At 41.6% G+C, this 144,179-nt stretch overlaps 2 protein-coding genes across 3 annotated transcripts; both read right to left on the minus strand.

Moving 5' to 3' along the window:
• Positions 1-15,980: 15,980 nt before the first annotated feature.
• LOC121360838 (adhesion G protein-coupled receptor F4-like) lies at positions 15,981-21,186 on the minus strand. The gene is made up of 7 exons (XM_041480951.1): positions 21,109-21,186; positions 20,695-20,731; positions 20,408-20,568; positions 19,135-19,413; positions 17,084-18,448; positions 16,169-16,210; positions 15,981-16,089 (listed from the first exon to the last, which is right to left on the minus strand). Exons 1-7 carry the CDS (start codon positions 21,184-21,186, stop codon positions 15,997-15,999), a joined length of 2,055 nt encoding a protein of 684 aa, XP_041336885.1. The 3' UTR covers positions 15,981-15,996.
• Positions 21,187-26,803: 5,617 nt separating this feature from the next.
• LOC121360799 (CD2 associated protein) lies at positions 26,804-103,380 on the minus strand. 2 transcript variants are annotated; one of them, XM_041480881.1, is made up of 18 exons: positions 103,172-103,380; positions 81,295-81,455; positions 65,327-65,480; positions 61,742-61,842; positions 57,599-57,719; positions 55,110-55,294; positions 51,628-51,736; positions 48,836-48,927; positions 47,172-47,276; positions 44,823-44,859; positions 44,398-44,460; positions 40,942-41,101; positions 38,998-39,140; positions 32,791-32,906; positions 31,897-31,983; positions 31,098-31,282; positions 30,286-30,349; positions 26,804-29,116 (listed from the first exon to the last, which is right to left on the minus strand). In XM_041480881.1, exons 1-18 carry the CDS (start codon positions 103,173-103,175, stop codon positions 29,075-29,077), a joined length of 1,929 nt encoding a protein of 642 aa, XP_041336815.1. In that variant the 5' UTR covers positions 103,176-103,380; the 3' UTR covers positions 26,804-29,074. The 2 variants fall into 2 exon arrangements, with proteins under 2 accessions (XP_041336815.1, XP_041336816.1); XM_041480882.1 differs by lacking the exon at positions 31,897-31,983.
• Between the last annotated feature and the right edge of the window lie 40,799 nt (positions 103,381-144,179).

A 144,179-nucleotide genomic window follows, 5' to 3' on the forward strand; every position in this document is an offset into this window, starting at 1 on the left:
ATATCTTTTATATAATTTATTTGTATTTATATCCCATACCTGAGTGATTAATTTTCTCTGTGTTTTTGAAAGATTTCTGTGATAAAACATAAGAGACCATCCAGCTTTTTGATATCAGTGTAACGAGGGCTGTGTTGAGAGCATTGGTTGTGTTGTTGTGTTGGGAAAAGCTTCATGTCAAGATAAGCTGAGCCCAGGGAAAAACATAAGAGCAGTTCCTCACATTATTTCCTAAGTTCCTCCCTTGTCCTTGGACATTACCTACTTCACCCCATTTCCAATTATTTCAGACTTCAGGGTGACTCAGATTTCACTGACCACACCACTGCTGGGAAATCCTTTCCTGGCACTCAGTCTGTCATCTGCACTCAAGCTGAATTCTTCACCACACTGTTGGCCAAGACAAACCATCACCCAACCAAAAAATCCCAACTCTGGGCCAGCACGTGTTGCCAAAAGAGGGCTTGGATGGAGCTACATCGTTTTGGAGACCAGAGTTTGTTCATACAATGGAAATCCTGGCTGGCACAAGGGCCAAAGAGCTGCTGTGACTCTGGATTACCAGGGTCACATCCTACTGCCCACTCACCCTGCCTGCGCTGGTTTAATCTTCTCCTGACGGGCAGCAGGGACAGGTACAGACCTGGTGTATTCCTGGCAGCTTAAATCAGTCAAAAGCAATATTTGCCTTTGGACTAAGGATGATTTTTGTCTCTGTGACAGTTAGATGTCTATATGGAACTACAAATGTAGAAGTACCCCAGTTTCTGAGAAAACATTGACATTTTAATTTCCCGGTCTATGGGGTTTATGAGCACTTTGTCCTATTAAATATTAAAGACAATAAGAGATTGCATTCTTTTTTAAAGTTCTTTGTTAAGATAGCAATTAAAATAATGTCCTCCAATTATCCTGAGAGGCATTTTTGTGTCATCCCACAGCAATATTACACAGGTGCTAAAGGTAGTAAAAGCAAGTCCTGCACATAAAATCTCCTTTTTTGACTAATCATTGTGCTGGGTTGATGGTTGATCTTGATAATCTTAAAGGCCTTTTCCAATTTTAATGATTCCATGATTGTCTCAATGCATTTCTAATAAAAGAGCTACTTCTTCAATTCTTAGAAAGGGAAGCAGAACCAAAAACAGTATATGCAGTATTAAAAAAATTTTGCAGGATTAAAAAAAAAAAAAAAAAAAAAAAAAAAAATATGGACAAATTGGGGTTTAAGGGATTTTTGATCATTAATATGAGAGGAAACAAAAGTACATCTGCTTCTATACAAAATATGTCCTGATAACAACAAAAAAGTGTTGCCTAATTCTTGAAACAGGCATTGTATTATTTGTACTTTTTCTCCACAAGCAAACTAATCACCTCTTAATGACTAATTCTTGTTCACACTACACCAAGTGTTGCAAAGGTAATGTTGTTATTGTCCTCAAATTGTGAGCTATCATTAAATCCAAAAAGCTTTTATATAAATCAAACTATGGCTCAAGGTGATTATATATCTCAGATATTAAGTATATGTTTAATGCAAGTAAATTTAGCATGTGTTTAAATAATTTACTATGACAGTATATTTTTAACAAGATGGTTGATATTCTGAGACCAAAGTAGATTAATTGGGAGATGACAAAATGAGCAGAGTAAGAATTCAAAGGTGAGGAAAACCAAATGAAGCAGTGAAATTACTTAAAATACTCCTAACAGATTATATTCACTGGACAGAGACCAATGGACCGCTGGAGCACAGAGAGGTGAGGATGGAACTCATGGCCACGGTGAGCAGATGAGCCTGGCTCAGTCTTGGACAGGTCAATGAGAACAGACCCAATTTTTTTTCTAAACCCCTCTTTCGTGATGTTTTTACTGCAGTATAAATCATACCATCAGCACCATGGAGAAAATGCTGTGTAAGAGCCCTCCACACTCAGTGGATTAATTTTAGAGCCTTCACATTACAAGAGCCTAATGTCCCCCATGGCAACTGAGTAAAGTCCCAGTCAAAAATGTGCAACCTGAAGTGTTACCCTCTAAAAACATTTTCTTCCTAAAGGAATAAAAGATTTGAAAAGAGGCAAACCCATGATGGTGGATAAGTCTTCACCTCAGCCATTCCAAATGTTCAGGGAGGATCTATTTGTTTATTTTAAATCCCTTGCTGTTTGCAGGCTCTCCCTCTAAAAGGTGACACACCAGTGTTAGGATCTCTGCTGGGATATTGGGAGCTCCCAGTCAGAGGCTGGACCTTATAACACAGACTGGAACCTGAGAAAAAGTCTATCCAAGAAGCAGAAAATGATTTAATAAATAACTACATTAGAAGTTCAAACACAGCATTTGAAAATAATGTCCCCTGGAAGGCTCAGAAGGAAGGATAAAAGATAATTACTGGAATGAAAGCTGGAATTTTTAGAACTTTGAGAGCAATCCCTTGAGGAATGGTAAATGATGTTCAAAAAAAGGCTCAGGCATATCATGACAGGGAATTACACACTAAACAGCCACTGCTGAACATGCCCAGATTATCCAAGGGCATCCACATAAATTACATATAAGCTGCAAGTTTGCACACAAATGTGCTGGTAGGAGCGGGTGTATTGCATATTTCCAAGGTCCCTGAGCTTTTCTCTAGGAAAAAGAGTTTAATTACTTTCTGCAGAGAAAAATAAAGGAGCCATGATTAAATTCATTATTTCAACCTGACCAAAACCAGGAAGCCCAGATCAAACTGAAACAGCACACTGGCAATATACTTTTACAATAAGAACAGAAAAGTTTTCTACTTTTATCCAGCTTTTTTTTTTTTTTTTCCTGAGTAATTGTAACAAAAGTAAAGTACAGAGCTACTTTGGAAACTAGGAAAAAATGCAGGTGTGAGTGAAGCATTCAGTGCTTTTCCTTCATTCCCAAGAACTTTAAAGGAATTCAAACCATTAAATAGGTGACAGGCATTCATGAAACAATGAATATTTATAGATACTTCACTAAATTCTTGTCTTTGATAAGGCCCTTTGTCCGTCCATGCCATGAGAAGAAAAGAGATTTACCTTTGCTCTGTCACAACCAAACACAGAACAGCCATTAAACAATTTCTGCCAGGATAATGTATTTGACTCTGCCTGGAGCTCCACACCAGCCCTGAGAGCTGCAGCCTCCAGAGCTTCTGTCCTAGGCTGGAAATGCAAGATGTGGCTGGGGTGTGTATTCCATTGCCATCTGTTAGAGGTGGGACAGTTTTCTTCTCTTAATTGGGCCACCTGTTAAAACCAGATGGGACAGTTTTCTTTATCTCTTCCAAGACCAATTCTCCCTCAGGGGTGATCTCTACTGTTAATGGGCTATTGAGTGTCACTGCATGACTGATGAAATTACATCATCCTATTGGGAGATGCTCCACCCAGGAGGAGGAGTCAAGCATTCCTATCTGGATATAATCTGAGATTTGGAACAGCAGAGACAGCCTTTGCCCACTGGACTTCCAGAAAAGCAGCTTTCTTCTCCACTGCATTCCCAGAGGAAGACCAGGCCCATCTACAGCACCACTGGACCTTCAGAGGAAAACTCCACCCTTCTCCAGGATCCCTGCTCCAACAAAGCCACAGCTGGCACTGCAGGAGGGCTGCAGCCACCATTTAATGGGACTGCCACCAACACCCTGACCCACAGGGGGTCAGGGCCTGTTCTGACTCTGTCAGTGTTGTTTTGTATTACTTGCATTTTTATATTATTTTTATTTGTTTCCCTAATAAAGAACTGTTATTCCTATTCCCATATCTTTGCCTGAGAGCCCCTTAATTTCAAAATTATAATAATTCAGTGGGAGGGGGTTTACAGTCTCTATTTCAAGGGAGGCTCCTGCCTTCCTTAGCAGACACCTGTCTTTTCAAACCACGGCAGCATCTCTGGAAACACGTCCACCACAGACTGCCTTTATGTGCACAGTTGAGAGATGTCTTATAATTTTATTTTGATTCATTACTGCATTATGGTCCTCTGAACTCCCAGTAAAATCAGGGTCTGTTCAAGCTTGGAAAGGTTTTCTGGCTGAAATCTACAGGCTGCCAACTACATGGGGTTGAGATTGTACGCAATTATTTTTTTCTGAACACTTTATGACATTATAATCCTTGTTTCTTCCTTCAGATTCTAAACTTGTAATGACTACTCTTAAGCAGAAATCTACAGGTAAGATTTTCTTTCTTGCTCCCACAGAATTTCATGAAAGGGTCCCAGATATTTCACAGCAATGTTTTCTCCTTACACTCCAAATCAATTTTAAAATTAGTTAACTAGTGATTTTCTGTATTGATTATACCATCCATTCAATCTTCTTGAGATTTTTGGAATCCTGAAATATAACTATCTCTAAGATTACTGTTCACAAGTCATTGTAGGGAACCCTAAAAGAAATATTTATCTATACCTTTGTAATTGGCTTTTAAACAGCTTTGCAAGGCATAATTTAGGTTTTTTTTTAATTAACAATTTGCCAGCAAAATTAGTGCATGCCTAATTCATGCTAAAGTTCAAGATGATCAGCACATATGAGTGATTTTTTTCTGAGTAAAGTTCACAGCCAGAAATTTCCTCAAGAATGTTAATTTAATCAGGTCACACTGACATTTTCCCCTAAAGAGAAATCAGATAATAATAGGAAAAGTCACATCCCCTCGCATTCCTAATGGAAGCAAGTACCAACAGCACAAAATGTTCAGCTGCTGTAGCCATTGTGCATGCAAAGGTGAAACTGTGCATTAACTTGCCAAGACAAAAAGATGTTTCCATTATTTTGCCTAGAGAATTCTTTCAACCTTTTTCTAGCTGTGATTACATCTTAGAATGCAACAAGCAGCTCCAATGACAGAGTATTTTAAAAATCCCAAATAGCACAGAATAATCTAGAGAACTGATTAAGAAAAGAGGGTTTTCTGAGAGTACATTTTGTCACAGAGGCAAAGCAGCAGAACTGTACTTTATTATGAAGAAAAAAAGACAAATGTGTCAAGCATGGAGGAAGGGGGAGGTTTGTGAATTAATTCCAATGTGTGTCTTGGGCATTTTTTTAGATTAGACACACTTTGGCTAAATTTCAGTGAAACCTCCAGTCAGACGGGTACCAAACTGGTATCAGTTACTCCATGTGGAAAGAGCCTGGAACAAATACAGAGGCTGGGGAAGAAAACTGAGAGAGGATGAACTGGCCTTCTAAAACATCTGTTCATGCTTGCCCATAACACAGGAAGCAGACCTGGAGATGGCATTTGTTATTTGTGTTGTATTTACAAGTCTGTGGTACAACTGTGCATGAGCCAAGTTCTGGTAACAAGTAAATCTGGAAATGAAAGATTTTACAGGGAGAATGCTGGCTCACTGTTCCCATAAAGTGCTTTACCAAATGTTCACGAATTTGAAAGAATCCCAACTTTTTCCATAAAATATTGGTGCAATGAAATTGAGAATAGAATTCCAGTTGTATCCACTTATTGTTCTGTCATTTTTAGAAGTTTTATTCAGGACACAGAAAGATACAGAAAGGTACAGACAGATGCAGAAAGAAAACTCATCCTGGACAACACTCACACCAAAAATTAACAAATCCACATGTACTGGCCATGTAGTTTCTTGTGCAGATGATCCAGGAGTTCCTTTCTCTTCCTCCTCCCTGCCCATGTCTGACCCCACCCATGGTCCCAGCAGATCCTCACGGTGCCCACACCTGCAGTGATGCTCTGGAGCATTTCCTGGCTCGCCCCTCCTGGAAGAAAAGACAGACATGGATTCCTTCCAGGGAAATTTCACTTCTCTTACGGAATGCTGCACAGTCTGTCTCAGAGCTGAGGGAGGGACAGAAGCTGAGGAAAGCATTCAGCTGCAAATGCCTCCATTTGCAAATTTCCCCATTTCCTCAAAATTTCCCTGTGGGAAAAGGCATTAACCTGCTTGAGAGTCCCAGGGAGACGATGGCAAGGTGCAGGTTGAAGGCTGGGTGAATTTTTGCCTGAGTGACTAGAGGTCTTCACCTCATCACCTTTGCTCTAAATAGTTAGGTCAATATTTACAGAAAATACAACGCCAGATGCAGATATCTGACGTTTCTGAAAGTTCCCAGTGAAACATGGCTGAATTTACAACACTTTTCCTACCAACAGCATCATGGAATCATAGAAAGGGCTGGTGCTTGCTGGCATTACTCCTGATATGTTTGGGTAGTGTAGAAGGTGCTTAGCAGTGAGCATGAATTGTTTCCCTGCACACAGAGAGACAGGAAGTGATTATAAATTAGTGAAAATGGGCTGTATTTAACAATCTCATGCATGCTTTCTGCTACACTACCCCTGTGAGGAGTTGGGCTCAGGGAGATGGAGAATTGTTTTACACACTCCCTGTATTTTTCTTACAGACTTCTGTAAGAACCTCTGTAAGATCTGAGACTATGTAGATCTCTAATTCATCTTCAAAATTGTCTGAAAAAGTCTGCAAAAATTATTTAAGATTATGCCACAATCTCAGGGATGAAAAAGCCTGTTATTTGGTTTTGGATTAGGTCAAAAAAGAGAACAAGTTTGTGGGTATTATTCCTTGGAATATGTAATTTTGTGCTTTAAAAACCACTGCCTTTTGGATTTGCTTTGTGCAGATGGCTCTGGTTAATAAATGAGGTTCTTCACAGGATGGAGAGCTCAGAGCTCACACTGCAAATTCCCCACAGGCCTGTGCTCACACTGATGAGAGGGTGAAAATCTATGACATTAAAATGGCAGATTCCATTAGATTTGCACCTTCAGAGTCTGTCTTGTCAGGAGAAAGAAAGTGTGAATGTGCTGAGCAAGATGACTTTGACTTTTAAAAAATGCTTTTATCCAGGTCACGCAAGGAGCCCAAAGTTTCACCTGGGTGCTGCTCCCTGGGTGATGCTCAGCCTGTCCTGGGCCCCTCCTGGCTTCACGTGGGAGTGCACAAGGTTGAAGAACACGCAGTGTTTTCCATGTGACAGAGAGTCACCTGTTTCCAAAGGTGCTCAGCTCACACTGAGCAAAACAAAAGGTGTTGCAGAGATGGTTTTCAGCCCTGCACTGAGCATGTTGAGTAAACAAGCTGAGAACTGAGGAGAACCTAAAGCCACAGCACATCTGAAAATCTCCCACCGAGTTCCTGACAGAAAGCAGCAAACAAAAGGGTAAGAACAGCCAGTGTTGGGTCCACACTACAGCCAGGAAATATTGAACAAGGACTCAAAACCAGATTTTCATCTCAAATTCAACACTGTCAAAAGATAAAAAATTGTTTTCACTGACTCTTCATCATGTGATTGCTTCCAATTCTTTTGGTGGACTATTTTGAAGGGGGCAAAGGATCCTTCTGCTTCTCTCAGAAAATTCCTTTTTTGCTGATAATAAAAGAGCAAATCTCTAAAACATTCAGTTTTTTAAACCAAAAGCTATGACTTCTTTGTAAGCAAAAGGACTTCATTTTATTCTATTCCATATTGTTTTCCTATCTCCATATTTTACACATAATTTCCATCTCTAAAATCCTTGCCTTTAGGGAAAAACTTTTTGCCTTTACTTCAGCCTCTCTGAGAAGCTACTCCTGTATCTTTGAAGACACACACAAAAAAAAAAAAAAATTTGTTTTTCCTCATCTTCCTTAGATGAGTGCAGGCAACAAACAATTGCATTGCTCTGGGCCCCAGCCATACAAGCTCTAACAGATACCACATCTTTGCTGCTGGCCACAAATTGGGAAATTTTAATCCTATCAAAGGCATTTTGCTTAATTGGTTCAGTGATTTATTTTAAATGGCTCTACATATCCAAAGCCATATGAAGTTGTTAACAAAAATAAATTATTCCAGGCACAGACTCCACTGAAACTGCATGAAGAGATGTATTTTTTACTTCACAAACGTTGTGCAGTGTATTTTTATACATACCTACATACCTACACACACCTTTAAGTCTGGTGACAAAGCCAAAGAACAAATCTACCTCTTTCTACCTTTACAACTCCTTACTAAAAAAAAATTTAAAAATTAAAAAAAAAAATCAAGTTAATACACTGAGAAACATGTTGTTAGAAAAAATAAAATTGTAAACTTAATCCAAAAGCTGCTACAGAGATGTCCAGCCTGAGATAGACTGACCCTGCCGGATACTTCAGAGGTAGAAGCTTCTTCAAAACTCAGAATTGGTGTCTTTCAGTTACCTTTCACCAGAAGCAACACAACCACAATGACAATTAACTAACAATATTTATTGTTATTAACTAACAATAATTCTGCAAGAAGAGAAGGGTGTGTGCAGACCTCTTTTTCAGGAACTGCAGTGGCAGGACAAGGAGTAATGGGTACAAACTGAAAGAGGGAAAATTTAGATTGAATATTAGGAAGAAATTATTTATTGTGAGGGTACTGAGACACTGGAGGAGATTGCCCAGAGAAGCTGTGGCTGCCCCATCCCTGGAAGTGGTCCAGATCAGGTTGGATGGGGCTTGGAGCAACCTGGGATAGTGGAAGGTGTCCCTGTCCATGGCAGGGGGTTGGAATTAAATGATCTTTAAGGTTCTTTCCAATCCAAGCCGTTCTATGATTCTAATTTAAGATTTTAACCAGCAATACAGGAAACATTGATTTAGGAAAAAAAAGGAAACACATATTCATAGGAGCAGCACATTTTCAATGTTTATTCCTCATAAACACCCCCCAGTGAAGCACCCTCCACAGGGGCTGCCTTCTGCTGCTGCCAAACAACTGCAGCACTCCAGATCCCCTGGGAGAACTCCCTTTTCCTTGCAGGTTTTCAAACACATTCATTACAGGAAGGAAACCCAAATTCCTATTACTTTAACACAGCTTGTAACCTGATGGGTGCATTTGTGTACTAAATTAATTGTTCTGTCTGCTACCAAAAATGGAAATCAATACAAGTTCAATACCACAAAAAGGTATTGAATTCAGAAAGGGAAAAGACAGGTCAATCTATCAAAAGAAGCTTGAAAGGTGGTTTGATCACATAAGAGAAGAGAAGCCTCTAGTTAATCTCAGCTGTTACTTCTGGTTTAGAATATAAAAGCTTTTAAAAAGTACCAGTGAGTTTTTTCCCCAAAGCAGACATTTTCAAGACACTTAGAGCCAGGCAGTTCATTTTAAAGGAAATTTTAGTGCTGGTCAGCACACTTCAAAGTCCTTCAAGTCTTGTCTTCAATAGATCTTTTGACAGAGCCTGACACACATTCCACTCCAGGAGCTTTACAGCTTATTGATAAAGAAGTCAGAATCCCCTGTTCCAGTGCCCCATCCCTGCTCTGCGCTCGGGGCACAGCAGATAACCAGGGGATTTCTGCTGCACCTCTCCAGCTGCACAGATGAATCCCCCGGGCTCTCTGCAATGAGCAGGGATTAAGATAACATTTTGTAATAATGCAGGAGAAATCCAGGCTGTCCCAGGGCTCCCAACCCAGCCATCTCAGCAATGTGGGAGATTTTCAGCTGCAGCACGACAGAAACAAGGATTGCATGAGTAACTGTCATTACCCAGGAAAAAATGGATCATTTCCTGTGGGAACAGCAGTAAGGCACAGAGGGTGAGGGATCTGATGGGATTTAAACAGGCCAGGGGCACCCCAGCCTAGTTCTGCTCCTTTGTAACACAAGCAGGCAGGATGAAATATTGACACCAGTGGGGCATTTCTGGAAGATAAACAGTCTGAGAGCAAGGATGTGGGCCAAAGGTACAACTAATGGGCAGCAGGGTGTACTGAAAGGGTTGGCATCAGTGCAGGTATACTGAAAGTGCCCCAGCTTCCTTTTCCAGAGAGCTCTGCCTGGAGATGGCCACTCTAACCCCAGAAATTCCCACTGCTGATATCAATACTGCAGAGAGAAGGACAGCCTGGGACAGGGATCAAGTGCTGAGGCCACCAGGGACCATTTCACAGGCTGGGGATCTGCCTTCACACCACTGCACAGAGCCCAGGAGCTGGTGTTTACTGAAAGCCTGTCCAACAGCAGCAGGGTAAGGAAAACTCACTGCTTCTCAAAACACTCCTCTATTAACTTACCCTTCTTAAACAAGGATATTTAAAGCCAAACTCAAGCTAAATATAGCTCCATCTTCCAACAGCCCAGTAATTGCAACAGTCTGCCTGTTCCCTGCCCAGAGGTGCTGCAGCATTAATAGGAATTACATGATAAAACTCAACTTGCACTGCCCAAGGCTTGGAATGATCTTGCTAATCAATCCCTTGTTCAACACTTAATCCTCAAACAGCCCAAAGAGATGATTTATCACTGGTCTCAACCTGAAACAAAAGTACCCAAAGGGTACACATACGTTTTACATGTGGGTTGAAGAGCTATAATTAGAGATTGATGCTTAAGTAAGCAAGAGGGCGCAGAGCTTTTAAAGTTTAGCACTGCTGAACAAATAAAAGTGCCATTCCACTGACTGGCTGCAGTTAAGTAAATAAATAGCCCTCAGATTATGTTTTCCAGTTGTGGAAAAGAACAGCCCTAGCACATGGCTGCAGTAATTAGTGACAGATGAACTATTTTTGTCAGATCAGAAGGGACATGCACCTTTTCCCAAAGCCTGAAGCAGCCCCAGGGTGTCACTGGAGCCAGGATGGGTTTTGGATACAAGGGGAAACTGAGGGGCCTGAAGGAACACCCAGTGTCCAGCCACATCTGATCTGAAACACAGACGGCATGGAAACATGTTCTCAAGCTTTACACCATTGGAAAGGTTTCTCTGCTGCGTCCAGATGGAAGTTACTGAAGAAAAACATCTCCAACCACAGTGTTCAGAGAAAAACCACAGAAAGATTTCATTACATTAAATCTAACAGGGAAGAAATTCTAAAGAACTCCAATGGCATTTTACAGAATCACAGAATGGGTCAAGTTGGATGGGACCACAGTGGGGTCATCTGGTCCAACATTCCTGCTCAAGCATCATCCCAGAGGACACTGCACAGGATTGTGTCCAGATGGTTCTGGAATATCTCCAGTGAGGGAGACTCCACACACTCTCTGAACAATCTGTTCATTGCTCACTCACTGCACAGCAAAGTTCATCCTAAAGTTCAGCTGGAACTTCTATCAAGTTCAGTGATACAGATAGATAAGCTACAGGTTACAGATAGGATACAGGTTCATCTGGAACCAGTATCAATTTGATATTGAGAGAATGAAAACAAAAATAATCTGCTCCATGATAGAGAACATGTTAGAAACTGTAAACTACACAATTAGCATTGCTCTGCCTGCAGGATACAAATGGGACATCTGATCTAGGGGCAGGGAAGGGCAATACTGGTGAATTTAGAATTTTGACCTCATGGCATTCACAGATTTCTGTGCCAAAAATACATTCCCATCATGCTGTTGGCCTAAACAAAACCACTGAAATGAGCCAGAGAAGGAGGCAGTGCTAGGGGAGCCCTTTCCTGGGAGCACATCCACCAGGGATTTTAGGAGCATCCTCCCTGTGGGGCAGGAGGTGAAATAGTGCTGCATGTCCCAGGCTGTGCTTTCCCCCTGAAATGAGACAACTTTGGAAGGATGTGGCCCTGCAGACCCCGTTTGTGTGGCCACGTGCTCGGCCAGTGCTGTGAGCTATGGGAGGAAATGGGATGTGCAGTGAACTGTGACACCCTGGCAGGGAGGGCACTGGGGGATTTCAGGGCTCACCACTTTGGCAGCCAGGGTGGAACAGCTCCAGCCAAGCTCCTGCACATCCAGGAGTCCAGCTGTCCCACACAACACTGATAGTATTAATTTGTGAAACTGGCAGAATTCCAGCTCTGGTGGTTCCCTCTCCTCAGCTGCAATTAAAGCTGGGCTGTCAGCCCATGGCATTCAGAGAAACACCAGTTTACAAGCCACAAAGGACAGCTACAGCTTTCACCCCTCAAATATATTTATTCATTTAATGCTTCTGCACAGTTTAAGTTTGAGGTATTAAAAATAGAAGTTCAGTTCTCCTCTTCATCCTGGACCATGAACTGATTCTCTGTAAAGCTCCCCCACCCCTGTTATTTTTAAATACCTAAATGACCATAAAGCACAGGGGAAAATACTGATATGTGCCAGGTGCTGAAAATAAGCACCATGCTTCAAACATCCTTTGATAAACAGCAGATGAAACAGATTCCTTTCATGGTGCTTTTGCTTGGGCAGACTCCTGCTGAATTCTCTGGATTCTGGAAGGGGTCTGTTTGATTAAAGGAAGCCTTACCCAAGACCATCTATAAATTCCACTGTTTAACAGACTGGTTTAGCATGCACACAGGTGAGAGGAAGGCAGGTGCTGGGCTATGGTAAGTTTGCTTCAATTGACAGGTGCTAGAAAAAATAATTCAATCATCTCATTAATAAAATGACACCAAGAAGCAGACCTTGGGGTAATGGTCTTTTAAATTTGTTACAGCAGCAGACAGACCCAATTTTACCTCTGTTTGAATAAAGCTCTCCAGTGTGCAGATGGGCTGTGTGAAAGGAGCAGGGATGGACTCCTGCAACAAGATCAGTCACAAGGAGAAGGAGAAGGAGAAGGAGAAGGAGAAGGAGAGAGGAGTCCTGAGGACAAGAAATGCCCCATGGCCCAGGCACAGCTCTGCCCTCCAGATCCTCCTCAGCTTCTCCCACCAGAACATCTGGCTGTAGGTTTTCCAGGGCATTTTTCTCCCTCTTCAATAGAGGCTTGTTGACGACATTAAACTGTGTTATTTTGCTTAAATCTTCTATATTCCAAATGTATGTGCAGTCACATGGGTTTAAGTGATTTCTGACAGGGCATTTATCTATATTTTTGGTAGAGAAGGATAAGTACCACTTGTTAGAAACAATGACAAAATTTCAACTTTATTTTCATATTAAACCATAAATTTATCATGACAGGAGTCAATAGTGCTTCTATCAAGGCCTTCATTAGAAAGGGTTTCTCAGAACAAGGACAGATTTTCTAATTAAACCAGACACCCCATCTCACGTGGAGAAATAATCTCCTTTGTTAGGACATTGCACAGGAGATCTCCATCCATTTGATTCAGCTCTGCTTGCTTTCCCATACCTAAAGGGGGAAACTGAGTATTTGCAGAGTCCTCTTTCTTGTTCATCTCTGTCATTGTCTTGCAGGACAGGAAAAAGAATGAAAATTCTGTCCTGACAGATCAGAAAAGGGCTTTGTACAATTCCTCTGACACACAAGTACAGACATGGAGACAACAAATATTGGGAGGGAGAGAACAAGGCTTCTGCAATGCAGAAACAGAATTGTCCATCAGTCTGGGAGGACAAATGGAAATGATGAACACAGTAGCAACAAATGTAATCAGGTTTGCTCAAAAGACAACTAAAATCAGCTAGATAATGCTCAACATTTGTACATCACATAAAAATGAAATAATTTTAGAACAGCTCCACATACTGTACAGCTCCTTATTGCACTGCCAAAAAAAAAAAAAAAAAAAAAAAAGAAAAGTAGAAAAGAAGAAAGAATTGAAGCACTGAAATGGCACACAAGGACAAACTCTCCTCACAGCAGTTTTCACAAAGGTGAGAAACAAGCTTTGTGTTTCAGCATGTTTCCTCCCAGGGCCGCAGCAACATTGATGATTTCCTGCTCCTGACAGCAGGTTCAGGGCCTTTTCTCTCCTGGTTTTCATGATGCTTCCTGTGGTTGTGCTCCCAGACAGGGCTGTCCGTGCTCTGAGCTGGTCAGGCTCTTCAGCTCCCCTCAAACCAGCATCTCTGCAAGAAGTGCTCCTTTTCTTCTCGCTGGTCAAATCCACTGAAGACAACTGCCCACTGCTAGGACTAGGAGGGAAAACAGTCAGGTCAGATTGTGAGTATCATTGTGGAGGTGGAGGGTCCATTTCAAACAGGAGTTGCCTCAGCATCCTCTGAGAAACACCACAAGGTGGTCACCTTAAAATGTGACCCACAGGAAAGGCTCCTGCAGGTCTGGGGAAACTCAGAGACCTGAGCCAGAGTCTGCATCACCCTCTGAGTGTTTTACATTGAGCACTGAACCCCCAGATACACATCCCACTTTGGGCCCCTCAGTTCAGGAAGGACATTGAGGGGCTGGAGCGGGTCCAGGGAAGGGAACGGAGCTGGGGAAGGGTCTGGAGCACAGGTCTGATGAGGAGCAGCTGAGTGAGCTGGGAAAGGGGCTCAGCCTGGAGAAAAGGAGGCTCAGGAGGAACTTCTGGCTCTGCACAGCTCCCTGACAGGAGGGACAGCCAGGTGGGGTCGGGTTCTTTTCTCATGTAACAAGCAACAGGAGAAAAGGAAATGGCCTCAACTTGTACCAGGGGATTTAGATTGGATGTCAGGAACAATTCCCTCACCAAAAGAGTTGTCATCCACTGGAACAGGCTGCCCAGGGCAGTGGTGGAGTCACCATGAAGTCTCTGGAGGAATTTAGAAGTCACATAGATGTGACCCTTGGGGACATGGTTTAGTGGTGGGTTTGGCAGTGCTGGGTTCACAGCTGGACTCGACCTCAGAGATCTTTTCCAACCTAAACAATCCCACATTTCTGAAGCTCTCTGAAAAAAGACTTTTTTTTTTTTTTTTTTTAAACAATCATCTCAGGTGTGACAAACTTCTCCAGCTCTAATGAGTCAAACCCCATGTTTACACCCAAGTTTACAAAAGTGGATGACTCACATCTTTCCCCTCTGTTATGCCACAGTAAACACCTACACGTGGTTTCTTCCACCCAGGTGAGTGACAACATCGACCCGAATTCCCAGGCACACACAGCCATAGTTTCCACATCAAGTTTTGCCCAGTGAGATCACTCAATATTTTTATCAAATGTTGCTGACTCATGGGATTGGTGACATTTCCACCTGTTGTTTTCAGACTATTATACTGATGGTGTCTTGAAAGAATTTTAACTTTCATACTTTCAATCCTGACCTAACACCTGAGAAGATGTGAGGCATCTTTATTGGATCTTCCTGAATCTATAAAAGAATTGTAATGTCAAATTATTGCACAGTCTCTCCTGCCCCAAATGACCCATTTCAGAGAGGTGGAATAGTTGCCTTAACCCCTCTATTTTCTCCTCATAAACTACATTTGAACACAGAGTCACTGGAAGACCCTCTGCAGCTTTCAATACAAGGATCATAACTGAGTAATAGACTGGAAAAAAAGCAAAGGAATTATTTTTCCCACGTCCAAACTGGACTGACACAGTTTCTTTTGGCAGACAGCAAAAACACTGCAGGTAATTCTTGAGACACCTAAAGGGCACTCCCTTTTATAAATACTGTGTGAAACCACTAAGCCTTGGTACCAAAAGAAATCTAAGGACAACAAACAAAAGTTTTCCTGTAGAGGTAGGAAACACCAGCTCAGTGATGTCAACACTTCAGTTCTGCCAAAGTTTTTGTAGGAAGCTGCTAAAATACAGTTTGTTTCCTTGAGGTTGAATTGCTTTAATTGTTCTGATATTTGAAAGAACCACAAGCTCTCATGAGTGCACATCAATTAGCACCAAAGACACTGGCTGGGCTCTGAGTGGTTTCCATCCCTCAGATGAAAGCAGAACAATCCTCTGACATCCTAAAGCAGCCCTGCTGGCATACAGATCCATATTTTTGTGAAGGCAGCAAACAGGTAATTGTATTGGGATTTCTGATTCCTAATTCTGTTCCTTCCTTATTCAGTGACCTTAAAGTAAATCTAACATGAGGAAAAAAGTTACTGGGACTGTCTAGCAAAAGGGCTTTGACATCTGCAGGTGAAGAGATTGTTTAAAAATACCACTTTTAACTTTGTAACCACAGCAGTAGGTTATGCAGCAGTCACATAAATCTATCAATTGCCACTTCTGATATTCAGAAGCTTAATATCCTGAGCAGACTTTTGAGATACCTGTATGTCCTTCAGCAAGAATTTACATTTCAAACATGTTACATGGTGTAAGATGTCGTGGATGGTTCCATTCTTCCAACATACAAATTGGTAAATTAGCCTTTAATGGGAAAATAAATAAACTTTACCTTTTCCAGACCCCACTTCCGCCTTGATGAAAAGCAGTTCATCCTTAAGGCTTCTCTTGTCTGCAGATTTAAATAAATAATATTAAAGGGATCAATTTCTCAAGGTGTAGAAAATGTTCATATAATCCAGAATAAGTACCTTTCTGTCCAGAAGTGTCCCAAACAACAGGATGAAGAATCCCTAAGAAATTGCAAAAACAGTTAACAAAACCAGCATAACCACATGATATTTCTTAAGTTTCTAGATGTCTTTTCATCAAGGAGAGATCTCATCACCTGTGATTCAGGTAACAGCAATGAACAAAATGGGTTTATCCACCCAGGTCACGTGGGCTCTCTGGGAACATCAGGAATGGATATAAACTGTGATAATCCTGACTAAGAACTGGATGGATGGGTAACAAACCAGGACCTTCTCAGCCCACCCAGTGCAGCCTGATCCAAGAAGAGCTAAGGCAGACTGGGTGTGCAGCAGTGTGTCAGGTAACACTGGGTGTTTATGCTGATGAGCTAATCAAAACCATGGAATCAGCTATGGAATGGAATGGTTTGGGTTGGAACTGACCTTAAAGGACTTCCAGTTCCAACCCCCTGCCATGGGCAGGGACACTTCCACTACACCAGGTTGCTCAGAGCCCCATCCAGCCTGGTCTTGAACATTCCCAGGGATGGGACATCCACAGCTTCTCTGGGAAACCTGGGCCAGTGTCACCTTCACTGGAAGGGAGAATTTTCTGTGTAATTGTTAACTGATAAGGATCAGACCTTTGCAGTTATGGACGTTTACTGGTGCACTTTACATCTAACAGAAATCAATCATGGGGTTAATTCTTCATCCCACTTCAAACCAGACCAGTTTGTCCCATGACCCATCTGCACCTAAAACACCAACCCGGGATGCCTGTGCGTGTGCCATGGGAAAGCACTGAGTGGAAGGGAGAGCTGAGATCCTACTTTTCACACACACCTGCTGCCAGCCCCTCTTTGATCCGGTACCTTCATGCCAGGCTCAAGGTCTGAGCACGCACACTACTCCCAGGTTCCCAGAGCTTACCTGGAAGGCGTTCAGCAGTGCAAACACGACGTGGAAGGCCAGGGAGCGGCTGTCGATGATTGTGGCTAATCCAAACCCCCAGGTGAGGCCCAGCAGAGGTGTCAGAAGGGCAATGTTTTTGCTGGCTCGGATCATGCTGCTCAAATCTTGTGACTTGCAGCCTTCTCCGATGGAGGATCTCCCAGTCTTCACCACAACCACGACCACCACAATGAGATTCATCACAATGATGCTCAGGGCAGGGACAACAAAAGCCAAAAGGGCTTTTGTCTCATACCAATTGAGCCAGCAAGCTCCACTCCTTAAATACCCATTTTTTGGTTCAGTAATAGCAACAGTGAGGATAGATATGACCAAGGGACATCCATATCCAATAGAGAATGCTGCGGCTAAGAATACAGATCTTGTTATCTTAAAAAAAATTAATAATAATCCATAGAGAATTAAGAGGCCCAGGGTAAACATCCAAAAAAACAGGGCAAGGTAGAAAAAGTGAAGGAAAAAAGTGGCTGCCACACACAGCTGGTAGTTTAGGGCTGTGTTGTGCACAATGGCAGCCAGGATGAACAGGACATCAGCGACGAGAAGCGAGGCAGCGATGTTGACCAAGCAGAAGTGGCGCATGTAGGTTATTTCAGTTTTCGTGACGTGCTGCCAGACCACAGCCTCGACGAGGAGGCAGAGGACCAGGCTGAGGATGGACAGGCCCAGGCCCACCCGCGTGACGGAGCCCAGCAGCGCGCTGCGCGGCGCGGCGGGGGCCATGAGGATGGAGAAGGATCTGTAGGTGCGGCGCCGGAGCGCACAGACGCAAACCACGGCGGAGACGTTGTGGGCGCGCAGCTCGCACGCCCGGGCGTCCCAGCGCCGCTCGGCCGAGTGCCACCCCACGCACTGAGCCCCCGCCTGCTCCAGCTTGTTCAGCTTCTCAAAGGTCAGCAAAATGCTCTGGAGCTCCTCTGGCAGCGACACCGACAGCACCATCCCGTTCACAAAAGCGGGGTCCAGCTGGTTGGTCTCCAGGATGGCTCCGAGCGTTGGAAATGCAACGCTGATGGCTTTGGAAGCCCTGGGCAACCTCAGCAGCTCTTCCTCTGGAATCACCACGTGCCCAGTAATATTGCCTGTGCTGTTGAACTCCATGGAAAAGTCAAAGCTCTTTTCTGAAGTGTTTCTGTGTATGCTGTAGCCTTTGGTAGCAATGAAGGGCTCCTGGATACTTTCTGACCCATTTCTTAGGAGAAGTTTCCCGGCAAATAAATTCACTGAGTCCAGTAAAATTGAACCAGCATTTCTGTCCTTTACAAAAGCCCAGTTGGAAATGATGGAGCTGTTCAGAATATGGTTTGCTATCCTGCTGTAGCTCTGAAATAAACAAGCAAAATAGAATTTATTTATGTTAGAAGAAACCAAATATTATTCTCCTGGCAGTGCCTCCAAAAAAGCTTATTTAATTCATGAGTGACTTCTATAAAAGGAATAATCCTTTTGACAATGAATATATTCCCACGACCCATCCCAGTCAAACCCAAACATCTCCTTACTAGAATTGTCCTATCCTCTTCATATCCTCCATCAAAAGGTGATTAGAGAAGTAAATATAAAGCAAAAAGGACACCCTAGTTCTATTCCAGATGCTGACCCACAGTGCAGGTCTGATTTTTACCACCCTGTCTGTATTTCTTCCCCCGCTCTCTGATTTCTGAGTTCATCAGAGAAAGATCTCAGCTGTTGTTGTACAAGGCTGCCTTCCCTACAGTGTCATACTTTAGAAAGTGATTCTTCCTTGTACTGTTAGCCCAAGCCTACAATAGCAGTTCCTGGAAACCTTTGCTTTTCAAGAAATATAGCTCCACAATCTATTTTCATCACACATGTACAAGTCAAAAAGTTTCTCTGACAACAAAATATCCCACTCTGGAAACTCTTTCCAGGTGATCTCCATGTCACCTGCAGCCACCACTTCATGGGACAGTGACCATAAGGACAAAATACTTGTGGATGCTCCATAAAGCTCAGAAGCACCTCCCAAAGCCAATAAAAGTAAATACCTGCATTTTTCTTCTAGTGACATTCTCTGATAGCAGCAGGGAAATCTTCTTTAGCAATTCCACTATATCAGCAATATTTCCTGGGATGGCTGGTGAAGACAGGATATCTGGGATGATGCATGAAAAATCAGCTTGGCAGCTATGATTCCCAGCACCAAAATGTTTTGCTCCATCTCCAGGCTTCCCAGACCCTAGCTTTCCTCCTCCTACAAAAGGAAGGTGTCCTCCAGCACCACCAGCATGTCCTTCAGAGCATGGGAGTTCATTTTGGGATATCCTCTGGAGGGAGGAAATAGATTTGAGAAAATTAATGAAAAGCATGAAAATGAAGCCACAGCTACAACAAGGCAAGAGATGCAGTGCTGGGTGTGCAGAGAAGGTGCCAGATGGACTGAAAACCAGGATCAAAGCTCTCCTGAGAAGAATATCATAGTTATACTACACACATGGGGGCAAGAAGGGGCAAGAACTAAATGCAGTGTCTTATTCCTGAAGTAATTTGATTAAGGACCTTGCAGCAGAGGAGAATTTGTCATACATCATCTGATTATTACACACTTTGGTGTTGTCCTTTCCTCAGTTTCCTCCTGCTGTGTTCTTATCTTGGTTTAGATCCACATGAGGAACACCAGCCAAGTAAACAAGGTAACTTCATTTCTGAATTATGTTTCCACACAAGAATCCCCCAAATTTATTTCCTGTCACCTGATTTAAGATTGTGAAAGAACTAGAGCAAAGTCTGATGAGTAGTGGCTGAGGGATCTGGAAATGTTCAGCCTGGAAAAAAGAAGGCTCAAGGTGGGTCTGTATCACTCTTTACAACTACCTGAAGCATTATAATAATGAGGTGGGGGTCAGGCTCTTCTCACAGGGAACAAGTGATAGGACAAGAGGCCATGGTCTCCAGTCACATCAAGAGAGGTTTAGTTATTAGGAAAAATTTCTGAAATGGTGGTCAGGCATTGGAACAGACTGCCCAGGAAAGTGGTGGAACCACAATTCCTGGACATGCTCAGAAATGTGTGGAGGTGGCACTTGAGGACGTGGTTCAGCAGTGAAATGGTGCTGCTGGGTTAATGGTTTCACTCAATGATCTTAGAGGTCTTTTCTAACCTAAACAGTTCTTGATTCCATGAAGTCAGAGCCTGGTATCAAAGTATTCTGTGTTTCAGGATCCCATCTCCCTTTGCTCAAGACTGAAAGCCCATGGAAAGAGGGTCTGTCTTCCCAAGAAGTTACAAGCACAGGGCAAGGTGCACAACAGCATCCTCACCTGAAAAAGGGACTGAACATCCAGGCTTGCACAAGCATCTGACAGCATCTGCCACTTTCTGTCCTCACAGACAAAGCTTGTCTCCCCATGGAAGGAGGGAGAGCAAGGCTGAATACAAATTGCTCCATTATCTTGGCAGGGAATGAGATTTATACAGGCATCTGGAAAACAAACCAAGCAGACACTGTTACAAGGTGAAAGACAGCATACCATGGTCTGTGATGCATCAGGGGTATGAAGTATTGATAACTAATAACATCTCACAAAGCATTAACCAGGCACTGTACCTTGCTCCTCACCAGCCTTTGATTCGTTACTGAGAACCTGAAAAATAAGAAGTGGAACGTAGAGTGAATGTTTACATAAATAAGTAAAAGATGACTCCTTGGCACAAACCAGAAAAGATTTCAAGAAGAAAATAGTCCTTTTGAGGTCCAGGATGCAGAGCTTGTGGCTCTTTGCTCATACAGACCACCTGAGAACTCTCTACTTTACATGCCTCCATATATGAAACCTTCAGCTGGACCCTGCTACTGAAGTGACACTGAGCTCATGCACAGATCTCAGATGAGGGAGTTGTTTATGATGAGGGTGGTGAGACACTGGAACAGGCTGTCCTGACAGGCTGTGGCTGACCCATCCCTGGAAGTGTTCCAGGTCCCTTGATGGGGTTTTGAGCAGCCTGGTCTAGTGAAACTTACCCTGGGAGTGGTGTATGGCACAGCAAGGAAGAAGTGTACAGCCCAAAAGAGCAGGCAGTAGGTCACCCTCACATCCATCACCACTCATGTGCTGATTTCCTCCTGGAATAAAGACATTAAAGAAATTTAGACATCTCTGTTTCCACTTTTTGAACACAGTCTTATAAGTAAAAAAGCAGTTAAACGTTTGCCAGAGTTAAACCTTTGTCCCTACTGCACTTGCAAGGTGATTTTCAGGCATTCATAATTCAGTTCCTTTACTGAGAATGACTTGTGAACCCCTTTTTAAAAAAAAAAAAAAAAAAAAAAAAAAAAAAAAAAAAAGGAAAAAAAAAATCTGTCCAATGCTGTAAACTGCAAGATGGAGAGCTTATTCATTAGCATTTCAGCCTGTGGGTCCCTTTTGAAGTGATGTAGGACAGTCTCATCTCCACTGGGTCCAGTGCTCTGCTCTCCTTGGGCAGTTCGTGCCACATGAGCTGGAAACGTGGGCACTCAGGGCCCAGAAATTAAAATATGATAAACAAGGGCCAGAGTGAAGAGTTATTTCCTTTGCAGAAGTATTCAGACATCTGTTCCCTCCATGAAGTTTCTCACAGTCCTTAATAAAAGCTGAACATCCTGGGATGCAATTTGTTACAGGCATATTTGTTGGAGAAAAATAATCTAGCAAAGGGAATGAAGGAAAACAATTTGATACATCAAATCTCATTATTAGATGTTAGACATGTTGACATCCAAGGCAAAAGCAACCACTGCTGTGGGTTCAGAAGAATTGAGACACTGATCTTCTATCATCACAAGTATAAGTAGATTAATTTAGTTTTAAAAATCAAAAATAAAATAAAAGTTAGTGAGCTAAAGCGCTAAAGCAAGAAGCAAATGCACAGTGACAAAACAGGATGACAGCTTGATCTCAAGAGAAGGCAACATGAAAAACCTCATCAAATTATCATGCCTTGAGAGGAGCCCCTCAATTTTTCCCCTGACACACAGTGATCAGCACAGATGATGCTGATCAGAAGCAGAAGGGGTTCTGCACTGGGAGAGCAGAGATGTGTTTTCCCATCCAGAGGCTCCAAGCTCTCCCATCTGACAGCATCAAAGGCCCAGGCACACAGCTGGCTGCCCCTTTCATCTGTGATGTTTGTCCACCATGCTCTGTTTTCAGATCTGTAGGGTTTATTACTTAATCATGAAATTACCATGAAGGAGTTCAAATAATGCACTGAATTTCTAAGGTAGCTCTTAAGGAGAATCTCATGCCAACCTCTGAATTCAGCTGTTAATATGAAAAGCATTTTCTGGCTTAAAAGCTAGCACCCACTAGCTCTTCTAAGGAAATAAAATGGATCAGGAGAAACAAAGCAAAATATTCAGCTCAATATTGCCAAAGAAGGGGAGGTGGCTGGGAAACACCTACAGGTTTGGGGTGAAAGGCTGCACCGAATTCCTTTCTGATTTCCGCAGTCATTAAATGTTTATTGTCAGCTCCTAGCCCTAATTCCATTTCACAGCTTGGAATCCTTGAGCTCATCGTGTCTCACCACTAATTAATTCACATTCATTTTGTATTTAATTGCAGGTGGAACCCCACCTAGGGCTGTTACCTCTGAGTGAGGCAGAAATCTGGGACATCTCCAAGTACCTCGGGCTCACCGAGACACCGGCCCCTGCCAGCAGTGGAACACGGAGCTCGCTCGGCTGCATTGTTTGACTCATCTTGGAAACCACCCAGTGCCAGCACTGCAAGAGCCTGCCAAGGCAACCACTGTGCAGCTGGAGAAACTTGGGGCAAAACAAGCAAGGCAGCAGCAAGCCACTGTTCCTTTAGGAAAAAAAACATGGGTATAGTGGCACTGGGCCACATGAAAGCACAAACAGGGAAAGGATTTATCTCTTATCATAAACTATCTACTGCCGATAATCCCTGCCTTTGTAGAAGCTGTAAGCATGATAACTTCTATTCCAGAGGTTTCTGTTCCCTCCATGTACCCGGACACAGGCACACGAGCAGCTGAGGTGTCAATACCCTCTCATGTGAAAAGGAGTTTCCAGTAAGGGGACACTTCCACACCCAGCTCATTGTCACCAGCTGATGATCCTACTTCTCCAGTTCATTCCAAAGCCCTCAAGAGAAGGGAAAGAACAAGGAGAGAGTGGATGGACAGTGGTTACAAGAGAGCAAAGAGAAAAAAAAAAAATACCAAAAAAACAAAGAAACCCCATGAATTCAAAAAGTAATCCCTATGTTTGTTAATGCTCACAGCCTTACGTTAAAAATCCCTTACTCTGACTCCTGTTGGTGTAAAATTGAAGTATCTTGTAAAACTCTACAGAACTATCTTCCTTTCCTCTACCCCAAGCATATTCTTGATTTTAACTACTGGTAGAATGCACTGCACAGCAGTCTGGCCCCATGTGGGCACAGCAAACAGAGGGATCTGTCCAAATAATGATAAACCCCCCAGTGCTGGACACAAAGTCTCTGGCCAAAGGGTCCCTCATCACCTGGAGTCACCTCACTCCCCTGTCCACTGCTCCAGAAAACAAACTACAGCTACGTTTACAGGGAAAGGTGTCCTCCACAAAAAAGTTACAAGCACGCTTTTTACAAAGTTAAGATTTATACTGACCTTCCAATAATTTGTTGAAGAAATATATTTTTCCAAATACTACAAACTTGTAACTTCAACATTTATTAGAAGTATTAAACCCATTATTACAGAACTTAATCTATGGGTTTTAGGGCTTGAATGGCCAGATGGCTTGCTTAAAACTCAATAAACCACCATAACATGATAACCTGGCATTGCTACCAAGCAAGTAAAGGCTGCAGCAGGAGGCTTTATTGTTCACATGGTCATCTAAAGATAAAAAGTAAAGCTATTAATTCTTCAGAATGGTATTATTTGTATTTTTAAAGGAATCATATTTGGAAGGTGTAGCTTTAGGTGAAGCAAGTTCTAAGAGGAGAGTAATCTTTATATGTAGCCATAAGAAAACTCCTCATTTTCTTGAAATTGACAACACTGATTAGAGACAAATTAAAAAACTACAAGGAAAAAAAAAACCCAAAGGTTAATTGAAATATATAATTATATTCACAGATGTAAAGAGAACATAAAATGAAGGAAAGAAGTGTAAAGTAAAAACAGCCTTAGTAATTAAATGCATTTTAGATTACGAATGAACCAATTTCACAGACCACTGGTAATTCTCCAGCAGCTCTGCAATAATGATGTTCTGTGGCAGTACTCACCGTTTTCAGAAGTCTGGGGAATACTGTGAGCAAAGTTAACCCAGCCAGGGATCCCCAAGGTCTCAGATGTGACTCTCTAACCACTCATCTGCTGCCATCCTGCCCCAGTCTCACTCTCACCCAGCCCTGCCTGGGTGCCCTGACGCACTTGGAGATTTCCCATGAAGAAATAATGTTGGGCAGCAGCTGCTTCTTTTCTTGCCTGACTGAATTAAAGCTGAGGAACCTGCAGATGAAGGTATTGCGCTGCAAAATGACAAAACACGTTATAAACACACCCACAAATCTGCCAGATTGCCACCTCTGCCAGGAGTCCACAGGGATGAGTCACACCTGTGGGCTTGGTGCCCTTCCTGCTGCTCTCCTGTATTTCATGGAATCATGGAATGGTTTGGGCTGGAAGAAACCTTTAAGACCATTCAGTTCCAACCCCCTGCCATGGGCAGGGATACCTTCCACTGTCCCAGGTTGCTTTAAGCCTCTTCCAACCTGTTCTTGAACACTTCCAGGGATGGGGCATCCACAACTTCTCCAAACAACTATCTCTTGAAGACTTCAAAACATTAATGATGAAAATCTGGTCAAGTTAATGCACTATCCTTCATAAATGCAAGAGCACACTACTGCCAGCACCTGGTGCAGCTGAAAAGCTCAGTGGGGAAATAACCCTTTCTTCAGGGCTACCCCATCATAAAGAGTGACAGTCATCTGCTGAACCTTGTGCCATGGTCACTGTTGGATCTCTAAATATCACCTCACCTCCAAGAGCCAGATCTCCAATAGCCAGAAATGTACAGCAAGTGGTTTATCACTACAGAAGAGCAATTCCTAACACTCCTCGCACAGGACTGACTTGGAAGAGCTCCGGTCATTATTTTTTTTTTTTTTCTACATTCCTGCAGTGTGTTTGTCAGGAGCTTATGGGGCTTCCTGTCATTTTGTCTGCTGTCACAACTCCAGCCAGTTCTCAGTCACAGGCATGTCTCCAGTTTTCACCTAAAGACAGGTATTATTTACTGTTCTGCTTTGATACAACCAGCCTGACATCAGAATCAAGTAGGAATTTAGTCAGGCATAATCAAGCACAGTCAACACAACCTGGGAAGGTGAAATCACTTGTACTTGATACAATACTAGATAGAGATCAATTGAAAAAATAAAGTAAGAAAAGCTAAAAACTGTATCATGTCAAGGTATGGACATGTTCCAAAGGGCTTCTTGCCCATGTCACCTGGAGCTGTGCTTCTACACACTCCCTGAACCTTTACTGTGATGGCAAAACTGAACGGTCCTTGATTCTCAACACCTCCTCAACATCAAGAGTTCTCTGAAGGACACAAAATCCAGCATCCTGCAGCCCTCAGACACCCACACGCTTCTCCCAGATGGAAGCAGAGTCAATCTGGGCTCCCAAGGGGCTTGGAGAGATTAAAACCATGAGTCCCAACAAAGAGGCACTGCAAACCCTGACCCCAGCACCACCAGTCTGACGCTTTACAAGCTGGTTGGGGTTGTTTGCATTCCTCAGGCACATACAGGGAGGGGTTTGTCTTCTCAGCGCTTGCAAAATCCAATTACCCAAGATCTGCAACCAGCTGTGCTCATCACCTGCTTTCTCAGAGATCAGAAGCATCTCAGGTAACTTTTAGAGCAGCCAAAAGGCAGCTGTGTGAACCTGGGTTCACCATTTCCTTTGGAGAGGTAACAACAGACTTGTGCTATCTTAATGAATACAAGGTATTTATTTAAAAGTTCAACAGATTCAAAAGTTCAATTGCTGTACAATTCAAATCTTGCAATAATCACAGGTTTCCATCAGAAATTCACTTCTGTGTATATTAATGAAAAAAAGCATCTTTGTGGAAAAAATCGAGTACACTTGTAATTTTGCTTTTTTTTAAACTATACCTTGTGTACTACCAAAAGATTTTTAGAGAATCTTAAGATTGATGAAAACCTGGCAGTTTACAAATGCCCTTCTGCTGTTCCATTCTTTATGTGCCTATTCCCTCTTCCATATTCCTATTAAACATGCCATACCCTCAGTTTTCAATTCTTCGCTATATACTCAAGAAGGGATTCAAACATGAATTTATCTGTTACTGAGTGGCAATATTAAATTAAGTCTCTGAAGATGCACAGTAAGGTCAGTTCAATATGGGCCAAGAGGGAAAAAAAAGCAGGGGAATGAATAGATCCTGAGAAGTTAAAAATTCCCAGTTACATTTGCAAAGGAAAACTGAGCTTTCCAACTGTTTGGATCCTAAGCCACCCTGATAATCAGGAGCCAGAGCATCCCAGTGAGATAATGGAAATCTGAAAACTTTAAAGGAGACTATTATAAATACTTTGCTTCCACCCCCCACACTCCTCCTTGGAAAGAATTTAAGGGCATACAAAACAATCTTGAACAGAACTGAGCAGATGCCTGAAGAGGTTTTCAGACTCATTTTATTTGCTGAGTTTGGATAGCATGCATCATTTTACAGCACCGGTAGACAAGTCAGTGAAGCACACTGCTCTCAGGAACTTGTACTGTGGAATGTCTCAAAACCATTACCCTCTCCCCCTCCACTCCAGTACGTAACACTAGCTGAAGACAAGACAGACACACATCAGGGCAACTTCCTTATGGCTACAAATACTCATAGCAGCGACTTTTAAAGGAGGGTTTATTAAATCAAGTCATTGCACTTGGGTCATTTATTGCTATAGCGAACAAAGGCCATTAAATAACAAACACCTCTCATTTGTGGCTTTAGCCGATTGTCTTGTTCTCTTCATCCTCTGCAAGCTCACACACAGGCACAATTTCTGCAGAGCAACCCCTTCCAAGATTTGTTTCGTGCTCCAATCACAGTGAAGAGCTTGTATAACAAAACTGGGTCCCCCATTAGGTTCAATTCTTGTTTTTATCACCTGCTTTACAGGCATAAGTTCCAGGCAAGAGTTGAGTGTCTGATGAGAAGCACATGATTCCTCAAATCATTTGTGATGCACTTGGGCAATTCAAGGTTAAAAGCATTAAGAGTGAATCAGCTTACTACCAATTTGACTAGCAAATATTACTCCATACCTGCAAAGTGTATTGATCAGATTTCAATGAGATTTCATGAACTATTTGAAACAGTAATGGACAAACATTTCCCAATGAACTTTTTGACATTTGTATTTTATGACACAAACTGTGGAAGAATCCCATGGTGTGGAATTACTCTCAAGCAGTAACACTTCCATGTCACTTGAACAAGTGACATACTGAATAATTACTATATTATGACTTCCCATGAAGAGAAGCTTAATTACCTTCTTTTATTGGTGAAGTTGACAAACTACGTGGCATGCTTTTGTCTTTTAAGTTATAGCAGACCTAAAGGAGTTGAGCTGATTAACAGAACTAATGAATTTGACTGACTTTCTAAAGCAGTATGTTTTTTAATTCTTTAATCAGACAAACACAGCAATAAACACCATTGTCTCCCATCACTTTGCATATTATTTGTGTATTATTCTGGTGCAAGTTTTGAGCCCAGGGGTTAAAGATAATGGTAATCCACAAGATCTCAACTTCTTTTCCATAAAGACACCACCTTGGACACCAGTACAATGATGTCAAAGCAATTGTTCCAATCGCTTATTAAAACACAAAGATGTTACTAAGTTTAGAGGTACGCAATATACTGAGAAAGTTTATGGCATAAATATATAAATATTGAGAGCTTTTGAGAGTATCAAAGTTCCAAAGGGATTTATTTGGAGATATATTATAAACAAAACCTGACTATTGTAAAAACAAATCAAGATGCATACTTGAACCACTAGAAAGACTGATGACTTCAGAAACACAGAAGTACAGATGCTGTAACTTGAGGTTTACTCTTTCATGCTCTACAATGTAATATTTTAGGCACAACAGGTTGAGTTGAGACTGGACCCTCCCTTTGTTTCTGTATTCCTTGCATTTTGTGGTTTAACGGTTAATTTTGTCATGATTTCACAATTAAGTCTTAAATCCCTTTTTAATCCAATAGTGCAAGTGACAAACCGTTCTGCTGAACTACTGGAATTAAATCATTCAATCTTTTTACAATGCATAGGAGTTTCACCTGCTTCATTGCACTAACAAATTCCTATCTCATTATTAATACTATGCTGTTCATAACTTGAGTATTCTCACTGCAGACAAGCACAACAGCATAACCCTGGGTAAGACTGCCAAAATTATACAAATTTTATATATTCCCTTTTGCTTGTAGGGGAAAAGTAGTGACTACAATTACAATACAGTCATTCCATCCCTTCCAACAGACTATTTTACAGATTCGTTGCAAAGACAGATCACCCTATTTATAGTATAGATCTCTTTAAAAATTAAGCTACAGGTATTCAATAAAAATCTATTAAGAATTCCCTCTCCTTTCTATACAGATTCAGTAGTATTTTCAAGCAAACCAAAAAAAATAAGGTCTGCAATTCCAGCACAGTAAGAAATAAGGCCTCTTTTATATTGGCAAAAAAATTACACCATTACTCTTTTTTGTTTTCTTATTTTTCTGAATATAAGACTATATTCCTTTTTTTACTATATTTTTTCTTTAAGACTGTAGAACTCCAGAGCATCCATTAAAATGAAATAAGAGTCAGTTCTCCTTGCGTTCAGCTTTGAATTCCTGGCGAGTTAAAAACATTGAGTCCATAACCGTCTCATGTAGACATCACTGCTTTCTTCAATTTTTCTATTTCAAGCTGAAAAAACAAACATTTTGAAAAGAAAGTCATTACTAAGGTAGCTATAAAATTTTCTGAGCTTTCACCAAAGTTATAACCTTTACATTGCAAAGACATGTATTACACCATAGAAGCATCTGACAGTACAGTATTTAAAGTTGATTTGCTAAAAGAACCGGAATTTAAAATAATTAAAAATTTGACTACAGTTCTGGTATAATCTTTTTAAAATTAAAAAAAAAAATCTGACTGATAAATCAGTTTATCTGGATAAACCCTCTCTGAAAAAAGAAGTCAAAGCTGGGTTATGCAATCACCTGACAGGTCCCCACGTAATGCTGCCCCATCACCTGAGAGCAGCTTCCTAAAACAGCCTTTCATGCAAAACACTGTCTGGATTAATTTGTATTTCCTGACACGGACGTAGAGGACACCTGGAGTTGCATCCTCTTCATCTCCACTGCATATTTAAGGCATCTTCATTGATTGCTTTAGAGTCACATTAAAGAGAGACGCACCAGAAGTTTCTCTCATGTGTTTCAAGTAGCTTTGTAGCGAGCAAGATGTACTATTTCACAAATAAAATGCCCTTTTGTACCAGACTGAAATAATTTCCTACAATGAGCTCATCCTATTAACTACCTAATGGCATCATATTGCACTGCAGGTAGTGTTCTTCATCAGTAAATTGAGGAGTGGCATTCATTCATAAGGGAATTTTTCAGATGCATTCTGTTCTTTTGGAAAATCATCCACACTTAATATTGAAACAATTCACCAAAAATTTAGAGAAATTTACTTTTGTTTTTCTTTTGATTACTTAAATTAAATAGGACTTTCAATCTTATAAATGCAAAGTATTAACTGTCCCTCCTGGAACTTGTCCAGTTGGACATATTTCTAGAAAAGAGCAGAATCCAACAGCACTAAACTGAACTGCCACCCCAACCACCACACTTATTGTTACAAATAATATTCCAGAAAAAGAAAGCTGAACTTGGATCTTCTCTATACATCAAAATGCCTCATGAGGCATTCATTTAATCACAAAATAAAACAGCAACACAAAAAGAGACTGAACAGGCTTGTTAAGATGTCATGTTAAGATGTTTCCTGTGACATCAAATCCCAGAACAAAGCCTACACACCCCTGAACTCCCCATGCCCTCCCAAAGCGGTAACATCACCTCCAGATTGCTTCGCAACAGTTTCTCTTCTTCCAAATCCTTCTTTAGCTTTTCCAGTTCTCTCCTAAAAATAGTTAAGATAGAAACAGAAGTTATAAGGGAGGAAAAGAAACTTCACATTACTGAGGACAGGATGCACAGGCCTTGTTTAAATTTTACAAGAGAGATTCACAAAACAAGGCACATGCCCATCAGTGAACAGTTCCTCACATCCGTTGGACCACAAGTTTCCACCATCACTCAGCACTTCTTACCTACTGCTATTCACCTATCCCTAATTTTTAATCCCAGTTTTAAGGAAGCTACTTACACATTTGAGCTGTTATTTAGTATTTAAAGTTGAATTCAAGCTAAAATAACCTAAAATAACATGGCTACTTCTACACAGAGAATATATTACTTAGAATACAAGTCATGTCAATACTGCAAGTACTTATGCACAGTGCTACACAAGGCCTGCACCATGTATTTATGTCATTACCACAAAAAAATAACTACTTTTCCTCACAATGAAAGCACAAACTGTTTAAGAAATACTTTCAAAAAGATGTAATGGATGCAGGAGTGCAAAGTAGGACGGAAAAATGTGTACAAATTCCAAAAATACTCTGACATAAATTTGTACGTATTTAGGACATTTAGTAGGATCAATTTCAACAGAAAATACCACTATTAATTAATAATATGTTATTAGCATAGAATAATTAATATGTTATTGGCATAGAATAGCTTTCTTATTTTAAAGTCTGGCATTGAAGACATTTATAAGATGTTTATATAACCCCTTGCAGATTGATAAAGGAAATATTTACCCATGCTCTTTCTTCAGGGCATCTACTAAACCCATTAAATCATTAATCTGAGTCCTGAGCTCTTCCACAGAAATTTTTTCATCATATGTTTCTCCTTTCAGATGCAGGTCTCCAGGTAAAAAGTCGAGTATGACAGAACTTGGTCTCTGAGATGAAGGTGGAATCAGTGGGCTGAATGCAGATGGCTAAAAAATAAATTGGCAGAAAGGTAAGAAGTAAAATCTTTATGAACTGAATGCTTACAGCACACAGATTGTAGCAGGATGGGAGCTAAATGTGCATAAGTTCCCTTAATTTTCTACATAAAAGGTAAAAAAAAAGGTCCAGTTTGAATGCATTACTGGTGTATATGAGATAGTTACTTTATACAGCTGTTAATTAAGGATTTACCTGAGGTTCTCCTGTAGTCACAAAAAAAAAATTACTTACACTTCAGTCCTCTTCACTTAAAAAAAAAGTGCTTTAATGGATTCCACTGGATCATTATAAACTTCTGTGCACTCCACTGATCTGCTCAGCTATTCTGTCTGTCAGGAGACTGAAGGCTGAGCAGATAAGGAACTTATTTGGGAAATACCACCTGATATAGCAGTTCTCATCAGAACTCCTGCACTTTGCAAGTATAAATAAACTTCAATACTAAATTTCTTACTATTTATACTATATGACTGAGCTCACTTGTACATAACTACAAGCACTGGCATTCAGGTGATTGTGTGAACCTGTACTGGAAACGCAAACAGGATGAACCTGTCACCAAGATCCCTGGTACTCCTTTGGCTCCTTGGTAGCATCATACCTTCTTTGTTTCAACTGGCTTTGGTTTGGCACTTTCTTCTTCTTTCTGCACCTTCAAAATTTTTTCTGGACCCACATTTTGACTTGCCTGGTAAACCATTCATAAGGAATGAAAAAGTTTTCAGAATTAAAAAGAAAAACAACAAAACCTAAAAGTAAATAAATAAAAAAAAGCCTTTCCCATGTTTCTAAAAATGCAATATTAAAGGGGAAAACCAAGTAACAAAACTTAAATTGCTACACCAGCAGACTTTTCTGTCCCTGACAGTCAGAACTTTCCTTCCCCACATTGAGCTGAACTTAAATCAAACACAGGAATCTTGGGAAGGATTTTCAAGCATATTTGCAATATTTGAGTCTGTGACGCTTTTGGGAGCCTGTAGGTGCTTCCATAAAACACAAATGGGCAGTAACTGTAGATGGTTACTGGCATAACTATGCAACATCCAGTGGCAAAAACTGATTTCAAGGACACTGCACCACCTGCTTCTCATTATCTGCCAACCTCACATCAGCGCTAAGAACACAATCCCCGTGTTACAGCAGCATAAAATTTATAGTGGCCAACTGTCAGTCACTAAAGACACTTTCAGATCTGTGTATGTACCACACCTATTGCACCATCAGTGAGGCCAGAAGATCTGAGCATTTCCTGCAGCAACACCCCATGGAACAGAAACACTCCCTCAGCTGCAACACAGCTCCAGCTGTTTCCCTTACATTCGCTTTCCTGCTGGGAATGGATCTCCCTGCACACAAAACCTACAGGAACTGAACCCCTGAAGTATTTTGCTCTTCAGATAAATGCCTCAAAAGACTGTTCCCCAGTGTAGTCCTGTTTCCTGGGAAGCCAGTTTTGAGTTCCCTACGAGGAGAACACCCCCAAAATACTCACAAGACTACTGCTATTGAAACGGGAAGGCAGCCTCCTACCAGGCATCTTGGGCCGGTTCGCGGTCGGGTGTGACAGATTATCTGAGGTAGCTATTACATCATCAAAGCTTAACAGATCTACAAAAGATGAAAACAGAGACCACCATCAAGACCAGAAAGGTTTGCTGAGTTCTTTGTATCCGTTTTTTTTTTAACTTGAGACACAAAAAAAGAATTATCAGAATTCTTAGTGTTTTGAGGATTTTCAGCATGTACAACACATGAGGTATCTGAAACAACTGCATGACTTTGACATATCTGGAAAACTGTATTTTCCCCCTTGGGAAAAAAAAAATTAATTCAGCTAGAACTTAAATTCAAGTAAATTTGTGTGAACAGAAGAAATGCTCTAGCAATGTAGCAGCATCTGCAGAAAATATGTTTATTACTTCCTCTCAGAGCTGCCATATTCCACTACTTGAGAGTGTATTTTCTTGTCACTGAGCTTGCATGAAAATCATGAAAATGCAAGTTTAGTGACCAAGACAAAAATAAAAGCAAAATGGTAAATTGCATACTGGTGTACTCCACACACTGGTGAAAGCTAACAAGACATTACTTGCACCTATGTCTGTGCAGGGTAGATTTTTTAATGTTGAGTGTCTAAAGATAATACACAACTTCATAAAGACTTGAATAAAACACTCCAAAACTCCACTCTTGTACTTTATTCAATCACACAGATCTCTTTGCTCATTAGGCTCTTTATCCTCACACCTCTAGGAAAACCCTCTCTCTCAGATCAGCAGAAATGCTTTACATCCTCTGGGAACAGGCAACTTCAGGAAAAAAGTTGATAATAGGAAAAACTAACCACAACTAGTCTCAGTAACGTAAGTATTTCGCCTAAGTAACAACAGGACTTGGCCTTTTCTCCACAAAAACAAACATACTTACCTGGCAACAGATGTTTAGTGAGATTGAGGAGTGCTTTTTATTTAAGCATTGACATAAGATTACAGTTATTATATATCATTTACAACCCAAAATCATCACTTATTCTATAGACTAACTTAAACGCCACACAATATTTACTACAGGCACCATAAACAACATTCAAGATTTTGGGTTTGATTTTTTTTTTCATGACCCCTGATTCTTACTTGACATTATGATTTAGCAAATAGAACCTATGGTATCTCTTTTCCTGCATTCCCATTAAGGTCAGATAAGAAAAAAGCCTTGGGTACACCGAGCCAGACCATTCATGCCCCTTCAGTGTCTGGATGTCTTAAAATCGTCTGATGAACCCAAGTTTTACTTACACATTGTCAAAGCTATTTTATACCTGTAGGTACTAAGTAGGTACTAAGTTTTCCACTGAATGTTTTAATTGATTTTAATCTGTTCTCTGCATTAATATCCTTGGAGGCCTTAGAACATTCAGCTCCTTTGGACAGCTCTGAGCAGACCTACTTCATCACCCATTCCTTTATAGCACTGTTACCAATCAGTTTTGCTGCTTTTTACTTCTATTCAAGAGAATGTCAAGACAGTCTTTTGTAAACATGCAATCACACCTGCAATTAATCAAGCAGGGAGAGAAAAAAAAAAAAAAAGAAAGACAAAACGGAAGAGTGATGAATGGCAAGCAGCTGACGGAAAAGAGGATGAGGGAGAAATAAATGAGAAGGGATTTCTGTTCCAGTCTGTGCCAATAAAGTACTTCATTTAATACACTGCAAGCAACAGTGACCATGGGGTCATCTGCATGGTGTTTACTCAATTCTCCCCAATCCCAGAGTACAAAGCTGTCAGACTCACAGAGGGCTTTAGGCTGGAAGGAATCTTAAAGATCACCCTGTTCAAACCCCTGCCATGGTCAGGGGCACCTCCCACTAGACCAGGCTGCCAAAGGGCAAATTAGGATTTGTGTTAGTTAGGTATCATTAAAAAGGTAACAAGAAAAAATTTTATGCCTTCTTCCCCTCATTTCACTAATTTCTGACTTTAAATGATCCTTTTGTCATTCCACAGAAATGACAAATCATTTTGCCAGAAATTTAAGTAATAATTATAAATTTAGTTGCTATTATGATTGGAATGCCAGTCCTGTCTCCACAAACAGTAAACATCAGGCATATTAAAAATATATTAAGAAAAATGTAAAGTTTGAAAAAAAACCCACAATATTTGACAAGACTTGAAGACTGCTAGGGTCCTGAACTGTGCACTATTTAAATATAGATGGTGGGATAATACAAAAGCCAAGGAGTTTTTTCCTATTTCTAAGAGCTTCTAAAGGAATTTGTTACAACTGAGAGAATTGTTCAACATTAAGATTTTGCCAGCAGATTCCAGTCAGAGGGAATTCTGACTCTACCTGAAGTTTTGTTTTTACTCTTCCAATTTATTGCTTTGGTGTAGGGAAGAAATTAAAACACAGGTTGGTGGAGATCGGGGTTTGGGTTTTTTGGTGGTGATGGTAGGTTGATTGGTTTTACTGCGGGCTTAGGGGGTTTATTTGATTGTTTTTCTTTTTAAACAACATTTTTAGTTATTTTAGAGAAAATTTAACCAGTAAACCAATAGAGATACTGATGAAATCCATTGAAAGTTCACAGTCTACACCCATTTCAATCAATAAAATGATTTATCAAAATAGGATTCTTACAGACAGCCTGTCAGCAATTGTTAAAGGAAATCCCATCATAGTGCCAAAAGAGCAATACCACACATCTGGAGGTAATCTGGGTCAACACAAGGACGTTATGTCTGAGCAAGAGCATCTTTCTAAGAAGATGAGCTAAGCCTAAAGTTACGTAGCATGGAGTATTAGAAATGTCTCTTCTACAAGCTTACCATGGATCCACCACAGAGCTGTTAGGAGCTTCGACAGGTACAATTAATGAGAGGCTTTGTTAAGATTTGTGAATGTTTCAAGTGTATTCATAGCAGCTTGTCTTAAAAAGCCTTCACAAAAAGAAGCAAAGCTGAACGGTGGCTGAAGAAATCATGGTTCCACCATCTCATGTGGCTGGGGTTTAAATATCCATGATGCAAGTGACATGTATCCAATATTTTAGAAGGTAAGAACTCGCATTAATCTGTGGAGTAAAAAGATGCTGCCCTTTCTCATATTACTCATCTTGCTGAGATTTCCCCCCAAAAATTCAGGGGACAGCTATAAGCTATAAAATATTTAGGTGCCCAAAAGCTTCAAGACTGTGTTCTTTGTGTGTACAGAATGATAAAGCCATTCAACCTTCATACACCAGATGTGCTAAAGGTACTGAACATATTTCACTACAAACAAACACAAAGTTTGGCTTATCAACAGCTCAACTATAAATTTTTTCTTACTTTTAGTCCCCACCAGTTCCTAAAGGAAAAGCCTACTTAAAGTAACTTCTTTTAACAGCTAAGGAAAACAGGCATTCAAACAAACAAAAAAAAGTGCATTTTTAATAGAAACCCCAAAATTTTAGTACAAATAATTGCAACTGAAAACCACACTCACGATGTTAAGAAGAGGATGTGTATGGAATAAAGCATTTGGATTTCCTTAGAGATTGTTATCTTACCAAAATGGAGAAGGGTAGGGTAATTTCCTGACACGTAAGAAGGGAAACATGGCAAACAGGATAGGAAACAAAATCTGGAAAGAAAAGTCAAGGAGAGGAATGTCTAGAAAAAGATTCTGAACAAAAAAATTATTTTACAAAGCAGGAAAAAGAAACATTTGTAGAAGAAAACAGAATTGCTTTACATGTTCAGCATGCCAGCATTACAGCTTTAGTCTTTTACAGTACTTGATTCTAATCAAAAAGAGAAACATTTATGCAATTTTTCAATTAAAACTTCAAGAGGAGTTATTTCACTGTGATCAATGTTTCTAAATGGTTCTGATTATTTGTCCTTATCTGATGGCAGGTGACATAATTTTGGCATGGGGTGGGTTGTTTTCTTCTTAACAGAATATTTACAGCTTCTTATGCTAAACTGAAAGTGGCTCAATCTAAACCTCACTTCATGGTCGAACTAAGTTGCAAAAAACACAGGACCACAAGACCCATATTAAAAAAAAAAAAAAAATTCCTAAAAATTCATCTACTCCAGGATCATAATCTGAATAGGGGGGAAGAAATAAAAAACAAATACTCTGGTTAAGCAGTTGCCAGCCCCAGCCATCCATTTTCCCTCATCTTTTATTAATATCTATTCTAGTTATTGTAAGGTTAAACTGTCTTAAAAGTTATATAAGGACCTAACATCATATTTTTTTATACAGCCTTGGCTGCACAGGATATTATGTCTTTAGCAGCACAGTATATAGAGAATTATAGTATGAGATTCATTACATGTTACTGGCAGAAGTTTGGATCAGTCCCTTTTCACAAGAGCAGTAGGACTGACTTATGCAGATTGTTTTAAGGAAAGTCAGTTTGACAAATAGAGGATTTCTGAAACTTTCCTTCAACTGCAGCTCCTTGACCCTTCTCAGTGCTGCAGCTCCACATGAGCTGCCTGAGCCTGCTCTGCACCAAACACAACAGAACAGACCTCACTCATAAACCCCTTGTGCCCTCCTGTGCCCTGCCCCATCTAGGTATTAAAATCTTTAATTTCTTCAGAAGCCCATAAAAACTTACGTTAGCAAAAAAAAATTTTTTTAATCTATCTGTGTAAAATTCTTTTTCTATCACTGAATTGCAGTATATACATGAACACCTGACAGCACAGGTACTATGTTGCCACCCTGGTTATTACAGATGTCAAGATAACTGAATGTAAAGAAAAAAAAAAGATATTCCAGCTGTTTTCATAGGGAGTATTTCCTGAGTTTAAACGATACCATGCTATACAGTAACACATCTAGCACAACCCTAGAGATTATCACAGAATTTATTATACTAGCTAGAAAGCTGATACTCATAGAATGGCTTGGGTTGGAAGGGAACTTTAAGATCTTTACCTTCCACTATTCCAGGCTCCTCCAGGCCCCTGGCCTTGGATGCTTCCAGGGATGGGGCACCCACAGCTTCTCTGGGCAGCCTGTGCCAAGGCCTCACCACCCTCATATTAAAGAATTTTTTTCTACTATCTAACCTGAGCAGCATAACTTCTGTATTAGAAACATATATGAATTAATGTTTTCTCATTTAAAGCATTTACACTTAAAAAGCATATTTTAATATGCTCAATGACAAAAAGTCAGGAGTATTCTTTTCCATTCCTTAGCTGCTTCAGTTCTTTCAATGCATTATTTTTATCTTCCAGATGAATTTAATATATTTTGGACTAACTATTCTACAACTAGAATACTGTAATTTACCTTAAAATTAAATATATTTATACTATTTTTAAATTTATTTTTACTAAAATATTTTCTGAGACAAAAGGTTGCATTTGAGATATGCAAGAAGAACACTGCAGGTATAATTCACTACAACTTTTTCAGAAGTGATTAATCATAAAATATAAATAATTTAGAGTTTAGAAAAACATGCCCACAGCAGCTGATCTCTGCCTAAGTGATACACAGAGGTCAGGTATCAGTTGCACTGTCAGTCTAGGGCTAATGGTATCCATACAGTAGTTCAGAGATTCTGATCATTAAATGTGGGTGCTTTAAACACTATCACAAAGGTTTTAGTGGATATATTTAGAATTAAGGAGATGCCAGGTTTGGCTCAAGGTGCTTTAAGCAAAGCCATAAGCATGTATTCAAATGTACAATGCTCCATGCTTTTTTAAGGCTCCAATTTAAGATATGATAAAGTCAAAATCTGGAATAGCTCTGAACTAAAGGAGGCCAAAGGTAATGGCATTACTAAGAGTTCTGAAGTTAGCTAGAAAAGCAGTTATCTGAATTGCAAGAGCAGAACAAACTGAACCAGCCATTAAGAAAACAACTTCATAAAAACTCAAGATGAAAGTGGCAGCAAAAAAAGCAAGCTTTCAAATTAGAAGGACAAACCATTATCTCTGTCTCCTTTCCTACCCACTGTTCCAACCCAGAGCTCAGCAGCTACCTGCAAATACCCTGCTGACATCTGCTCATCCCCTGCTGACTCTTACCTTTGGCTGCCTCCAGCACTTCTAAAAGAATACAGAGGCATAAATCCACTCAGTGGCATTTTGAGTAAATCACTCAAAAAGCTTATTCCAACCCTGTAAAACACAGCAATCCAAACAGAAAGGGCCAAAAGAATATTTCATTTCTTACCTGATTCTTTAGAGCTCTTTACCACAAGTGAATCTACCTCTACTGATTTTGGTCTGAGTGACAATGGTTCAGAGTCTAACTTTGGTTTTGCTACTGGCTCAACTTCAGATTTTGGTCGAAGAGTAACAACTTCTCCATTTGTTCTGTGTAAGACAAAAAGACAAAGCCTGCCTAGTCAAGAGATGAAATAGTTTAAAACATACCAAGAATTAGAAGCAAACTGAAAAATTACAGTAGATTTTATCACTTTCTAAAGCCTTGTTTTAAAATCAAGGCTTCTGGAGAGCAATTCTACTCCTATGAAAACTAATTCTTCTGTTCAATCTCTTGCACAGGTGTCAGATGCACACAAACCCATGTGAAAATAATCCAGAACTTTCACTACAGGACACACTTTGGCATTTCAGTCCAAAATATTACACTTCAAATGACCGGTGAGCTGAATAACATTTTCACTAATATTTCTTGAAATAATTCAGAAACTGACTCCTTGACATTAAAGAAATCTTTCTGTACAGGAAAAAGGGCTGACAAGAACAAGTTATTTCTTGATGGATAGGGAAAAAGCCACCTTGTAGCTTTTGTCCTACCATGCATTCCGTCCGTATTTGCTCACATCATTCACAGACAACAAAAACCCTGAGAACAACAAGGAAAAAAATCCAAAGTAATGCAACCCCCATCAAAATAAATAAAAAATAATAGGAAACATTTTCCTTTACAATTCTTGCCATCACAAACCCATGCTGAGCAGGCCTGATTATCTGGTTGGCCTGCATATATGCCATATATAAACTGTGCCCCTTTCACTAATTCACCTCCCAGAGCCTGTAAGTTTTATTGCAGTAGAAAAAGAGACAGCAGCCTGATCTTCCTGAAACAATGCTAAAAATGTTCAGATATTTAAATATCTCTAACATGTAAAGGTTTCAATTATTAAAGGCCCACAGCTTACTACAGACCTCTATTTAACTGCACATGTGCATCCCTTTAGAACAATAATTATTTTCTAAGCTGAAAAAGAATATGACTTGTAGTTTTAAAAAAATAATATTTACTTGGGAAAGCCTCCAAAATACCAAGTGAATATAACACAATTCTATACTGAAAAGTTATTTAAGGTGCAAACTGTTTGATGCAGCAGCTGTCTGCTTTATTTGCACAAGGCCAAGTGTATCACAACCTCATTTTCTCATGGTTCTTTCAAGCCAACTGAACATCCCAAAGGGACAGTTACCAGTCAGCTGCTGGTTTACACTTCTGGGTAAGGGCCTAGCAACTGCTGCAATGGAGACAGAAAGGAAAATTCTATGTATGGGAGACTCTATGGATGCAAAATTACTTTTAGTGAAAGTTTCAAACTCATGAGGAAAAAAAAATTAACTGGATCTAGAAGTATTTGTAGCCAAGTGAGAAGGCTCAAGAGTAGAGAAGTTGAGTGTGGCTCTGTAATAAGTGCTTCCTTCCCCAGGAGCAGACATGAGCCACAGTGAGTACCTTTAGCACGGGTATCTGTGCTCAGTTCTTCCCTTCCATTTATCTTACCCTATACAAAGTGCTCAAGCCTTGAGCACTGAGGCAGCTCAAATTTTCCAGGTTTTTTTCAACACAATAATAATTCTCAAGGGCCATGCCCACATTCTTTTACTCCATCCTGTTACTGTAGCTACAGCAGTCATCAGATGAGCAATTTCATCTGCCCCATGGTCAGTTATGCTCTAATGCTGACTCTGAGATTGATTCAATGTCTCAGTATTTGAAAGGCCTAAGTTCACATTGATAAAGATGTGGAGAAGTAAGAAAATGGTAGGTATAAGGCAAAACTTATCCTTGCATCCTTTTCACCCTTAAAGCACACATTTCTTCCCAACTCATCCATGAGGGAAGATCACACAACAAATCAAAGTGAATATACTTGGTGCCTGCAGTTTCAGTCATACTGACTTGGATGCAGATGATGGCAAACCAGGTTTGTCTGGACGTTTTGGGTGCAGGAGCCCTGCTCTCAGTAGGCTGTTGGTCTTGCTTGGAGGAATAGGCTTCTTGGGTGGTACTTGAGGAGCTTGTGGCTTCAAAGGCTTCGGATCCAAAGCTCCTTTTTCATCTGACAAAGGAAGTCACATTTTAAAAACCCACGTTGTCTACAATTCTTACACTGCTAATCAGTTAGAAAGCACCTGCTGTCAGAAATGCCTTCTCTGAAGATCAAAATGAAAAACACATATGTAAGTGTCTTAAATGACACCTTATCAAAACACACAAACTACTTACCTGAGCTCAGAAAGATTTATCTTAGAGTAAGATAAATCTTCCTACTGACATGAAACAGTAGTAATAAATTATGGATTCACATTATTGCACAGCAAATGACAGGTAAGAACCAAAAATCTTTGTACTGCTTTGTCTTTTCTACCAATTCATTTGATTTTCTTTTAAAGAGGTAGGGGTTTTTATTTTGTTGCAACTAGACTTCTTATACACACAGCAGCATAATTTATTTGTGGAAGAAGGGGAGGAGAAAAATGAATTTTTATCTGAATAGCTCAATTTATTTTATCTAAAGTCTACCTTCCTACAAATAGATAAAAATTAGGCATGGATAATAATTTTTTTAAAGTTGTATTTATTTATTCAATGACTGCACGACCTAACTGAATCTTGTCCAGAGGAGCTGACATACAACATATGGGACCCTGAATAATTCAAGCTGCTTTACAAGCAGTAGTTGAATAGGTTTGAACCCATGTGTCCTAAATCTACCCTGCTGGATAGAGCCAGAGCAAACCTTCTACTTTGCCCTGTAAAACCATGCCACAATTCAGTATACACAAAGTACTGAATATTCTAAAAAATAATTTAGGTCACAGCAAGGGGTTACAATTATTTACAGTTACTGCCCTTATAGGACAGTAAATCAGTAAACTGGGATGGAGAGAGTGACCTTCAGCTTTGATTCTCCCCATCCTCCCCTCCTGCAATTTGCTTTTAACCAAGTATTGATGTGGTGTGAAATGTTTATATATGCTATGGACCTGGGAGCTGGGCTGGGTATTTGTTTCAGCTCCATGCCAGCAAAGTGCCTGAACTGCTAGGTCTACGATTGATTTCCCTTGGACAAGTCCTGCAGCCACTGAGCACCCCTACAACCCCAAAACAGGAAGAAGCCAATGTTCTTTCACCAGAGTATTGGGAAGCAAACAGATCGTAGAGATGCTTCTGCCAAAAGCATTGCTCAGGGGCAGAATTGTTTTCCTGCTCTGGAACACTTGAACATCAGGAGGAGAAATAAGCAAAAACAAAGGGGCTGCCATCTCCCTGCAGTCTCTCAGCACGGAGCCAAGAACACAGGATGCTGAAGCAGTGGAAGGATTTGCCACACGGTGGGGCTGCCTGCCCTGTCAAAAGCAGCACAGCAGCAGCACCATCCTCTCCTGCCTCCCCACCCAATACACAACACTGCCAGTTTTAAACTCCCAACACCAGCCAGCACTAACTGCAGATCAATCGGCTTTATTGGAGCTGTGCTCAGCACAAGTTGAGAACTACCCCTTCTGCTTTTAAAAATAAGAGAGTTCATAAATAGGGCAGAAAAAATGCTGTCATCAAACTCTGTCCTGAACTCTCATCTGTCAGTTCTGCCTTCTAATACTCCCACTCAAAATCTGAATATAAAAAATGTCTATAGCTAAGTGGAATAAGTTAATACCAAAGGCCAAGGTTCACCATGAGCACAGAAACTGGGAATTTCTGCTGGACAAAATGACACGTCTTTTTTGGATTTTGTTCCTCAATGAAAAAGAGTGTTGGCTAAAAATGAATAGTTTAGTAATGGAAATAAAAGATACAAATCTGAACACATTTACACTGGAAAAAAATTTCCACATGACACCACTAAGTGACCTTCACTATAAATACAGAAACAGTCACAGAAAGTCTAATTTTTCATCAATTTTTGATTGCAATTAAAGGCAGATTAGTCTCCCAACAGGCATAAAAAATGACATGGTTTGACAGCTTCTGATTAGAGCTGCTCAATTAATTTTTTTTTTTTTCTGAGAACTTGTTACAGAACAATTTCATACTTAATAAGTTCAATTACTAGTATTAACAGGGCTATTTTTCCACAAGTACAACTGCACTGATAAATGGGCATATCTTCCAGTAAAACACTAGTGCTATCTAAAAAAGTAATTTTTATTACCTGATCTGCAACTGAATCCATAACAAATTTTTCCTCCTTCATTCCTGTAGCTCAGTAAAGAAGAGCTCTCTACCTTACATAATTTTGTACAAGATTTCACATTCCTATGTTTTTTGGATGATGTTACTTAATATTTTTTCCTCTATTCCTCCATGAACAGTTGAGCTCAACTATGCAAAGATTAACACCATAGTCCAAACAGAACCAGTTTAAAATTAAAGTGGCTTCAGTTTAGAAGAATTTAAAAAGACCAGGTGATAAATATTTCTGGAATCATACAGTTGATCTCAATTCATACCTGAAGATACTGCTCCAAGAGACAGAAATTACTTGTTTGCACACATACAGAACAAACAGAACTGACTTTAACAGGTGTCTTTCATATTCAATACCTGAGAAGGTGCCTTGTTAAAATGGGGGTAATAAAAACTGCCCAAGGAAGCCAAGAAACCTCACTGGTAGAAATGCTGGTCAGCCACAGTTCTCCATTCACAGGACAGAGTGGTTTTGTAATTTGGTTAAGCTGCAGGAACATCAGGATTTCTTCTGCAAGGCCCAACCAGCACATTTGTTTAAGCTTCTCACTTTTAAACACAATCAAACTTTTTCACTTGCCTAGTTTTTTCACACATGGAAAGAAGCTTTTTAGAATCTGTTTGGGTGACAACAGTAGCTTTGCCTCTGGAAAAAGGTGTTCTTTAAATTTTAAGAATAAAGTAGTAAATGTCTCCAAATTCAGGGGAACTTGAAAATATGGAATATAGGAAGAATTATCACGGTAAGAAATCTCTATTCTGAGACTGTGGCATCTATCTAAGGAGTCTTCTATCTGTTCTGTGTAGCTCTTTCAAAATACTTTTGAACAGACTGATTTTTGCAGCAGTTAACCTTTGCCTTTCTAATAATTTACTACTGCTGCTCAAAACTGCAGCCACTGTTACAGAACTACACCTTCATAAATTTAATAGTAACTATGTTACTGTGCAATATAATAACCAATCTTGAGAATGTCATGTAATAATAAGAAATAAACATTTTAACAGAGTTTAGGAGTTCCTCTAACCACTCCAAAGACATTTCTGTAACATCACAGACATGACAACTTCAGTAGATGGTGTCAAGGGAGTTTGTATGATGGCTCCTGAACAGAGACCCTACTGCCAGAGCAGCCAAGTCACCATGAAGAAAACTGTCCTTACCTTTTTCTTCTGGCCTCAAAGAAAGCAATTTCTTCTCTCCAGTTGGCAATTCAGGTCTTGCAGCTGAATGCAAATACAAACCACAGACATTTTTCAAAGAGCTTTAATTATCTTGGTCACTAACTAAAAACAAGACTAATGCCAAGTTGTGTCTTCTCTTTTGCAAGGAGTGTAATACCATTTATAAACACTCACTTGAGCCCAGAAAATGGTGAGCCATTGTTAAAATGTATCCAAAGTAGGCTCCATCATAATTTTAAAAATATACAGCAGCAGCAAAATATATAAAGTATGAAAAGTAAGCCAAAATGTGACTATGGCTGCATTACTAGGAAATAAAAAGCTACTTCTAAATTTTCTTTTGAAGTCACGCACTGCTTCTGCAATTTAGTATTTTCTCAGACCACCAGACATGTACTACATACCTGGACTTTTAACTGGAGGTGGAGGTTTCTTTGGCTTCTGCAAATGAAGAGGAAAAAAACCAAAGTCAAACAGGCAAGCAGATATTCTCTGTATCCAAGACAGCCTCATTTGTGTTTTGTTTTGCATACTGTAATGTGGAGCTTGTTTACCAGCTGATTTCAAAGTATTTCACAAAGGAGGCAATCAATTCAGACAGGAAACACAAAGACCTGGAACAATTCCTGTGATATCTCCCAGACAACCAGTTATAAAAATTCAGAATCAAAATTCAGGTCTGTTCAAATGAAATCAGTGATTCAGCAACGTGCATAAACAGATGGGAAAAAAAAAAATCCTAAATCCAGTAATTTCATCTTTTGTAGTCCAAAGAATTGCTCTAGATCACACTCATTTTGATTTCAATATGTAAACCTGAATCTTAGTTAGTATAATGCCAATTTAAAAGAGTAACCAAGTAATTTTTTGAACCAAAAGTGTTCACTTTCACTAAAAACACATTTCTGAATTGAGTATCAGAGGAATGGCTTCAATTAACTGACTTTTAAATTACAAGTGTAAGAAAAAAACTAATAGATGCTGACAGCATTTGTCTCAAAGGCTACAGTTACATGAAAAACATTGAGCATTATATTTAAGTGGGAAAGATGGACAAGCTATGCCAGCCATTAAAAATGTACAAAGTATCACAATGTAACAGTTTGTACATTGAAATTACTATTTTGAAACAGTCATTCATCACTTTCTGATACACTTGGAAGTTGAATCTCGGTCCTGCAGAATTGAGACTGGCACCTCTCAGGAGAGAGCTCAGCCACTCATCCTCGGAATGTGATTCATTAAATTGCTTTAGAAGAGGGGCCTTTCTGGTTGTACTGAGGACAAGATTCCCTGATAAAATGATACAAAAGCTACAAAACCACTTGTTCTTCACACTGCTGAAACCATACAGGCTCTGTCTAACATAACCCCTCCAAAAACACCCTGCAGTAGGTATTTTTCAAACAGTTGCTATGGATGGATTTCACTTCTGTGCCCCTACAGCTATTGAATAAGCTCTTCTTAATGCAACAAGATTTTATTCTAACATGTGAAATGTAATTAAGCAAGCAGGAGAACCCATATTCAATTTCTTTCTCTGGTTTCAGAGGACACAAAAGCAAGTGTACCTAAGTAACAAGATTCTATTTTCTTTCTTCTCAAAAAAGTAACTACATTATCCAGCTGTGCAGCATTGCTGCCTATACCAGAAACAATTAAACAGTTCAGCATCAACTTGCCATTATACAGTTCTGCTCTGTGTTTTCATGAAGTCAGTATCAAATAGCTGATTATGATCACCAGCCATCCAATGCCTTGAACCTGAAAGCTGCTCAGTGCAAGGTGAACCCCGTGCTGAGACACTGCACACAAAGCAGAATAAAGGATCAAAGCAGGGAAATGCTGCTTAGGGTAAAAGAATGGTGTCACCCCCTCTGTATGAAACAACTCTGTATTGTGAAATAGCAATCCTACCTACACTCTCTTCTTGTATTTTATGGCATTTATGCCGCCCTTGCACAGCTGAGAATCCATCTGTAAAGAAAATTCTGACTGGGGGGGGTAGGTAGGTTCCTGTGTAGTTGTGAGGCAACTCAGGATAAATTATAAATTAATACCTCCTGATCTGGAGCTGAATCCATTCCACCTGATGTACATTTGGGAATTACAAAAAAAAACCACAACCACCTTTGCTACACAAACGTGACAGAACCAAAACATCACACTAATCTCAACAAAAAAAAAAACACATTGTAAAACAAGGACCAAAATTACAGGATCACTGAGTACCACATGAAAACATGAATTTCCACAAGTTAGTACATGAGATGGTGAAAAGATATTTCTAAATTCCACCCAAAAAATATCCTCCATATACTGCAGCTTACTGCAAGTTTTGACATGGAAAAATCCCAGTCAGGTCCAGAAGGGTCATTCAACATTTTGTAATTACAGTTACTTAAGGACTTGAGATGGAAAAAAACAACAGCTTATCTCTTTCCTAAACAGTAAGGGTTTAATTCAGTAATCAGTAACACCATGCTATCAGAACTACACCCTTTTCTAAATGACCTGATCATCCTCATTCATTAATTTCAAAAAAACATGCCTCACTTTACTATTTACGGACAAGTTAAACACAAAGATTAACCTTTTCATCTTTCTTCTTTTATACAACTAGGTCAAGATAAAGTTAAAACTACCACAACTGTAATATTTTAAGCAGCATAATGTGCTGTGACCTCTTTTATTCTCTGCATTTTCATTAATAGTTTTTTTTGTGATACTAAAGAATAGGTGTAAGAACTTACAGGGAAGTCTTTATCAGACTCTTGTATTTGAACAGCAAAGTTATCTGGGAAGACGCCTTCTTTACCATTGAGCTCTCCTCTCCACCAGCCTGGCTCTCCAGTGTCCTAAAACAAACAACAGGTCACTTCAACCAGTATTTACTTCTACCCCAGAACAGACACAGCTACACAACAGCTTCTTCCCTTTTACTCACAACAAAGTAATTGTTTGTCTGAAATTGGCTAACTTAACAAGGGGAAACAGGTACAGATCAGATCAGGTTTGGTCAGTTTTTGTTTGTTTTCTAAAATGCAGGATGAAATTATATTACATCATATAAGATAAGGGTGTAAGGATAAGATCTGCAAAGGGAAGGAAAGTACATAAACCTAGTTAAGACCTAACACACAACATTTGATCTTCTCAGCTTCCTTGACCAGCAAGTTATTCAGTAAATACTCCAAATGTTATTGGCATGACGCACAACTTTACTAAATAAAAGTGATTCTGATGTGATGGATCAGCTCCACTGGTCTGAAAAGGGTGAAGAAGTAGAAGAATATACCTCCCTGAGAGAAAAAAATAACCATACTATGAGAAATGAAAATACAATATTGGGTAATTAATTCAGTGGCAGAGAACTCCATTACATGATGTTACTGGATGAAGGCCTTTGTCCATAACAGAAAGTATGATGTAATACTTTACCAGCATAAATAACAGCTTTCCTCTGTGCCTCAGATCCAAAAAAATCACAGAAACCTACAATGATTTGGGCTGGAAGGGACCTAAAAGATCACCCAGTTCAAACCTCCTGCCATGGGCAGAGATGCCACTTAGTTTGGACAACTCTTCTTATCTCCACTTTGGACCAGTGTGTGCTTGGGATAAATTGGTTTAAAAAGACAGAGGCAAAAGATTGAGTGGAGATGGGGCAAGGGTTGCTGAGTTTACAAAAGGACCTTCCATAACTACTCTTTTCCACTGTATTTATGATCAATGATGCTCATAATATCAATTATTTAATTCCATAAAATTAAAATTTCAATAAAGAAAAATGTGTTAAGTCTCCTTCTGCAACTGAGTGAAAGTTGACGATTAAACTTTCCATTTTTTAGGAAAGTAATCATTTCTTAATATAGGCAAGCATATAAACTAACAAAAGACTTCAGAATAATGCAGGGAAATTAATTATGGGTAGGTTTATTTTCTGTTTAGAGCCATCTCTGCATCAAAATGATCTAACAAAAAGGTGCTTTCACAATTCAACACTAATGAGAACATTCAACTAAATAATCATGTTTCTCTTACAGACAGAAAGTATCACTAACTTCTGTCTGGTTATTCTGAATCCCCAGGGAACAAGAACTGTTTCTGAAGGTAAAGGGGCAGTTTGCAAAGCTTTTCCTATCTCCTCACTAAAAAGGCATTTGGTACTGAGTGTACACTGATCCCACTGGCCTTTGAGGACCCCAAGATAAACTCCCACTCTGGAACAATCTTTGGAGTCATCTGTATCTCCATTAAGTGCAGAAGCAAAGAGATGACTCTCACACAAGAGAAATCAGTCTACAGGAGTATCTACTCCAGCAGACCCTCCTGCTTCTCAATTCATACACAACCTCTCTGCACAAAATTCACCAAAGCTATACACATGGTCAGAGCAGACCAAAAACTTTCTTACCTTACTGATTATTTGAATGATCTCGCCTTCTTTAAAGCTAAGTTCATCATTTGAGCCATCATAGGAAAATATTGTCCTGCAATATTCCTTGGCTGGAACAGAGGAGCACAATTAGTCTGGATACCATGGGCAGTAGCATTCATTATAACAGCTCACTTATGCTGTCTGAGAGCAGAGAAATTCACACTGCAATCACACTTTCCTTCTAGACCAGCCACCTGAGACTGATTTATGAATATTGAAATGAAAGGAAAAATAAGATTATATACTTACTGAGCAAAGGAAATAGATCTTTGAGAAGTTAAAAGTATAAGCCCCAAAGCATTTTTTTTTTAACAACAGCAACTTAATTCAAGCCCTCTGATTTCAGAGGGAGAAAAGAGGCATTAAAAGTGTAGCAGTTAAAATTGTAACAGCACCATGTACCCCCCCAATAGCATTTATATATTCAATTTTGAGCTACTTTACACAACAATGATTTCAAGATTATTAGAGTTTTTATGTATTTTCTCAAAATTCATCTAAATTTCAAATTTGCAATCCTCATTAAATACATGCAGCTGTTTTCAAGTGACATCCTTTATTAACAGGTACAGCTACAGAAATTTCAGGCAGCAGCCTTCAGAAATTGTGCAGTGAAACCAAGTAACTAAAGCAAAGGCACTCCTTGGCTAAGCACCTGAAACTAGAGCTCATCTGAGCCATCAAGTCTCAGCCACAGCCTCTTCTGCAAAAGCAGAAAGAATAATTCTTTTCATTTGGAACAGTTCAAAACTAATCTATTTTAAATTGTGGTAACAATTGAAAAGGCAAGAAGATTTGTTTCCCTTTCCCACACTGGCACAAAAACAACTATGAGAAAAGCCAAAATACACAAACATAAACTTTTTAACCCCAGCATATTTAAAGCAATTTAGCAGATAAAAAGGTTGTATTTCTGTATCTAGCACACTAAGAAAGAGGAAGCAGACAAAAAGGACTCTTTAGGTGCTGCATAACCAATCAGGTGCTTGGCACTGACACCACAATCAGCAGCTGCTTCACCCCAGTTAGAGCAGCACACCATCAAGTCACAGAATCACAGAATCATCTGCAATTCTTAATGACAGCTTTTGCTGGGTGGCAAGAGAATAAATCAGTTGCAGAACCTTTTTGCTGCTGTTGTGTTTTGTTTAATCAAGATACACATCTTTAGTTAAAAACGCACAAATTGTATTCACAAATAAAAATGAGTAATAACCACTATGTTAAAATGCCAAAGTATGCCAAGCTTAAATAGATAATATATATAGATATTGTATCCTAATATAACTGGGGGAAACAGGGGTCAAATGGTGTTTACTTTACTTTTTAAAGAAAATAATTTCATATACTTGCACTGGAGGCCAAAACAAACTTCCAAAACCAGCAGAACCTCACTAGGCTAGGTTGGCAAAATAAGCCAACCTAGCCTAAACATTTCAGAGATCTGCATTTATCTGCTAAGAAATGAACACAGTTTATTTTAAAACCTGGTCTCTCAAAACTGAGGATGAGACACATCAACTACACTATGGTCCACATTTAAATAAAACATTAAGGAAGAAAAACAAGCTGTCTTCCTTAGGTTTAAGATGTTCTTATCTGGTGTCTATAGGTATTACCTACTGATTTTCTCCTACAGCTTCTATTACTGTCATATTTAAGTTCCTCTCTGATATATTTGCTTCTCTGGGAAAGAGATCCAGCTTGGCTACAGGATTAGACCAACTTCCAGGCTTGTAGCATAAGATGCACCTGAAACTATCAAAGGAGCTAAATACTGAATGTTTTAGGTGTCCAGCTTTGAATGTTGGAATTTCTTCCTAGGCAAAGTTGAGCTAATTTTTATGCATATTTTTAGACAAGTCATATTTCACCATGCTCAGAGCTGCACATTATCTTGTTGGTTCTTAGAGCAATAGCACTGGAATGGTTTAAAAGCAAGATGTTGCAGTTTTCTTACTTCTGCAAATTACGCATTCCATAGAAAACAACGCACCAAAATAAGGTACTTCCACATAAAAGAAAAATATACTTAAAATTACAATACAGAAGTTGACAAAACATCTGCTTTGGAACCAGGGAAATGAGCAATCTACACATCACATAATCAAAGTTAATTTTTCATACGGGGTTGGCACTCCCACAAGATGTTTTGTGTTGGCTTAAAAATATCTCTCTTGATACAACTGTGCAATTTGGCAGCTCAATGAAGTCATAAATTCTTAAGAGATAAAAAAGAAAAATAAAAAAAAACAGTATAAACAGAACCACAAGGGAACTGGATTATGAAGGGAACAGACCTCAACACAACGTTAACACCAACTTTCTGATGAATGCTGCCACCTCCACGGAAAATCCTGAGCCTACAAAGGAACCTGTCTAACTTAGGGACAGAAATTGTGCTGGGAGACTGGTCCATGGAAATAGGTCTCCAGCATCCCATCAGAATCAAACCAGGCAGAAAGTAAACAACATGTCAACAGAAAATTAATACAAAATGACTGTTGCAATAAAAGTTCCTACTGCAGCCTTATTTTGTTCTGGGAGACTACCCTACAAATATTTTTGATTCTTTTTCTAAAGAAATGTAAGCAAAATTCATTTAAACTTTTTTGCACTTGTATAACTCCTCAAAGGTACAGAACATTACACAAAATTTCAGTACACGCAGATGTTTTAGATTTTAACAGAAAAAAAAAAAAAAGGTAACCAAATAGTTCATAAGAAAGGACTACCACATAACAGATTTAAATATCCATCAGCCTTACCTTTTGGTTTACTTTCAGCTTCTGGTTTTATTACTTCAGGTGTGTTTTCAGTTTTTGTTGTACTGGGGAAATGAATTAACTTTGTTCCAGGGAGATGGTTAGGTAATGGCTGTATTAAGGGAAAAGAACTTTCTTAACAAAAATTCTTTAGAGTTTTGTTTTTTATTAGGCTACAGAACACACTGAATTTTTCATTAGCTGAGATGATGAAAATTACCATCTCCAAGAGATTTAATGAGTTTTCCCACTAAGTACTCAGGTTACTGTATTTACTTCATTACAGATACTGCAATTAGAGTTTGTCTGCTGGTTAAAGAGAGAGCACAGCTTTCAGACTGGAAGTTGATCTCAGGATGTGGCCAAATATACTTCAGCAATTGCATTTCAGCAGTTGCAGGTGTTACCCTCCCATTAGCCTGAATATTGCCTCCTCCAGCACATAACAGCAGCAGTTATTTAACAGCTCTGCTCACAGTAACTTGCTGGCCATTCTTACTTTATACTGGAATAAGGCAGAGATATTCAGGAGCCACACAGCATCTCAGACAAGCAGTTTCTAACTACTCAGACAAATGAAAGAGAACATGAAAACCCGTCCCAGCTTCCCTTCACTCTCAGCAATTTGTACAGAACAGTTCAAGTGTCACTAGAGATTTCTCACAAATGAAAAAACAAAGAGGCATTGCCACAAGTTTCAGAGTTAACATCTAACCAAAATAAATTACAGAATAGCTCGTTTTGCCCCTCAGAAAATTACTGAGCTGCCAGGCAGATTCTGACAGCTGCAGCTGCATCCACTTCTTCACATCCAGAGCTACAAACACAGAATAAATAAGATCTTACAGTCAGTACTCACCTGAGAAGCCCTAACAGCATTTCTGATATGAAAAATCCCACTGCCTTTAGTTACTCTGCTCATTTTCATCTATAGTTCAACTTTGCAGATCTTCTACTGTCAGAGGAACTGGATTTAGTCTCCTTAGAGCCAGACAATGCCTGTAGGCTGATGCCTGGTGTCTCTGACATACCATGGAGGAAGCCAAGGTCACTTGGGATGTTCCTGCAGTACCTATGCAATTTAACTCTCTCCAGAATGATATATGAAGGAAGCACTAAAATAACCCTCCTCTGAGATTAAACACCTCCAACACGGAAACAGTTCTCTGCATTTCCCCCTTCCAACATAAGATGCAATTAGGAATGAGAGAGGAACTTTAGGCAGACAGGGTATAAATAGCCTGAGCCCAGGCGGGATGCTGGGAGAGCTGGAAGGCTCTCCTGCAATGACACTCTTAGGCACTTCAGACCCATCAGTGGTCAGCCTTCCTGGGCTGAACAGCCTGAATTTTCCAAGGGATAGGAGACTTCTCTCCTCTACACAGCTTTCTTGTTTTTTCTTACTGTCTTAAAAGACTGACAGTGCTCTCTGAGCATTTCATCAGCTAACCCCAAAGCAAGTTAAGCACAAATCCAAGGAGGCCATCTATTTTTACAAAAGCTTCATGAGAATTATCTCCCTTGGGCTCTCCAAGCTGTTCTGTTAAGTCTGTCCACCTCTGGGATGACTTTGGCAACAAGTATAAGTGGAATATTAAGTGCTAAACTAAATTGTTTATTTCTCTGACATTAAGCTATGCAAAACTGTTTTCTCACTTCATTTCCCCTCTTGATGCGAAATGATCTACAAGACCTTTCCAAACAGGCCAACCAAAACTGCACAGCACCAGCATATGTCATTGCACATACACAGTCAAACAGAACAATTCAAAAGGTCTCAGCAGACTTCATATTAACTGCACAATTTTGGAAAGGCTCTTTAAACTCCCAGGTGACAAGGTAGACAGTAGGGAAGCACCCTTCTGAATGATCAATCTCATGACAAGAAAGCAAACTGGAAGCTAGGCCCTGAAAACCTACTCTAACAGCATTCACATGAACGTGTAGTGATCACAGACCGGCACAGCAAGGGACAAAGGGGAGGAATGAGGAGAATCCATGTGACTTCACACAATCATGGAAAAGTTTCAGCTGGAAGGGACCTTCAATGACCATCCAAGTCCAACTCCCTGCCATGAGCATGGACACCTCCCACAGAGCCAGAGCCCCATCCAATCTGGCAGCCTTGAACAATTCCAAAGATGTGGTACCACCATAACTTGTGTGGTTCCAGCATAACCTGTTCCAGCACCCCACCTCCCTCACCATGAATAACATCTTCCTCATCTCCCCTCTTTTCTTCCTAAGTCTCCTCTCTTTTTGTTTAAGCCATTGCCCCTTGTCTTCTCATTACAGACCTCAGTGAAAAGTCTGTCTTTATCTACATATTGAAAGGTGGCAGTAAGTTCTACCACTGACCTCCTTTTCTAAACAACACCCTCTTTAGGAAGCAACATTCCCTGAGCTTTAAACAGAAGGCAACACACTTGCAACTTTTTCAAATCAGCTGATGCTCTGACCAGACCAGAAACAAACACTACACACACCATGCCACTGCTGTGAGCATTGCTATTGAGGGAAAACATATTCAAGGAAGGCTCTGAATCTCCCTCCTCCCAGGGACTGGCCTCACTTTTTGCCCTACACCATTACAATTATTACCATGGCAGAGGAAAACAAATCACTCACCAGAACAGCATTAATGATCATAACCCACAAACAAAAATTGAAATAGACAAAGGCTTTAAAAGTCTTCTTGATCACCTGAGTCCAAACTGAAACTCTGGACTATCTCAGCTGCCTTTAATTTACCAAAAGCTGAAAATCCATATATAAGCTTTTGGAATAGTAAATTCAAGTTAAAGAACTGAGCATTGTTGCTGTGCTTCCAAGGGGGGGTAAGAGCACTCTTGAGTTCAGATCAAAACAAAATTCAAACACTGAAGAATAAAAGTGCTCCTTTTCCCACTCAATCATAAAAAAATGGGGAAAAGAAAATGCAAAATTCTGGAACTGCATTTCTCAGGCTTACACAACCAGTAATTTATGAAGCTTGGCAGCACTCACTGAAGGTAATGGCAGTTGACACCTAGAACAGCAATCTCAACATCCACCGAAAGTTGAGGAAAAAAACCAAATACGCCAAAACACAAAGAAATGCCAAAATAGTCCTTGTTTTAAAAGACAAGTTTAACTTATATTGGTAGACTTAATCTTCTCCCATACTATACATAAAGTCTGTTACAAGGTGAACCAGAGGGACCTCACACTGCAGATGTGTTTGAGATGCCACTGCGTATTTTACCACATAGCTCTGAAAAGAGAATTTATTATCAGCTTGGTTTTCAGTCACTAATAGTTTAAATACCAAGACATTTGAATAGACCTTTTGGAATCAATGTTAAATACAACTTACTGTGAAACATTCAAGGGGATTTGTTTTGTTTTATAGGCAAGAGCTCTATGAGAGGGTAATGGTCAGATTCCACATCTCCTAAATTATTTTTACAGGAAATCTCAAAAGAACAATATGTACCACTACAAACCTTATCTTGCTTTTTATCTTCTGATTCATTACTGGATAATCTTGTTTTAAGTTTCACTGAGCCTTCCTTAAAGATATCTCCAAACCCAACACCTCGGATTTTCTTTGGCTGTGCTGGTCCCAAAGCAGGTTCACCCCCATTTCCTGGAGAGGTCACAGGTGAGGTAGGACTATTAAAAACAGGCTCTGAAAATAAAATAGAAAGGGAAAGCTATTTTAAAATCTGAAATTATTCATTTGCTCTTCTGGGAAAAAAGTGGAAGCAGAACAGCTTTGTGCACTGCTCCTGATAAAGAGCTTTTCCAGGAACACCACTGTAGCTGTAACACCTCACATTTGTTCTCATTTTGTATTTAATGTAAGACCAACTTAAATTACACCAGTTTTGTCCTGATTACTCTTGCAACTAAATCAACAGCTCACTAATATTCTTGCTATTTCAATTAGCACTCAGGTTCCACAGTGTTTTCCATTAGTTTTATGAATCGCTGCTTATGCACTCTCGAAAATGGCATTTTAGTTCAACATTTAAAAGCTTCTCATTTGAACAGCTACAACCACAGAAAGCAATAATCAATAAAGATCCATAATTAATCCAAACATGCTTCAACTGTCACAGGAAAACAGAGTGTATTTCAGTGGCAGAGTGATGCCTCTCAAGGAACCAAAGAGATATTTTCTTATTGCTCAAAATGCTCCAAGCATTCAAACCAGATACAGTTGTTGGAAATTAATCACTGCTGGATAACTCAACTATTTACAATTCTTTTAATCTTTCAGTTTTAAGGGACAGCATTTATCCACCCCTCAGAAAAGTATTTCAGAGAGTAACTTAATTTTGTGGCTAAGAGCTTTGCAACATTTTTTTAATTATGGTTAGATCTGTTAAAGCCCACAAATTAGTATACACAGTCAAGCAACTTTTGCATGCAGAATTCCAGGAGACAGCCATGTGAAAACAGACAGCTTTTATAAACCAAAGTCAAAATGGCCTCCACATCTTTTAACCTTTGGGTCAAGTTCTTTTCAGCACATGCAAGCCTATGAACTGCAATAAAGATTAAAGACTCTTCCTTATATCATTAGTTTAAGATATTTTGATAGTGCTGTGAAGCTAAGTTGCTCTTGACTTCAGTTGCTCACCTTTTGCCTACTCAGATGCTCTTTATTTAGTTATATCCCCCTTATACCTCATAGGACAGCTAAACATCCCTTTGGTGGACAAAGTCCAGGCTGCACCTTTGAATGACCACAGGTGAGTGAAAGAGGAAGTTACTGTTTCCCAAGGGTGAGGAGGGACCCTGACTGTGAAAGTACTGAGCATTAAACACAACCCCTGGGGGATGGGGGGCTGAACACTCCAACTTTTAAGGTACTGACAGAAAATACAATTACTTCAAATTACCGTGCAGTGTCACTGATCTCAGTATTCAGGAATTAAGATCAATGCATGCCCATTTATAAATTCACTGCACCAGACCCCACTAAACTCAGGGAACTTGATCTCCAAGGAAACAGCCACTCAGCTATTTGGGACTGCTCAAGTCAAACTCTTATTTTATGCTACTGTGATTTCCACAATTTCAAAAAAAAAAAGAAATTCCAAGCCAGGTTCTTTCCTATGTCTGAGCAAGCCCTTGTTTGAAGCAGTCAGTACTGGACACCATGTAAATGAGGGTGCACATTACCACAAGTTAAAAAAAAAAACAACCTGTTTTTCTCCAATGTTAGACCACTGTCTTTTAAAAATCAATTAACTTCTGCTATGATGTTCCCAAAACCCATTCCTGTTTCAGCAATACCATATCACAAGTCCCTTTCAAACTGATCTTCACAGACTGAAATATTTCTAAAGTGCATTTTCAAGGGAACAGAGTAATTGCCTGTAAAGCACAGACCTGCCTGGCACCACTCAGCTACTGTTCAGCCACAGAGCATCTGCTTCTGCCCCAGCTATACAGTCATGGCCAGAAAAGGACAGCCAAATGTAAATCCTGCCTTAAAAACATCTTATTGTTAGATTAAAACAATCTAAGGCCTAAGAACTGGGATCTCCTTCCCTGGACTCATTTTAAGTTGAGGCTCTCCACACTGTTTTGATTCCCAAATGACTTGGTTAAACACTTGAATTTTCTGTTTTAGAGAGCTCATGTCTGTGAGAATAAGACTGAAAAAAGCTATTAAACAAAAGAATAATTTTATATCCAAGTCTAAAAAATATCACCTTTGAATATGATAAAATTTCTAGCGATAAAGTGTGTAACACACATTTGCAAGATTAAGACTTTGACTGCAATTTTATTATGAGTGAAGGTGGGAGCAGACAGCTATCCTCATACTCAGCATTACACTTTCTGGAAAGAAATTGGAACATCATTCTTAGGAAGACTGAATTCTTTACAACTTTGTTGTACTTTAACCATAGTACTCCAAATTATACCAGAAATCAAAAATTACTTTGCTAAGAGTTGGCAACAAACAGAACACTACCTGTGTCATCCAGAGCATCCTGTGTTTCTCCATCATCTGTTGATTCCAATTCTTTCACAAAGTTTGAAGGAAACATCCCTGCCTTGCCATTCAGTATTCCACTCCACCATCCTTCTTCTACCTGTATAGAAATATTTTGCACATTACCAATGGAGTAAAAGGAAATTCCTATCAATTTCATACAAACTCTACAACCAACTTTGGGGAAAGTTCAAATTAGCACCATTTCTTTATAAAGAAACCTACCAAACATGTAAAAGCATTAGACAAAAAGAAGAGGAAGAAAACAATTTAATGTTACTTGTATCACTACAGCAATGATCCTAACAGGAGATTAGCCCCATTCCAGTTAATCCTAAAAGGAAGCAATATGTTCATCAACTTTCTCAAGACAGAGTAAGAGGCACTGCACATTTCACACAACAAAGAAATATTAATCTGTTCATGAAATACAGATGAAACTTTGAGTCTGTGTGTCCATGGAAATTTTTATGTGTTTTTGCTGTCCATCTGTCTTTTCCTCTGTCTTGTCCAGTTTCCACCAGTCCTGCTCTCCAACTGACCTCATATCCACAGGGCAGCTTCACACAATTTTGATCAAAAGAAAAGTTTCAAAGATAAAATTTAATGTGGGGTAGATCAGAGAAAAGTCCTTCAGGACATCAGAGAAATGGAGAATTAAGCTATCCACTCCCTCTAGCAGGAGGCTGAACAGCACAGCCTGGCCCTACATGCACCACAGGGGCAGAACTTGCCCATCAGACCTGACCAACCTCACCAAGTCCATGAGAATTTTGTGGTGGCACACAGCAGTCCCAAGGCCAGCAATACATTGGAAAGTTTATCAGGAATACCCCACATGGTCTAAAGCAGAACAAGCAAAACCAGGGCAGGAAGAGGCGATGGGGCAAAATGATGCCAAAGGACCAAGAATTGTGCCCTTTGAATTTATGAACAGTTTTCAAAATTTATTAAATAAATTCAGTTTATTTACCTAATGAGCACAAGTTAAAAACTACAACTAAGATAAATTTTCAGAATCTTTTTTTTTGGGTTGCCCTGTTGTGAGGCTGGAAAGCTGTTTTTAAGAAAGGAAAGCAAGAGGAAAAGGAAAAAGCAAACCAAGCAGCAGCTGTTTGCATTATCTTTTTTTAGCCTGGCTTTTTAGGTCACTATGCCTGACACACAGGCATAGTTTTTAAATGCCAGTCCACCTCCAGGCAAGCAGAGCCCAAGGAGAACCTGGCAGCTGCAGACACTGGCAATGAAAAGAGCACTGTAGTTTTTAAAGGCATCCTGGTGCAAAAATACAGCTTTGTTGTGGATGGTTCAAACTCAGAGACTGGTCCTCTGAAACAAATTTTAGGCACAGATTTCTGGCAAGTGCTGCCCAGGCTCTGGCAGCTCAGGTTTAATGGAACACATAACAGAAAACTAAAGTAAAAATGCCTTTATTCACCCACACCACTCACTCAGGAGCCATGAGAAAGGGACTTTTAATGGTTACAGAAAGTGACTTGAGCATCCATTTATTCTTCTGCCAAGAGATGTGGTCAGCAAAGCACTTTACAGCAAAGTGATGCCAACTCAGAGGCACTCAGGAACAAACCCAAAATTTCTCGGGCACACTCACTCAGCCTCCTCACCATACTGCCTTTATATAAAATCCTGACTACACATAAACTATTGCCAGAAAAGGTTTCTTTCATCAGCATTAAGACACAGGTTTAAAAAGTTCTCCATGCTTTGGGGGAGAACATCTGCACATCTGTTAGCAGCAGCAACACAGATGACAATTTCATAATCCTTCTCTTCCATTCCAAAATATTATCATATGATCCAATTTCCACAAGAGGGAGGTACAGCTCTGGTACACACACCAGAACGTTTTTTTTCAGTGTGAATCCCATTGACTTATTTGTACGAAAAACTCAGATTTCCAAAGAAAAAATGGGGAAGAAGGCTGAAATAAGCAGCTTACCAATCTGTTGTGTTTTTCTTTTTTTTTTTTTTACTACAAACTTCCCTGATAATGTTATATGATATTTTATTTTGCTTGAGAAGACAACATGCAAATACTAAAACTATAATACTACAAAAATAAATCTGCTATTTAGTGCTGCTCCTGAGAGGAGAGAGGGGAAGATATAAAGGAGAAACAAAGGTTTTAGAGCAATGACACAGCCACCACGTGTGCTCTGCGCATGTTCTTCATGTGTAAAACCCACGTGACGTTCTATAAACAAAAAGCCCTCTGGATTCAGCCAGCACACAGCACAATTTTCTTCCTGAAAAGTTACTTCTGCTCTCTTCAATATCAACCATTTAATTTCTGAACCCATTTGCTTTCACCTTTGATTTCATGATCAGTGGTGTCATTTATATCAACTCAATTTACAAAAACCACTCAAGGGCTAAATATTGAATTATTTCCAAGTAACTAATAGAGCTGATCCCCTCACAGAGCTTACTTGCCCCACAGAAAGAGGTGACCAAACAATTTTTCCTCAAAGTAACAGTTACAAGTCATCTGCATGTACAGAAACAGCACCTTTTATACATTAACAGAAGCAAGCTACCTCATAGTACTGAGGACAAATTACCTAAGGCAAGTTATCCCAGCATATTACACAACCCGTGGACAGTATTTTCTATCATTCTTTACATTTGTGGTCCCATCAGTACAGTTTCATGAAGCAGACAGACATAGTCTACACCTGTCAGGTCTCTTCTACGTCACCATGAAAACAGTATGCAAACAGCTCTGTGATCATAGTAAACTGCACTATTTTTCCATCAGGTAGCATTTCCCTAAAAATTTGTCAAGGAAGTAGCAAAGACTGGGTACTACAAAAACATATTTTCAAATCATTAAAAAAGGAATAAGCATGGCAACTAACAAAAAAAAACCCTCTAAATAATAAAATATAATCCACACTTCGTTAAGAAACCAGATGAGGAAATGCTCTAATTTTTTTATTCTGTTTGGCTACTTGGCCATCTCTGGTACATGACACTGCACACCCCTCTGAAAATAATTCTAGGTGCTGACATGTGCAAGCAAAAGAGTTGTTTCCACAATAGTTCACTGCACGTGCTCCCTCATGAATGCCTACACTGGACTATCCAGTCACAACTGCCAGTGCAGGCACCATCCACAAATTAAACTGCTGAGGTTATCCAGGAACACTCCTCTAAAAACACCCACACACAAAGGTATTTATGAAACTGCGAGTTTAGTGAGCAGGTTTTGCAAGTCACTTGCTCTGTTTACTCTCAGATATTAAATTCTGAAATTATTGGTGCAAATGCATCTAAGGGAATAGTTTTTTCCTTGCTAGGAAAATGGAAGTCTCCTTGGCAACTGTCAGGTTAAGCACTCTCTTCCCAACAGGGTCATGCACATGAAAAACACTCTCTCATAAAGCTACTTAAAAAGCAGCACCAACAACACATGGCTAGAAAGAAAGCTTCACTCTCCCTCCTCAGAGCCCCAGGGAGGAAGAGACGGCACCAGTGAAGGTCAGAGCCTGCCATGCAGAAGTTTTGAACGGAGTTCTAAAAAGATTCCTTCCACAATCGCTCTGATCTTTACCGCAGCTTCCCTGACAGACTTCACATCTGGAAGAGACACTCCTCCGACAGATACAAGCTTCCCACCACTGCTATTGAATGGAACAGACACCAAGGAAGCACGTGGGTAAGAAAAGATAAGAAACCACCACTCCAACTCAATGCGTTTACAAGAGAACTTGAAACTGCCAAATCAAGTCAAATAACATTTTTCATCTATACCAATTTGGAGTATGTCAGCCTAGAGAAAGTGGTCCAACAGTTTTACCATGAGCATGCTAAAGCCAAGGATCACACAGACAGGGCCAAAGAACTGCAAAACCCTTTCAAAAAATGAATGTGTAACAGATCACAATTTATTACTGTGATGATCAAATATTTCTTTTAAACATCTAGCATTCATAGTTTTAGTATTAGATCCTGAGAGAAAAAGCTCCAGAATTATTAACTTTAGCTGCAAAAACACTGCTTCCCATGTTATTTTCCCAACATGTTTGTAATACAAATAATCAGCCAAAAAAGTGGTTTGACTCTCAGCACATGAATGGCCAGCTCTGCAGAACAGCTTACCTCATCGATGATGTCAATCACATCCCCCAGCTTGAGCTCCAGCTCATCCTCATTCAGCGGGACGTAGTCGAAGAGCACTTTGCACTGCCGCTTCTTGGACCCTGATCCAAGGGAAACATCAAAAGTAAGAACACTCATAAAGGAGAATTCATCTTTCCTACATTCTGCTCCTGAAGACCCAGAAACCATTCCAAAAAGCCATGCAGCTTTTGATCCTGATTTTGTGGTTTGCTTGGGTGACCTTAGGCTAGGGAGCCATAGTTCTGATAAACGAACACTGCACCTTACCAACCTGCTATAAAAAGCATGTTGACACAAGCAAGTCAGGTAAATCCCCACTACAGTGATTTCTCAAGCTATTTCCCAACCAAAATTTGCAAGAATGGCAATCACTGCCAGTTAGTACCCACTTGGAAGAAAATGTGCAAGTTTGAGCCTCCAGTCCTTAAATAATCTTGAAAGTAGGAACAACTTTTGTTATGCACCACAATGGAGAGCTTACAGACCTTCTGGCCTCTAACAAGGACCACAGCTCTGAGGTAATGCCAACATTTGCTGGGCTTATATTTCAAAACCTGAACTAATTTTTATCTGTGATTTAAAAAATAAACCCTACCTTTTCTCAGTGCCAGTATGGCATCTAGTAATTCAAAGTGTCAATTAGCAGTCTGACAAAGGCAAGATTAAAATCAAGTGCAGTTTTCAGCTGATTGCCCCATACCATTAAAGTGCTGCAGACAATAAAAAGGCAAAATGACATCTTAAGAGGGGAGAGCATTGAAGTGGCTTCTGAGAACTCAAGCCCTGCAGCCACAGTGGTGTGCACCCACACTGTCTAATTACTCTGCACATATCCTGCAGCGCTGCTGCTGAATGCAGACAGTTTATGCACTTCTCCTTCAAACAAGAGGCCATGCCTTCAGACCTTTTCCACAACAGAGCAGCCAGCATGCTTTTGAAGACAATTATCATCTTGAGTTATGACCCATGCATGGTCCCTATCCTCCTCAAAAAAAATCTGCCACAGTTTAAATGAAAAAATCAATCAAAAGCTTGGAGCGGTAAAGCCTAAGCTTATAGGAGCTGTGTGATTTCCATCCTCTCTCTCTTATACTTTGTACTCCTTCCACACTCAAGCTTCAGCAATTAAGATTAGCTGTGTAAAAACATTTCAAAACACAGATACTGCCTCCAAGATTGATCCTTGTCTTTTTACAGCACTGTTCAAAGTCCAGAGCAAGGCATTTAGAAAACCACACCCAGCATCTCAATACAAAGCAGGCCAGGCAACAGAGTAATAACCAGCATTTAAAATGTCTGAGAGAGGGCTCACCAAATCGAGAATTTTCTACATGCTGGTATATGATCTATGCAAGAAACAAATAAACCAGAAATATGAAGCTTTATGGGTTATTTCTAGTAACACATAATTGCCCACGTAATATACCCTGCTTTTACCTCCACTGGAACTCGTGCACGAGCCCAGAGGGATTGTTCAGTTCAGAGTAATTGCAATAAATGGTTCAATAGCCTTTACTGCCTCCTGCAGTGCTTTCAAGGCTTCTGTTTGGTAGGAGATTAACTGATACCAAAAAAAGGCAAATTTAAAAGTCACTGCCATTTGGCATAAATTTGATCTCGGTGTTCCTTTTCATAGTGTAATTATATCTAAATGGGAGTGGGAGGGAACCCATGGATGCATTTTACATGCAGAAACCTCCCTCTCCTCTGAGGTCTGTTTCCAGTGACACAATTTAGGAAGTACTGCCTCCCACTTTTGAAAATCCCTAGAATAACCTAGGAATGGAACCTGTCCTCTCAGAGAACAGAACTCCAGCTTTACGTGCTGCTGCAGGACTGCTGGGCTGGCAGCCTGCAGGCAATTCTGTCCCTTTCCAAAACAACCTGTCTGGCTTCAGGTTTTTTTGTTTTGTATAGGGTAAACCAAATTTAGCTCTTTGTTGCTGTTACTTAGCACACCTTTTGTATCTTCTTTCTGCTAAACCACAGGCAGACATCTAATTGATAGGAATTCTGCCTGCAGCTTACCACCCACCTGACACAAAAATACCTGAATTCAGGGAGAGCTGCATGAAAGAAATGAAACCTCATTTCAGCAAGTGAAAAACCAGAAACACAAAGACAACTTAGCTCTAAAAAGCAAGTGATTGCCCAGGCACATAGCAAATAGGATCTGCAGGAGCTGTTCAAACAGTTTTCCAGGAAAAAGGGAACAGCAAGTGAAATGGAAATGCAGAGACTCTCACTGCACCAGGTAAACAGCTGTGTGCCTAAAGGGAAGTGCTTGAACACCATTTTCTCCAGAAGGATGAGAGTAGCCAGAGCCCTGCAGAGTTTGAGACCAAACTGTATCTTCTACCCTGGCCACAGTCACCAGCATGAGGATGTGACATGGAAAATATGGGAGCATTCCAGGTTGTGACCAGGACCAGAACAACAGCTGACAGCTGAACAGGTATCACATCATGTTCACAGAATCCTACAGTATCTCCAGGTGGAAGGACCCATAAGATCATTGTTTCCCTTCCAGAGCCTGGCTGTATTTATCTAGGAACAGCATTAATCTTTCAGGTTGGATTTTTCCAAAGTCTGCTGTGTAAACACCCAACAGGCAGCTACATGCTTTTGCCAACATGCATACACAGATCCGAGTCACTAAAAAGTGATTTTAAATCCTTAGTTCCTGGAACAAAGTCTCAAAAACTTTGTAAAGGTGGTGGTGGTCCTGTTTCAGTGTTTTAAATAACAACTGGTGGAATACAGGCAAAACCTCAAAGCATAAACATGCCAGAACCATAAGTTCTGAACTTTTTTTTTTTTTAAAAAGCAAGCTTAAATCATAAATGCCTTCAAAACCTTTTAAGACAGAAGAAGCCACAGTAATTTAAAGCAATAGCTTACAAGAGATTGGTATGACCAAATACAAATCATGAGCCCATTTGCTGGATGCAGGCAATGGTAAGCTTTCTTCGCTAGGCTTCAGTCACCTTGATATAAAAACTAGCACTATAACAAAGAACCCACAGATACAGAAGCACCAGTGCTACACTCCTGCCATCCTGTTTATTGGAACAAAAGGAAAACTATTATTTTTTGTTAACACCACAAACTGCACCTTATTTCACACCAGAAGCGAGCCTATCAGAAAGAATCTGAACTATACAGTGTTTCCTTGTCAAAGCCTTGAATTTGTAGCAAAACTTGATGTTTTCATATTTCAATATTTCTTTTAAAATGACCACAGGAAAATGTTTTATTATCATGAACAGGCCTGCAGCTCTCCATTCAGGTACCTGATAATACAAACAGAGCTCTCTGACATCTGGAAGGAGTCTAAATCCTGTTCACAGGAAAATTCATCCCTATTACTGATGTTAAAAGCTACATTTAAGCTTTCTGCCCATACATACAGGAGCAAAATTTGTCTCTGAATAAGTTTTTCCTCCTATGTTACTAGTTTTCCACATAACCTTAAAACTAAGTCATGCATTAAATGATTTATGTTTATTTTAAAAATGCACGTCAGCAGCATGCGCAATTGAAGGAATTGGAAAGACCACGTACTCTTCTTGAAGCCTTTGGACGGGGGATGAGGCTGAAATCCTCCTGCTGGAAGCCCATAGCTGCTCATACGCTGCACAAGGCTGGCTACATTGCCAGATTTCTCCCTCCTGAGTGGCACAGCATCATCCTTGGGCTCTACATCCTTTTTAACTTCCTGAAACAAGAGATTTAAAAGACTTAGAGGCCACTTAAATTACCCAAGAGGTCAGTGGTTTTAAACAGGTACTAATACATTTCAGGTACTTACCCTTTGGGGTATAATGACATATTATACTCAAAAATCACGGCCTTCATCCTACAACTGAACATAGCCAAGACTGTAATAAATTTGACCTTTCCATACAATTAGTTAGTAAACAGGTAAGGTGCTGAGAAAAATCAGAAACGGGCAGCATTTTAGCCATCTACTTTAGCTTTGAATCCAGAAGTCTCATATTACAACTTTTATGTAACAGATTGTATTTGAAAACATTTTTAAGAATATAAATATTACTTGAATGACAGACCATAGGGTAGGATACTAAAATATTTTCATACATAAAAGAGTATTAGGTGATCATCTCTGTCCCAGAAAGCTCTCATGTGTTTACAGATGAGACATGCAATTGCACTGCTGAAAGATGTGAGCAGAAAAGAAAGTGAGCTCCAAGAAACAGAGTGGGAGCAAGCGAGAGGGAAGATCTAAGAGGAAAATAACAGAGATACCATTTTTTTGGTTCATGTCTCCCACTCTCCTAATCTTTCTAAATTAGAATGTTAGCATTGAAATTGATTGTGCCAAACTAGACTGAGAAGCCTATAAACATGAAAGCACCAAACAGCAAAAAAGGCCAAGCAGCAACAGTTACTCTACTGCATCAGCTCATTTAATGGGATTCCACTGGAGAACATAAATGCTGAAAGAAGGAAATCACCACTTTGCACAAGACCAAACCCATTAAGTCGGATCAATGGCCCATCTATTGCAGAACACAGCTTCCAGCAGCCAAAATCCCAGATGCTCTTTAGAGCTCCTGCAGCTCAGATCCTCCCACGTTCCCAGAGCACCCATAAGGATTCCATCAGGGAGATGGATCACCTCCCCTCCCTCCTGCGCCTGCAGCTGGAGCTGCTGAATCCCTTTCTGCACCCATGGTCTTATCTGCCTCCACAGCACCCCTGGGGACGCAAACACCCGTAAGTACTTGCAGCTTTTTGTGATCCACTTCACAACAATTCTTGTATCCACCATCAGTAGCCACTGGTTAAAAACTCCATGAGTTATTGCAGCTGTAGTTGCAATAAAATATTTAATACTTGAAAACAGAATTGGCAAGGCACATATATACACTTACTCATGTCGTGTGAAGTCTTGAACATGAGCTTCAAGACAACAAAGCCCATACAATGATAAAATGCCAAAAATATGAGAAACATATTCCCCAGGACCTGTCTGGTGCTTTTTGGACTACTACAGTCCAGCTTTCTTACTTGTAGCTGTCCAGCTGGAAAATTCAGCAGGTTTGAACACCCACTGATGCTTTCAAACATACTGTGAATCTCAAGTTAAACAGACTAAAGCACCTTCCAATTTCTCAAAAGAACAGAGCAAGACTACAGACAGCAAGATTTTTCCTCCCACTCCTCTCCATTACATAAAAAAGGCTTTTTAAAAAACAGTCGAGTAGTTCCTGCTGTTACTCTCCTTCCTCCACGGTGACTTTTGCCCTGGAGATCTTAGCTCTGCTGAGATCCATCCCATCTTCCAAGTTCAAAAAAACCCCAAAACAGACTAAAAACTAACCCCTCTGGAATAGCATAGTATCCTGTCTACCTCTCATTTGAGCAGACATTTCATATTTCAACGATTTTGTCATTCTCATGCCTACAGCTGTTTTTTGGCCCATTACTGAGAAGTCTGATAAAACCATAAGCAATAAAATTTGGCTACAGCTGAAAAGTTTGTCACCTCCAAAATGCCTTTCTAGCTGCCTTGCTGTCAAGGCTATTCTGCTCATCTTAAAAACATATTGGCACTTGAAAATCTGCCTGGAGTGCTTCTGCCTGCCCCTGGATTTTTAATTTTTTTTTCTATGCAATTTATACAAGTTTTAAAATCTCCAAGCTGCTCCAGGAACTAGTACTTCCCCAGGTTTCTCAATTGTAACACTTTCTAGTGAGGAGACAGCTCCAGGCTCCTTCCCAAGGTCAGCACTCTGCAAAAGATTTCAGAAGCGGCTGCTTCAATTGCTTTGTAAAAAGCACAGAGATACAAAAAGGAAGTGGGGAAGTCCCAAACAGGCAGCTTGGTCAAAAACAAGACTCTTTTTTTTTTTTTTTTTCATTTATTTATTTATTAGAAGAAAAAAGAACAAAAACCAACACAACCACTTCCAAATGCTAGAAAATACTGTGAGATAAGCACCAGCTTAATCAGTAATTTGAATTAAACAGACAATACACTTTTAAGTTCAGCATCAAAGGCAGCAAAATAATGGATAGGTTATAAATTACAGGAAATTATAAGCAGTGCCCACTACAAAAGACCAAAGATCCAAAACCAAAAAGAGGAATGCTTGAGCAACTTTCTTGCCAGGCTTACCTGAAGTAGTGACAGGTAGAAAATACTGTGGGTCTAACACAAGGCAAATTTTAGCAGGAAGTACAGTGGAATTACATTTAAAAATATCCACATTAAAAAACAGGATCTAAAATAATTCTGTGTGTAGTCATTACATGCAGAAAATCTTGTTGCCCAATGCAAAGGCTGAAGATTTACTGATGAAGAATTTCCTCAGCAGCCAGAACAATCAAAAACAACAATCAGACAGTGGGAGAGCCCGGCAGCACCAGGAAGGCACTCTCTGTACCTTCCTACCACAGCCAGCATAGGAAAGCTGTGAACACTTCAATACACAGTTAAGAGAAATCACCCTAATCCAAGACACAAAAAAGCAAAGAGGATGCAAGAAGTTCAAGGTGATTATGATAAAAACAGGAGCAGAGAGACTGCAAATGTCAGATTTACAAGGAGCAGATGTGGGTATGGGGCTGGTACCAGCCAGGTTTGAATCAGAGTTGACAGTGATGTTTTTACTTTGTGTATCAGAAAACAGCACTGGAGCATCACAAGGAGCTGCTTTGCAGCAAGGAGAGAAAAAACAACCACACACGAGAGTTCTGCCACAGCAGCCAGGCACAAATCTAGTTTTGACAAAGAACTACAAACGTGTCAGTAAGCAATGCCTAAATGGGCCAGGAACGGCTTTTTTTCATATTTAACCCTCTACCCTTTGTAACCCTCTTGTAAAGCAAGAACTATTCTTTTGTTCTCATTGGTAAAGAAGAACTGCAACATTAATTATCCTTCCTTGGGGCATTATAAACTATATTAAACTTAAACCAAAATGAAACAAATTCAGGAAGCCCTGGTCTCCACACCTGCATGTGATCCACTTCACCACAACCCTGTAGTTCACATCAGTCTTTTAACAGTAGGGAAGTGCTCCAAGATTCATTTTCAAAAGCACACTTCAGGACCTCTGACATACACACCCATCACCCCTGCCAGCATCTTCATCCTGGGTTATCATCCTCATGACTCCTTTCACAAAGGAAGTAATTTCTACACAAAGACCAACTGGATCTCTCAAAACTGACAGTTATTGATGCAAACATTAATTCATGCCCTGTTAAAAACATTATTAAGAGTTTGCAATTCTTACATCTTTTCCAAACAGCTTGCTTGAACTTCGGTGTTGGAAAATGATACTGCCACAGGCCTCATCTCTGAGGTACCACTATACCCAACCTGAGCATGCCCAAGACTCCTGTCCATGGGTTTCACAAGGCAGTTTTCTTTCTTTGTTTTTGGTGGGTTTCAAGTCAGCCTTCTATACTCAAATTATCAAAGAGAGTCTGTGTTGTGACAATACCAACAAAAAACTCCAGGACACTTCATCTTGTTCTGAGGTGAGGCCACTGCCAGCCAGCAAAACTAAAATGGAAATATGACATTAACTGCAGCTGGAAATTTTAATATTTTTATTCTGCCAGTCCATTGCAGTTCAAGGCTTGTCAGTGTTTCCATGAGCAGCGCAGATTTCATGCATTTATGACTTGGCAGTACAAGGTCAATACAGACTGTGTCTTGGCGCAAAACACACTCCACTGGGAAGCAACCATCCACTTGTTCTGTTGTGAAGTACAGCAGCAGTCATAAAGGTTTGAAGTTTTCATAATCTCCACTAAATGTGTATTTCACAACACTTACAAACTCACTGCAGCCTGATAGACAAAAAACAAGCCTATAAATTTAACTAGCCAAAAAAAAAAAAGTGGTTTTTGCTTTAATTGCATCTGTCGCAGTTTAATAATCCCTCAAAGAAATGTGTATGTTTACAAATAAAAATCTCAAAATCGTTTAAGCAGTGTGTGATGCAAGAACTATTCTTTGTATGCAAACAAAAATGCAACACATGTAAACGCATGCACAGCCTCATGATGCTGTTAAAACAAGCGGGCGCTCCTGACCTACTTCCGAGGCAGCAGGAGCAGCCTCCCTCCAGCACCGCCTGCCCAGCCGCGGCTCCAGCGGGGACAGCTGCATCCTCCCCACTTCCCTCGCCAGAAGCCAAGAGCTCTCAAATCAGGCAGGCAGTGGAGATGCAGAAAGCAGGTCAGAGTGTCTGAAAGGCCAAGAGTTAAAAATACAAAGTCTATTCCTGAATTATAGGGCACAGAGAAGTTCATTATCCAGCAAATCTAAATCCTTAGCTAGATTCTTCAAGCATAAATATTAAGGCATCAGCTGCCATCTCCTCCTATGTATGCCATTATACAAGGAACAATCATCTTTAGACTTCTTACATTAATTCCACTGTAACATCAGTTTGTGCAAAAATGATGTGCATTACTCTAAGTGGCTGAGTGCATTTTAAATCAAGATCTCAAGAAGCAGATAACAGTCTCAATCTCTAAAGAGGCTGAGATAAAGAATACACAAAGATAAATGTCTGAGCCTACACATACAATTATCTCGTCTCTTTTCTTCTGCATCAGAACAGCAATGAAGAACTCATGGACTGACAAATTAAGTCCATGACTCATATTTTACTGAGTAGAAAATACGTAACTCAGAGTTGAACCTGTCATTTTAGGGGAGAGGGAGGAATTGGAAACAGGCAATAGTTCTGTTTATACAAGTTCACAGCCTGCAAAATCCCATTCCTGAAAAAACCACATAGAAATGTGACTGTACATAAATGCATATAAAAATCTGTACAGCTGCCTACAGAGGAGAGATTGTCATATGTAACCTGTTCAAGAGCAATGAAACCTCAGTTCCTGGAGCACAAAAAATCTTCACATAACTAATTATTTAGGCACCATATTTCCTATTTTAGTAACAGCAACAGACAGGCAGGCACATGGCAGCCTTAACAGCTCCAGTCACTTAAATCTTAGATATCCCACATCCTTTCATTTTGCCTGTGTCTCTTCCTTGAGTAGAAAACATGATTTCTCATCCTCAATGTTGGTGCCTGGAGGCAAAATATTTAATAAAGGCAATGAAAGAAAGATGAGTAACGTGCATCTATTCCTACCTGTCTCATTACTTTACCTGAGCTAAAGGGAAACATCAAGAAAATCCATGGACCAAAAGAGCTGAGAAGCTGCTGAGCTCCTTCCCTGAAGCATTCAGGAGGTCAGAGCAGGTTCTAACTCCCAAGAGAAGAGCTTGGATGGGAGAGGTCAGAGGCTGCCCCTGACCCTCCAGAGAATTAAACATTATTCTTGAAAATAGAAATAAATCACCTGAAGATAAAAGCAGCTACCATCTGAAGAACAGACAAGATGGACAACCTTCACTCCTGGAGAGTGTAACAGGTGCCATGGGTTGATTTTTGGCGCCTTAATTTATGGTCAAAGTAGGGAATGTTTAACAGTGAATCACTGGGTTTAAGTATTGACCCACCATCAGGCTGAACCAACAGAGGCAGCATCACTCCCTGCCTTTGCCTCTTCGTAGTCTGACTTGTTGCTTTCTATTAAACCACACCCACATCACACAACACTGTTTAACAAGTTACCAACATTTTTACATGTGTTATACTCTATGCTAAATACAGACATTTTAATCATACTGTCTCCTTTCGTGAGAGGAAAAAAATCATCAATCAGGCAAGGCATCACTACTTTCTCACAATATGCAACATGTGGAATAAGTGGGATCTCCAGGAAGCATAAAAAATTAACTGAATTGCTTCAGATTTACAGACTAAAACCTGAGTCATCAAATAATTGTGATACTTGAAGGTCAAGAACAAAGAGCTGAACCTTCCTACATAAGGAACACTCTATAGAGGTAACATTTTTTATATATAGAGGTAACAAAATAAGATTTTGATACAGATTATAAAAATACATGCATATAGTTTTTATAGATACAAATAATTCAATTTTGTCATGGAGAATTGGATACCTATAAACTTTGCACCAAGCAAGTGTCAAAACAGAATCTCACATGAAGTCTTGTTAATATTGGCAAAATACAAGAGACCTCAAGCAAAACTTAAAAGCCCAGATACAGGAAAGCTCAGCAGTCAACTCATCAGGTCTATCAACAGCAGAGCAAGGATACCTAAATTAACATGAGTAAACAGAGGAAGCACAGATCTTTACATCAGTGCTTCAAAACCATTTAATTAAGAAAAGAGTTCATTTTAAAATACTTCTGAAAATAATACCTTAAGAATATTTTATGGTCTTGTCATGTTCATAGCCAGATAAAACCGCTTTAAAACACTGATTGCATTTCTTCTCTATTATATTTGCTAATACATATATATGAAAATTTAATTATATTTCTTGTAATTGTTTTATAGAATAACAGTTAATGTCCTGTCAACTATCAGCCACAAAATAGTGCTTCAGATCAATGAAATCAAGAATCACACGTGGCAGAAGGCAAGACAGAGCTCCAGCTCCCAAAGCACATGTGTTTTATCAGCTTCCCCCACATGGGAAGGCAGGAAGACATTTCTTTCCCTTCTCCCAGTTAATTGCCTCTGCTGTTGGTCCAGAGAAATGTGGGATCCAGTAACCACCACAGGTTCACTTTGATGCCTAACACAGAACATCCCTTGTTCCTTCTCATCATTATCCTGTCTTTCTGCCTCCACTTTGTTGCAGTGAGCTTTCTTCTTCCTTGCATCGTTTTTCCAGGGCACCATCTCTTTGCATTCCCTGTAAAACCTTCAGCATTTCACTTATGGCCACAAGTTAAAACACTGACACATCCACATCCCTTCACAAATCTTGCCTAGGACACATGTTTAAATGCTTAAGAGATTGCCAAACAAGGGCTAAAAATATAAATCTGGAGTCTCAGTGGATATTAGAAAAGGTTTAAGGATTAGGCGTTATTAGGCATTACCAGAGATTCAAACATTAACTTTTAAATTAATTATTTTTATCATTAATATTTTTAACTGAAAATGCATCTTGCTTTCTACTCCTGTTTTGAAAGCATCTATGTAACATGCTTATGACCATCAGTTTCTAAGAATTCAACAGCTTATTACACCAAGTCCAAAGCTAATGAATTCACATACATATACCAATATATATTTTTACAAAGTGAAGAGCATCAAAAAAGCTTGTTAAGCCCTAGAAATATTTACCACAATAAACTTTCAGATCAGCTCATAATATTGAATAAAGCCAGCGTTCAAGGAACACATACATTTGAAACTCAATACTGAAAGCACTACAATAGAGAAGACCTAACTTCCCCCTCAAAATTATGAGCCACCAAACAAAAAACTCACAATTGGTGCAAATAGTACAAGATGACAAGACAGAGATCAGCTACGCTTGTGTAGGCTTAAGCTTCAAGTTCACACTTAGATTACTTCATTCCACCTCATAAAAAGCAAAAGAACCGATTTAATATTAACTGTGTTGGGTGTACACACACGTTGATTTATGAGACATATGGCAAAGGACTACAATTACATGGCTGGAATGTGCAGCCAGAGCCTCCTGGGATGTAACAAACATTACAGCAAACAGCACCTGGATAACTGACCTCTTTGGTCTTATTACATATGCTAATTCCAGAGTGTATATTTATAGCTGTATTTTAGACTTCTGTACACAGGGAAAGTCTAAACTTAAAAGTCATGTTCCTGCACAAGCCCACTCAGTCCCTGCTGCCCGAGACGCCAGCAATGCTTTGTGCAGTTTACTCAGTGATGGTTGCAAACACCTTCTGATGAAGCACACCCTGTTTGCAGCCTCCAGGCAGGGAATGGTTGCCTTGCTCCTGTGCTTGGAGAGAAAGCTATAAAATTACACACGAATCAAGTGTAACAACTAAATAAGGACAGACAAAGGAGCAGACTGCTTCACGTGAGTACAGGAATAAGGACATGTATAAACCTGCTGCTCCTTCCACACAAACCATCGCGCTCGATCAGAGCAGCTCTGGGAGTCCCCAGGAGTGTGCCGTTACCACAGAGCAACATCACAAGCTGATACGGCATTTAGGAAAGCAAGGAGGCACAGGTACAATCTACAAACGTGGACAACTCAAATCAGAGGGAATGATTAGCATATTAAGCAGTATTCACACAGGTCATTAATCATGCTTTATCCTGCTGTCCTTCAGAACAGCGCCTTAAGTTCCCTAAAGTTCCATATCAGCGCTGCCACTGAGCCAAAACTTAGAAGCTCTTTCAATTTCTCTCATGCTCTTGACAACACAGTATGAACATATATATATTTCATATTTGGAAAGATACTAAATATTACAAGAACCACCAGTGTTTTCCCCGTTCTGTGTTCACATTCAGCCACTGAAGACTTCACAATGCCACATATTTTTATTCTTACAATAAAACAATAGTTTGTGAATGCAAAGTGAAATCTTTTTCTCAGGTGATTTTTTTCAACATCTTAAAGCACAGGTCATCTTGGACAGGGAAAGGGGCACATCATTTCAATAAATTTCCTGCAGTTAAATAGCTCACTTTTGAGGAAAGCGTCTGTGACATTTCAGATCTAACAGTACATCAAGATAAATATTTCAAATAGTCAACTCACTTGCATGTTCTTTCTTACCAAACAAGACATTTATACTGCCTTGGAATATGAAATAATTCACACATCCCAAACCAACACCAACAAAGGAAATTCCTGTGTGGATGTGGTGACAGCTGAAAAGACAACCTGACACACAGGTGCCCACAAGTGGCTGTGTGGGCAGAGCTGGATCAGCAACAGCAGCCCTACAATGCTAAATCAAACACCTCCACACTTCCCCTCTTCATGCCAGATACAGTCACATCACAGAGAGAATTCACAGGGTTGGGACCCAACTGGTCTGAGCCCAGGCAGTCAATCCAGTGACTCAACTGGAAAAGTCACAGAAGTAAGAATAAATCACAGTGAGCTCTGAAAGACAGTGAAAATGCTGGCCATTGGTTATATCTGTCAATGTTTTCAGTTGATTTAATTTTCTTTACTGTTGTTTTTAGAAACAATAGTTTCCACATCCTAAGCAAGGCTCACCCAAGCCAATTACCAACATTCCAGTTGGAAAAAAACTGTTTCCTTGTTTATTCCAGCCAAAACAGCTGGATAGCAGAGACTTGTCTCTCACCCCACAAGCACAGGCATCATTATCACCATTCTCAAAATCCCAGGCATTTGCCAATGGATGGGATTAGCAAGTGCAACTCATGCAAAACCACAAGGTACCCCCTGAAATGACACTCTCCTCCAGTGGCCCTGTTCCCCCAAAAGCCTGAAGAAAAATCAGCAGGAACAATGGGTTGACACCACAGTATTGGCAACAGGTGTTAAAGCACCAGCCTGAGTGCTCAGCTTCACTCCTTGCCTGAAGGCAAAGAGCCCAGCGCTTCTCTCATATCCTCAGCACTGAAACCGAAATTACTTAATATGGCTTTCAATCTTGCATGTAATCTTTGTTTCTGAGAAACAAGAACTGCCAGCTGCGAAGCTAACATTACCTTCTTACCAGCAGGGCTGCCTACTCTGCCTGGGAAACAGTGCTGCTCCAAGCACTCAGTGTCACCTCCCTGCACAACTCACTGCTAGTGATGACAGTTTCTTCAAAACAATAATAAAGCAAAAGAAAAGTCTGTATAAATTGAAATATAATTTGACCAACAGGACTGATAAATTGCTGTATATCTTGTTTTCTCCAAGCCTTACTTGGATGCAAAGATTTTGGACAGAATACTTTAAGGAGCAGATGCCAACATTTTGGAAATAGGTATTTTATTCTATTCCTTAAATACATCCTACTTATTTCAAACTAAATGCATATGGCTTAACCTATACCCATTGCTTTAAAGTTTATTTATTCATCTGCTTTTTTAACTGATGTTACTACACTTTTTAATCATGCCCAGATTAGAACTAACCTAGAAGAGTCTGTCTTGTCTGCGATCCCTCCCAACTCCACGATTCCTGTTTAAAGTTCTGGGTGAAGTAAATTTTTGAAAAGGAATTAAGGAAGATGCTACGCTTGAAGGAGCTTTCAGCCAAAACTTCTCTCACTGGCTCACAGCACACTTTTGTTTAACAGCATCCCAACAGTGAGAATACAGGACAGAGGCAGCAAAGACAGGCTTAAGAAGGTAGGTCAGTGGTGCTACTCTGAAATGTTCGTCTAGGGGTGATGAAAAGGGAAGAAAAGAGGCTTGGGCTGTGTTTAGCTTCCACAAACACACAGACCAGGAAGTTGAACAGAAAGAATCAACTAAAAACAAATCATCCTTTTAGAAAGGAACTCTTTCTGCAAGCAAAGTGGTTCTATGCAATCTATAAGCATCTCCCTATACTACAGAAGGGGACATGAGCTAAAACAACCCCAAGTAATTTTATTACACAAACAATTCTAAGACCAAGAATTTACACCATATACTAAGTAAACTCTCAAAATCATATTGCAAGCATAACTTTTAAATTCATGCTATCTCCACTCACTACCTGAAACACAAAGTCTGTTTACAACATTTGATGTTAAGAACATATGGAAAATAAAACAAGCTTACCACTTCCAAGGACATATTTGCTCGAACACGCCCAGCGTTGCAGATTTTTTTTATTTAGGGGGAGGAAGAAAAATGTCACAGCGAGCAAAGTTCATGCGTTAACCTGGAGAGGATCCAGGCTCGGCGCTAGAGCAGCAGCAGCTGCTCACACCTGGGCGGGCGGGAGGCTGTCCCTGCACCAGCTCCACGGCTGAGGGGCTGCATGGCCCAAACGCGCTCAGAGCAGTGCCCAGCTCGCTCACCAGAATGTCCCCAGAGCCTGCTGGCAAACTTCTCTGCCTTAACTGATGAAAGCTACTGATTAAACTATCCACTGCTCCTCCCTCATCCGAGTTACTGCCGTGAGCTTATGATCAAACTGGTTTTACTACCATGTAAAGCCTATTACTCACAATACAACTATTTACAAAACTAAGATAGCAATAAATGAAATAAAACAAGGAACTTCTTAAAAAACTTCTCAGCTATGTAGAGACAAAAACCTTAAGAAAATAAGCAGAAGGATGAACACTATATCATCACTTCCAGTTATCAAAACAACAGGTGTCTGGAGAGTGAGGAGAATTACTCAAATAAATCAACAAAAATGAATCTTAGTCCATCTTGTCAAAGTAAATGAAAAAAAGGAGTTAAGACTCATTGGGCCAGAGAAAAGAGGGAGGTCTGGGGGATTTCCTGAAGGAGAGGAGGCCTGAACTCTTAATCTTTACTTTCAGAGAACTGTTCCTGTATATTATTTAAAGTCTAGAAGCAAACAGAAGTAAAACCCAACCCAAAATCAAAAAGTCTTCCACATTCCACACACATTAATATCTCAAAAAACCTCACATATGCCATCTAACAGCATTACTACACTTCTCTATATCACACTGGAAACAAATGAATGTGTGCACATTTTTCACCGGGATGGGTTTTAGAAAGGAAAAGCTCCTCTCAAAGAAAACAATAAAAGTCTGCTAGGTTTCACTGCTAAATCCTTTCAGGAATTTATGAAGTTGTTTATTTTAAATTACCCATACAGGAAGAAGTAGAAAAATGGCAATAACAATGTCAGAAACAAGAACTCTAATTCAACTCCACTCAAAGAGGATATGCACTCAGTTTAAACAGGAATTTCAGCTGAGGTTTTGTTAGTAACACTGGAAACTTGTGCACTCCAAAACCCAGCTCTGCAATACAGGCAGAACATCTTTAAGAAGCTGCAGCACTGAAAAGTGAATTCAAGGAAATGAGCTTCACAAGTAGGCAGTGTACTTGCCTGCACTTTTTTTTTTTTTTTTTTTTTAACCTGGTTGTATTCAACTGTACATTTACCACCATCTCCTGGTTTTAGGACTGCTTCGGACATCCCACACACAGAGCTCACAGCCAACCTTTACAACCCCTCCCACTCCCCACCCCACACAGTGGCACTGCACAGTAGTATCTGAGGATGTTTCAGAAGCTTTATGGGGTTCCCTTTAGCTGAGTTTACCAGTTCTCTTTCTTTTAAAGAAAAATTATGCAAGTTAGCACCAAGAACTGCACATTTTGGGTAAAGACCATCTCAGACTGCTCATTAACCCAGCAAGTGATGGGCTCACAGAAAGCATCCTGGTCCCAGCTGGCACCAGGAACCAGACATCACCAAGCTCTGGTCATTCTCCAGGATCTCCCCATCAATATCCAAAAGGCTTGGGTAGAAGCCATTAAAACACAACCAAAAAGTTACCAGATGATGTGATAAGGTACCAAGCATCAGCATTACATCAGTATCCACAAGAAGCTTCCATCAATTCCCTTCTCCATAGGAGCGTTTCAAAGTCACATACTGCTTAGCACACCCACACTGTACAACAAATAAACTCAATTAAAAACAGTCTCAGCTTCCTCTGCTGCACTTCTGCCAGCAAAGACCCAACCGCTACCACTGCATGAAACAAGCCTACCACCACAATTTAAAATTATGCCGCATATTTAGAAGACTTGGGAAATAAAAGGAAGACATAATCAAAAATCTATTTCCTGTTCTAACAGCCCAAAATGAAGTTGACAGCACTTAGTCATACTTTAGATAGAAAAGACGCATTTGTCAAAGCATGAGAAGTGGCATAAAATAGCAGTAAATCCGATGTATGGGCAGAGCCCAGAAGAAGGGAACAGAAGGGGACTGATCTGCTTTAGCAGTGAGGATACAGTCTGAATCTGGGGCATCCAACATATTCAGGCAGCATGCAGCAATAATCCTCCTGTCCACATTTTACTTGTCTTTCAAACAGGCAAGAAGCAGTCTTGTGCTGCCCAACAGCCAAGGACAGTTTGCAGCTGGCACCAAGGCAACAAGCTCTTTTCCTGCCCTCACACAGGATGAAGAGACAAACTAACAAAATTATCAAAAACAAACTAGCTTGAATTAGAACCTTCCTCCCAATTCTCTTCCAGTTCATGAAAATCAAAGGCTTTTATTTACTTTTTAAAAATAATTTATCTTCTCCAATAACATCTAACATTTGAAAAAGAAAACATGTTTACCCAGTTTAATCTGTCATATTTATTATGTTTTGAAATTTTACACATGAAGGCAAATCTAGTGGATAACACATGCACTTTCAGCTTCAAATTTTAATCTTTTCCAGATCAGCACAAATTAAAATTTACCATCCATGGAGAGGCTATATCCTGGCCACAGTTCAATTCTTAACAAACCAGTGAATATATATATGTGTCACCAAAAAGCCACAAATTTAACCACATAATGCATTCGGGCCAGATCCTCATTTAATGCATGAAATTACACTCATAAAAGGAGAGTAAGAGGATCCTCTCAGGAAGCGATAAATATTTAAGCAGAGCTCCAGAATTCTGCAACCAAATATGTAAAACTTGGTGCAACCTTTAGTACTGCCCACAGCAATTTGTGCTCTCTGGTCACATTTCTGTCCTCTTTCAGACTTTTGTGCTCCTTCCCTTTCATGTGGGTCATGAGAAGTCAGCAATACTCATCTCTTGTCAGCATCCTCACTGTTCTTACCACTCCCAATGGTGGTGGCTGCTCTCAGCACAAACAAATAAATCCACCTCTCCAGGAGCTTTCCTCATTCACAGGACCAAAGTCCAGCCCTGCTTGAGCTCATTTCCACCTCCCTCCAGCAGGCCACCCACACCTTGCAGGTGTTAACAGCACACCAGGCCAAGAAGGGACATTTGAGTTCAGTTGCTGAGGCTTAGTACTTGCAGCAGTCTGGTCATAGTAATATCCCATAGATCCTGCAGCATGATCCAACAACCTCCTACAGCAGCAAATGAGAATGATTTGAGAGGAGGCACAACCAACAAACAACAACGCCACCAAAATACTTTTCTGCAACAGCTTTCTCAGAAATATTCTCTCAAACTATCGCTACCTGTAAATTAACTTTTACAAAGAAACTGTAATTAAATTGACCATGAAGAAAACACTCAACTTTCACCTCCCTAACAACTAATGCTTTCCCATAATCTCACCACTGCACAACAGCCTTCCAGCCTAAACATACCATCTAGAAGAAAAGTTCAAGAATGCAAGTTATCCCTGTTGTCATGAAACAAAAGTGATCATTTTCTTCTACACAACTTCCTTTCTGCTTCTCCAAACCCCTACACCTTCTAGAAAACTGACTGTCCCCTGTAATTCAGGACATCCAACCATGCCATGCACATATGAACAGCTGGAAAGTTAAAAGTACCTGCAGCTGAGATGCCAGGATGGAAATAATTTTAAACAAAGTTTATAAAAGCCACAGCTGCAGAAGGACAAGAAAACACCCAACAAGCACGGTAATTAACACAAACATGTCACATCTGACCAATCTTTGCAGCAGGACAAACTGATGACACACAAACCAGCAAAGAGCCGAGGCAGATGCTTTCTCCCGACACAGCACTTGAGAGCTAATTAAAAATATCAGCACAGTGATCATCAAACACCACTTGAGGTCAAATTACTATTTATACAGGACTCAAAACCCAAAAATGACTTCGAACTAAACTACCAACAACTTTAAAATGTTAGCAAATTAAAAGCATTTGTACGAACTTTCCTTTGGTAAGAGACTCTCTCTGAGAACAACTGGATTGTTCCCATCAGTCTTAAAAGGAAAATCTTAAAACCCCTCACAGTAAATCAGAAAATAATAACTTCACTTTTTCAATTTTTCAGAAAAATTGTCAAATTTAAAGTAAGTGTCAAGAAGTGTTTATAGCACTGGACCAATATCCCCTTAGGTTTTACATGAAAGCATCACAGTAAGATGCACTGGATAGTTTGGATTGCAAAGAATTAATTTCACTTCAAAAGGGGCAGGAATACCTACATTCACTTGGACTATATGGAAGTGTTATACCAAGGAGCTTGCAGAGTCCGAAAAAAAAGGCAGTGCCAGCAGCAGAGTCCAGGGTAAAGCAGAATTTCCCCTTCAAATAAAGCAGCTTGATCCAGGCTGAAGAACCCACATCAGCACAGCCTGAGGATGCAGTTTTTCATTATGTATCAGCTGAGCTGGGACCCCACTTTGCCAACTTTCTCATGGCTGGATGTCTTCTGTAGGGGTAGGTTTAGGGATTTTTTATATTCTTGTTTTCTTAATCAGTTCATCCCACTAAAGCAGGTAACCATGGCTACAGACAACTTGGTTGAAGTCAGAGTGACACAGAGCACAATGCAAGGATACAGGCCAAAATAAATGATAAAGTAAGAACACACAGCAGACCTTAAATTTTAAAAATCTTCACAAGCATACTTTAAAAAATATCAGCACCTTGAATGTCTTCCCATTAAAAAAAATCATCCTGTTACAAATACAACTTTTGTGTATTTCAACTATTTCAGTAACAATGACCCAGCCACACCAACACAGTAAAATCAAGCCAATGCAGAAAACTCACCTTCACAAAATTGTCAGGGAACATGCCCCTTCTGCCATTTAACTCCCCTTCCAACCATCCTTCTTCTTCCAGTTTTTTCACATTCCTGATGATTTCCCCAACTCTGATTGTTAACTCATCATCATGCACTGCATCGTAGTCATATTCCACAATATAGTCCACTAAAAAGGAAAAAAAAAAAAAAAAAAACCATGTACAATGAATACAACCCAGACTGGGAAATGCAACTTGAAAGCCATGCATGTTCAAAAGACAAACCTTACAATGAATGCTAAAAACAGGCATCTCCCTCACAGCAATGGTCATTTGTGAACTGTGACATTCCCACATATTTTTGAGAGGGAGAAAAAATTGGAATATTAGAATAAAGTAAATTTAGGAAGAGGACACCAGGTCATATTTTGGTGGTGGTGGGTAGGTTTTTGTTCATGTCTGGTGGAAAGAATTGCTGGTAATGTTTTTTTCCCCACTAGGTTCCAGCTGAAGATTTACCACTTATGAATCACTGCCCACAGGGCAAGTGCTTCTGACTCAGTGCCCATTCGGGGCCAAGGATCAGACACTGTGTGTATGGTACATACTTCCAATGCTTTGTTAATCCTCATACTTGACCCTGCTACTATGTTTGCAAAAAACTAATTGCTGAGCACACAGAATTTTTGCAGGTTTGATCCAAGAAATGCAGTACAGCCAGAAGGTGTGTGATTGACAGTATCACACAATGCAAATTGCAAATATGTAAAAAAGCACCTTCCTTCAGAGTCATTTGGTTTGTATGAAGTAGAATAAGCAAATGAGCTTTATTTTTGATACAATTAAGTTTCCTCAGAGGAGCACAGCAGTGTATTCACACACTTGTCCATCTGCTGCACAACATCCATTAGAGTTGCTCACTGACAGCTTAAGGCTTGTTTGGCAATAAAAAGCCATTTGTTCATCAAAAAATTCTGTTCATGCCTGAAATTTCCACAAACCTGCAGCAATCAAATAATCTTCCCTCTCACTCAAATTCAGTCAAGTATCCAGGCACTACCAAATGTTAAAACACTGTCCTCATTGAAACCTCCCTCTCCTCTGCAGATCACAATGCACAAGAGCACAAGGTTAAAAGACAGAGATCCTGAAAGGTTGTAGAAGTTCGGTTTTTTTGGTTTTTTCCAGGTTAATCTATTTTATCAGTGCATAATAATACCCAACAATTAGTTAAAAAATGAAGGAATCAAATAGGAAGAAGCATTATTTCCTTGTTATTGAACTCACAGCTGCATTAAACCAATATGTAATTCCAATCTGTGGGCAGTTTTAATCACAAGTGCAGCTGCAGTGATTGCAATTAAGCCTTTATCCCTCTGCTGCCTATGGACAGCCAGAAAACGCTTAAAACAAAACTACATGATGGTGCCATGAATGCAAGAGATGCTTGAATGGTATGTCTGGCAAACTATTTTCTGAATGCACCCATTAACAAAGGAACCAGTAGATATAAACATGAAGACTCAGTTTTGCCAGACTTAATTTCAAGACTTTTGAAGACTTAATTTTTAAACTTTCTTCCTTTAACAAAAAACAATAATTTTCTTCCTTAAAAACAGAAATCATCACCAGAGTTACCTGCCTATGATACACACCTGGAACTTCTAGCAAACGCTTTTTGTACTGTTGACATTTATCTTTGCCAAATGTACTCTTTAAGCTTGTTTCAAAGCATCATATTCCCCCATTACTGCCTGCAGCAAGCAGAGTAGTTCTGTCTTGTTTCTGCACACAATTGTCTCTTGAGTGGCTGACAAAATATTGCCAAACATACAGGAAATTCTGGCAGTCACAAATCATAACGAGAACAGCCATTCATCACCTAAGAGTCTGCAAATGAAAACACCACCTTCCAAGCAACTCAACCCAGCCATTCTGGAAACCTATAAATGTAGAAAAATGTAAGAAATACCCACGTGACATATTTCTCTCACGATACACTGTTTTGAAGCACATAAGCAGGTAGCACATCTCTAGAACAGCTTTACAAAGCTAAACATGGAAAATGGATCACAACAGAGCACCAGTCATGGCAAATGCTCACAGCAGTGACTTGAACTGCCAAACACCTGGTCCTTTCTCCACAGCAGCGTAGATAATCACACCCACACTGTGTCAACATGAACCAATTCTATTGAAAGCTTATTTATTCCCTTGGGAGAACGTTTCTATATTTGTGTTTGAAATGCACAGCACATTCATTTGGTCACCTTTCCAGACTACAAAACATCAACTTGGTCATGCCAACAACAAAGAGAGAACCTGAAGAACCTCCCAGTCATCATCCACATGTTTTTATGTTCCAAAGACAAACAGCAGTAAACAGACATCAGCTTCTTACACCTGAAATTGAGGTGCTGAATTTCCTCCTGTATTTGTGAGTGATACCCAAAGCCACACTTATTCTCATGGATACATACACAAAAGAGGTATTAATTCTGTTGCCTCATCTGTGGAAGTGGAAGGGACCATGGGGAATGTTAAGACAGTCATCCCATAGATTTTTTTCATATGATGGCAGAGGATCAGCAAGGAGCTACACATCCCATGTCTTGCTACCATGTGGCCCTCAAGAACACTTACTTTTGCTTTTCAATATTAGCAAGTAGCCCTAGTTGAATCATCTGGGTGATGGGCAAGAAACCTCTGTACTGTCAAAACAGTCCAGATTAAATAAACCCCCGAAAAATACTGAAGTATAATATTTACCCAAGTAAAAACAGAGTCCAACGATGACAGAAAATGTTTTTAAGGAATCGCAATTCCTTATAACAACACTAACTAGACATTACATTAGTTTACTGATCATACTTCTTAATGCTTGTACTAGTTCTGAATGCTTCAGATTCTCACTTAAAAGCTTTACTCAAGAACAGATACACTGCAATCAGTCAGAAGTAAGATGGACTCCAGTAATATAAGCTGGTCAAAATTGGTTTTAAAAATTCTCAGCTGGTAGAAGGTGCAGCAGAACTCCTCAGCAACACAAGCTATCAAATGCCCCTATCTTATCTCCCCTCTGCTTTTTACACTGCTGTCTCCTTTTCAAACCTCACTCAAACCAATTATCTGGAGCTTAAAGTCCATAACAATCAAGTCTCAAATGAAAAATAGTCTTAGGCTTAAGCAGGAACACTGAGGTTTACTGTGCTTTTCTAGGACATCCACGACACACTAAAGTTCACCTGAGAGGGGCAGAGAAATTTTTCCTGAGTTTTCACAGTATCTGCATACAAGGAAAGGCTGAAGGAGCTGGGAAAAGGCTCAGGGATATCTCATCAATCAGGGTGTGGAAAAGACCAAGCAGTGCCCAATGAAAACACAAGAGGCAGTGGGACAAAATGAAAACAAACAAATGCCACTTAAACATACACTGTCATCCAGCAATGACAGCTTTCCAACACACTCAGGAAACCTTCCAGATGGTGTTTTTTGAAGGTGCTGACCCATTTTCAGGGGCAACTGACTGATTAAAATCAACACACCTACAAAAAAAATTATTGACTGGACATACCTGGGGGAAGATGGGTCTACGGGAAGGGTCTGCTCAGCTCTTGCTCTTTAGCAAGATGACAACCTCATAAACAAAACAAGAATGAAACAATTGGGTTGGACATTAGGAAGAAATTCTTCACAAAAGGGTGAAAAGAGTGATCAAATATTGGAATGACCAGCCCAGGGAGATGTTTAAGGAGAGACTGGATGTGGCACTTAGTGCCGTGGTCTGGCTGACATGATGGTGTTTGCTCATAGGTTGGATTCGATGATCTCAGAGGTCTTTTCCAACCTGGATGATTCTGTAATAAAACACACCAAACCCTCAAAGCCACTCAGCTCACTCAGCAGCTACAGACTACATTATTCCCCACAGCACAAAGTGCTGTGCTACCTAACACTTCTTTGACAAAATAGGTCCCACTGTCAGCCAAGACAACAACACTGCCTGCACCAGGCATTCAGTCACTGCTGGCAGAGCTGGACTCCCCACTTGTCCAAAATAACACAACCAGCTTTTCTGCCAACCACATCCCAGTACCAAGGCAGAAGCCAAATCTCCCAAAAAGCACAGCCACATTATACCCATCTCTGATTTTAAACAAAGGATGCTTTCAGCTACTCAGACACCTTCCGAAGATGCCTATAAGAGGTAACTAAGGCCCTCTGGTAGCCCTAAAACAGCAATCAAACCATAAATCAAGGAAGAGTGGAAAATATATCAAAATTCTAGTGTGCCTGTGTTTTCAACAGAAACAGGCACTCATCCAGCAAAGAGCACAATTTCACATTCTTGGTACTTTGTTTAGGGTATTACAATGTTGTGAGAGCCCAGTGACTTTTCTGTAGTAGACAAAAAAAGACAAACCAGATTTAAAATAAATTCCATTAAAAACACACTTTAATAGCTTATATATTTATTTTTTTTTTTAAAGAGGGGAGAGGGATTCATCAGATAACTGAAATCCTTGTATATACTGGGAAGCCTTGCTGAAACTTGCTGCAGGCCTAGAGGGACAGAGTCCAATGTGAAGCAGCAAGAATTGCTGCAGTGCTCCATATAGGTCTCTTCAGGCAAGTTTCAGGCCAGTTCAAAGTCATTTATTGGATCAACAACTCTGGAAAGTCGTGTGACCTCCAGAAGTACCTTGCCAGCAGAACTGCAGTTATGTTAGAAACTGAACTTTTGCTTTTCCAATTTAGCACAACAGACAGTTGCTAGATGGCTAAAAGAAACTTCACTAGTACTGTTATTTTCACCTGTACAATTACCACATAAAACAAAGCCTAACAATCTTGTTATTACGAATGGAGTTACAAAGATACTTTATTTTATAGCAGACCAAGTTCAGAGTAAAGACAAAAGACCACAGAGGACACAATCTTACCCTTTTCACTACCATACTCTTCAGAACTGTTTCAAAATCAGATGCTGAACTTGAGAATGATCCTTCCAACTGCTTTCCCACAAAAATGCTTCTACCACTTATGAGCTATAGAAATTCCAACTGGTTTAATACTAATATAATAGTCTATGTTCAGCCACTTAAAACAGACCTTAACACTGAAAAAGTAGCTCAGGTGTTTAAATGCTGAACAATGAAAACACTTCTGTAAGTGTTAAACATAAGATGTGGTCATAAGAGTGTTTTCTTTCCACTTCATTACCATATAATTTCCTGTCACCCTGACCTGAGTCACTGATGACAACCCAGATGCTTAAATAGAAAGGCCTGACAGACTCCTCACTGCACTTAAAATTCTAGCTCCTGATCCCAAAACTGTGAGCTTTGTCTACAAAGCTCTCCTGTAAAGTCACACACGAGGTGAGCACCAGGCTTTGGGAACCAAAGACAAATCCCTCCTGGCCAAGAGCTCCCACTGCTCTGCAGCCAGGCTCCCTCCAGGCTCTGCATCTGCTTCACACTCCTGATTACAAATGACCAGAATGACCAGTTCCCTTTGGAGTACAGACGTAGGTTTGCTCTTCCTCAGTCTGAGTAGGGGAGTGCCTCACATTTCCCACTATCAGGGAAACCTCTCTGAGCTTTGCACACTGGTCTTGTGCAAAAGTCCTTGCCTTCCTTTCACACCCCAATAACCATCCAGCTGAGAACAGCCGAGGGACTGAACTTTGAACAGATGGAAACATTCGGTATTTCCTACTTCCCTTCTCATGGTGTCCAGTAAAGTTACGTCATCAACAGAGAGTGGGAAACCCAAAAAGCTGTATTTCCAACACATCTTAAGCCAAGGATGTTGTGATCCCCTGCTTTCTTGTGTGTGCATTCAGTGATCCCTTCCCTCTGCTCTCTGCTTAAATTAGTAGTAATTTATAACATTGGTGAAGCAGATAAAGAAAACAGCCCAAGAGAAAGCTTGCAGTGACAACTTTCTCTAAGTTTATCTCCGTAATATGTCTCACTGCAGGGTCAGACATCGGACTGCTTCAAACACACTTTAGATCAAGCTCTACATCCCTGTTACATCCCAGATCAGCAGCACACTGCTCAGTGAAGCTCCAAACCACTGAGAACAGCCGAGGGACTGAACTTTGAACAGATGGAAACATTCGGTATTTCCTACTTCCCTTCTCATGGTGTCCAGTAAAGTTACGTCATCAACAGAGAGTGGGAAACCCAAAAAGCTGTATTTCCAACACATCTTAAGCCAAGGATGTTGTGATCCCCTGCTTTCTTGTGTGTGCATTCAGTGATCCCTTCCCTCTGCTCTCTGCTTAAATTAGTAGTAATTTATAACATTGGTGAAGCAGATAAAGAAAACAGCCCAAGAGAAAGCTTGCAGTGACAACTTTCTCTAAGTTTATCTCCGTAATATGTCTCACTGCAGGGTCAGACATCGGACTGCTTCAAACCCACTTTAGATCAAGCTCTACATCCTTGTTACATCCCAGATCAGTAGCACACTGCTCAGTGAAGCTCCAAATCAGCCTCGTTTGTGGTGGTTCAGTTCAGTGTGGAACAGTCTCGCAAAGTAATCTGAATTTTCACTGAAACAAAACCCAGGAACGCACTTAATGCACACTAATCTCTAACAGGCATTGTGTCCATGGGACAAGACTAAAACTACAATGATATAAAAATGTCCAAAACTTGAAACCTGAATATAGTCCCTCACACAAGTAATTTCCCCCTACAGATCCACTCATCTTGCCCCTCACCACTTGCTGCTTTGCTCAAAGCTGATATCTGCCATGAAACCACATCCTAATATAACACATTATTGATACAAGGCCACTGGATTCCTGTCAATTCTGATGGTAAGGATGCAGTTCCATGCTATTAAGAAACTGAACAAGTGTAATTAGCTAATGGAGACCACACAGTCCACACATATTTAACTGTACAGTCACCAGTTTTGAGCCACACCACACAGAAGAGCAGACATTTCACTGAGCTGAGCCATGCAGAGCCAACAAACTCACGTTCCACATGGAGGACTCACAAACAGTTGCATCACAAGGGCTACTGCAAGCATTAAGCATCACCAATGAGATGTTTTACCTTCACAGGAGCTCAGAAGGAGGTCAGGTGCCTCCTGTACAGCCCCTGGAGTGGCAGTGACACATGGCAGAGCCATTTCTACCTGTGCCTCCTCCCAAGGGAGCCACCAGTCATGCCAGCTCCAGTCCAGATAAACAGCTCTGTACCAAAGCAGTCACACCTCCTCCCGCTCCTGAAGCTTTGATCCCAAGTGCCAGCCAAGCAAACTCTGCTGTCACAAGGAAGGGATGTGACAGAGGAGGTTCTCTGCAGTTTAAGATAATGCTGACCTCATTTATTCAAATTTTGACTTATGGTCAAAATTTGCTTACTTACTTTAAGCAAAATGCCCAGAGCCATGAGAATTTTTTCATTAGCTTATAATAATACAACACAATGCCAATAACATAGAAATATTTTCATGCCATTCTATGTACATTTTCTTTTAAGCATACACAATTAATTCCCAATTTGCTGTAAGCTAATTATTCCAGTCATGGATTGTTTCAAAGACAGAAAACCTAAATCTGTACAATTTATTAGTTCAGGTTGCTAGGCATACCAACAATCCTTCCAAGCACTAAAGATGCCTCCAATACATACACAGTGTTGGACCCAAGCTGATTCTACATAAAACCAGCTCAGCTATGTCCACCCAGTCCCTGGAAGCACCACAAACACCCTGCTGTCTCCCAGTGGGGACTCAGTTTGGATGTTCTGTTTAAAGTAATTTCACATTGAAGTGACTATGAGCCTTCACTCTCTCTTCAACATACCCCATCTCAGAAGGCTCAGCAGGTTCAAAACAGCATTAGATGAGCAAGGGCAGTCAGACACTGCTGCACTCAGGCTAAATTCCCAACAAGCCCCTTTCCACTTCCTCAGCAATGGGCTGACCAGCCAGAGCTGTTGGATATGTGATGGTTTACAACACCTGTTAAAAACTTAGGAAGTACTCTCCAGGGCTTACACGGAGGGTGTTTTAAACTGCTATAAAGATAGCTTTTAGGAAAAAAAGAATGAAGTCAGAAAAAACACACACCCCAGAGAAATCTAGCAACAACAAGCAAACCAAAAAATGGCAACAAAGCAACTTTGAAACTCTCACAATATCCCATATCTCATGCAAGCCTTTGCTTCCCCGCTCCTGAGCTCCAACAGCCCAGCTACTGTCAGCTTCCCACGTTGATTATGTCCTGTGAGCTCAAAGGGAAAAAAACTACCATTGCAACAGAAGAAGGAACAAGCTGGCACAAAGGCACTTCTGCTATATTCCTACGAGGACTCACCACATTTTCTACTTTCTAATGATAACAGGCACCTTATTACATCCTTTCAGTATATGCTTTTTCCCAAGGTCTGTAGTGACAGCACTAAAGGCACTGGTTTTAAACTGACAGAGGGGAAATTCAGATTAGACCTCAGGAAGGAACTCCTGCTGCTGAGGGTGGTGAGACAGCACCTGGAGCTGGCTGGGGATTGTACTGTCTGAGAGTTCGTGATTTGGATGTCAGTGGCATGGCAGTGAGAAGGTAGTTTTGGGAGAAATGTTTAGTGGCTGAAACTAATTTCAGTTTGGCCAACTTCTGCAGAATTTCCTGACAGCTGTAAAGGTAAAATCAAAAGTGTAAGTAAGAAACTTTAGTGACAGATATGAGAGATCTCAGGGATTTTAAGAAATCTGTGAAAGTTACAGGATGTCTCTGAAAAAGAACACTCTAATGACAGGGATTTGTTAATTTATTTGTATGTTTTATAACAAAAAACACCATAAAATATATTTGTGCCTGAATCACAGGATAGTTTGGGTGGGAAGGGACCTTTAAAGAACATCCATGGGCAGGGACACCTGCCACCAGACCTGGTAGCTGCGAGCCCCATCCAGCCTGGCCTGGAACACTTCCAGGGATGAAATACCTGCAGGTTCTCTGAGCAGACTGTGCCAGTGTCTCAAGTCTGTGACAAGGCAACTTGAATAAAGTTTTTTTTTTCCTTTTCTTTCTGTCCACCCTGCAGTATCTGCTATTTTTCCTTAGTTCTTTTGTAACTTGCTCTGTGCTGCATCACCTAGTTCTAGCACAAATATTTTCTGCTTAAAGCAACAATTCCTCTACATCCACAGCTTGCCTAAAAAAAAGGAAAATAAAAACAAAATAAAAATAGCAGTCTACCCTTGAGACAGTCTAAAGCCAGGAGACTTGGTTCTGTCAGCACAGAACTCGTCCATCTGGAAGCCGCCCTGGATCCGCCTGGCATTTTTAGATTGGGTAAGGCAATGGTGCATTCTCCAAGATATGACTCACCATGCATTTTTAATAAAAAGTTTGTGTTGAATTTTACAGCTCAGTAAGAATGCCTGAAATAATTACGACAATGAACAGTTGAAAACAGTTTGAAATGTAGGCTTTTCCTCCCAAATTATTTCAACTAATGAGAAACTCATTGCATTCTAACAGCAACCACCTCAAACATCAGTTTCTTGTGCTGGCTTGGGTGCAATTAGCAAGAGACTTTGGGAAGGAAATTAAACAGTATAGCAGAAACCCTGCCCAGCAGCCAGCTCTGAAAGACACAAACCACATATGCCTCCTCTTCCCACTCCAGGCTCCTGTAATTTTCTGGAGTGCATTATAGTGCTTAACACTGTATATAAAACACAAGTGAAAACTGAATGTTAGTCAATTTTCGCTTACCTAAAGCAAATTGTCTTCACACATGCTCTCAGTTTTACAACTGTGCTGTAGGTAAGTCACCATTGACAACCAGATGGGAAGAAACATGTTTTAGGGATACTTCACTCCAGATTTATCAACTCTAGAAGAAGTACCCCATCATGTCTCCTCCAATATTATCAGAAATACTTGTCTTAAACTCAGTCATAAATTTAATAAATTGTGGATTTAATTTACCCCCTCACTTCTATGAGCAGAATTGCTGGGCTCTTCCATTTACAGCACAAGCCATGAAATGGGAAGTATTACAATAAAACCTCAACCACCCCCAGGTATTTAATACTTTATAAGGATAGAGGAGGTCAAAATGTTTTGCCTGGGAAGTGACATAGAGCAGAGAGCGATCGTTTGTGCTGCATGCAATTTCCCTCAGTGTGAGCAGAGCTCAGAGCAAGAAACCAGCCTGGAAATGAGAGGTGACACCTGCAGGAAAGGCAGCAAATGTCTCCATGAGCGGAACTGAAAAAATGCTACTAATTCACATTGCAGAGAAAACCAGGGATCTTTGAGGGCACAGGGGAACATATTTAAAAAAAAACACACCACTTTTTCTGAAGCCATGACTCAGACATTGTTCCATATATAGATTTATGTCTCTTCCTCTGTTCCTTCCCTTAAGTTAATTTTATAACATCTATCTGGCAAAGCATTCAAGGTGAGTCACAAAACACTGAATTACAAATTCTGCTAAAACAAAGCCATGCCAAAAAGCACTGAAGAACAAAAGAATCATACCTCATCTAAATTTTGTTCAAATCCAAAGCACCAAATAAGCAGTGAAAGTACCTTGAGGTCAACACCGTATTTATAATTGTTCCCTTACAGCCTTCACTAGATAATTACCTCACAAAAATAAGTTTGATGCTGAAGACTCTGTTGCTTATTTGAGAACTCTTTTTACAAAATAAAAAATTGTATTTGAAGTTTTCTTTCTTCTGTCAGGACTCCACACTACTATAAAAGCTTCAGCTTCTCCTGCACATTTTTTTTTTCAGGATTCTCCTAGCCAAAAAGGACATCATGATCATAGCCCCAGGTTATGAATTCAAGAGTTATGAAAACAAGAAAATCTCCGAAAGCCTTTTGGGTTTAAATGAAAACTCCTTTTACGCTCCAAAGAAATGCAGAAATGCTTTGATAGACAGCCTACAATTTGGCACATCTCTAATTCTGAATGACAATTAGTACTTGTGCAAACATGGCAAGAATCTGGCTTTGAAATAAATTTACAGGAACTTAATAGCATTATTCGGAGCACGCACAAAGTGTTCCCTTCATGTGTAAAAACAGCCATGATGCAAGAGTCTGAATGGTCCCAGATTGGAATTTTGCAAAAACCACAAAATATTCTTAGCATTACAACAGAAACAAGTGTTTGTATCTGACTCCATGCCGTCAGGGCATACTAATTGTGACAAAGTTAATTTATTTTTTAGTGTGGACATTTTAGTCAAGATAATAAACTGAACATCTGATGGAATAGCATGGAAAGAAATCCCTATGAAATGGATTTTACAAAAGCCAGTCAAAACAGCAAATGCTCAAGGGCACCCTACAATCTCAATCAGACAGTTTTAAAGGAGGCAAAATTGTTTCATTAGGTCAATTATGTTCTAAAAATTCACAGATCAAGTCCTTCAAATATCTATTTCCACATGTATTTAGAAGGATTTAAGTAATTCTTATTAAGATCATTATTTCAATCTGCATGGTTTGCAATGCTTCCAATCACAGGAAAATAGGGTTTGAAAAGACCTCTGGAGGTTACTTATTCTGAACTGCTCAGGGCAAGGTTAATCCCAAAGTCAAATCAGGTTGCTCAAGGCTTTGTCCAGCTAAATTTTAGAAGCTTGAAAGGATGGAGATAAAATAGCCACCCCAAGCACCTTTTCTGATACTGAATTCTCATAATAATTTTCCCACATTATATTCAGTGGGCATTACCTCTGTCCTAACTTGCAGGCATTGGTTCATAACTTTTCACTGTACCTCTGAGGAGAGTAGGTTGCTTTCCTCTCCAGGCTATAGCTGCTTCTTGCACACCATATGCACCAGCCTCCCAACCACCCTCAACTCTCCAGCTCAGGGGCATTCCTGCTGCATTTGAGGGGACGGAGGAGCAAAACTGGACACAGTATTGGAGCCTGCCTGCGAGTGCCAGGGAGTAGAGAACAACCACTTCCCATCACCTGCTGGCTACTGACCTGCTCGTGCCCCCTGGCAGACTGTAAGGTAGTTCATTACTACTGCAGCACTCCCATTCACTGTGGAGGTTTTTTAGGTACCTGGTCATAATCTTGAGCATTTGAAGAAATCAGTGTTATGTGAGCACCCCTACCTGCCCATCCTCCTGCTTCACTCCCAATAATTCTTTCCCAGTACACCCACTTGGCTCAAACGTGCCAGAAGAGCAGCATCTCTAAAGTAAGAGCTGTACATTTTTTATTTTTAGGTTTTTTTGCAGAGTCAGCACAGAAGCACTCAAATCTCAGTCCTTCAGTGAAGGAAGACTTCAGGACTGCCCCAACACTTGCCCTTCTAACCTGATGGCTGGCTGATCACCAAATATGCAGCTTGGAAGCAGCTACAGCATGTGCTGTGTCTGGAAGAGCTAATTGATAGTAACACCATGATTGGTATTTGAAGAATTTGAGAAGGGATCAGAGGCCGTACAGGGGTTCATGAAAAGCAGTCCAGGATAGCAGAAAAGCAAGGGACAGCAGCTGCTGCCATCAGGAGACAAAGCACCTAAGGCAAGTTCACAGAAAGCCAACCCTCACCTCCACTGTTCTCAACACAGTCACTTGAAGGAGTAGTTTGGATTTCAGAAACACAAAGAAAATACTCTCAGTTGCTCCCACATACTCACAAGTACCGGCATAATCCTGGGGACCCAGCTACATACACAAAAAAAAAGTGAAATGAAAAGAGAAGCCAGCAATAAAACCTTGGCTTTTTCAAACACCAAGGTCAGGATTGAGCACTTCAGTTGCTGCTCAGAACTGAAAAACCAGGATACAGCAGTGAACAGCAGGATCCAGCAGCTCTGTGTTGATGGGAAATCAGTACAGTCTCCTTGCTGCATGGAGATGGCAGGCTGTGCCTTATTGTACTGACAGCACATCTCCTGTTTCATAAACAGCTTTATTTCATCTGCTGTTCATCCAGCCTGAGGCTTTCTGTTACTGGTTATCTACCAGGGCAGGTTTTCTCCCACAACCTACGTATTAGAAGCTATTTACATTACAATCCATACATGTGCCTTATAGTTCTCTCCCAGTAAAGATGAAGCACTAAGACTGAAACAGCAAACCCTTCCCACAAAATAAGCATCTAGTAAGGTGATGAGCACATGAAAACAAGAGGAAGCAATTTTATACACTCTTAATTGTGCTTTTACTTGACAACCTCACAGTGTTAATTTTTATACATATATATATATATATCCCTATAACACACGATGATTTTAAAAATGCCTTCAAGCTCTCCTCAACCTGCAAAGGGTGTCAGCTGAGACAGTTTCCAATTCCTCTATTCAGATACTGGTAGGCTGTAAAAGCAGACCCTGTTATACTTAGGCTTCTGATAATGTAAATGTGTCAGTGTAATGGTTTTTAGTATAGTCTTCCCCTTCACAGACACTCTCCTTCCCTGTGCTGAAGGATGAGATGTATTTTCAGTAACCTGTGGGTCAGGCAAAGGAAGTCCTGTATTTGATTTTCAAGAGCAAAACAGCACAGATATGATAATTTATCCTTAATTAAAAGGCTACACTCTGCTGTTTGCACTTCTCAAGAAAATCTGCTACCTCTTTATCTACCATACCCATGAGAGTATGTGATTAACATATTTGCTTTTATCTTCATGGCTTCAAAAGCCTTGCTCACCTCAGCACTTCCACTGCTCCACTTGCAGCACAGCATCTCATTCCACCTGGCTTCTGAACAGCACCAACTCAGCTGAACACAGCAAGAAGTGTTGTTTGGGACACTGAGGTTTCAAACAAACAGCCCATGGCCCACCCTGCAGACACTCATGCAACTTGTAAATCCTGCTAATTTTGTTAAGTCTTGTACCAAAATCTCTTAACAAAAGAATATTGTTCACTTAACCTCCCTAGGGCTTTTCAGGATCGACTGCTTTAGTCGCTTACAGAGACCAGAGTTTTACACTGACTCCAACAGTCTGAGGCTAAAGGAGTGACCCTGCATAGTCTCTCCCTACGCATTCTCATTTCACCACCTCTTCCCCTGTGCTGGTCTCACAGTTGTGCTGCTCCAGGGTGTGTCAGTTTAGTTTGCTGCCAAATCAGCCAGCTGGTTCTCTTCCAGATGGATTCAGCCTTAGCCAGTGCCTTGAACTAGATCATTGTATGGACACATGATCACTAAACCTGCCAAAAGGGGAGATTAAAGAACACACTGATATTTGCATTATCCAGGGATTGACCATACCAAGAAATTATGGATCTAGCATTCTCCTGGCAGTTTGTTCTAGTAATTAATAACTTCCCTGACAGAAACATTTAGATGTTAAAATGAGTGCAAATAGCAATGTGATTTACCTCAAGTTTTAGGCAGGCTTATTCTACTTAATCTTGCCCGTACTGGTTTATGATAGTGCTGAAAAAGCCAAACTACATAAAAGCATTTAAGTGATGGGAACATTGCAAGTCCACCCAACTGCAGAAAATCAGGATACAGAAGAACAGATGCATACTTTTACATATTGTGCTCAGTCCTCTTCTCTAGACATAAACATTATTGAGAACAACCAAAACCAACACCTACAGAAATACAAAAGGCATCTCAGTAACAGGTTCTAGCTGTTTAGAATCTATTTTCTCTTTAAAGGTATTATTAAATCAATAAAAAAATTGCAAATTAGAGGTACAGTTTAAAAGGAACATTTGGCTGGTTTAAAATGGATTGGGAGGGATAAAAAAAACCCTTTAAAGATACAGAAAAAAAATGCTGTGAAATAACCAGTTTGGTGGATCATGAACATTTATGGAGAACAACTAATATAGACACACCGAAGAAACTTATGAAATTATAGCATGGGTCTAGTGCAAAGTAACTGCAGGTTAAAATGGAAAAGGAAAACATTCTACATTTCCTCCTCTCCAGGAATTCTGTCCCATCCACTCTCTTGCCCAGGAGGTAAGGACTGCAGCCAGAGCAAGGCCATCCAGCTTGCTGACATGATGGCAAAGCTGGCACAGGAGTTTCTCCCCACCAGGCAGCTCCCCAGCTCCCAGCAGGGCTCACAGCCACTGGATCCGGGCAAGCCAGGCACAGGCACTGCACAGCTCGGGCCCCGGCCAGCAGCAGCCTGGAGTTATCTCTGAAGCACAGCCTGGAACTGCACCCACAGTGTGACAAGGGAGATTAAATGCAAAGCAGCCTTAAAACAAATCTGTTCGTAGCTCAAGGTACAATTTCAGAGTTAAGTGATGAGATTCTTCCCCACTTCATAAAACTAGTGGTTTTGTTTCTTCAAGCAGCAAAGATGGAGACCCTTCTCCCTGAGTGCCAAAGATGCATTGAGAAGAAACAACTTTAAACATTCTGACAAGTTTGCTTTTATGTTTTTCCTAAAAAATGAAGAAACAGTACAACTTGGGAAAATAAAAACACACTAAGAGGAATGAAGGTACACTGGTATGTTACCACTAAAGCCACAATTGAACTGAAGAGCCAAAACTGGAAGACAAAAAATTTCTATCAGGGCCAAACTGACAACTGCTGTAAGTGTGCTGCAGCTGATACCAGCATCAGTAGCACCCTCATCCTCCTCCTGCAGCCATGAGCTCAGTCTCAGTTTCTGGACAGCCAGCCTGGCTGAAAGCTGATTCAGGAAGACAGGGAAGTTTCAGATTTAGTTCATACAAGCAAGGGAAGAGAACAATGCTCATTAGTCAGAGGTAAGCAAAGGCTCAGACTAAACTTCAGTGCCAGCTTAAAAAGATCGAACTATATCCACAGTCAAAAACATTTGACAAAACCAACCACTTAGTAATTTTATCAAGGAGGCAGAAATTGATGACTTAAAAGTCCTCTTTAAATAGTAAGTCAGGCAAGTTTCCAGGAACTCTAGCAAAACTGCCTTATTTAAAATTAAAGTAAAAATCATTAATAACTGCCATCCACAAAAATCTATTCACAGCTGCTGCAGAAGCAAAAATAATGAGATTGCCTAGCACTGCTTAATTCCAAAACCATTTGCCACTAATGACAAAAAGTACTATGTTTACAGAGATTTATTTACTGTTAAGAAACAGTGCAATCTTAAGCCATTTAAATAATTTAAAGCAACTCTTTATCTAGTTAAAACTAGAAAGCAATAACATTCATTTTGAGTTTCTTCAACAATAATGTCAAATTTAAACTCAATTTGCAATCACAAAGTTCTTCAGCACTAAGTGAAGAGCAACTGCAGTCCACACCTGTAACACCACTGGTCAGCACTGCTCAAACTGCTGAAATTACAGGAAAATGCTTCATTGTTTTAATTATTCAAAATATTATATTTTAATTTATTCTGCTGAAAGCAGTCCTGGCCTAATACATGTTTCACAGAATGTTCTGAGTTGGAAGGGACCCACAAGGATCATTGAGTCCAACTCTTAAATAAATGGTCCATACAGGGACTAAACTCATAACCTTGCTGTTTTTAGCACCAGGCTCTGATGAGCTGAGCCAATCTCAGGGTCATGAGCATATTATAGGCAATAAATATTCCTTTAAGAAAAGTGAACTTAATATTCTAAATTACCTCATATTATACTCTCTACAGTGTACATCACCCTGAAAGTGGAAAGATTTAACTCATTTGGCAGACAGACACATACTGTGATTTTTCCTTCAGTCTGATTTAGGACTCTGCCAGTGGCAAGACTTAAATTTTTGTTCAAAAATATCTACAATGCATCATTTTCTTTGTTCAAGATTTCTGAAAAAGAATTATTTCATAGTGATTGTATATGAAGAAAGTCAATTCTGCATGGAAGTAGCAAAGTAAAACACAATCCCACCCAAAAACTGTTGCTGGCATTAGTCAGAGACAGTAAATAGCAGTGCTGATGAAATGAAGTCTGAAGTTTATGCTGGGAAACAGGGAATAATTTAGGGTGAAAGGACATGTATTGACACAGCAAGAGTTCACACCAGAAAAGAAGCAACTGGAAAGGCAGTTGTAGTGCTTCAGTCCTGCTGTCACCAGTGCACCAGGACAGCCAGGGGTGATGCTCAAGCAGGGTTGTACTCCCACCACCACAGCACTGGGGAAATCTGTTTCCCAGCACCCCACATCCAAAGTAAAGGACAGCAAAGGCTCAGGCACCACCTCTACTGAACGCTGGGAACATTTTAGATCATTAGCACATTCACAACTCAGAGCAGAAACAAAAAGCAACATTATGGAAAGTCTGGTTTGGAAAGTCTAGTTATGGAAAGAAACAGCCTAATGGAATTTAACAACCTTACAAAATACAGGATACAGTTTAAGAAAAAGACAAACAAACACACAGTTTAAAAGCAGCAAAAGACAAAGGCTAAACCCCTGACAGGGACCAGAACACATTTTAAGCGCCCAAGTTGCAATCACAGCTGATAGAAATCGTTACACCCCAGACCAACTAGCAACAAATTTCACCTGACTGACTCACCACTTCTGTCAAGATGATTTCAGTTACTTCAAGCATTTTCATTGCTGCTCTTTCCAAACAAATCATTTTTAGCAAGCTAGGTTAAGGAACTACCAGACCAGCAGTCATATGTGACAGCATCTCGAGGAAGCAAAACAAATGGGAAGAGCAGAGCTGTGACAGCCGGAGCGGGACAGAGCAGGCAGCCACCTCACTTAGCCCAGACAGCGCAGTGCGCCCGACCACACATTTCCTGTGTTTATGCAACAAAAACACACTAAGGGGAAAAAAAAAAAAAAAAAAAAAAAAAAAAAAAAACAAGCACAGGCAGACAATGGAGAAAGCCCGTGAAGGTGAGGATAATTCAAGGGCAAGGTTCTACCAAGCTGAAACTAAAGCTCTTAAGAACTGTTAGAAAAAAAAGAAATCAAGACAGCAAGTATAATTTCACCCCTGCATGAAGTTAACTCTTGAATAACATGAAAAACTCTTTTCAACAAGACGAAAACATGATCAATACTAAAATAACTATCCAGTAAAGGTGACCAGCACCTGGAATGACTGGCACAAGACAAAAGTACATGTAGAGACACTTCTCAGTATGAAGCCACCAAACAATCACCCACCATTCCTCAAAAATACAAAGAAGTCTGGCAGAACAAGGAGCAGTTTCAGGGCAAAAAAAACTCACGCTGAAAGGATATATTTCCCCCACTCATTCCCATACATGTTAAACAGGGATTGCCACTGTCACAGACAGTGGTTGGCAAAAACCACAAGGCTTTTTTGACCCCTTAGGGATGGACAACCACTGACTTGAACTATGTATAAAAAAAGACCTCGTGAAACCACAAACACCTCTGAGAAAGTTCATAAATCACTTACTGCCAGACTAGGGGTTTTTATTAAAAGAAAACCAAAAAAAAGAAACTAAAAAAACTTTCCACTACAAACCTGCTTTCCATATCCCTTTCCTTCCTACCTGTCTCCACAGTCAGAACCTTCAGCACAGCAGTTCTTACAATCTTGGGGTACAAAAATCAAAAAAACAAAAAAGGCAAGAGCCGAGCTGACAGAATCTCTAGCACCTTTTGACGCAATTTCTGCTCGTCTTCACCGAAAGTCAGGATCCATCAACTCTTCCCAGTTACTGTAATTTGGTTTCCCAGTATTTTAGGCACATATCTTCCAGAGTCAATTTTACATCACCCTCTCTTATGGCTTTGTCTGCAGTAAAGAAAATGGTAGTACAAAACCACTTTGCTGACCACCACAAGTACAGCTGGTCAACATCAGGCTCATCAAGTACCTGAGTACAGAAGGGTTTAAAAACATGAATTCTGATAATCATTTTACTCTACAATAAAGTCTGACTGAAGCTCAACTGCACATCTCACCTTACATATTTCTTGGTAAAAATAGCAGCAGCAGGACTCTTCATCTATCCTATCTCATTTGCTCAGGGGTGTATGAAGTAGATTTTTGGTTGGGATTGTTCTGTGAGGTTTGTTTTTTTTTTTCCTTTATGAATTGAAGAACAAATCCTGAAGTAATGTTCTAACAGGTTCTTGGAATAGTACTGAGGAATACTGAAACTGCTACTGTCCCCACAGCAATATGTTAAAAGCGTTAAGTCTGCTTACAAAAACCTTCTAGATTGTTTTTTGTTGCCAACATGAAGCTAGCAAAAGGCTTCACACAAGTATAATGTTCAATGAATGTACTCTGTAGACCAAATATATTTATACTTATTCTGTTGGCAAAGAAGAAGTATATCTGGCTCCTTAAAGTATTCCAAAATTATAGTTTTTTCTGAAGATAACATGTAGCAAATTCAGATATACTAACCATGGGAACCACAAATCAAAGTCTGCACAAATTTTTGGAAATAAAAAACATGGGGGGATACATATAGCTAATAAGATACTGACAGATGGATTGCAGTTTTCCACTGTGGCAATTTATCAGCTGCTGCTGGAATGCTTCCTTCTCAGTTATAAAGCCATATGACAGTTAGCTGGAAGCTAATCTCCCCAAGTTAATATCAACCCAGGACAGCAAAAGACAAGTCAATAAAGTCTTTTCTACCTAGAACATCTGAATTCATTTGTCCCATTAATCTGTTTACCAAGCTGTTTCTAGAGACATACACACATGATTACAATTCTCTACCTTCTGCACTAGATTAATGACAGGGCTCAAGGGTGTCACTGGACATTACCAATAACTTTATATGGTCTTGTGTGTGTCACCTCTGATCACATCCCCCTCCCCATCCTTCAGACGCCTGAATGACACGTGCTCTGGAAACATTAATTTCCAGCTACCAGAAGAACATGAAAGAACTTGTTTCCAAGGCATTCTGTACTTCTGCCCTTCTCCTTTTGGTTCCACCAGAGTCATACTGGCTGTTCTTACTTCTCCATAAATCTCAAAAATCCTTGAGTTCATCAAAAAAGCCTCAACATTCCCCTCTAATCTGCCTCTTACATGTAAAACCCCTTCCCCAAGCTGACATAAAAGACAATCTCTTATCAAGAGCCAGCTCCACCATGACACCAGTAATAAAATAATCGACTAATGACTTCTCAAGCTAAATTGGGAGGCAACTACTAATTACACTAAATGCAGAGCAAGCTACAGTTACTTCTTTTTCCACTCTTATTTTTAGTGATGTTTTATTGTACATTCCTCACCCCTTTTGATCACATAAAGAAGTACTTGGAAATCTGAATAAAGGACAATACCTTCAGAGAAAATCTGTTTAAAAGGTTCTGGGATTATTACACAATCCTTTCTAGAGCTTGGCCACCATCCTGGCAAGAAGTGCTCTGTAACTGCACATACTCACAAATTGTTACAGTAGTAAATAACCCACACAACAGCAATACTCGACACAGTGTGTGCACCCACTCAGTTCAGTCATATCTAGAACAGTAATAACATGTTGATTATGCTCATCAGAAGAGGATTTCCTTCAGAAAAGGAAACTTGAGGACAAAACTACATAAAACCACGTCACAGAATAATAATATACAGTCATGAACTGGACTCAGTCCCTATACAGTATTCCTAACTGTACTAATTGAGTATACTAAGGATTTTAATACCCCAAACCTACCATAGGTCAGTCCTGAGGTTTTCTCATTTCAGCATTACAGCCCGAGTTCAATATGTTTAATTAGCACACTAAGCCTTTATGCTTTAGGAACTACCATCACCAGCCACTACAATGACTGGGCAGACATTTCTCACTTGCAAATAAAACAATGCAGCCTGAAAATAAATTAAGAGCAAGTCTTACCTATTCTGAATAATCACAAAAAGCATCGAAAAGTGAGATGCTTGGTTTCTACCAGAATTTGGAACAATAATTTCATTTTATATTTTCAGATTTCATTTTAAGTGTGCTTTGACTCTCGCAAGACAACTTCCACTGAGATGAACACACTGAAAGCAGATCTTGATAATCAGCAGAACACCAGCCAGGAGGAGCTTTTCTCGCTTCACTAACTGCACGTTTGATCTGCTCACCGTGCACTTCTTCATTTTCATGCACAACGGGGAGGCAGAAAAGCTATATAAAACCCAGGTATCCTTCCACTTGAAAAGCTTTACTCCCATTCTGATGGAGCATGTTTGCACACAGCAGCATAAGCACACGGGACACTGAAGCCACTGCCACCCGTGCCCCTGCACACGGTGCTGCACAGCAGAGCAGAGCAGGGTGGAGGTGTGAGAGACAGACAAAATGATCCGCGCACCGTTCTGGACCCCAGTGAAGTCCGAAGTCTCTATAAAGGGCAAGTCGCGATAAGCAAAGACAGCTCTCAAGAGTGGTGTTTAAGTTCACTCGCTGATACTTCCCTATGCCGACGCTTACACTAAAAACGAGACCATCACAAATGACTGTTTCGTGTGAACCTGAACTGGCACATCCCGAACACAGGAACATTCCCAGTGGTTCTACGCTCGCTCCCTTTAAAATACAGAGAGCGCTTCCGCCTTGGTGGAGAAATGGGCGAAAGCGCAGCTGAAATTGACGCTGAGTGAAAAAAAAAAAAAAAAAATGCGAAAGGGCTGGATTTAGCCATGAAAACTTTTATGCTCACCAAGCCACTCCCTGCAAGCAGCACCAGGCGCTGCTGTACACCTCGCTCTCCCCAGCGAAACTCATGGAACCCCCCGCGCCTCCTCCCAGCCCGGCCCCTCCGCAGCCCCCGGGACCGGCCGGGCGGGACGGAGCGGCCCCGGCCCCCCGCAGGAGGCAGCGCTCACCGAGCACCTGCCGCGCTCGCCGGCCCGGCAGCTCCGCCGCCGTCCGCCGGGTACCGACACCGCTCCCGCCCCGGGCATCTCGAGGGCTGCCCCGGGCCCCGCGGCTCCGCGCCCTCCCCTCAGACAAAGGGCGGCGAAGGCGCCCCCGAAGAAGGAGCCGGTCCCGCCGTCCGCCCCGCCGCGCTCACCCATGCTGCGACCGCCCGCCCAGGCTCGGCGGAGCGGATCCAGGTCCCGCCGACACGCTCAAGCCGGGCACTGCGGCTCCATCCGTGGCACTACGGGCGTGAGAGGGGCGGCGCCGAGCCGCAGGCGGCCCGGGGCAGAGGCGCCGCTCACCCGTCCCGTCCCGCCGCTCCCGCTGCCGCCTCAGCCGAGCTCGGGCACCGGCGGCTCCGCCCCGCCCACGGTGGGGGGCGCCAAGTCCCGCGAGAGCCGCGCGCCGCCACCGCCCCCACGCCGTTGCCAGGCGGGGGTGACGTCACCGCCGCGGCTCCGCCCCGCGCGGGGAACTCGCTCCGCCCCCGGCACCGCCCCTGAGGGCACGGCCCGCCCCCGGCACCGCCCCGGCACCGCCCCCGCGTCAGACCCTCATCGCCCCCGGGTTAGACCCCGCGTTGGACCTCTCACCAGCCCCACGGCGCTCTTGTCATCACCGCCCTCATCAAACCCCCCGCTCATAACCCCCTCACAGCTCCCTCATCACTCCCCAGTCAGCTTCCTCACAGTCCTCTCATAACCCACTCACCTCCCCTCACAGCCCTTTCATCGCCCCCCTCACATCCCCCTGCAATCCCATCATCACCCCCCTCACAGCCCCTTCTTCAGCCTCCTCATCACTCCCCTCATCACCCCCTTCACGCAATCACAGAATAGGGCAGGTCGGAAGGGACCGCGGTGGTTCCACCTCCCTGCTCAAGCAGAATTACCCAGAGCACATGGCATGGGATTGTGTCCAGACAGTTCTGGAAGATCTCTGGTGAGGGAGACTCCACCCCCTCTCTGGACAATCTGTTAGTGCTTGGTCACTGCACAGTAAGGAAGTTCTTCCTCATGTTCTGGTGGAACTTGCTGGGATCAGTTCCTGCCTGTTCCTCTGGTGCTATTGCTGGGCCCTGGAGAAGAACCTGGGCCCTGCTCTGAGCCCTCCCTGCAGAAGGGACAGACCAGGATGAGGTCCCAATCAAGGCTGAACAGCCTCAGCTCCCTCAGCCTTTCCGTGTAAGAGAGATGATCCATTCCCTTCATCATCTCCACAGTCTCCACTGGACTCACTTCAGGAGCTCCACGTCTCTCACAGAGCCCAGAACTGGACACAGCACTCCAGACATGCCTCAGCAGGGCTGAGCAGAGGTGCAGGATCACCTCTCTGATGTGCTGGCAATGTTCTTCCTAATGCACACAGGATTCCTTTCACCTTTTTGGCCTCAAGGACTCATGAACAGCGCCCTCCCCCTCAGCACTCTCTTCACTGCTGGGGCCACACCACATCCCTGCCCTGCTTCCCAGCACAAAGTCCTCCTCTTCCTCTGGGTCTGGAGCACAAATCTTATGAGGAAAGGCTGAGGGGGCTGAGGGGGCTCAGTTTGGAGCCTTTCACAGAAAAGTTGATTACCCACTGGAATGGGCAGCTCAGAGACAGTGGAGTCTCATCCCTGGAGGGATGTTCAGACTTAGCCAGGGTCCAGCTGACATGGTGCTGTCTGGTCACAGGCTGGACTGGATGATCTGAGAGGACTTTTCCAACCCAACCATCCCCTTGGCCAATGTCATTAACATCATGCATGTGTTTGTGGGCTTGTGCACTGCTTTTGAAGGGTTTATAGGGTAGGGGTCCTTCTTGTTGGGAGGGTTTTCTTTTTACTTCAGATGCATGTAGGAAAGTGCTCCAAGCTATATCAGGCTGCCACTGTGTAGGTTTTTGTGGGAAACTCAAGAATGAGTGAAACAACTACTTAGAACTGAAGCAATTTAAAGAAAAAACCCTGACCCTGAGGCCAAAAGGACAAGTAAACATGGTCTGGTTTTGATGAAAATCAGGGAATATAACACAGCAGGGCTCTCTGAAGTGAAAATATTCCCTCTTCTTTGCTGCAGACATCCTTTTATGAGTGGTTCCAAATGAGCTGCTTCAGCCAAGCTCAGGACAAAATTAGCCTGAAAAGAATGTCAAGTATTTCCAGGAGTCAGCTTTTGCTTAGCATCTTTCTCATGGCACAGAAAGGGAAAATGAGTCAGATCATGACCACTAAAGACAAAACATGAAGTCTGAGTGTATAAACATCTATATATCACATTTTATTATGGTATTTTATCTGTTTCACCATACTTTGAGGCAGGTGCTTCCATTTTTTTCAACTGCAGCACTGAGAATGTACAAGTCATAGTCAGAATTTCCTTGAAGCAGGTGCAGTGTTTGCTGATAAATGGCCCCATGATGATACCTTTAAAAGGAAAATTTATTTTTCATAAAACTGCAACCCTCCTGCACCCCAAGGTTTAAAGTACTTAATAAGAAGAGGAGGTTTGGGACAGAAAGGAAACATCAGCCTTAGAGTTTGAAGTCTCTTCCAATAAAAATTCAGAAAATAACTTCCATGAGAATGAATTATCCTCATCTGTCTAATGTATCACTTTTTTCCACTTCCTTCGTAGAGCTACATGCTAAAAAAGAAGGATAAAGGATAAGAGGAATTATAAATTTTATCTCATGTAGCAGTTTTTACTTTTTTAAACTCTACCACAAAGCTAAGTGTGCATGAACAAGAGGTGAGAAATAAAATATCAATAGTGTACATGTTTATAGAGCATTGAGGGAGCTCCATGTAGCCTTCTTTCTGGAAGCTGGCCAAATCTCATTCCAGTTCATATTCACTCATAAAGCTGCCTTTGCCCCTCCCTTCAGCCTAGAACAGGCTGGAGAGCAAAGCCCTGGTTCTTACGCTGTGCACAGGTAGGATAGTGGCTTTGTGAAATTCTGTTTTATTTCAACATGCCTTGATAACTCTGGCCAGGCCTGGCTCAAAGCTTCTTAGCAGCCTGAGTACAAAACCTGAGTTTTATTCCAAGCCATCTGCTCTGATGATAAAGCACCAGCATCTGCTGGTCCTGTGCTTCAGCCTCCGTCCTCTTTCCAGCACCAGTGAGGCAGAAATGGGATGGCTCCTGAGGGAGCCCCTGTGGGAGGCTGCTGAGCCCAAGTCTTTCTCTGTGGGTGGGTGCCTGCGATGCTGCTGAATCCGTCCCCTGCAGCCTGAGCAGTTTTCTGTGTAGAGCTGGGCTGTGCCCTGTGAGGTGTGTGGCACTGGCAGCTGTGTCTGCCCCACGCTTTGCTGAGTCTGACAAGACTTCACAGCACTGAGGTTTGCAAAAGTGCAAGAGACTGCTCGTGTGGGACTCAGAGCAGCGTGGGGACCTGTATTTAGCAATCTCATATGGGCTGGCAATTGTAATACATGGAAAGAAAATACATCTGTGCCAGGCTATTGACTATTTTCACTCGACTGTTAAATCATGTGACTGCTTCATTTCTTTTCTCTATGCTCTATGTCTGGTGAGATGTGCTAAATGCTTATTTACCGAAAATTGCCTTCTAAATCACCTACAATGAGTTCCTTCCTCACTTTCCACTTCAGTAAAAGCTGAAATTGTAATGAGCCATTTTCCCTTGAATATTAGTCAATAATTGGTATTTATGCAGTCCTTTGAAAACAGTTTTACTCATATTCAGACAGATGTACAGGGAACTCTGGCTCTTGCTTTTTATTCCAACCTTCTTTTCAGTTCCATGTGTAGAGAACTGATATTCTGACTCTATGGAATTATAAAAGTGCATATTTGGTTCAGAGTATTTTCAAATCAAATTAGGTTCCCAAAAATAGCACAATCATCTCACAAATTTGTTCAAGAAAACTTTTTAAAATGAAAGATTAGCATTTTAAGTGTTTTATGATTTAGCTTAATGGAATATCTGAATTTCTACCATGCTTTTGAGAGAGAAAGAGTTGTGACATACTTGCAGATCAAGATAACATCCACTGTTAACATCAGTAACTGCTATAATTTTATTTTACAAGACAGATCATAGTGTAGTTCCTGCTATGCAGGTTTATAACACAAGATAAGAATGATACAATTTGTCACCACTAGAGCTGATTTCTTTTCTCTCACAACAACAAAAAAAAAAAAAAGAAAAAAAAAAAAAACCCAAAAAAATAGTAATAATGAGACTCTTTCCCTAGTACTGCTACAGTGAACATTTCACTTGACCTTTTTTGCCACTGTGGTCGTCTCAAAATTACTCCAGTATTTCCAAATAAAGAAACCTAAACCAGAAACTTTCAAAGCTTCTCTCTAGAGTGCAAAAAATAAAGGAACTGACTTTTTTTTTTTTCCAAAAAAAAAAAAGTATGTCAGCTGTTACCACACAGTGGTTTCATGCACTTTTGAGCAGCACATGCACTGCAATAATTGTACATTTCCCTTTAACCAAATAGTTTGCTCCCAAAGATTCCAGCTGAATTGATTTTTCATGTTTTTAGTTCTCTAATGCATTTTTCGTTGCAGCAACTTCCTGCACAATAACATCCATCATCCATTGACTGCAAGCAAGCAGCCTCTAGCACTAAGGAATTAAACAGTCTGGATGGTAAAATCTCACCTTTTCTTTTCAGCAGCAGTTCTTGCCAGATAACAACAGTACTGAAAAAATAGGATTGTGTTGAGAAGTTTAAAAATTATTTGGATGAGCAAACTCCCTCTGCTGGTTTGAAGCAGCAGCAGATATATTTCATTTAAAAACATACAAACAGGGAAAATATTCATTCAACGCACACAGTACTTTTCCCTTCACTGCATAATCAGTGAAGAGTGAATCTGTTTATTCCACAGAAGGAGACAGGACTCTTATTAAAAAAAAAATAAGGGAGAAAATAAAAAGCCACAGAACAGGGGTTTTTTTGTAATTAAAAATTTTATCAAAATGCAGATTTTCAAGCAAGGGGAAAAAGAAGGTTGCATACTAATATTGAACCTATTTTTTTTTTTTTTACCCTGTTGTGGAGGGGGTTACATAGAGCATGTCCAGAGAAGGGAATGGAGCTGGGGAAGGGTCTGGAGCACAAGGGAGCAGCTGAGGGAGCTGGGAAAGGGGCTCAGCCGGGAGAAAAGGAGGCGCAGGGGGAATATTCTGGCTCTGCACAGCTCCCTGACAGGAGGGGACAGCCAGGTGGGGGGTGGACAGAACAAAAGGAAATGGCCTCAAGCTGTGCCAGGGGATGTTCAGACTGACATCAGGAAGAATTTCATCAGTGAAAGCGTTGTCAGGCACTGGAAGGGGCCACCAGGGAGGTTGTGGAGTCACCATCCCTGGAACTCCTTAAGGAAGACTGGATTTGGCACTCCGTGCTTTGGTTTACTTGACATGGTGGTGTCCAGCCACAGGCTGGCCTCAATGATCTTGGGCGTCTTTACCAACTTTAATGATTCTCAGATTCTATCATTATTCAAAGAAGCAAAGCAAACTTGGGTTTTCATGTTCTTCCTACCTGCTGCAGACTCTCCATTAGGGAAATCTTAGCAGCTCCACAGGGTCACAGGCTGGACCCTTTGGGTACAGCACAGCTCCCTCCAGCCTGGTCAAGAGCAACCAGTCAAAGTCTGTCTTGCAGATGATTGCTAAAGGACAGTGAAAAACTGTCACCAGGTGGACACAGCAAGGATCACCTGAATACAGCCAGTGATACTAAGGAATTTGTGGGGCCATTTTTCAGGTTGCTGAAATAATCAAGTTCTAGTGGCATATTTTTCAAACCATGGTATGTGGGTCAATGCTGATCTATAAGAACTCTATAAGCAGTGGTCTGCAAATAACTGCAAATTACTTTGTAACCCAACTATATTTTGTAGTCTCACTCATTTGGCAAGCAACCAACCAAAATGAGGGAAATTATGGACACTGGAAGTTTATCCTGATTTATCTGGAAACTGTTGTGACAACACCACAAACATGGTTTGTTTTTTATTGGTTAAAATCTTAGTTGGAAAAGTGGAGGAACATCAACCAGCGGAAACAAATTCCTCAGTCCTTCGCTTCAACCACTCTTGGTCTATTTCATCTATTATTATCAACCTCCTCAGTCAATCATGTTTTCTTTGCTATAATCAGTTCAGCCTTGACTAGTGAGTACTGTTCCTTTTCCTCATGTCATTTCTTTGCTACATGCCAAAAGCTCCATTTCACTGGGCTGACAATAAGACAGGGAGCCAGGACAAGTTTCAATTCTGTAGTCTCATTGTGACATATAAAAATTCATTCTTCAAACAGGACCCCATGTTGATTTAAACATTGTTGTAGATGACAGCTTGTCCCGTACTAAATATTTTTAAAGTTCTGAATGAAGTATTAGAAATGTCACTCCTGCACAGGTATGAAATAAAATACTTGTAACTGTTGAATCTTGAAAGAAAAGAGCTGGGGGAGAGGGAGACATTTGTGAAATTCAGGCTAAGTATAGGCAATGATTAATCATGTTTCTGCCATGAGGCCATTACAGCAGCAATCTGAAAGAAGAGTTGCCTTACCCTGATGACAGCTATTATGTTTTTTCTTTGACCTCTCTTCTGAGGATGCAATTCATTTATACTGGGTTATTACAACTAATTAAAACAAAGCTGCAAACAGCAGGGAGTGTGTGGAGCAGCTCCATCTGCATTATGCTGATAAAAACCAGTTCACATGGACATGCAGTCGTTAACACAGAACCATATGTGTAGCTGTGTGTTTCAAAGATATTCTGTTTGATTTGAACAGAGGAGAGTTTTCATCCCACAGTTTGTAAATCACACTGTACTTAAGAAGGAGAAAAAAAGCAAACTGTGCTTTTCACTGGATTTTTTTTCTCTTCTCTAATAAACAACCATCTACCTCCTTCCTTTCTAGGTACATTTGGTGTTTTGCATTTGTATTATGTCCCTTTGGCAGCCCCTGTTTGGGATTTCCTTATATTAACATTTAGCACAAAGGAATCTCATCTTCAGGGTCCAATGGGCTAATGGTTTCCTTCGGCATCTGAATAAATCAACAGCTGTGGCCTTCAGCCATTTTGTCTTTCCAAAATAAAAGTAAGGGGAAGCTGCTTGTTGTTGTAACCGTTCTCACACATGCTCTGCAAGCAGGATACAAAGCCTTTTTCTGGGGAGATAACTTCCCACAAAACATACCGCATTAGAAATGTAATTTTCCCCTCACTCCATCAGTAACAGCAATGTAGCCCAACTTGAAGTGATCAGAAGATATCAGGTTTGCTCAGAAGTCTGAGTTTTATTAAAACATTTGATACATAAATGCTCACATCACAGTAAATGCACACACGTTATATATGTGCCTGCATTTCTGTGCCACAGGCAGGATGACGGTATCAACTGAAAGTGCTTTTTTTTTTTCAAAGACAGTCACTGATACCTGTACAGGCCCTTTGTGCTGGAAGTTGTGCTGTGGTTGCCAACAGGAGCTGAGGCACTGACACAGCCACTGGAATGTGTCACTCTTTGACACTGAACTTCTCTTTCTGGCTCTCTCACTCCTCTGCTGGTTCTGGTGCTCATCTGATGATTGTGCTCAGTAAATTTAGTTTCGACATCTGTTGGGAAAATTTAAAGCAGGGAATTGTTAGTCTTTAGAGCAGTGTGGACTTGTAATTGAACTATGTCTGACTGGAATTTTTAAAATTCCAAATAAAACCAGTCTATCACCAAAAGGCTGGATTAGTTGCAGAAACTCTGCACAAACTACTTGCTCTCAGGGTGCAAGCAGAACTATTTTGGGTGTGATTGTCTTGTGGGGTGGGTTTTGTGGTTTTGTTATGGATTGTTTTTTAATGGAAGTACAGCAAAGACACACCCTGAAGGCTCCAGGACACAAAGACACTGTTTTCTCTCAGGAGCCTTTAGGAGAAAGGGATGTGAGGTTACCTGTACGTTTACATTTTCCTGTATTGATCTGCCTAAACTGACAGTGCCATGAGCAGGGTGCTCCCATCAATACCCCAGGCTTCCACAGAGAGGCCAAGACAAAGCAGTGCAAACACACTTCGTGCCTTAAACTCAGCACAAAGCCTCTTCTCTCCTCATCCTCCAACAATGTCAGATTGTCGTTAATTTTCTTGAAACTGGCAGCCTTTTGTGAGTGCTGTTCAGGCGCTTTTGAGTTTATAAATAGCACTCCCAAAGGGCAGTCATTCTGTACATCTGTGGAATTGCCAGAGTTGACCAAATACCTACTGTTAGAAAATTCTATAATAAAGCACTATTTCCCCTGACAATTACACACCCTCACTTTCAGCTATACCAGCTGAACTATGTGTGCTTCTAAAGTAAATGCTTCAGTAGATGCTTCTGGGAAGTGTATAATTATTCCCAACAAGCTACTAAAGTTGACAAAATAATGTTTCCTGCATTTTTGGTTCTGAAAGTTATTTTGTAAATAACAACTGATGAAAACATTAGGCATTACTACAAGGAAAACATTGCCCAGTGCTAGAAAGAGCACACATTTCTCCCTGCTTGGCCCCAGAAAAAATAAAACCCTATAGATTATTTTTTTTCTGTTGTCAAAAAAGGTCAGAATTATGATTGAATCTATTAAATATTTCCAATGAGAATGTAAGTTCTCCTCTTAGTATGGTACTTGTGACTATGAAGAAGGGCCCCTTGGCAGCACTTTGAAGGCTTTCACTCAATATTTTTTGTTGTTGTTATGCAGAGTAAGAACTTAGATGTTTATCTACATTCCTGCAGGCTTGTATATCCTCTCCCTCGGGGCACTGATGCCTGCTGCCAAGAATACACATCAGGTTTTCTAGAGAGGCAGCAAACTGAGCCAAACAACAGACTGAGCACTTCAGGAGCACCTGATTACCTTATATTTTCCCTCCTAAGAAGTTAAAGTATTGGGGATTATTCATTTTACCACAGTGTATTCCCTCCCACAAAAGCAGAAGAATATGTTTTATGTTTCACTCATTGGGTACAAGTGTAAATTTTGACTCTGTATTCCCACTTTATCTGTTACCAAAATCTCAGCCTTAAGGGGGAAAAGCAGCTCCTGTTCTGCTTTCAGAGCCAATGAAGTTAGAGACACCAACAGAAGATTGGATTTACAGCCTGATAAGTAAAATGTTTCTGAATTCCCATTCTAAGTGGGATGATGAATTGAGATTATTGCTGCTTCTCCTGATAAGTGTGCAAAGAACTGCAAGTTTTTTGTTTGCAGAGGAAAACACCACTAAGAAATTAATATGGAATAGTTTGTTGCATTTTTGGACTTGCATATGCCCATGGGGAAATGCAGAGGGGAACATGTGACAGTGCAGGGGAACGTGCTCCAGCATGTCCCTGAGTTGCCAAAAGTGTATCATCAAAGGTATTTGCAAACCTGAGTGTTTTTTCTAAGGAAGCAACATTAAACTAATTCATCAGCTGATTTGTGAGTTGATTACCCATAAATTTGGGCATGGGTAACACATACTTATCCTACCAAAAGTTGAATCCTTTAACTGACACTCTCCCAAAAACACCCACTGAGAGAAGAGTTTACAGACACGATGTTTCCTATTCTTTTTCACTTCTCCATCTGTGTTATTTCCAGCCCGGACTGGAAAATCAGCATATCTTCTTCTATCTAATTTGTCCTTATGCTTCAGCCCTTCATGTCAAATTCCTTCTTTTTCAGAAATTCATGTTAATATTATTCCAGAGCTCCGCTGTATTCAGGAACTCCCTGTCTCCATTAATTACATTTTCCCACAAACAAGAGGGAGAATAGTTTTGTTTAAACACACTGGTCTGCTAAAAGATCATATTTTTTCAGAGTGAGGTCCTGTAAGATAGACTTGTCTGATATAAGGGCAGAGAGCAGCACATTATTGAAGGAAGGAAATTTCTTGTTTCAACAATTTTTTCACCATAGAATCAGAGCTCTGTCATGTGAAATCAGAATTCCAAAACTTATTCCTGTTCCAATTTGTAGTTAAAGCAATTTGTGCAATGAGTATTCTAAAAGCCACTTGCTTCTGGGGAAAGAAAAATGGTTTAAACATTCCATGGTTTTCTTTCAGTGTTTATGTTTGTTTCATGACTTGTTGATAAAGACCAGATTTAGGGAGTTTAGTTATCTTAAAACAGTTCTCTGACATCCCAGGTGACTTCTCTGTGATCCCTTTTCTTCTCAACAAGCAAAAAATCCAAGTGTCATTGACTAGAATATTCTTTTGGATTTTAAGATAAACAGTGAGGAGAGGTTCATTTCATCTGCTTTTAGGTGCATGCTTCAGCTACTCTGCTGATGCAGATTCACTTGACAATCTGGGGAAGGGAAGGGAAGGGAAGGGAAGGGAAGGGAAGGAGCAGGCACTGATGGGAAGCAGTTCATCAGATCCTCAAATAAGTGCCTGAGTGATAAAAACCCTGGAGAGGTGCCATCATCTTTCTAATGGTTGTGGAGGGAAAATACACAACCACCTTGGACTTACCTAAAGTTGGATAAACCAAAGGCCATCATACAAATTCCTTTTGCAGCATCTCTGTTTGCCTTTAATTTCTGCTAAACTTCTGTTTTGCTTGCAAACAAAATCAACAGTGCAGTACAGACAATCCAGAATTAGATTTAGCTCATGACTAAAGCTTACAAGCAGCACTAATCAGAATCAATAGACACAAAATGGTGGTGGATGTGCTTAGACTGGAAATTAAAAAAGAGATATTATGGGAGAGCACTGCCATGATATTCTAGAACAACATTCATAGAGGAGTTTGGAGAGAAGTGATATTAATAGTTCTCAAGATGAAGTTTGTTCCTTTTATGTAATGGATTATTATTCAGTTATTTGCTTTAGTAGCAGGAAAAAGGAGTTAGTTACATTGTTCCCTAAGTCCATGCATTAACATACACACATATCAGATGTGTGTTTGTATGTGTGCATGTGCTGTATGTATACAGCCCTTTATTCATCTTTTAGAAGTCCTGGGCACAAGGGTCAAGCTCTTACCAGTCCATGGAAAACAAAGGGCCCAGGCATCTGTGTACCTTCACAGGCTGGTACAATGTACAGCATGGCTTTCTCTATTCCCGTTTTGCCTTTGACGTCCAAACATGCAGGAGTAACTCCAACACAGCACACAGCTGCCAGAGCAAGCTTAGCAGTGCCAAATCTGAGTCCTGCTGACAGCAGTCATGGTAAAGATCTCAACGAGCTGGGCAGTCTGCAGTCTGAAGTCATAGCATGGAAGGATGGAATTGTTTAGTTTGGAAAAGACCTCTGAGAGCATCAAGTCCAACCCTTCACCCAGCACTGCCAAGTTCACACAGCCAATAAACCATGTCTGCAAGGGCCACATTTACTCATCTTTTAAACATCCCCAGGGATGGTGACACAACCCCTCCCCTGGGCAGCCTGTTCCAATGCTTGACAACCTTTTTGGGAAGAATTTTTTTTCATAATAGCCAAACTAAACCTCCCCAGTGCAACCTGAGGCCATTTCCTTTAGTCCTGTCACTTTCTACTTGAGAGGACAAAGCACCCCCCACCTGTCAGGGAGATGTAGAGTGAGAACGTTCCCCCTGAGCCTCCCTCTTTCCAGGCTGAACACCCCAAGCTCCCTCAGCTGCTCCTCATCAGACTGGGTTTATTAATGGGTTATCACAGTCCCACTTTCCCTCTGTTTATTTTTCCCAGGAAGGACAGTCTTCAGATTGCCAGAAGGGCATCCTTAAAGGGGCAGGTAGAGGCACAGACCTGCAGTAATGGCCACAACTCTCTCCTGCTCTAAAAGGTAAAAAAAGAGGGGAAAAAAGGCTGAAATCAAGAACTGCAGTCTTCTCTCAGCTTTGGCTGTCGTCCCACAATAGTGTGTTACCAGTGCAGGAGTGCTGAACAGTGCTGTTTGACAGCACTGATTAACCCGTGCTCGAGCAGCAGTGATAGGTGCCATACACATGCCAGACACTTAAACTGTCTCCTCTTGTGCAAGCTGTGACCTAGAGTATCTGTTTCTGTCAGGTGCCAATCCAGCACCTGCCACAAGTGTCTAGCTCAGAGCAAGGGAACAGAGGGAAGTCCCAGTGACACATCTTCCAGCTGTAATCCCAAGGAAGTGTCACCGGAGGACAATAGAATGCGTCTTCTGCAATGAATGAGTGGGTGTTATTACGAGACACATAAAGTAGGGTTGAATTTCACCCATACCAAAAACAAGAAAGAGACACAAAATATGCCTAATTTTACTACACTCTGGAGATTTTCTCTATGAGGTCCTTGAAGAAAGTTGTAGTGGGATGAGTGTCATGGCAGTATCTGGTAACAGCATTGTAACTTCCATGAGAAAATGTGATGCATGTGATGTAGTAATCTCACTCTCCTGGACTGCATTTGCAGGGAGGGAGGGAGAAAAAAAACCAAGAGCCATTATGTCATTTTTACATGGTGACTTCTTTTCTTAGAAAATGAGATCTTTATTCCTTTTACTTACTTATTTTTGTCAGTACAACAGCACTGCCCTACGCAGTCCTCAGTCTCCTATTGCTCTGCTGTGTCACCTTTCACGTGTATTTGGGGTTTTTTAAACAGCTTAATCTACCTTTGCCCATTCCATTTTTCTCCTTGTCCTTCTCACCTCCACATTTACTATTCATTTTTGTTTAAATTGTTTATCCATTTTTATTTCTTTCTGTAAAACCATTTACAAAAGAGTTGGTATCTAATCCAGAGGTCTGTTCTGTGTCTTGCCATTTGTAGGAAATGCTGATAATTTTTTGCAATAAGCTTCAGGATGATGATTGTCTTTGAAGTACCAGCTATTCACCTGCTGCCTTAAAAACCCTCTCAAGTCATTCCCAAAAGAAGTTGTAACAGTCACAAATGTGTTATAACTGCCTGTAATTTTGAGTGTCTAATTTTATGTCACTTGGTTTCCATAAAGTAACCTCTAGCCCTCAATTTCAGACAGCGTGCACGTGGGAGCACAGCTTGATCCCAGCAGCAGCGGGGCAATACCAAAGCAGGAGAATAGAAAGTCCATGATCTGGGAAGGCAAAGGAGCTCCAGGCACAGATGCAAACCAGAGAAGCTGAAAAGACAGGAGGTCAGAGGGAGGAAAAGACTGATAAGGAGTTGTAGCCCACACAGCAAACACAGACCAGGGAAACAAAAGCCTTCTCCAGGAAATGAGCACAAGTGTTGGAGGGGAAACTTACCTCACACAAGAGCTTTGTATCAGACAGATCTGAGTTGAGCCTTGGAGACCAAAGCCTTTCACCTCGGGAAGTGGATAAATTTCTGTGTTTGAGGAAGCCATCTGGAAGATGTTGGATTTTCATTTAAGTTCTTAATATTTGGAGAATTTCTGTTAAAAAAAAAATAAAGATAGTAAAAAGACATGAGAAAGGGGAGGAAATTACACAATTACTATAACACAAGAAAAACCTGAGCCAATTCACCAAGCCAAAACAGGCCTGGAGTGACTGGTCTGGTCTTTCACAGCTTGCAGCTTTAGGGCATGAAAGTACATATTAAACAAGAGAGAGAGGGAATCACAGTAAGAAGAATCTTAGGGGGAAATTTGGTCTTGGGGTAGAAATGATTGAAGATGAGGAATAATGGTCAGAAAGGGGCTGCTTACTAGAGGAGCCAGAAGAGAGAAGGAGCTTGGGTTGGCTGAAGGGTTGTTCAGAATTGAGTCATCAGCTTTTTTTATCCTGGGAGGAGAGTAGGGTTCAGAGTCTGCCCTGTAGGGTGTTAGCACTGGAGACACAAACTCTGAAATTACAGGAGACTTCAAATCGTTTTACTTTGTTTATTGCTTAACTCTGGGAGAAGTGCTCCTGATCATTACATGCTATTTTTTTATCTTCTCCACCTTTAACAAATTCCTTGAACTTGTCATATTTAACACAGTGATTCATTAGTGTGATGGGAAGGGAGATTTTCCCAGGTGTCTGGGCTGGGGATCAAACCAATCTTCACAACAGTCCTTCACAGATAATCAAATGGCTTATGGCTACCATCCAGGGCCCTCCAGAAACATTATAGAAAAGCTGAGAGCATTTTATGGTTTACTTGGGTGTTGGAAAAAGGCTGCAGCTGCATTAAGCACTGTGAAACACCTGTCCCCAAAAACCTGCTCCCAAAAGTCCAAAATGTGGGAAATTACACAGGCCACAGTTCTGCCCAGGGTCAAACTTTATTCCAAGAAGTACAAGAAAACAGTATTAGTCCAGCACAGGAAGAGAATCAAAAGGACTTAATGGAAGAAGAGGAATCCAGAAACAGGCAGATTTTAGAAAAACAGAGTTTAGCCCAGTAGGATCTGAAGGTTGCAGGTTATTTCTTCAAAATATAAACCAAAGCTTCTGAGTATAGTTTTTGCAAAGTGTAGTCAGCCTATGACAGTTTATTGTTTTTCTGAGAAAGCTTCCTTTGTCCTTGTGTTTTTTCTACAACAGATATTTATAGAAAGTGTAGTCATAAAGTTGCTAAAAGCACTTCCTCTAAATTACATAAAGGTCTGTCTCCCAGTATCTCCCAGTATCACAAGGATCTTGTGACATCACAAGCTTCCCAATACTTTTGAGGCTTTTATTTTACAGAACAGAAGAGCTCTCTGACTCTTACCGTACACTATTCATGTGCTAAAGGAAAACACTTGCTCATAGGAGACAGCCACTGGCAGAGAGTAGCTGGAGCAGTAACTGCAAATGGTTCACATTGTCAGTGGTGGTCTTGTTGGGATTTTCAGATCTTTAAAATATTTTCTTGAGCTGGTTTTTCTTCAGAAGTCGTTTATTCAGATTCACCAGCACATTCCATGTTGTTCATTTTCCCTGGAAAAAAGTGTCTGTGATTGTGGCCTCTCTTTAATATCCATCAAAATGTTGTGTGATTCTACCTCACCCAGTATTTTCACAGTAATGTAGCTGTGCACCTTCTGTTTAGATATGGACTATGTTCACCTTTATGGATGAGAAGACCCTGGCATATTCCCATTAAAATTAGACAGTTTAGAACATTCTGAAAAAAGTAAAGTGCTTGGGTTAATTTTATATCCAACTGAGCATAAAATGGTTGATTGCAGTGTTCAAGAGGAAAACATGAGATTAAAGAATTGATCTAATCTGCATTGTGGTTTGTTAGAAAACATCATGTATTTTAGTGTGCCTAAACATGCACATTGCTTGGAGTTCAAAGGAAAAAAAACAACCATTTTTAAACCAAGCAAAAGGTTTAAAAATGTGGAGAGCACAGTTGCATAGTAAACAATCCCATGAGCTCATGCTGTGCCCTTTCTTTGCCTGCCTTTGATGTTGGAGCTCCCATTTTAATTGTACAGACTTGGTCCTGCTGCTTGTGAATTTGGTGGGAAGACCTCCATCAACTTCCATTGCGAAAAAAAATTACTTCAGATTCTTGTACAGCTTTTTAGGACAGTGAGGCAGTTTTATACTTTTACTGTGTGATGGAATCCTAAAAACTCCCTCGTGTAGGAAGGAAACAGAACCAGGGCTGTGTTGCACTGGCTTTCTGCTCCCAGGGACAGGAGGAGCTGCACCCCTATTTTCTATCTGTTGACCTTTTTCCTTTCTTCACCAAAATGCCAAAAGGAGACAAGCAATGGAGCAAAAAGGATCAGTGGAGGTACAAGGGAAAGGAGCAAAGGAAGGATGGGGGTAGAGGGCTGTATTGAGTTGAAATAGCACCATAAAATCTTAGAGGGGTTTAGGTTGTAAGGAAGCTTTGAAGTCCATGGCCCCTGCAATGAGCAAGGACATCCTGAACTACATCAGTTTGCTGAAAGCCCCATTCAACCTGACCTTGAATGTGCCATGGTGGTGGCAGAGAGGAGGTGGCTCTGATGCCTCCCACACTGTGCTGATGTTGTAACACAGTATTTTTTGAGGGGAAATGGGATACCACTTCCCAAAATCCCATGTCACCCATTGTGGATATAATGCTGCCTCCTTCTTCTCAAAGGTGTGTTATTAGTTCTTATGCAGAGAACCATGAACACAAGATGTGTGATACACTGCCTACATTTCCTAATTGCTACAGAAACATTTTGACAGCAACCTTCCCCCTCAAGGAAAGGAAGAAAAAATGACACAGAAAAAATTGGAAATAACTTCACTTGTCCAGCTTGCATCTTCCTAAGCTCCCTCATATTCAGAAAAGAACAATTTCCCTTGAATGTGACTCTGTCTGTGACTCAGACGCCTGCCAGGGGTCACTTCCAAAGGTGGTCTCCACTAAATCAGTAATCCCTGACATAAGAGCCTGTGGCAATTATTAATTGAGAAGAAAACCTGTCTGAGGCTACTCCCAAGAGCAGACTAATGGAGATTGGCCCTAATCTGTACAGATTGTTTGAGATTAAGGTTTACAGTGCTATAGAAAGATTTAGAAAGTGCCAGTGGAAGCCAACACGTCCCAGCCTTGCCCTTGGCTGCTGCCACTGTTTTCCCACAGGAGACAGAAAGTGATAAACCCAAGCAAAGAGCCCAGAAATTGTAAAATGTCTTGAGCAGGAGCTGCAGGCACCAGGGAATGCAGAAGTATTCAGAGGGAGGGGAGCAGAGGGGCTTCAAGCATTGCACAGCTCATTATGGCTTCCACAACGTCTGGCAGCATCACACACTTCTAATTGAATTTGGAATTGAGGTGATTTCCCAACACATTGTTTTGCTCTTGAAACCTCTCCCTCGATTCCCCTTTTGCTAATTTACTAACAAATTAGGGTGTTTGCTGTAGCAGATGAAGCAACTTGCACTCACAACACTGGTTTAAAAATAGTAACGAGAAATGGAATAGCTCAAATACAGGGTGTCTACTTGGAGAGTAAACACGTCTTCAGTGTTAGCTCAGCTTTTAAAACAAACTCAGTAATTGCTTCCAGAGGTAAAATATTTGCAAGCTGTTATTACAGCGCACATTCATTAAAGGGAAGGAAACACAGTTGTCTCTTCGGAGCAGGCAGGCAGACAGGAACAGGGAAAGCTGTGCTCCATAATTAATCTCCAAGAGCTGTCAGGTACCTGTACCTCTGACAACTCAACATTAAAACCTTATCTGTGGAGCATTCATCCATGCTGCTCTTTCCCAGGCTAGCAGAAGAGGTTGTGAATTTGTTAATTAATTTCTGGGAAACGCCATGGGTATGTTTCCAAAAGCAAACAGCCCAGGGAGATGTTAAATGTCTTGAGCACAGGATGTAAACCTGCAAGTGATTTCAACGTTTGAATATTGTGTATTCTTCAAAAGTGGAAGGGGAGGGACTATGCCAGCTAGCTCACGTCCTTACACAGATGTGTTTTTTCTTGAATGTGGCTGTTTCACGTCAGAGAATGTGATCCTGTAGCTGCTAAAATTGACAGCCAGCTTCTTCACACCAGGATGGGCTGGAATGGGGACTGTCTGGAGATAACAGAGGCAGCACTTCACTTTCTACAGATTTCTTTAGAGTTGTGCAATAGAACATATCTCTGGCTCTTGTTGTTCACAGAAACATCCCTCACAGACAGCAGCACTTTCGATCATGGTTTTAGTTCAACTTCTCCTGTCCTTGACATAATTTGGAACAATTTTGCACTAAAAATAACCAGGCAGGAAAAAAAAAAACAACGAAAAAATTAAAGCAAAACATAAATCTACATTGTTTCCTTCTCAAGGGACAATAATAAGGTGATATGGCAGTAATAAAATGCCCCATATCTACATTGCACACATGCTGCATCAGAATGGCACAATTCTGTTCACAGGAGCACAACCTAAAATTAGCTGTCAGGGGCTCCATACCACAGCAAGCTCAGTTAAAATTCTGATGCTTAAAAAATCAAGAACCTCACTAGCACTGAGGACATTTGAAGCACACAGCCTGCTTTGGAGCTTCTAGCATTTTCAGTGGGAACATGGTACATGTGAATCCCAGGTGAGGGTAAAACTCACATGTTTTACAGTAAACACTGGTCTGGATTAAACCTCTCTGGACTTAATTTAAAGGCTACTTAGAATTTAGAAATTGGGCAACCCTCAGCAGGCCTGGTTCACTCCAGTTGTGTAACGTGCACGCCAGTGTTGTGATCCCCCATACACAGCCAGGAGGAATGCTTATCTTTTGTAGGAACCCCACTGCCCACATCTCTTGCCCAGGAGGAAGACTTCATATTACAGCTGCAGTTTTTCCTGAAAGGCTTTGAATCCCCACTGTACTGTACTCTAATTTACAGGATTGTCTCAGCAAAGACTCCACCTCTGGTAAGGGAAGGCCCTTATGGGCCAAACATCCATGGCATGCAGCCCTTTTTCTGACTAGGGAGGTGTTTGTTTGGGGCTGGAGCCCCTTAGGGAATTGCCTGATGGATTTTTTATGTGGATCTGTAAAGCCAAAATTTGGCAAAAAGCAAAGAGAGACCTTCAGGAAGCTCCTACCCTTGGGAGCATCCTACTGGTGGTCACCATCCATTGGTCTGGAAACTTCCCCATTCAGCCCACAGAGAATTTAGGCTCTGTGAATTCTGCTCCTGAACTGTATGCTGCTACCATCTGCCTTGCAGGTGTGTCTCAGGCACCTGCTGTGGAAAGGAAGCAAAGATCTTCAGATTTCCAGACTACTGCCCGTTTCTGCCATCTTCCACCCTCTTTTGCATAGGTTCAAAGAAAAAAGATCATAGGAAGATATTATTTGACCAGGAGCAGCACCATATGGTTATCCTGGTTCCCTTGCACTCTTTATTATTCAGAAGGAGCCTCTGTACAGAGGAAGGAAATTTTATAATGATTGTCTGCAAGGATTTCCAACAATCAGAACTCATGATCCGCAGGGATTATTTGGTTGATGGTGAAAAGTGTTTCATTTATCCTGCTGCAGAGGAAGCTAAGTGACTCACTGTTTGAGATATAACAATGATTTTTGCCAGACCAACTTCCCACAAAGGAGAGCATTTAGTGTAAACAAATCATTTACTGTGGAGCAGGACTGGTTTGCAGTGCAAGAGAGGACAGAATTTACTGCAGCAAACGCAAGCTGGAACAGTTCATTCACTTGGGACTTGAAAACATCAGTGCAAGTGTAATTTATGTAATTTGATTATTCTATCTCCCTTCACAATTTACAACAAGAACACTTATTTTCCTCTTCTCAGGAGTCTTTTTCTGTTTAAGGATTGTTAAAATCTTTTCCAGCTGCTCTCTTTTCTAGAAATGTCTAGAAGTTTCTAGAAATTGATTAGTTGGTTATATCTTTCCTGAAGTGTTTTTCCCAAACCAAGGATATGTATTCCATCTGCAGCCTTGTCTATGCTATCTAGACTGGCAAGGATATTTCAGCATCTTCCTGGTGGAACCAACTGATTGTCTACAAACCTGCCTTGACTTCTCTTAACTAGATGTTTTCTGCATCTCACAAACACTGTTCTGTTCTTTTTTTCAGGAAATGCAATCAGGTTGATTAGTGACAATTCTGATATACCTCCCTTCCTTCTTTTCTGAAAACCGTCACCCTGATTGTTCCTCTCCAGTGCCCTGGAACCTCATCTGTTCTCACCACACTGTTCTCAGGGAGAATCACTAACATCTCATCCTGCTTGCAACAGCTACTAAACCATTTTAAATAAACTTCCTTTTTTTAAGTGACTACTGAAGGAAAAAAGGCCTTAAACCTGTCACCCATTATTATTTCTCCTTTCCCATCACATGTTGGACTAACTTATCTTTCGTATCTTTGGAGAATGTCCTCATGTTATTTTTCATTCCATTTCCTGGTTGTATCTTATTCTGCTCTTCATGTTTGTCCCTGTGGTTATAGTAGTCATAGGAATTCATCACGCCCAAACCCATTTGATTCAGGACTTCTGTCACACAGAGCAGTAGCTTAGCTTTTCTCTGACAGATAACAGTAAGCAAATGCATTTTAACTAAAATACCACAGATTTTTTTGCAATGGTATTTTTTCATTTTTATAAATAGACATGCAAGAGAGGAATAATTTGACCACTGAAAGCACATTTTATTCTGTTTGAATATCTGAAAGATATTGTGATTAAACAGCTGCTCTAGCAAAGGTTGGATAAACCCAAACTCAAATATTTTCTGAGTATTTTCTGAATGTTTCCCACACTAGCCAGGAAACAGTATTTTGACAGTTCTGAAGTGCCTCCGTAATACTGTTTTTCTCTGATATTTCTTATTTCTACTATTTAATATGTTTTTATTTAAACATAATTGAGAGTTTTGACCATAGTTTTTTTGCAACATTTCTCTAAGCATGATTCAAAGCACAAACTGAGCCTGTTCCAAAATGAATGAAAATGTGAAAGTCCAGATGCTTGATTGCCTTTGTGAGCTGAGGGCAAAGCTTGAGCCACCTGGTATTTACCAGTTTTATTGCTGCACACTTCCCATCTTTAAAATCCTCTTCAATCATTAACTGATCTCTCACAGCTCAGCAATGCAGGTAAAGTTTCTCTCACAGCTCAGCAATGCAGGTAAAGTTCTTTCCTGCCTGGCAGGAAGAGACAAAATAGTACAGTGAGTTGAAGAGGCACAGAGGGAGTCCCCATCAGTGCCCTCATTCAGAACATGATTTAATTAATCTTTACATGATGGTAAAAATGGCTGCATCTTCCCTTTTAGTCAATGAGTCATTCATCTCTTTCACATCTATGTTGCACATCTTTGTCCTCTTGCTTTTTACAAATAAATTCTATTTTTTTTTTTTCCATCTGCTTGGTCTCTACTTTCCCTGTGAAAACTGTGGTGCAGGGAAAAGGATCCCGTGTCTTGCTCTGGGATAATCTCTGCATTTGTTGGCAGACAATCAGGTAAAAAGCAAAGCAGAGAGATTTGGCACAAGACAAAGTCTGAGTGTTTGGTTTTATGGAAAATTTTTTATTGTTTCTAGGGGATTTTTTTCCACATCTCTTTTTGGGAATGTTTCACTTATTCTGCCCTTCAGTCCAGGGAGAGAATAGGAGCCCATTATATGAAAGCCTGAGGTTTGATGTTACAGCTATTCACAGGAAAGTGGGACTTTCCTTTTATTGTTCACAACAAACATTTTCCTTCATGAGAAGCATAATAGAAAGGCAGTTTTGAAGTTAGGGGAAAAAAGTGTTTTGCTCAATTTTAATCAGATATGAATTGCTTGTGAAGTTTTACAAGAAATATATTGTTTGAGCTAAAAAACACCAGCTGATACTTCCTTTCCTTTTTGAATGCATCATTACTAAATAAATATGGGAAAAGATAAAGTGAAAGTATTCTAATGTTTCCCAAAACAACCCAACCAATCAAAAAAAACCTAAAACCAACAACAACAGCAACAAAACAAAACCAACCAACCAAACAAAAAACTTGTTTAAAAAGAGCTAATAACTTGTGTTGCTGGGTCTCTGCATATGGTCTGTGTCTGCTTGGGGGTGAACTGCTCTGTTCCTGGGTCTGCAGCACCCCTGCGTGGGCTGAGCCAAGAAAAGGGATTCCTCATCTCTGCTTGCAGGATTCACTGCTAGCCCCGGGTCATTTCCCACCTGCTCGGCAGCTCTGTCATGAGACATCTTAGAGGTGTCCATGCTCACGCTTTAACTGCCAGTTTTTCATCACTTGGCAGAAATAAATCCCTGTGCTTTTCAGAATCAAACATGACCCAGAACATAAACATTTCAGCATTTTCCAAACCTGGAGTTCTGTTAATCACAGGCAAAGCTTGACCATGCAGCCCCTTCTTTTATGGAATTTTGAAATCTTCTTTCTAACATATGTTCTGGTATAACAGAGTCAAGTAAGACTGGAAGCCAATGAATCTCAAAAGAGCATTAAAAATATTATTCTTTTCTAATTTTAAAATACTTTTCCTATTCATAATGATTTAATGAAGTCACGCCAAAGATTAAATTGCACTAATTACATCATTTTTGAAATTAAACCTTTTTAAACTATAATCTAACAAAGTATAATTAACACTGGCATGTGCAACCCTTAATTAACCATGGAGATTTTATAGATCCTGATGTTTTTAATGAGAAATTTCTTGTAGGAAATTTCTTGGGTAATTTTTTTCTTGTAAAGTCCCCAGGACAGAATATTAAAGTTACTGTAATGTAGGAAAGATCTTGTGTTAAGTAAATGCATGAATAATTTGCCTTCCAGCATTGCTCTCTAGAGGGATGTGTTTGTCTCTGTGCATCCTTTCCTAGGTGTAAATATTGGGAAAGCTCTCCAAGCAAAACAAGAGGCACAGAGTTAGCCTTATGCCAAAAATTCTTTCCATGTGATCACCACCCCACTTAAGAGGGCACTTGGCCATTTTTGCACATCCAGCAGGGAAGTACAGTCTGCTCATTGTCTTAGATGATGTCACATTACTTCAAAAAACACATCCAAAACCATGTCAAACTTAGGCTCTCACAAGAAGACCCCTGAGGAAGGGAGCATCTGGCAAAAAAGAACTCCATATTTCTCCATGGTGTCTTGGTCATGGCACTCATTCAAAAAGGATTTTAGATGGAGAAGCTGCCTGAAAAAAAATTATTTGAAAGATCAAAGGAATGGTATTTATTACACCAAAGTTCACTGTAGCTCCTGAGCATGGAGGAGAGGCAGTCACAAGATGCCTTCACCTTTTTCATCCTCCCTCAGCCTGTGAATACCATGAACCCAACAGGAGAGCATCCCCACAGCTGATTTCTGCTAGAGCTCTGCACACTGCCGGTCCCACAGCCAGGTGCTGAGCCCTTTTGTTTGGGTGAGCATTGTGGCCTGCCCAAAAACACCCTGGCCATGCAAGATACCCCCAGAGATGAGGAGACACCATCTTCACCACCCCATGGTGCTCCTGCTGGAGCAGGCAGCGCATTCATCCCTCAACCCCTGGATTAAAGGTTGGGCTTAATGGTCTTAAAGATCTGTCCCAACCTAACCAAGGTGATGATTTTACTCATGTGATGTGCCTGTGTGTTATCAAAACCCAGCTGCCTGAAGCTGGCCCTGCAAACCTGAGTTTCCCACCATGCAGAGCTGTCCACTTTGGTCAAGACCCTCATGCACAGCTCCATGGAGCCATCACCAGCTGATTTGTGTGGGGCAGTGGATCAGGCCAAAAGGAATATGATATTGTTGATCGTTGTCTTGAAGTCCTGCGGCCTAATCAACGCAAACTGAGTGAAATTCACCAGGAAAACTGAGAGCTCCCTCTCCAGATGGATCTAAGAGGAAAGCTGAGCAGGGTTGGCTGCAAACAAACGTGTGGGAGGTTGTTTGAAGAGATGTGCTGTACTTCCCACGCTGACCAATGCCACCTCCATGTGATCTTGGTGCTCTCTGCTGCATTCTGCCAGGGACAAAGCAGGGACAGGAGGCTGCAAAAGCCACAGCATCTTGTGGGGACTCAGCCTCCAATGCTCCCTGGGAATATTTCAGAGGTGTTTTCCTGAGATGTTTCCTGGGAGTGCAGGGAGGTTTCAGCAGGGCTGGAGGGAATCAGGTGGCTCTGCCAAGTGTTTGTCACCTGATGTCTTTGGCATGCATCAGTTCTGGGAAAGATGTCAAGTGAAAATGGAAGACAAGTCTGTATTGACAATTCAGACCAAGATGGTGCAAAGCAGATGAAGATGACTGGCCCAGCTCAGAGCAGGGAAGTGGTGGAGCCACCATTCCTGGAGGTATTTAAAGGATGTGTAGAACATGGCACTCAGGGACATGATTCAGTAGTGGGCTTGCTGTGTTAGCTCAATGGCTGAGTGAGATCTCAAGGGTCCTTTCCAACCTAAATGATTCTATCATCTGCTGTCTGATTTCCTCCAGTACTTTTCTGATCCTAATTTGTTACCACCTCCATCTTCTCCAAAGCCATACAGACCTTCCCAGAAGGGAATGAAGGATTCTCATCATCCAGCAAAGGGCACCTGCCCGCCTGCAGCACCGTGTCCCTTTGGTGTCTCCCACTGGCAGCAGGCTGAGAGCAGCACTGTCACACTGTTGTTAGATGGCACTGGAGAATGTCTTCGACTTGCAAATGTTCTTTAATGTAACACCAAATAAGACAATAAAACCTTAGGGGGAATGTGGTGCAAAAGGCAGATGTGTCACATCAGGGAGGCAAATAAAGCACTTCAGTGACAGCTGCCTTAATGAAAATACTCCAGAAATACCATGGTGCAACCCAGGCTTACTATGGGGTCATTTAAAAAAATCCTTTAAATCAAAGAAATAAATGTTATAAGTAAGTAACAAATGCATAAAGGGCATTTTTCACACTTTTGTCTTGAAATGCACTGGTGACACACAGAATGAAGGTGCATTCCAGTATAATGGGCAAAGTTTTTTGCAGTATGTAACATGCTATTTCACACTTTTTTTTTTTTTTTTTTGAGAGAATGAACATGTTTATTATTTATACAATACATAGAACCTGCCTATTCCTATCAGTATTCTGTGCAGACACGGAACTGAAATATTTGTTCAATGCATATCAGTCCCTGTTCACAGAAGTGTAGATATGCCAGGCTCAGGGAAAAGAGGCCAGACATGTGCTCTGTGCCATGGGGAGAGTCTTTGTGTCAGGAGTAGCATGATCCAGTTTCACCTTTTCTGCATATTCTAATTAGCCAGCAGCAGTCTTCCACCCTGTACCACTCTGGGCAAGCCAAAAATAGCACAAAGATACAGCTCTTTCTCACCTTCCTTTTAAAAGCTTTTTTTTTTTTTTTTTTCTTCATCTTTATTTCTGATTTCATTTCACCACTGCCAAAGTATCACAAACTGAATCACCAGGGGTCCTCCAAACTGCAAAACCAAGTGAGGTCCTGGTGGAAAAGAGGCTCTTGGATGGAGATAAATGCAGCTGGAACCAACAGTGTGAGCCAGGGTGGGAGGAGAGGGGAGATGAGCCACCCATAGGTGCTCACCTGGGACAAGATGAGCACCAACTGCAGCAGTCATGAGAGCAACAGTCACCCTAAGGTCAGCTTGAGCAACCTCATCTAAGGGAAAACTTCATGGCAGGGAGGATGGAATAAAGTAATTTTTAAAGATTCCTTCCAACCCAAACCATTCTATAATCCTCTCAAACTCCATCCTAATGTCCACATTTTACTACAAAAGCAGCTCTTTCCAGCCTGCTGTAAGCCCTGCTTTCTGTGAAGCAGCCACCCTGCAAACCCAAGAATCGCAGCATCTGTTTATAGCTTTAAAGGAAAGGTGAGTTTCTACCACAAAGGCACAGGGCACTTTGCAAAGGAGAATCATGCTCCTTCTGAAGCCTCCTGTTTGCACACAAAGAAGTGGGTATTGTGGTGGAATAAACACACAATCTGTTTTGCAGACCCAGGTCAGGCAGAAGAGGTTTGTTTGTGCTGCTGTTGGAGAGAAGGCAGCGATCCGTATGATCTGATGCAAAATGAAAGTGCTGGGGCTTGTGCACATTTACAGCAGATAAAAAACCGCCCAGAGAAAAGGCATGGAAAGAAACTTTGTGAGAGCAGATGTGCCCCTGCCTCATTGGTAACTCAGGGACTGCAGCCCTGTGGCCTCAGCACAGCTCTCTGCTCAGCCTGTCCCTCTTGCTCCAGATGCTGCCGTGTCCTCGAGCAACTTCCAGGTCTGTGTCCACGTTTTGTGTTATTTCACAGTGCTGTGATTCCAAGCAGAGCTCCTGCTTGAGGAGGGAAGGATCTGTCTCCCGGCTTCCAAGGATGCTTCAAAAAAAATTTCATTTCTTCCTTCTTTGTCTTGCACAACACATCCATAGCTAAAGATGGGGCAATGTTGGAACATTTCTTATAAAGAGCAGGTATCAGGCTGGCAGAGTAAAACAATTCCTGTGCTGAGTTGTGGGCAGGAGCCAGACTACACAGTCTGTACTGCCCGTGGGCTGTATTGCAAAAAACCCCTCAACTGCTTGGACAAAGTTGAAAAAAACTACAGGAGAGTTAAAAAACATTTAAAACTCCCTCCTTGCGCTGCATCCCTCTGTCAGTAGATGGCTCTGCAAGCCGTGGCGCTGCCGGGTTTATCCCTGTGGAGCTGCGCGGGCGGCCGGGGCTCAGGATGGGCGGGATGCAGCCTGGCTGCAGCGCTGCTGCAGTTCCTGCCTCCTGCCTGGGGAAAATGAGGTGCCCCAAAACCTGCAAAACCCCTCGGGTTCTGTCTAGCCACTGTTCTCTCTGGCATCTTTCCCAACCTGACTTTATTCTTTATTTAACTGACGCCCATCCCACCGTGCCGGCTCCGGAGGTCCAGCGCAGGATGAGCGGAGTCATCCATCCATCGCTGCCCATCCCACTTCAGCTGAGCGCTGATGGCACTCGCTGGGTGGGTACCTCAGCACAGCAGCCCTGCCCTCCTGCCCGCAGCATCCCCGGCACCTCAGCCGCATCTCCAGAGCGGCATCGCATCCCAGAGCGCTGCAGGCACCGCAGCTGCCCGTGGTGCGCCCTCGGGCACGCAGCAGGCAAAGCCGGCAGCTGCCATCCTCCACACTGCAGAAAATACAGCTCAGAACAGAGGCTTGTAGCTTCTCTTCCCATGCCTAACGCTGGAAGCCTCTAGAGGTCCAATCTGCTTGACTTTTTTTCCTATCCGGAAGCACATTTTACTGGCGTTTGTCTCCTGTGACCATGCAGAGTCAAAAATTGTGTTTCACAGAGAACACATTTAGGTTGGGGATGCAAGCAAAAGCACTCTTATGGAACAGCACAGGCTTGGAACAGTCAGGGGAAAGTTCAACCTTTCCACCTAGATTGCTATGGAGATATCAGGGTGGCAAACGCCTGAGTAGTTTAAATCGTATAAACAGATTTTTACCCACACAGTAGCATCCAGGCTGGCAAAAGGGGCTTCAGCTTTACCTGTTATCTTAAAAAAACTGAGTTTGTTCTCTAAAATTAGAATAATAGAATTATTTAGGTTGGAAAAAGCCCTTAAGGTCCTCAAGTCCAACCTTTAACCCAGCACTGCCAAGCCCAGCACTAAACCATGTCTCCAAGCACCACATCTACACATCTTTTAAATACCTCCAGGGGTAGTGACTCCATCCAGCCCCATAGGTTCCTGTTTGTCCAAGTGGTGTAGCAGATCACTGACCATTTCCCCTTGGATTTGGGGGGCTTCATTTCCTCCTCATCTCTGTTTTCCAGCTCAGGGGCCTGGCTGTCTGGAGAACAACTGGTCTTAAAAGACTTAAATATTGAGGTAAATAAGGCACTAAGTACCTCAGCCTTTGTCACTATGTGTCCCCTGCATCCAATAAAGGACAGAGATTCTCCTTAGTCTTCTTTTGAAGACTATATATTTATAGAAACATTTATATATTTAAAGAAATATATGTGAATATATTTATAGTAACATTTTTTATTGTCCATTACAGCAGTAGCCAGATTAATTTCTAGTTGGGCTTTGGCCCTCGTAATTTTCTCCCTGCATAACCCCACAATATCCTTGTAGTCCTCCTGAGTTGCCTGCTCTGCTCCTACTTCCAAAGCTGGTAAAGTCATTTATTTAGCCTGAGTTCCAGCCAAAGCTATCTTTTCAGCCAGGCCAAGTCTTCTCCACCAGCTCATCTTCTGTCACATGGGGACAGCATGCTCCTGCACTTCTAGGAATTCCTCCCTGAAGAATGACCAGCCTGCCTGGACCCCTTTGCCCTTCAGGAATCCGGTACTAGACTGTAACTGTGGTTTTTGTGCTCTCCCTCACCACACAGGGTATGATTAAAAAAGGTCTCTGAAGTTGCATCCCCTCTGAAGGTAGGGGATGGCCATTTCTACACTGAAGAGGCACAGAAAAATTTTCCTCATGGGATTGAAGCTGACTTGAAGGAGGTTGCCTGGGAATGAGGGGCTTGGTCACATCATTGGATCTGGGCTGAAAAGACCCCCCTTTATCCACACTGAGCCCCTTCAAAGCCCTTCCATCCCCAAGGAGACACACATTGTTCTGCCTCTGCAGAGCAATTCTCAGCTGGAACCTCACCTTAAACTGGTACTACAGTCCTGTTATCAATGTTTTGTTGTTTCTTTTTAAACCCTGCTGCCTTTCCTCCCACTACCTCCACTTTTCTATTTCCTCTATGTCTGAGTGTTTTTATTTATGAAGATAAAAGCCATGGAACTTTTTAAACCCTGCTGCCTTTCCTCCCACTACCTCCACTTTTCTATTTATTTCCTCTATGTCTGAGTGTTTTCATTTATGAAGATAAAAGCCATGGAGAAGTGAAAGTGAGAAACTTTCCCACTTGAATTTCCACAAAGGCAAATCCCTGAGCTGCCAGAGAAGATCCTTGCATGGTGGCAGTGTGCCTGGTCCCAAAGAGGGACACAAAGGCCCCCATCTGTGTGAATGCAATGTCCAGGCACTGGTGCCCAGCTGTCTGCACGCTCATCTTGGTGGGACAGCCCTAGACACAAACTTGGCCACAGCTCTCCCCAAGCAATTCCTGGGCTGGATTCAGGACTTCACCCAACACAGGAGCCATCCCCAGCAGCAAACTGGATGCACACATTCCTTTAAAAGGTAAAAGTGTAATGGGATGGATGCAGCCTTATCACACCATGCAACCTCAAGGTCAGAGAAAAGGCAAAGAAGACTTTTATAAGACAAAACTGAAAGTGATGATGTTTCAGAATGGAAATAAAAATGTTCTCTCTCAGCAATGCTGAGCTTTGGCTCCCTTGACAAATTCCAGACAAATCAAGGGAAGAGCGTGCTCATTTGGACAGACAGTGGCTGAAAGCCATTCCTCCAGGGAAGCTGGCACAGCATGCCCAGCACACAGAACAAACCATGCTCTGCCTATTCCCACCTGCCCACCAGAGCCCTGTGTTCAGCAGGGTCAGCTTCTCTGGGGGATGTCCCATGGGCACTGCAGGGCACCATTTGGAAGGGAAATGTAAAGAGCTGCAGCTCACATGCACTATAAAAATAGCTACATCCATCTACAGAGCCACTGCCCTGCTTTTCAACTCAGTCCCACGTCCTCCCTGGAGCTACAGCTCCCAAACAGATCTGACTGTGCAGAACCCGTGTCCACACCGTGGCTGGGCAGGGCTGTGCTTCAGGCATCTTTGTGCAGACCACTTCATGGGCCAGTTTGGTGGAAATGTGGAGTTGTGGAAGGCACCAGGTGCCTTCCCTCCTGTCCCACCTGCTCTGCTTTGGCAGAAGGCATGGTCACAACAGGGTGGCACAGGAACAGTGCCAGGCACCACAGCTGGGTTGGGCAGCTGGTGTGTCACAAGAGCCCAGACTCCAGGATGCATCCCAGGAATTCCATCCCTGAATGTTGTTGTCATGGGTAAGCCACCTATGGCACCATCACCAGGAACCTTCAGTGACTGCTCACATTTCTGCTCTTACCACAAAATTTGCAAAAGGCCCCAAGACCTCTGGAGCAGCCCCACAATTCCAAAAGGGCTGCCCAAGCCATGAGCAATTTGCTGCTGGGGTTGCCTGGGCTGTTGCTCCCTCAGATCCTCAGCCTTTCCATGCCTCATTTCTTCACCACTGAGCACAGGGAAGGAGACTCCTCCTGCCATTTGGTCAGGCTGTGTAGGAGGAATAAGCAACCCCATAACTCAAGCCAGGACAGCCCTGCATAGTGTGAGGGCAGTGCTTCAGGGGCAGCAGCCTTAGGAATGAGCAGCAGTGCCTCTCTCCCCTTCCATCTCCATGTGCCCTCCAGCCACTCCTTTCCCCTTTTTCTGGTGCCCATCTCCTTCCCACTGAGCTGAGCTGCAAACTGAGCTCTGCCTGTGCCTTGGCAGGCTCCACATTGACACCAGGGTCAGAACCTGTGCTGAGGCCCTTCTCCCCAGGCTCAGTCTTGTTGAGAATCCAAGCAAACAGGGGCTGGCCTCCGTGTTGGGTTTTATCATTACTCATCCGGCTTGGGCAGGATAGGACAGGGTAAAGGTTGCACAAGGAAGATGCTTGGTACCTTGTAAAGGGCCAGCCTGAAGAGCACTGAAATCGTTGGAGCATCTATTGCCTAAGGATGCCTTCGTGACTCACAGCAATGAAAAGGAGCCTTGCTCTCTGTACTGGGCCCTGGGCTGCCAGACAAAGGCATCTCAAAAGCATCCTGGGCTGGGCTCATTGGTAAATGGCAAAGTTCTCAGGTGTTTATGAGTGAAAGGTGTGTTTGATGACTAGGCTTTAACGTGTTAATGCCTGCTGTGCCCTGATGTGCAATGTGTTCACTCTTTTAGAATTAGCCCCCAAGATTTGTTTCAAATCAGCCCTAAAGGATAACAGCCTGTGTCTAAAAACCTCCTGTGTCAAATTGTTTCAGGACCCTCACTGTGTTATCACTCAGGGACTGAAATCTGTAATCAAAAGCTCTGCTGAGCCTCCACTTTATTTAAAACATTTCCCTCCTTGAGAACAATCTTCACATCAGCAGCAAGGAATGCATCAGCTCCTTCATTGCTGAGCAGCACCAGCACAGCTGTGCATGGCTGTGATTTTAAGTTCTGATATGGAGGAGCTGATATGGAGCTGCTTTCTCAGCAGTAGAACTGCTATCCCTGCTTAACCAGTCACATTTACTCCTGACTTTAGCCCCCAGCCTCAAATTAGCATTGGGGCACCCTGGGCTTGTGCACGGCGAGGGCCCACGGGGTGGAGGAGCAGAAGGAGGGGGAGCAGAGCTTGGGTTTGTGCTCACAGCAGCTCCTGTTCTGTTGGATGAATGGAACTGATGTGTCTCAGAGACCCTCAGCAGCAAGGGGAGGGATGTGGGAGTATTCCTGAGGTGCAGACTGGCTGCCCATGAGTGCAGGAATGAAAGGGCAAAACCCATTGGAAAGAAATGTTTGTTCATCCACAGCAGTCTCACTCCCAGCCTTGTCTGCACCTATGTGCTCTCCAGGTGGGCCTGGCTAAATGCATTGAAGGGTATGAAATTGGTTATTCCCTTTCCTACTAGTCCTCCTTCCCCTCCCAAAACCACCACTGGACTTCTTCAAAATCTCATGCCAGATTCTGAGGATCTCTGTAACAAAATAACAAACCCAGCAATCAGTAAAAAGTCTCCATGTAGCTGTTGTACTGAACAGAGGCATCTGCCATGGTCTCTCCTGGCAGCTGCCCATCCCCTGAGCAGCCTTGAGACCCCTGGGCATTCTGTTGTTTTGATCCAAAAAGCTGCCAGGTATCTTGGAAGCCAGATTTGCTTTCAAAATATTCCGTGTTTCCAAAACAAAACGGCAGGATTTTGCTTTCTTTAATTTTGTTTGAGGTTCTCTTCTAATCCCACATTAAAATAACTCTGCAAATCCCAGCAAAATTTCAAGGAAGTGGGGCTTCCCAGTCAGCTCTGGCATTGTCAGCCCTCTTTTACCTCCTTTCTCTTGCTGAGACTTGGAGGCACCACTGTGCTAGTTTTAGGGAACACTGTGCCAGTTTTCCAGAAGAGCAAGAAGCAAGAGGACAAGGTCTTAAACTGAGCCAAAGTCCAGGGGTTTCCATATCCTTCTATGTCATCGCTTCCAGCAGCTTCCTCCCCTTCTTCTGTTAAAGAAGGGCTCTCCTTGAGGTCTTCCCATGGAGGAGCTGCTGTGGGGCAGTAGCCCAAGTGTCAAAGCCTTACAGGGTGTAGGATGATCCAAACCCACTGAAGGAATAACCAGTTAGCCTGAAATGGTGCAGATAGCTCCAGGCAAAATAAAATTCTTTGTTTCCTTAACTGGAAACTGGAGGGAGATCAGTACAGGGATCAGTACTAATTCCAGTACTGACCAACTCTGCCACTAGTCTGAGGGAAAAAAAAATTAATATAATTGCTGTTAAGAGCTGGGGATTGCAGAAAGACTGGTGGGATAATCAGTAATCAGTGACAGAGCAGTTGTACCATGGCCTGTCTCTCTTCCAACAACGTAGGATGAATATTGCTCCAAGCACTGGGATGTTCAGGAGAACAAGAAACACAGGCAGTGCCTATAGAATGGGGACTCACTGTGTCTAGAAGAGGATTTGAGGGATTTAGGGGGATCATCTGTACCAGCTCTCAGTGTGATGTTGCAGCAAAAAGGACTGAGACTGCAGAACAGATGGGAAATCTGTGCCTTAGTCAAACACAAGCTGTTGGACACAACAGGAGGAGCTGGTTACATCTTGTAATTCTGTGTCAAACAAGAAAGCAAATGAGATGTTCCAATGGAGTATAAGTTTTTGATTTGCCAAGGGTCACACATGATATTTATCATAAAAAAGAAATGTGAAGACGTCTGTGAAGCCCTGTGGCCAACATCCATCTTCTGAATCTTTCTCTCTCTTGAATGAGAAATATCAAACAGTTTTCACTGCTTTTCCTTTCTTTTCCCCCCTTAGATTGGAGTGGGCTGGCTGAGAAAGCTGTGGTTGTGAAAGGCTGCACCCAGCACTGGTATTGGGAAAGTTGCTTTTGAGCAGAATTCTGATTACAGCACAACCTTGTCCTGCTGCACTTTGCACTCAATCCTGCCTGGATCCTATAGCACAAACCTTCTGCAGATCCCACTGCTGTGGGCACCCACTGCAATGGGAAGCATCATTCCCACTCAAAGGTTCTCCTGGTCCCTGCTGTTAATCATCATCTTGGCTCTCATATTGGCTCTCATATAATTTGCTCTGCCTCCCTGCCCTGCAGCAGCAGTGGGTCACCAGTGAAATGGGCTCAGAGCTCGGATTTGGTTTGGAAAAACATCCAGAAGGGGGAATGCTGCTGGCAGCACTTGTTAACTCAGTGTCAGAGCTGCTACGCCAGGGACGTGGGAAGTGACATGCAGTTCATCTGGGAAGCTTGGCAGCACTTTCCCTGCAAGCAGCTCAGCTGTGCTCCTCAGGGAGGGAGGAGGAAGTGTCCTCATTTCCCCGCGAGCACGAGGCACAGTGTACTCCAGCATGTGTGCATGAGAGCTGCACCTTCACCTGGGGATGGGACCAAGGGACATTTCCTTCCCTCTTGCAGAACCACGTCACAAGGGAGATATTGTAGTAATACACAAGAGATCAAAGATGTTTTTCTGCTAGAGGGCTGGGAAGAGAAGGGTTATAAGGTACTTTCCCATCCAAGCTTTTGGGAACTCTGCTGGAGTTGCAGAGAGCCTCTGTGTTCCTGCTGGCCAAGATCTGAGCTGCCTGGGAGGGACAGGAGCTGCTCCAGGGAGCAAAGCCAGGGACAGGGATGCTAGCAGGTTCCTTGCAGTGTGAGATGGACCCTGGAGAGCAGCAGGGAAACCACATGAGCTGGCAAATTCACCTTCTCAGTCATTGCTGTGCTCATGCTCTCAGCTTCTCCCTTCCACATCTTCTCACCCCCAGCTCTTCAGCACAAAGCCTGAGCCAATGTCACCACAAAAGCAAGGACAGCCCAGAGAGCTGTGGCTCATCTCCCTTTGGCGAGGTCTCCATGCTGACCTGTTCCTGTAATCAAGGAAATTACAGCCTCCTGATTTGGACCAAGGATGACATTCAGTCCTAGGAGAAGAGGGAAGAGGAGCGAGTCTGGTTTCCCAGGGCTGCTCCCTGTAAGAGACCTGCTGAATGCTCAGTAGTTTTGTTACAGATCCTGGATAAGCAGATCTGCTCAATGAACAGGATAGGCACAGCCTGTATTCCCATTTCAAGGTGTCCAGTGCTGTTGTGTGACTGTCATTCCTCAGTGTGACCTTGGAAGTGTAAAACTGGGCAGGGGTGGGGAGGGAAGCATGACAAGTTTGTTGGAGCACCCATTTCTCAGGGGAAGGGAGATTTCTTCAGCCCAACAAGTCTGAGGACTGGGATGAAGGGAAGGTGGAAGGACAGTGGTACCAGCACATCTCCTGCTTGCTACTTCCCAGAGAGTGCTGAGTATTCCATTGCTCCATGTGCCAGGACAAGGTGGGGCAAGCCAGCTGGGCCACTGGTCCCTGAAGGACACTGTGCCACAGCCAGGGCTGCAGCCATGCCCTCTGCCTGGGCACTGGGACTTCTGTGGCTCTGTCTGGGCCAGCTCCCAGCTCTCTGAGCATTCTGTCCTCCAGTATTGTCTTTCTCTCCCTCCATCACACACATATTTGGCATGACTGATGCTCATTGATTTTTAACGCTGAATACACTTTTCCTGCCCAAAGCCTTCCCTGAACATCAGCTAATGAAGCCTCTGTGCTCCCCTCAGAGACTGGCATTGGCCATGATGATCCCTGTACCAGGGATTTGCCCAAGAGCATGAAACAGGTCAGCTCCAGAGCTGGTCTTGAGCCTGGAACTGTGCTCAGGCCAGACAGGTACGTGTGGAGTATCCCACCCCTTCCCCTGGGAAGGACACACACAAGTGGTGGGTAAGGTCTTCACCCAGGGTTAGGGGACAGGGGACTGATGGTCTGTATGGGCTAAGCTGCACACCCAAACTGCCACAGCAGGTGTAAAACCATATTGGGGTACAAATTCAAAGAGGGACAACTTAGGTTAGATATAAGTAAGAAATTTTTTACTGTGAGAGTGGTGGGACACTGGAACAGGTTCCCCAGGGAGGTTGCAGATGCCCCAACCCTGGAAGGGCCCAAGACAAGGCTGGATGGGACTTGGAGAAAACTGGTCTAGTGGGAGGTCTCCCTGCCCATGGCAGGGGGTTGGAATTAGATGATCTGTAAGGTCCTTTCCAGCCCAAAACACTCTGTGACTCTGTGATATACAGTACAGAGGATAAGAAGCGTGGCCCTGCCTGTTTGTACCAAGCCTGTCAGCTACAACTGCAGAGGTGTTTTGTTCCCAGCAGAGACCATCCATCACCCAAATTAAGGCTCTGAGCAGCAGTTCCTTGGTAAAGGATGGATGTTATTAGCTCCAAAGCTCCTGTGTCTAAAAGGCAAAATAATTCACCAGCCTGCTCCTGTTGCCTTGGTGTGCCTGGCCCAGGGAGCATCCAAGAACCAGGAGCTATCTGCATCCCAGCACTAACTGCCTTCATCATCATCATCATCATTGCTAATATTATTACTACTGTGATGGTCTCCCCTGTGCCTGCCTGCAGTTTCCTAGAAAGGGCAGGTCACTAAAGCACTGGAGGTACAGCACACAGTGCAAGCACAGCTGGAGGAGCTGGGAGAGCACTTCTGTGCAAAAATGATTCCCATTTTCCAGATAGAAGCTTTGCTTCCAAGCGGCAGCTGGATCACGTAAGACAAAACCAGGGAGCAGGAGCTGCTTTGATCTGCTGCATGGAGCTGGAGCATCTCATCACTGGAACCCAGAGGTTCCAGGGATGGCTCAGCACAGAGGGATGCCTGTGCCTGCAGGCTGCTCTGCATATTTCCAGCCAAGCCCCCTGAAGGATACCTCACTCTTTATGTCAAGTTGTTCCTTAATGTGTTTTCTTTCCTAGGTGGCATTTCGGGAAATACATAAATGTCACCGGTGTGTTAAACGAAAGACAGATGAAATACAGTGAAAGGCCCATAAAAATGAAATGTGTGTATGCCTCAGCCTCCCTCTTTTCCACTCACATTTTTCTTTCTTTTCATCTGGAGCGGAGCAGCTACAGTAGGAGGAAAACCAGCAGGAAGGAACTGGGCAGACAGCAGGTGAGGAATGGGGCATGTGAAGTAATTTCCCTAAGCCCAGAAAGTCCATGGGTTAAGGTGGTAAAATGTGTCAGTGCCAGCATGACCCGGTGCAAGGTGTGTTTAATCAGAGCAGCAGACTCAAGCTGTCCTCTCCCCTCCAGGGCAGGGTGTGCAGGGGCTGCATTCCTGCAGCCCCAGCCCCACTCACCTCCTGCTCTCCCCCATGATCCCAAGGGACTGCATCCCCCAGCTCCATGTGTAACAAGGGGTTGCAGGGATGCTGGATGTGTTTGTCATGGTTTTCCAGGAGCAGGAATGCTGTAGCTATCACTCCCAGTGCTGTTCCACTGCTTTTCAGGTAGTAGGAGAAAACCCACAAAGGATTGTGTGCCAGGGCTTGGGCTGCTTAAAATCCTTCTGAATGGGATGCTATAGAGCAATATCAGCTTTTAATGGTGTTTTTAATTATCCCACAAGTCCTTCCAGTGCCTTGAGTCACACCTTTTATTTGGAGTGGCAATGAGGTGAAATATTCACAGGCACAGATGGCCCAAACAATTTGTGAATGCTCCACCCCAGGAAGTGCTCAAGGCCAGGCTGGATGGGGTGTGGAGCAGCCTGGGCTAGTGGAAGTTGTCCCTGTCCATGGCAGGGGGGTGGAACTGGATGTTCTTTAGGGTCCCTTCCAACCCAAACCATCCTACAATTACGTAAATAACACACGTTGGGCTTTCCTGGGTGAGGCATATATGGGCACTGCAGTACCAGGAGATGCTGCAATGGGGCTGTGCAGATCCACGTAGTGGGTTGGCATGGCCAGGTTGTGGTTGTGGGAGAGCTACAGGAGTGGCTTCTGTGAGAAGCTGCCAGAAGCTTCCCCCATGTCCAGCAGAGCCAATCCCTGGCAGCTCCAGGATGGACCCACTGCTGGCCAAGGCCAGGCCAGTTAGAAATAGTGGTAATGCCTCTGAGATAATAAATTTAGGAAGAAGAATAAAAAGTTCTTGAGCAGGTGTAATTGCAGCCAGAGAAGAGCAGAGTGAGAATATGTGAGAGGAAGAGCCCTGCAGACACTCTGACACCGTGCAGACACACTGACAGCTCTGCAGGTCAGGGGAGAAGGAGGAGCAGGAGCTGCTCCAGGCACCAGAGCTGGGATTCCCCTGCAGCCCATGGAGGAGCCCCCACTGCAGCAGGTGGATACCTGGGAGGAGGCTGTGACCCCGTGGGAAGCCTGTGCTGGAGCAGGGTCCTGGCAGGGAGCTGTGGAGAGAGAAGACAACGCTGGAGAAGGTTTCCTGGGAGGACTTGTGACCCTGTGGGGTTCCACGCTGGAGCAGGCTGTTCCTGAAGGACTGAGCCTGTGGAAGAGGGACCCACAGTGCAGCAGTTTGGGGAGATCTCTTGCCCATGGGATGGCCTCATGCTGCAGAAGGTTCTGGAGCACTGTTTCCCATGGGAGGGACCCAGGGTGCAGCAGGGGAGCGACTCCTGTCCCTGAGCAGCGGGAGAAGCCACGGGTGATGAACTGACCACAACCTCCCCTCCCTGTCTCCCTGAGATGCTGGGGGAGGAGGTAGAGCTGGGAATGAGGGAGAGGTAGGGGGAAGGAATTTTTAAGGTCTGATTTTACTTCTCATCCTGCTCTGGTTTTGTTATTAAAAAATTCAATTATTATCTCTAATTCAAGTCTGTTTTGCCCGTGATGGTATGTGGCGAGTGATCTCTCTCTGTCCTTATCTCCACCCATGAACCCTTTGTTACATTTTCTCTCCCCTGTCCATCTGCAGAGGGGAAAGATAGAGAGGCTTTGATGAGTGCCTGGCATCCAGCCAGCATCAGCCCACTACGCCCACAACCTTAGCTGGCTGGTTTTTTGAAAATGAAACCCACAAACAAAATGTGCAGCAGATATTAGTGTTTAGGTGATGTGTAACGATGCAGAGCTGTGTGTGTGCCTGGGGAAGTTAGAGGGGGGTCTGTAGCCTTGATTTCCTGGACCATATGTTACCCCAGATTTGCCAGGGAGGAGCAGCAGTGTGCAGAGATGGACACACTTAGAGGACAATGTTTATTCCCCGAGACCTCATCTCACCCTGCAGTATTATGTTGGATAATCCCAGAGTGATAATGGGAGTGATTTTTGCTTCATCACCTTCTTTGCTTCAGCCTTGCTGGCAGGGGAGTGGTTATGTCACATCCTGACCTCAGCAAAGCAGGAACACTTCTGTTCCCAGGCACAGCCATGGAAACAGTTTTCTAGGGGTTTTTTATTTATTTTATTTTCATCTCTTCTTGCTCTTACTGCAACAAGTCACTGGGTGCATATATAAGAGACAATACTTGGCCAAATGCACAGGGGAGCACAAAGAAACACTAAAATGTACCAGAAATCAATGTATTTACACTAGCTTTCACTTCTGGTGGTTTCAAGTTGTTCATCAAGCCAAAGCTGGTTTTTCCACTTTGTACACCAGCATTTATAAAATCAACATGTACAGCCTACAAGCAAGTGTATGTGAACATATTCTTGTGTCCCCACAATTTACTGCCTCCCTGGAATTACCCCTCTGTGAGTCCAGAACAGATGTCGCCTTCATACTTACAATAAATCCACCAACCGTCAAGCCTTGCATGCAGACATGGTGTAATTTTATTTTTTTTTTTTTGTTTAAATTGGACAGAATACAAACAGAGGAAAGAATTTGTTATCAACAACCAAAAAGGGAGAGTGTTTTTTTTTTCACACACGAGTGTGTGAAAAGCCAGAAGGCAAAGCACAGATGGGAATCTGGTGCCTTGGAAAGTGTGCAAGCAGTTTTATGTGTCAGTCATATTTTACTGTCTTGTCCACTGTGTCATGAATCTCTGCCTGTATCTGCATGTAGAAATGCCACAGCCTAATTATTAGCTATTAATTATATGCTGGATTCAAGTGAGAATTACCATAATGTGGCACAGCATCCATAAATACGAGATCCAAGAGGGGCAGAATGGCCTTTTGTTTCCCTCTGCAGAATTATATGCATGACCCAGTTTTTTTCTAATACTGCAGTGGCAGGAGAGACATAGCATTGTTTGTTCCACACAAAATGGGGAGGGGGGAAGGGCTCTATTTTGAAATGTACAGTAAATAAACTCTTGCATTGCAGAATAAGACCAGAGAAAGGATGCTCGAGTCTCTTGCTCCAGCCAGCCACATTTGCAGAGACATCTCACAGCTAATTATGATACTTGCCTCAACAGTCTGAGGCCACTCTCAGAATCCAATTTTCATGTTAAATGCCCCTCTACTACTACATGCTGGGTCCCCTGTTTGCAATGCAGGTTGGCTTGACCTGCTGGTTTGGGTGGAGACCTGCGAGCCCCAGCCCCTGGCGCCTGCAGGGTTTGGGGTTCCCTGGGTGGCAATGGAAAAGAAGAGGGCTCAGTGCTTTGGCTTGGATGCCTGTGGAACACCAAAGCTGGGAGGTCCCCAAACACCTTGTTCTTCAAACAATGTGGTCACTGGGATGAGCAATGACAGAAAAGGCAGCCCATTCTGGCTGGGAATGAAGATTTTGGTGGCTGAATTTTCACAGCTGAGAACCCCCCGCACCTTGGGCAGAGGTCCATAATTAAAGGAGAAGGGGGAGGATCTAGTTTTCTTGGAGAAATTGAAATGCTGGTCTAAGGGTGACCCAACAAAGGGAAAAGGACAATGCAGTGATTATCAACTTCCCCCAGGAGCCTAGGAGATAAATAATTACACCGTGAATTCTTAGCCACAATGATGACATAATGCACAGAGAATGCACAGCACAGAAACCTATTTCTGTCCTTATGGAGAAAATCTGGGAAGAGCAGAGAAAAGGAAGGCAGTCCCAGAAGGGCACACAGTAGGGCCTGGGATGTGACCATGGCAGGAGAGATGAGGAGGAGGAGGTAGGAGAGGATTTTCCAGTTATCAACAATACTGAAAATGAGGGACGTTATTTTAATTACCCACAACTGGAAACGAAACAGAATCCCAGTCCAGTGAATCCCTAGGATGCTGGGGACAACATTTCAGCTCAGATGGACAAACAGTACATTCATCAGGCTCTGACCATGAGGAGCCAGCTGGGAACTGAAGGAACAGTGATTTTGGGGAAGGCAGTCACAAAGTGGCAGAATTAATCTTTCTCACAAACAGGGAGATGCAAGAGCAGGGGCAGAGGGAGGCTGGACCCAAACCAGGTGATTTTGGCACACGTGGGAAAGCTGTGGATATCTCCTATGGGAGAGGGAGAGCCAGCACAGCAGGGAAAAGCCCTAAAGACACTGGGTGGTTTATCCTGCCAGGAGGAAGGCAGAAAACATGAACACTGAGCCCAACACCAGTGGCCCTGCTGCAAACCCAGGGCAGAGGGAGGTGGGAACTGTGGGAGCTCGTTGTGTGTTTACATCAAAAACTGCCCGGTGAAACCACATGGTGAAACCACACAGGAAGGCCTGAAGGAGTTTCAGCTAGCAGGGGTGGGAAACCAACACGAGGATCTGTAAACACATCAGCAAAAGAAAGAGGAAGGAGAGGAACCAAGGGATGACTTGGGAAAGGCCAGTGCTGTGTTCACAAAAATGCTCCTTGTCAGCAGCTGACTGATTGTAATTAGCAGTTAATCAAACCAAGGGGCGGAGCAGAAAGAAACCATCCAGAGGTGGTTTAGGTGGGACAGATGAGATGGAGTCAGCACCAGCAAAGGATGATCCTGTGGGAGGTGAGCAGTGGAAAGAGCTGAGATGTTCTTCCCAGTCACCCTGGGCTAGGAAATACCCTATGGAGCAGAAACCAGCAGGCACAATATTTCCCTTTAAAAAGCAGGATTTATACATAGGACCCTAACCCTGAGTCTTGGAAAAGACCCAGAACAAATTATTAAACAAACAGCTGATACAAAGCCAGAGGAGAACATAAGGATAAGAAAAGATGAATTTGTCAAAAACAAATTGCCCAAACCAGAGTAATGTTCAGCTCAGGGTCCCTCTTGGGCAGCTGAAATGTGCATGATTTAGGCCAAGCTTTTGAGATAGTCTCATTTGACATTTTACCAATTCTCTTAAATTAAGGAAATATGAGAAAGTGAATTTAGGGACAATTTAATAAAATACAGCTGGACTCACTGCAGATACACATTTCAGTCACACAAGGAGGAGATTTTGAGCCAAGTCTTCCTGGATCAGGCACAAAGGTGATCCTATTCAGCATTTTCATTTACTGACTCGAGTGATGGCCCAGGGAATGCTTTTCTAAAATATGCAGGTTGTGCTGGATGTCAAGCACCTGAGAGGACTGGATGAGAATTCAAAATTACCTGGAAAAATTGCAGAAAAAGCCTGTCTTGAATAAGTTGAAAATCCAATAAATAACAACACAAACTGTGGCTCAGACAGGAGCATATCAAATGCACAGTACCCACTGGGGAGCTCTTACCCAGTGACAGTACAGCAGAAATGGAAGGGGAATGGCAATTCACAAGGGATGGGGGTGAGAAATCTGCAGTTGGGAAAACACCAGCAGAAGCAAATCTCCTTTCTGGATGCAATGCTGTATTGCTGTGTGTAAGCCAGAGGAGGTAATTGCTCAGCTTGCCTCCATGCTGATAAGGTCTCAGCTG

The sequence above is a fragment of the Pyrgilauda ruficollis genome, unplaced genomic scaffold, assembly GCF_017590135.1.
Source record: "Pyrgilauda ruficollis isolate IOZ18807 unplaced genomic scaffold, ASM1759013v1 scaffold54, whole genome shotgun sequence".
Taxonomy (NCBI): domain Eukaryota; kingdom Metazoa; phylum Chordata; class Aves; order Passeriformes; family Passeridae; genus Pyrgilauda; species Pyrgilauda ruficollis.

Coding starts and splice junctions, on each gene's coding strand:
- LOC121360838 (XM_041480951.1), bottom strand. CDS start 21,186: ATGGATGTGAGGGTGACCTACTGCCTGCTCTTTTGGGCTGTACACTTC. Junction 20,569..20,694: donor AAAGGCTGGTGAGGAGCAAG/GTACAGTGCCTG, acceptor TTTGTTTTCCAG/ATGCCTGTATAAATCTCATT. Junction 19,414..20,407: donor ATGTTCAGTCCCTTTTTCAG/GTGAGGATGCTG, acceptor TCCTCCCTCCAG/AGGATATCCCAAAATGAACT.
- LOC121360799 (XM_041480881.1), bottom strand. Junction 47,277..48,835: donor TCATTCAAATAATCAGTAAG/GTAAGAAAGTTT, acceptor TGTTTGTTTTAG/GACACTGGAGAGCCAGGCTG. Junction 41,102..44,397: donor TTTGAGGCCAGAAGAAAAAG/GTAAGGACAGTT, acceptor TTCCTTTGTCAG/ATGAAAAAGGAGCTTTGGAT.